General features: G+C 44.1%; 1 protein-coding gene across 2 annotated transcripts; it reads left to right on the top strand.

Annotated features, from left to right (window-relative positions):
• The first annotated feature begins 28,070 nt into the window (after positions 1–28,070).
• On the top strand, positions 28,071–121,872 carry NDFIP2 (Nedd4 family interacting protein 2). Of its 2 annotated transcripts, XM_040425323.1 has the most exons (9): positions 28,071–28,310; positions 53,602–53,758; positions 56,851–56,978; positions 67,044–67,103; positions 84,200–84,287; positions 91,423–91,547; positions 95,762–95,828; positions 107,254–107,359; positions 118,431–121,872. In XM_040425323.1, exons 1-8 carry the CDS (start codon positions 28,269–28,271, stop codon positions 107,355–107,357), a joined length of 771 nt encoding a protein of 256 aa, XP_040281257.1. In that variant the 5' UTR covers positions 28,071–28,268; the 3' UTR covers positions 107,358–107,359; positions 118,431–121,872. The 2 variants fall into 2 exon arrangements, with proteins under 2 accessions (XP_040281257.1, XP_040281258.1); XM_040425324.1 differs by lacking the exon at positions 67,044–67,103.
• Positions 121,873–144,179: the final 22,307 nt, after the last annotated feature.

The raw sequence follows: 144,179 nt of genomic DNA, 5'->3' as shown, positions 1-144,179 counted from the left end.
TAAATAAATCATTATAATGGTACGACCACACAGCTCGTATATGTCATGGGTCTGCGTTCGAGTACCGAGTGGCTGAAAGGGTCACAGTCGGCTCTAATTAAACTTCTGAAGACCATACTGTTCAGTTGGTTAATGGGCACGCAGTATTGATGGTGCCGCATGGCCATTAACAATACAGATCCACTGTTATGGTTCTCCTGGCCGCTGCTGCCTCCGAGCAGAAGCAGGATCGCACGGAGGCCCTCGCTGACATCGGTGTGCCGGGGCTCCTGAACGTCAGGGTTCAAAGGTGGCAGCTCCATCTGGGGTGCAGGCAGGCCGGCGTGAGCTGCCTTTCTATCATTATAAAGGCCAGCAGTGTGCAGGTGCAGGTGAATTTTCGGCTCCCCCTACTGTTCCTTGCTTGAATTGCAGACTCCCCGCCTTTGCATTTCTGGTTTTGGCTTCTGGCGTTTTGGTATTGTATTTCATCTGGTTCTGACTCTTTGGTCCGTTTTGGTTTTCTCGCTTGCTTGTATTGACCATGTGTCGCCCTTCACATATTGCAGTATAGGGACTGTCATCCACTTGTGGGTGATCGTGCAAGTAGGTAGGGATAGTGGGTCCGGGCAGTTTAGGGCTGCACTATCCCTGTTTGTCGTTATCCTGACATCCACTGTGCAGTCTTTGTTAATTATAGCCTGCTGCGGCCCTTACTGGAATACAGCACAGCCAGGGGCGTAGCTATAGGGGGTGCAAAGGTAGCAGTCACTACCGGTCCCAGGGGCCTGAGGGGGCCCAAAGATCCTTGTGCTGTATAAGAAGACTCTGGTATAATAGAAGGTGGGAGGGCTTTGTTATAGATTTTGCACTGGGGCCCAGAATCTTCAAGTTACACCTCTGGCTGGAGGGAAGGGGTTTGGTCAAGAATTCGGCATAGGAGGGGGGGGGCGTTTAAATTTTTTTTCCGTTTGTATATGTATTTCGCCATAGTGATGTGCACCTACATACAGGTTGTGCTGACTCAATCCCCCACATTTTTTCACATGTACAAAAACACATAGGCTGTGGTCCCAGCGCCATGCCCGATCCTGCCTGCTGGTTTGTGGTTACATGGCTGCAGTGGCATGCTCGTATACCTCACATGACTGCTGCAACCACTCAGGGAGGACAGAACCGCAGCACTAGAAAAGGACGGGAATTAAAGAGATTCTCTGCTCCCATATTGACTATTTTTTAGTACCATGTTGCTTCATTTTGACCCATATACTTGACTTTCATGTTAGCACATTTATTTCACTTCTTTCTGGCAGAATGTTTACATGCAGAACTTCCTGTTTTTATTAGCTTCCTGCTGGCTTTGCTAACCAAACCCAGCATGCTTTGCTCTGCAAGTGTCACGACTGTGACTGATCCAGACAGGTCTGGGAGGAGAAGGTCGCAGCGACTTGCTACTCGCGATAGCTTGTGAGTTTGCTCTGTGGTTCAGGGTATGTCATCTGGGTTTTGCCTTGTGAACCTTTTTGTCCTGACTGGGAGTTTGTAGGCATCCTTCTCAGGTGAGTCCTGTCTGCCACTCCCAGCTACTATATTAGTTTCACTTTCACTTGCAGTCATTGCCAGATATAGTCCTTACTTCCAGTTCTATTCTGACCTTTGAAGGAGATCGTTTGATGGTGTTGCTGTGGAGCTCTTGTCCGGCGTGGACTGTCGTGATTGGGATCGCCTTCTCTGCTCGTGACTGGATAAGTCTATCTCTGATATAGTTTGTTTTTTGCTGTCTTCCCCTGCTGTTCTCCTAGACAGGAGTGATGGTGACTAGTGCTCCCATCGGCCTTTCCCCACTCTAGGCTTTTTAGGGTGACTGAGGGTTTAGGCATCCTGCTCGCCGCACGGGTTCACACCCCGTCTAGGGTATCAGGGCAGACAGGTGCCAGCTTAGAGTTATTCAGGGGTGGCCATACTATTCCCATCCGTAGATTAGGGTCCCGCTTCCCCTCCGTCTGGTGCGACACGACTGCTGCTGGGGTAGCGGTCGTGACAGTATATCTGGCCTTTTAAAAAAAAAAAAAAAAAGTGACATTTCCTTTTTTTTTTTGCTTGCTGTTTTGCTTTGTATTTTTCTGTTCCACTATGGATCCGGTTGCGGTTTTGGCGAAACAATTACAGTGATTATCCCTTGAAGTGGCAGGATTAAAAGCAACAGTGCTGCAGCAGCCACCCTTGGGTTCCACCGTTGCTATGGGAAACCAAGGTACTCCTGAGCCAAAAGTGGCTTTACCTGATAGGTTCTCAGGAGGGAGAGACCAATTTGTAACCTTCAGAGAAGCTTGCAAATTGTTCTTCAGGTTACGCCCTAGATCCTCCGGCGGTGAGGAACAACGGGTGGGTATTGTAATTTCTCTCCTGCAAGGAGATCCGCAGGCTTGGGCTTTCTCCCTACCATCAGACTCTCTGGCCTTACGATCAGTGGAGGAGTTTTTTGAAGCCCTGGGTCTCGTATATGATGACCCGGACAGGGTCTCACTGGCTGAGTCTAAGCTACGTAGACTTCGGCAAGAGAACCGGTCTGCTGAACTATATTGTTCCGAATTCCGTAGGTGGGCTACTGATACGTTATGGAACGACTCGGCCCTTAGGAGTCAGTTCTGCCAGGGGTTGTCTGATAAATTAAAAGACGCGCTGGCGGTATACGAGGTCCCTGGCTCTCTGGAGGCTGCTATGTCTCTGTCCATAAGAATCGACAGACGACTCAGGGAGAGACTATTAAATTTTACGGAGGCCTCTATAGGGCAGGGATCGGTTTGTTATGATCCAGTCGAACCAATGCAAATAGGGGGCGCCACTAGACGGGTGAATCCTCCTAAGTTCTGCTGTAGGTCAGAGGTTTGTTTTCGTTGTGGGGGGAGGGGTCATTTTGTAAAGGTTTGTCCCTCAGAACCCAAGAGACCACAAACAAAGGAGCCGCCGGAAAACTAGAGTCCCCAGATTGTGCGGAGGATAACAGTCTGGGCGTATTCGTTTCCTCCATACGCATGTCTCAGTTTTTGTTGTCCGCTACCGTTGAGGCGGGCAATAAGACTGAGATCTGTTCCGTCTTTTTGGACAGTCGGGCGGGGGTCAACTTGGTGGATTCACGGTTTGCTCAGGCTCTGGGTTTTACTCCAGAACCGATACGCAGAACTATTCCTGTTTTTGCCATCGACTCCTCCCCTCTTACTCAGAAAGAGTTAACTCAGATCATTCATAATATCCATCTGCAGGTAGGGGACCTCCATAAAGAGCATATCTCGTGTTATGTCCTGGACGGTCTTCCAGCTCCTATGGTATTGGGGCTTCCCTGGCTGGTGACTCACAATCCAGTGGTGGATTGGCAGGCCGGGGAGATTGTGGAGTGGAGTGAACATTGTAAGGACAACTGCTTGAGTAGTAGGTGCTCTACACTCTCTGTAACATCTTTACCTGCCTTTCTGTCAGATTTTATGGATGTGTTCTCTGAGAAGGGTTGTCAGGGGTTACCACCTCATCGTCCATATGATTGCCCGATTAATCTACTACCTGGGGCCAAACTACCTAAAACCCGGTTATACAATCTTTCCGGCCCGGAGAGGAAGGCTATGAAAGATTATATTTCGGAGAGTTTGGCTAAGGGACACATCAGACCCTCTTCTTCACCTGTGGCTGCAGGGTTCTTTTTCGTTAAAAAGAAAGATGGGGGCCTACGTCCTTGCCTGGATTTCCGGGAATTAAACCGGATAACTATCCGAGATCCCTATCCTCTTCCTCTCATTCCAGACCTCTTTAATCAGGTTGCTGGTGCTAAATGGTTCTCCAAAATGGATCTCAGAGGAGCCTATAACCTGGTTCGCATCAAAGAGGGGGATGAGTGGAAGACGGCTTTTAATACTCCGGAAGGGCATTATGAATGCCATTTGGTCTTACTAATGCGCCTGCGGTATTCCAACATTTTGTCAACGATATCTTTAGTCACCTTATCGGGAGATTTGTTGTGATATATCTTGATGACATCCTGGTCTATTCCCCGGATCTGGATACACATAAGATCCATGTGAGACAAGTGCTGCAGATATTAAGGGCCAACAAATTGTTTGCTAAGTTAGAAAAATGTGTGTTCGCCGTAAAAGAACTGCCATTTCTGGGGTATGTGTTGTCAGATTCAGGTTTCCGCATGGATCCAGAGAAAGTCCGGGCGATTATAGACTGGGATCTACCTGAGAACCTGAAGGCATTGCAACGCTTCCTGGGGTTTGCCAATTTTTATAGAAAGTTTATAAAAAACTATTCCTTGGTGGTCAAACCACTGACGGACATGACCCGAAAGGGATCCGATTTTTCCAAATGGTCACATGCAGCCAAAACTGCCTTTGCATCTCTGAAGGAGAGATTCACCTCGGCCCCTATGTCTCGTACAGCCAGATGTCTCGCTTCCTTTTATTGTAGAGGTTGACGCATCAGAGGTGGGGGTGGGAGCGGTACTATCTCAGGGCCCGTGTCCTGGTGAATGGCGTCCGTGTGCTTTCTTTTCGAAGAAATTGTCTACTGCAGAAAGGAACTATGATATTGGCAACAGGGAACTTTTGGCTATTAAGTTGGCTTTTGAGGAGTGGCATCATTTTTTGGAGGGGGCGGTTCATCCTGTCACGGTGATTACTGATCACAAAAACTTATTATATCTGGAGTCTGCTAAACGTCTCACCCCTAGACAGGCTCGGTGGTCGTTATTTTTTACTAGGTTTAATTTTGTAATAACCTATCGACCGGGGGCAAAAAATACTAAGGCGGATGCATTGTCTCGAAGTTTTCCTGGAGGGGGTGATGTTGAGGTACCAGAGCCCATTTTGCAAAAGGGGGTGGTGGTCTCTGCATTACACTCAGGTTTAGAGGGGAGGGTGTTGGAAGCTCAGGGGGACGCCCCGGCCTCCTGCCCCTCGGGTAAACTGTTTGTGCCAGAAAATTTACGACTGGAGATACTAAAAGAACACCATAACTCCACACTGGCAGGACACCCAGGTAGTAGGGCAACCTCTGAGTTAGTGTCTCGTCGGTTCTGGTGGCCTAAATGGCGCCAGGAGGTGTTGAATTTTGTGTCTGCATGTGCTACCTGTGCTCGTTCTAAGGTAGATCATACTCGTCCGGCAGGGCGTCTTTTACCTCTGGCCATCCCCAACAGGCCTTGGACGCACCTGTCAATGGATTTCATTACGGATCTACCAGTATCAGCGGGGAAGACTGTTATTCTTGTAGTTGTTGACAGATTCAGTAAAATGGTGCACTTTATTGCTCTTGCCGCATTGCCTAATGCTAACACACTGGCTCAGGTTTTTATTGACCACATCGTGAAGCTTCACGGGGTCCCTTCCGATATTGTTTCGGATCGTGGTACCCAATTCGTTTCTAAATTTTGGAAAGCTTTTTGTTCTCGTTTAGGGGTTTATCTGTCGTTTTCTTCATCTTTCCATCCACAGTCCAACGGTCAGATTGAACGTACCAATCAAAACCTAGAGACATATTTGAGATGCTTTGTTTCCGAAAATCAGGAGGAATGGTCATCTTATTTACCGTTAGCCGAGTTTGCCATTAATAATCGTCGTCAAGAATCCAGCGATAAGTCACCATTTTTTGGTGCGTATGGTTTCCATCCTCAGTTTTGTAAGTTTAGTGAGGGGGGGGCGTCTGGGATTCCCGAGGAGGAACGATTTGCGTCTTCACTTTCTTCAGTGTGGCAGAATGTGCAAGAAAGTTTGAAGAGAATTGGTGGTAGATACAAACGTGCGGCTGATAGGAAGCGCTCTGAAGGTCCGGACCTTGAGGTGAATGACTTGGTGTGGTTGTCTACCAGAAATATCAAGTTGAAGGTTCCCTCGTGGAAATTAGGTCCGAGATTTATTGGTCCTTATAGGGTAATTAAGATCATTAACCCGGTGGCTTTTCGTCTGGAGCTACCTCAGACTCTAAGGATCCATAATGTCTTCCACAGATCTCTGCTTAAGAGATATGTAGAACCTCCTTAACCATTGCCACTACCGCCTCCACCGGTGGTTGTTGATGGCAGTCTTGAGTTTCAGGTAGAAAAGATTGTTGATTCACGATATGTTCGCCGCTCTCTTCAGTACCTGGTGCACTGGAAAGGTTATGGTTCTGAAGAGAGAATGTGGGTTCCAGCATCAGAGATAAAAGCGGACAGACTCATTCGGGCTTTTCATAGCTCCCATCCGGAGAGGCCTGGTCTTGAGGGTCCAGGGGCCCCTCGTAGAAAGTGGGGTACTGTCACGACTGTGACTGATCCAGACAGGTCTGGGAGGAGAAGGTCGCAGCGACTTGCTACTCGCGATAGCTTGTGAGTTTGCTCCGTGGTTCAGGGTATGTCATCTGGGTTTTGCCTTGTGAACCTTTTTGTCCTGACTGGGAGTTTGTAGGCATCCTTTTCAGGTGACTCCTGTCTGCCACTCCCAGCTACTATATTAGTTTCACTTTCACTTGCAGTCATTGCCAGATATAGTCCTTACTTCCAGTTCTATTCTGACCTTTGAAGGAGATCGTTTGATGGTGTTGCTGTGGAGCTCTTGTCCGGCGTGGACTGTCATGATTGGGATCGCCTTCTCTGCTCGTGACTGGATAAGTCTATCTCTGATATAGTTTGTTTTTTGCTGTCTTCCCCTGCTGTTCTCCTAGACAGGAGTGATGGTGACTAGTGCTCCCATCGGCCTTTCCCCACTCTAGGCTTTTTAGGGTGACTGAGGGTTTAGGCATACTGCTCGCCGCACGGGTTCACACCCCGTCTAGGGTATCAGGGCAGACAGGTGCCAGCTTAGGGTTAGTCAGGGGTGGCCATACTATTCCCATCCGTAGATTAGGGTCCCCCTTCCCCTCCGTCTGGTGCGACACGACTGCTGCTGGGGTAGCGGTCGTGACAGTAAGCCCGATGTGGCAGACGACTGTCGGGAGGGAAGCGTTGCTCGCGGAGGAGACCGCTGCTGTTACATGCAGCAGTCTCTTCTGCCGAATGGGGAGGAGCGATCACTATGCCATCGCTCGTCCCTATACTGTCTAGTGATTTACTGGCAGCAGATTGCTATTAGGCTTCTTGCACACGACTGTATGTATTTTGCGGTCCACAAAAAAACTGATCCACAAAAAATACGGATGACGTCTGTGTGCATTTTGTATTTTGCGGAACGGAACAGCTGGCCCCTAATAGAACAGTCCTATCCTTGTCCATATTGCGGACAATAATAGGACGTGTTCTATCTTTTAGCGGAACGGAAATGGAATGCACACGGAGTACATTTCGTTTTTTTGGCGCAACCATTAAAATGAATGGTTCCACATACTGACCGCAAATGGAACCCGCAAGGAACGGAAACAGGAAAAAAAAAAACGTTCGTCTGCAAGAGACCTTAGACACCACAATCTGCCACCTGAAAACGATAATTTTTTAACATGTCAAAAGATTTGGATTGCCTAATGCTCGTTCATCAGGCAATCGGCAGCAGTATTAGGCCTCATGCACATGACCGTTGTGTGTATCCGCGTCCGTTCCGTCATTTTTCACAGTTTAGCGGAGGTCCCATTCATTTCTATGGAGCTGTGAAAAAAAACTGATAGTCCTCCGTTTTTTCTCCGCGTCCGTGATCCGTGATTCCAGTCCGTCAAAAAAATATAACCTGTCCTATTCTTGTCAGTGGAAAACGGAGGACGGAACCATTCAAGTCAATGGGTCCGTCAAAAAAAACGGATGCACAACTGGTATGTCATCCGTGTCCGTTTTTTTTTTTCTACAAGACCTTGGTGCAATAAAATTACACTTTTCATTAACCTTCCTTTTTTTATCCCTGTCAGACAAAAAAAAAGGAAGACACAAGGAAACACAACTGAAGAAAAATCGGACACGGACCACTGAAGCCAGATCACTGACAGTAAAAAAACACTGTCGTGTGCATGAGGCCTTACACTGGCAGACGATTGCTAACAAGCATTCATGCAAATGCTGGTTAGTGACTATCTGTCGAAAAATCGTGCAGTGTAATACAGGCTGACATGGAGAGAGGGGGTGGTGTACAGGGAATGACTGCAGCAGGCGGAGCACGCCCTGCGAAACATTACAGAGCAAAGCATGCTGGGTTTGGTTAGCAAAGTCAGCAGGAAGCTGATGGAAATAGGAAGTTCTGCTTCTAAACATCCTGCTCAGGAAGGAAAGTTCAGACATGAAAAAAAGGCATATAGGGCAAAAATATTCACCATGGGACCAGAGAGTACAACTTCATTTGTTATTTTATCACAATTAATTTCATGGAAACATTTTAAAATAACTCAGATAATCCCATAAAATGCTTATGTAAGCAGTAAAATTTTGGTCCACGCTGGAAAACTGTGAGTGGAATTTATCATAGATGAGTGCCTTACGCCGATCTATGACCTCCCCTGCGGATGCGCCTAATTTATGGCTAGATGCAGGCCTCGTCATAAATTAGGAGCATCCTCCGGCAGTCCGTGTCCCTACACTGAAATCTACAGCAGGTTGGAGCTGCTGTAGATGCCAGTCTTCTTTTACACTAGAGAACTGCCACCTTATCAGAAAGTAATGAGGTCGGTGTAGAAACACTAATTGCAGCTAGATTTAGAAAAGTTGCAAACATGAGGTTTGTGACTATTTGAGCCCAGAAAACTGGCACAGGGAGATGATAAATTCCCCTCCGTGCCCCTGGAAGTGTTGGATTAGCATCTGCAGCCGACAGTAAAACATACAGGATTTTCCTTGTGGGTTCGGTGATGAATAGGATTCAAATTTACTGAATTTTTTTTAACTTGGAAATCAATTAATAAATTGAAAAAAGGTCACTGCAGGGGAAAGGTAGTATTAAGATATGTTCACACTGCAGCTCCTACAAAAATGACTAAACAGTACACCATAAATCAAATAAAAGTAATCTCTATTGTTAGACACTATAATATATATATATATATATATATATATATATATATAGTTTTATTAAAACATGGACTAATCTATACACAGAAACAAATGCAGACTGCCCTTCTCCCAACATACACAGTCAAAGGTATATCATTCCACATGGGATAATGGTAAGGGAGCAAAAAGGAGGAAAATACCCTCTATTCTATATAGTAATCCTAGGCTGAAAAAAAAGCCTATACAACAAACATCATAATGATACTCCCAGAAGCTAAGGCACAACGTGAGTTGGGGTAGGACTCCCCTCCTTTGGTCGGTATCACTATAACTTTTATGTATGTATTGGAGACTTTATTTTTGAGGTGGCAAAAAAGTGAAAGTCCAAAAAAGTGACCTAGTCTGACAAACAAATTCAAGAGAGTGTTTGCTGTGTTAAAAGTACTCAGAAGCAAGTTCTCAGGGTGCTCTGTGCTCTACAGGTTCTGAAAACTGCAGGCAAAAACAAAATGGCTGCATGTTACTGGGCTGTACAGGAGAAGTCAGAAGAACGCCCCTTCTGACATCACTTCCTGCCCTGCAGCGATTGGCTGAAGCAGCCCCTCACAGACTTCTTGCCACCTGCCTGTACTCTGCATATAATAGAGGTCATACTGACAACTCTCTGCTTCCTGTATTTGGATCAGAAATCAAAGGTCTTTTTTAGAGAGCTCTCACTATTAGCATTTTGTGCAACTGTTTGTAGAGTCATCCAGTGTAAAGGGACCTGCATTTCTGGTATTTAGATGATCCCTAGGACTGAGCCTCAACAGGAGCATTCAGTTCAACTAAAAATAGAAGTTGCCCAAGCAGATGTTGATGAAATGGGCTATAAATTTAGAAGCACACTGAGGGCCTGTGTTCTCCTGCAAGAGTGATATATAATCTGAATGTGATGGATCCAACATCAAGTGACAGAAATCAGTTGAAAATGTCACCAGGAAGTTCAGATGTTACCTGAAACCAGCTGATATTTCATCATTGCTTCAATGAGTGGAAAGCAAATGTCAGAGGTGAAGAACATTTGTTATACTGATCAAGGACAAATTGTGGTCATGTATAGTTATACTAAGGAATGGTGATCATTATCATATAGCCAAAATAATAAAACAACGTTGGGCAATCTAACAAGTAAAACATAGTCAAATCCTACATTTTTGTTAGTTTTTAAATAAAAAATATGTATAATAATATATGTTTTCTGACAAATATCTTTATTGCATCAGCATGTCTCCATTTAGATCAGCTTTATGGCATGTGCAGTACCCCAGAGCAATGGTTTGTTACATACTGTTATGTCATGTATTGTAATGTTATATTATTTATTGCCACCAGTATAGCTATGTATGGATGGCACAGCCGGGGTAAATAATCCTGGCTTAGTCCTTGTGGTCGCTGGCTCAACCCCTAGCTTGAGTTAGTCTAGACTGGATGTGACAGATAGAGGAAGTTGTTGCCTCAAAGAGAAGAAAGAGGGGAAGCTAAAGGAGAACTTGGAATTTGCATGGCTAAATATAGGAATCATCAAGGTAACCTGCTACTACAGCCATTCTGACTTTGCTACTGTGAGGGACACTGTTAAGACACCCTTCACACCTGCATGTCCTTGTCAGATGTGCCTTAAAAACTGTGGGCACTACAACCACCATTGCAGGAGTATTGTTGCCAGCCATAGAGACTACTGAGAGAGACTTTAGCAAGATAGAGAGGGGAGATTGCCATAACTCCCTTCCTTTTCTAAATCCATATAAGGCTGTCTGGAAGAGAATTGCATTGTGTACAGTTAGAACTGTGTCTGCTATAGTTGGATGTACTACAACTCCAATTTTACACTGAGAGACATTTATTCTTCTACCTTTGGCATGTTTTTCTGACTCCTGCACCATATGCTGGCCATTGCACTCCAAACGCCCTGCCTTGCACCCATACAAACACTTAACATCGCGGGCACCCTAACTACCATTAGGCAGGAGCCCTAGAACCAGGGTGTGCCCTGAGGGAAGAAAGGATGCATCCTCCTTTCACTGCAATGCCTTAGGGACTACCACTCCCATCTTCAGCTCCGACTCCCTCTGGGTGGCTGCACATGCTCATATGGATGACTAAAATTTAATGTTGATAAATGCAAGATAATGCACCTGGGGTGTAAAAACCCAAGAGCAGAATATAAAATCAGTGATACAGTCCTAACCTCAGTATCTGAGGAAAGGGATTTAGGGGTCATCATTTCAGAAGACTTAAAGGTAGGCAGACAATGTCATAAAGCAGCAGGAAATGCTAGCAGAATGCTTGGGTGTATAGGGAGAGGCATTACCAGTAGAAAGAGGGAGGTGCTCATGCCGCTCTACAGAGCACTAGTGAGACCTCATTTGGAGTATTGTGCACAGTACTGGAGACCATATCTCCAGAAGGATATTGATACTTTGGAGAGAGTTCAGAGAAGAGCTACTAAACTGGTACATGGATTGCAGGATAAAACTTACCAGGAAAGATTAAAGGACCTTAACATGTATAGCTTGGAAGAAAGACGAGACAGAGGGGATATGATAGAAACTTTTAAATACATAAAGGGAATCAACAAGGTAAAAGAGGAGAGAATATTTAAAAGAAGAAAAACTGCTACAAGAGGACATAGTTTTAAATTAGAGGGGCAAAGGTTTAAAAGTAATATCAGGAAGTATTACTTTACTGAGAGAGTAGTGGATGCATGGAATAGCCTTCCTGCAGAAGTGGTAGCTGCAAATACAGTGAAGGGGTTTAAGCATGCATGGGATAGGCATAAGGCCATCCTTCATATCAGATAGGGCCAGGGGCTATCCATAGTATTCAGTATATTGGGCAGACTAGATGGGCCAAATGGTTCTTATCTGCCGACACATTCTATGTTTCTATGTTACCCTATAGTTACTGCTATATGCTTTCAAGTCTCCTGAAGGCCGGATAAAATGGTATTTTGTGGATGCAGCTATGTTTTATATATGCCCCGAGCTTGTCTGGTACATGCACAGGACACTCAATATAGATGTGATACTGACTGTACTCCTGTACCTGGGCCAGTTGGGTGGATGTCTCATGTTTTATTATATGCTATAGTAGGCACTACCATGGGCAATGTCATAAATTGCCACTGACCACCAATGTGCATCATTTTTGCTTCCCTAGAAGGCTATTTGTGGATCTCTAAAACCACAACGAATAAGATGAGTACATTTAAAGAAGGTCTGTCAGCTCATATGGTGTCTGTTTAGTGAGTAGTTTAATTCCCCAATAAACACCAATTCTGGATTATCTTTACGTAGATTTACTAATAGTGCTGCACTTTGTACTGTCCAAGAATACGAATCACAGTTTTAATATTAGACAAATTTACCCTGGCACATGAACCAAAATTTGGAGTATCATAAATCCTGCACCAGATTTCCGTCAGAATTCTGTACATGTGCCAAAAATGTGTCAGTCTGCCAGAGTGTCTCAGTTTACTCCACTCATAAGTTGGCATATTATGACTCCAAAAATCCACCTTTTTGCTGCACCGGGATACATTTGGGCCACACTCTTTTCCTGTGAAGCTATGCCTCAAAAGCTTAGAAAAGTGTGTAAAACAGTTGGTAAACCTGACGCAAAACATGCACTCTAGTTTTTGGTGAAAAATGCCCCAAAAGAATGGTGCATTTTTAACAGTAAATCTGCTGCAATGTGCCTTGTTTTGGCTCTGTTATTCCTTCTAGAAATGTATGAATAAATTGACGGTTGGATCTTCTCATTTGTCAGAATCTGACACAGTCAACACTGATTGGACTATGTCAGACTGTGTAAGAAAACACACACAACACCCAGTTGTCAATATGTTCATATATTTACCGGAGAAAGGATGCCTCAGAATTGATATTTCATAGGGAATATGGGTATTTACTAAAACAGTTCAGGAGACAAGTCCTTATTAACAACCTTTTAAGGGTACTTTCACCCTAGCGTTATTCTTTTCCAGTATCGAGTTCCATCACAGGGGCTCAATACCAGGAAAAGAACTGATCAGTTTTATCCTAATGCAATCTGAATGCATCAGGATGTCATCAGTTCAGTCACTCTTACGGTATTTTCTCCGTCCAAAATCCTGGAACACTCCCATTGAAACTCATTAATGCCGTATCCAGTGTTCTGGAAAAACGGATCCGGTTTCCCAGTCTGCGCATGCGCAGACCTTTAAAAATGTGAAAAAAAGAAATACCGGATCCGTTTTTCCGGATGACACCAGAGAGACGGATCCGGTATTGCAATGCATTTGTGAGACAGATCCGGATCCGTCTACAAATGCTATTCGTTTGCATACACATTTTCGGATCCGGCAGGCAGTTCCGGCAACGGAACTGCTGTCCGGAATCCAGCAACGCAAGTGTGAAAGTACCCTAAAAAAGAAAAAAAAAAGAATACTTTACATATCATGTACGTCATTTCTTTGCGGGTCTTAAAGACCCGTGACGTACATGTACTTCATGAGGATCGAGCTGCACCCGCCGCAGGGGTCCAGCAGTCACTGATAGCCGGACCCCTGCTGCCAGCATCAGTGAAATCACCGATGACGGCGAATTAACCCTTTATGTGCCGCGGTCAGCGCTGACCGCGGCACGTACGATGTCGGGCGGGGATCGGCACTGCCATCGGGTCCCCATGCTGCTGTGACGGGGACTTGATGGTATGGAAGGCAGCCCGATGCCTTCCTTAGGCATCGGGGCTGCTTTCCGGGGAAGAGCCTGTGAGATCCAGCCCCCTGGATCTCACAGGCAGGAAACTGTATGAGTAATACACACTGTATTAGGCCTCTTTCACACGAGCGTGTCCGGATGCGTTGCGGCAAACCCGAGTAGGTACCCAATTGCAGTCAGTTTTGATTGCGTTCCGTTGTTCAGTTTTTATCGCGCGGGTGCAATGTGTTTTGCACGCGCGTGATAAAAAACTGAATGTGGTACCCAGACCCGAACGTCTTCACAGAAGTTTAGGTTTGGGTTCAAGGTTGTGTAGATTGTATTATTTCCCCTTATAACATGGTTATAAGGGAAAATAATAGCATTCTGAATACAGAATGCATAGTACATGCATACATCTTCTTTGAGAAATAGGACCTTTGATGACGTCACTACGCTCATCACATGGTCCGTCACATGATCCATCACCATGGTAAAAGATCATGTGATGGACCATGAGATGAGCGCAGTGACGTCATCAAAGGTCCTATTCCTCAAAGAAGAAGACAGAAGAGATGCCGGCATTAACCCCTCCAGCCCTATTGTACTATGCATTCTGTATTCAGAATGCTATTATTTTCCCTTATAACCATGTTATAAGGGAAAATAATAAAGATCGGGTCCCCATCCCAATCGTCTCCTAGCGTGAAAATTGCACCACATCCGTACTTGCTTGCGGATGCTTGCGATTTTCACGCAGCCCCATTCACTTCTATGGGGTCTGCGTTGCGTGAAAAACGCACAATATAGAACATGCTGAGATTTTCACGTAACGCAAAAGTGATGCGTGAAAATCACCGCTCATGTGCACAGCCCCATAGAAATGAATGGGTCCAGATTTAGTGCGGGTGCAATGCGTTCACGTCACGCATTGCACACGCACGGAAAACTCGCTCTTGTGAAAGAGGCCTTACTCATACAGCCAATGCATTCCAATACAGAAGTATTGAAATGCATTGTAAAGGGGATCAGACCCCCAAAAGTTGAAGTCCCAAAGTGGGACAAAAAATAAAGTGAAGAAAAAAATGTTTTCCCCCCAAAAAAATTAAGTTGCAAGTAAAAAAATAAAAAAGTAATTTTCCCCAAATAAAGTTACATTTTTTTTGTAAAAAATAGGGAAAAAAAGAAAAGTAGACATATTAGGTATCGACGCGTCCATATCGACCGGCTATATAAACATATCACATGACCTAACCCCTCAGATGAACACCGTAAAAAAAAAAAAAAAAAAGTGTGCTAAATAAACCATTTTTTTGTAACCTTACATCACTAAAAGTACAACACCAAGTGATCAAAAAGGCGTAAGCCCGCCAAAATAGTACCAATCGAACAGTCATCTCATCCCGCAAAAAATGAGCCCAAAAAATAAAAAAAACTAGGCTCAGAATATGGAGACACTAAAACATAATATTTTTTTTGATTTAAAAAAATTGTGTAAAACTTAAGTAAATAAAAAAAATATACATATTAGGTATTGCCGCGTCCGTAATGACCGGCTCTATAAAAATACCACATGACCTAACCCCTCAGGTGAACACCGTAATTTTTTTAAAATAAAAACTGTAAAAAAAGGCATTTTTTTGTCACCTTACATCACAAAAAGTGTAATGGCAAGCGATTAAAAAGTCATAAGCACCCCAAAATTGTGCCAATCAAACTTTCATCTCATCCCGAAAAAAATCATACCCTACCTAAGATAATCGCCCAAAAACTGAAAAAACTATGGCTCTCAGACTATGGAGACACTAAAACATGTTTTTTTTTTGTTTCAAAAATTATATTATTGTGTAAAACATATTAGGTATTACCGCGTCTGTAATAACCTATAAAAATTTTACATGACCTAACCCCTCAGGTGAATACCGTAAAAAAATAAAAACGGTGTAAAAAAAGCTATTTTTTGTCACCTTACATCACAAAAAGTGTAATAGCAAGCGATCAAAAAGTCATATGCACCCTATAATAGTACCAATCAAACCATCATCTCATCCCGAAGAAAATGAGCCCCTACACAAGACAGTCACCCAAAAAATAAATCAAACTACGGCTTTCAGAATGTGGAGACACTAAAAAAAACATTTTTTTTTCAAAAATGCTTTGTTATGAAAAAAAGAAACAAACAACCAAAAAAAGGAGACATATTTGGTATTGTCGCGTTCGTGACAACCTGCTCTATAAAAATACCACATGATCTAACCTGTCAGATGAATGTTGTAAATAACAAAAAATAAAAACAGTGCCAAAACAGCTATTTCTTGTTACCTTGCCTCACAAAAAGTGTAATATAGAGCAACCAAATATCCTATGTACTCTAAAATAGTACCAACAAAACTGCCACCTTATCCCGTAGTTTCCAAAATGGGGTCACTTTTTTGGAGTTTCTACTCTAGGGGTGCATCAGGGGGGCTTCAAAATGGGACATGGTGTCTAAAATCCAGTCCAGCAAAATCTGCCGTTCCAAAAACTGTATGGCGTTCCTTTCCTTCTGCGCAATGCCGTGTGCCCGTACAGCAGTTTACGACCACATATGGGGTGTATACCTTGAGGGGTGTAGTTTCTAAAATGGGGTCAATTGTTTGAAGTTTCTACTCTAGGGGTGCATCAGGGGGTCTTTAAATGTGACATGGCAGCTTAAAATTATCCCAGTGAAATCTGCTTTCCAAAAAAACATATGGCGTTCCTTTCTTTCTGCGTAATGCTGTGTGCCCGTATAGCAGTTTACGACCACATATGGGGTGTTTCTGTAAACTACAGAATCAGGGCCATAAATATTAAGTTTTGTTTGGCTGTTAACCCTTGCCTTGTAACTGGAAATAATGGAAAATCTGCCAAAAAAGTGAAATTCTAAAACTTCATCTCTATTTTCCAATAATTCTTGTGGAACACCTAAAGGGTTAACAAAGTTTGTAAAATCAGTTTTGAATAACGTGAGGGGTGTAGTTTGTAAAATGGGGTCATTTTTGGGTGGTTTCTATTATGTAAGCCTCACAAAGTGACCTCAGACCTGAACTGGTCCTGAAAAAGTGGGTTTTAGAAATTTTCAGAAAAATTCCAAGATTTGCTTCTAAACTTCTAAGCCTTCTTACGTCCCCAAAAAATAAAATTGCATTCAGAAAATGATCCAAACATGAAGTAGACATATGGGGAATGTAAAGTAATAACTATTTTTGGAGGTATTACTATCTATTATAAAAGTAGAGAAATTGAAATTTTCAAATTTTCAAATTTCTCAAAATTTTGGGTAAATTTGGAATTTTTTTATAAATAAAAAAAACTATTCGACTCAATTTTGCCACTGTCATGAAGTACAATACGTGACGAGAAAACATTCTCAGAATGGCCTGGATAAGTAAAAGCGTTTTAAAGTTATCACCACATAAAGTGACACATGTCAGATTTGCAAAAAATGGCCTGGTCCAGGGCTTCTGTCACCCCCAAAACTCATTTTTCATTTTTGGGCATATTAAAATCCTTATTGGACGACTATTCCCTATATAGGGCTCTTACCTTGTTCTGTGGCTTCGTTTCATTAAAAATCGATCTTTTAAAATATGCAAATGACTTCACTACCAGCAAGTAGGGCGTCTACTTGCTGGTAGCCGCCGCATCCTCCTTTTAAAAAAACGCCCCCTCCTCCTGTTGATTGACAGGGCCAGCGAGCGCTCTCCTACTCTGGCTGGCCCTGTCTGCGTTCTAAATCTCACGCCTGCGAGAGTTTTGGGGGTGATAGAAGCCCTTTAACTCCTTAAGGACACAGCCTTATTTCACCTTAAGGACCAGGCCATTTTTCGCAAATCTGACCAGTGTCACTTTAAGTGGTGATAACTTTAAAACGCTTTGACTTATCTAAGCCATTCTGAGATAGTTTTTTCGTCATATATTGTACTTCAAGACACTGGTAAAATGGAGTTAAAAAAAATCTTTTTTATTTATGAAAAAATACCAAATTTGCCAAAAATTTTGAAAAATTTGCAAATTTACAAATTTCAATTTCTCTACTTCTATAATACATAGTAATACCTATAAAATAGTTATTATTTACATTCCCCATATGTCTACTTCATTTTAGGATCATTTTGGGAATGACATTTTATTTTTGGGGGACGTTACAAGGCTTAGAAATTTAGAGGTAAATCTTGAAATTTCTCAGAAATTTTCAAAAACCAACTTTTTCAGGACCAGTTCAGGTCTGAAGTCACTTTGTGAGGCTTACATAATAGAAACCACCCAAAAATGACCCTATTCTAGAAACTACACCCCTCAAGGTTTTTAAAACTGATTTTAAAAACGTTGTTAACCCTTTAGGTGTTCCACAAGAATTAATGGAAAATTGAGATGAAGTTTCAAAATGTCACTTTTTGGGCAGATTTTTCATTTTAATATTTTTTTTCTAGTTACAAAGCAAGGGTTAACAGCCAAACAAAACTCAATATTTATGGCCCTGATTCTGTAGTTTACAGAAACACCCCATATGTGGTCGTAAACTGCTGTACAGGCACACGGCAGGGCGCAGAAGGAAAAGAATGCCATACGGTTTTTGGACGGCAGATTTTGCTGGACTGTTTTTTTTACACCAAGTCCCATTTGAAGCCTCCCTGATGCACCCCTAGAGTAGAAACTCCATAAAAGTGACCCCATCTAAGAAACTACACCCCTCAAGGTATTCAAAACAGATTTTACAAACTTTGTTAACCCTTTAGGTGTTCCACAAGAATTAATGGAAAATAGAGATACAATTTCAAAATTTCACTTTTTTGGCAGATTTTCCATTTTAATATTTTTTTACAGTTACAAAGCAAGGGTTAACAGCCAAACAAAACTCAATATTTATGGCCCTGATTCTGTAGTTTACAGAAACACCCCATATGTGGTCATAAACTGCTGTACGGGCACACGGCAGGGCGCAGAAGGAAAGGAATGCCATTCGATTTTTAGAAGGCAGATTTTGCTGGACTGGTTTTTTGACACCATGTCCCATTTAAAGCCCCCCTGATGCACCCCTAGAGTAGAAACTCCAAAAAAGTGACCCCATTTTAGAAACTACGGGATAGGGTGGAAGTTTTGTTGGTACTAGTTTAGGGTACATATGATTTTTGGTTGCTCTATATTACACTTTTTGTAAGGCAAGGTAACAAGAAATAGCTTTTTTGGCACCGTTTTTTTTGTTATTTACAACATTCATCTGACAGGTTAGATCATGTGGTATTTTTATAGAGCAGGTTGTCACGGACGTGGCGATAGCTAATATGTATACTTTTTATTTTATTTATGTTAACATTTTCAAATGTTACATGGCGCCTAAAAACCATTCCAGCTAAATCTGCCCTCCAAAAACTATATGGTGCTCTTTCCAATCTGACCACTGACATGTGCCCATACAGCTGTTTACTACCACATATGGGATGAGTTTGTAAACTGCAGAACCACGGTAATAAATTTAGAGGTTTGTTTTGCTATTAACCCTTGCTGTGTCACAGGAAAAAATGGATTAAAATGGAAAATCTGCAACATAGTTTTTAAAATCAGTTTTGAATAATTTACGGGATGTAGCTTCTAAAATTGGGTGATTTATGGGTGGTTTCTATTATGTAAACGTCACAAAGTGATTTCATAAAGTTATGTCCTTCAAAAAGTGGGCTTTGGAAATTTACTTAAAAATTATAAAAATTGCTTCAAAAGTTCTAAGCTTTCTAACATCCTAAAAATGATGCCAACATAAAGTAGACATAAAGTAGTATCTATGTTACAGAGTTTTACCATGCAATTGGCTCACTAATATAATGTTATTACCAATTTTGCAGTCTTTAACTATAATAAAAGTAGCTTTTTTGGGCAGCCAGCCTTTTGTTTATTCAAAGTTTTCCATGGATATGACCTGTAGTTTTCTGTGTAGCGTGGTCGAGCATGCACAGTTATTCTCTGCCAAGCTTACTTCCTCATAAGCAGGATGCGCCTTTGCCTTCAAGTAAAGCACAGAGACATCGGGAACATGTAAGCTCCGCTCACTTATGGGTGGGGTTTGTATTAGCCCCACCCATTTTGACCCAGGACAGTGCGAGAGAATCATGGGCAATGTAGTCAGAATGTTTGTTTCCAGCTCATGTGATGTAAGGTAAGGCGTCATAACGGTAAGAGCGGATTACAGATCAAAACAGTAGTAGGTTAGAGGAGTAACACCGGACCCCTGAAAACTGTTTCTGTGTGGGTTAAGACATTGCAGAGCAACAGTGCAGTTTAAAAAAATAGCTTACCCAAACGGAATACCCCTTTAAGTAATAACTATTTTATGAGGTATCACCATCTGTTTTATTCCGGCCGCCTTTCGGCATGTCTGCCGTGCTGCCGCCTGAACTCCAGGGGCACGTGTACACTAGCAGCAGCACGGATCCGACAGGCTGCTCACACGCCGGAGCAGCCTGTCGGAGTTCCTTGCCGCTAGTGTAAAACTAGCCTTAGCCTGGGTTTATACATATTTCAGACAGTAAAAAAAAAACAACTGAAAACTGCACTGTAAATACTGCATGTGCTTTTACTGCAGTTTTGCATTATGCTAACAGCCTATATGATTTGTACAGATGTAACACATTTATCTTACGTGTTTTCACATGTAAAAACCACATAGACAATAACCACGGCAACTGCGGTAAAACCCCATGTATTTTTGCTATACTGTTTAATTTTTTTATGTGAATACATTAACACGTTCATGCAGTTTTTAAAGCCAAAGCCAGAATTTGAGCTAAAAAGAGAAGGCTTGCTCTTTCTTTTATATGTGCACTCAGTTCATGATCCACTCCTGGCTTTGGCTTCAAAAACTGTGGAAAAAAACTACGTTGAAACCCAGCCCGACCCAGTCAGATCTGAACCTCACTGCCTGGTAACTGAGGTAGAAGCATTTCCTGGCTCTGCTTTGTTGGCTGTGTGGACCGCATAGTTGTTGATGACTTCAGCTTGTTTTTGACTTCTCCGTCTGTCTAGTACTCTTATTACTTGCGTGGGCAGAACAACCAGGGTAGCAGGGCAAGCAGCTGATATGGGGCCCCACAGGGCCCCTTTCCCCTCATACATAAGCTGCAGTTATCATTACTTTTGGCATATATTTGTGGTACAAGATCACTGCATTATCCTTTTACTGTGACATCATGTGTGCCTTTACTCCCCTCTGACATCATTATAGTTTTCCCATGATGTGACATCACAGTGTTTTCTGATTAGGACTGCAGCTATCGATTATTTTAGTAATCAACTATTCTATTGATTAATCCAACGATTAATCAAGTACTGTAATAAGAAAAAACCCCATTAAAGAACATTTTCCTTTATAAAAACTCATCAACCCCCCATGCCATCATCAGACCCCCGTGTCATCAGTCCTCAGCACCATCAGCCCCATCCATGCCATCAGCTCCCCCAGTGCCATTAGCTAACCCAATGCCATCATTCCTCTCTGCCATCAGCTCCCCCCAGTGCCATCAGTCATCTGTGCCATAAGCTCCCCCCATGCCATTAGTCACCTATACCATCAGCCTGCCCCATGCCATCAGCTCTTCTCTGATGCTTCTGTCCTCATGCAGCCCCTATATAACTGTATACCCCGCAATGCTACTACACCTTTCCAGATGACAATGGAGGCTGGAGAAGCCTTTCAGTCATTGAAGGCCGCCATTGCATCTGCCCCTGCTCTTGGCATCCCCAACTACAACCTTCCCTTACGACTATATGTCATGGAACGCCAAGGCCACGCCACTGGAGTCCTTACTCAAACCCATGGTGCTGGGATAGACCCCTGGGTTCCTGTTCTAAGTGCCTTGACCCCGTAGCCAGAGCCGCCCCTTCCTGTGTCAGAGCCGTCCATGCTGCCAGCTCTCTTCTGGACGTCACATCTGACGTTGTACTTGGTCACCCACTCACTATTCTGGCTCCCCAAGACATTTCTGCCATCCTTCAGCAGACTCAACCTAAACACCTCACTGCACAACGCCACCAGTGTAGTCTGCTCCTGCCAGATAATGTCACCATTCAGAGATGCCACATCCTCAACCCTGCTGCACTCCTTCCTCTTCCAAGGGGAGAGTATACTGGAGATTCTGAAGATTTTATTGATCTACATGCTGAAGAGGACCTTCAGGAAGAAGAATTATGGAGCACAACCGATTCTCTTTACAACGAACAAGAACATGATTGCATCACAATGATGGAAGCTGAAGTAGGGACTCCCACCATCAGTCCAAGACACTCCTCTGACAAACCCACATTGGACTCTCTTTGTGGACGGCTCAAGGTACACCGATGACAAGGGGAAGTTCCATACAGGCATGTCAGTCACTAGTAAGCATGAGGTGCTATGTGCAAGACAATTGCGCCCAGACCAGTCAGCACAGGAGGCTGAACTCATTGCCCTCACTGAAGCCTGCCTCATGGCAAAAGACTCTACCGCTAATATATACACAGATTCTAGATATGCCTTTGGAGTAGTTCATGACTTTGGAGTAATATGAAAGGCCCGGGATTGCATCACAGCTGCAGGAACCCCAATCAAGAATGCTTTAGCAGTAGCGGCTCTAATGGCAACAGTACTCCTGCTCACCCAAGTGGCAGTGATCAAGGTAAAGGCCCATACTCGAGCTGACACCTCTGAGGCCAGAGGAAACGCCTTAGCTAACCAAGCAGCCAGAAAAGCAGCAGTGGAAGAGGAAAGAGTCCAGTCAAACCAGATAATGGTAGCACACAAGGAAATAGAGTGTGCCTACCTAGAGCCCTCTATCCCCTAATAGCCTTAGTAGCTCATGGGCCCACCCACCAATCCAAAACCATCATGAAAGAACTAATTGACAAAATATGGGTGGCCCCAGGAATCACTCTGGTCCTGGTAAGACATACCCAGTCTTGCCTCATCTGTGCCAAATGTAACCCAGGCAGAACCGACCCCACGCACTGGAAATGTCTCCCAAAGGCCTTATATCCTTTTTAGAGGATACAAATTGACCACATCCAGATGCCAATGTGTCAAGGGTTTCAATATGTGCTAGTAGTGATAGACTTGTTCTCTGGGTGGCCAGAAGCCTACCCCATCCGCAACCACCACTGCTAAGAAACAAATGCAGGAAACCAGCATTCTATAATTATCTACTGAGGAAGGAACTGTACAAAGACCTGGCTATCGGTGCTGTTTTTACAAATATGCAAGAAGAGGATTTTTGCTAATCCAACTTTTTAATTTTCTTCAATCATTGGAAGACGTTTTATACCGCTTTAAAAGATTGAATTTACCAACCATTTTACCAACCATTGACAAGGTGGACCAAATCTGTGTTGATACATTCAACGTTGCCAAAAATACAAGGCAAACTCTGCTGTGTCCACTTCCGCTGGTCCGACAGGTTCAGGCAACTACCAACTCAGCTGCATCAGCTTCCGTCAGCCCGACTGCTCCAAGCGCCTACGTCACAAACCAGCGATTGACTGTCCAGCTGGACACGTGGGACGCTGAGGGAACGGGTCTGAAGTTTTGCTCCGCAGGAACAAGTAAGTGGAGCACTGACAATCGGAGAAGGTGCGGTCATTATTTGCCAGACGACACCTGAATACTGAGTTTCCCTTGTGGGAGATTATAGCAAGGATGCTTTTGAACCTCTCCGGTTCCAACTATCCGGTAAACCGGCATTTAATGTTATGAACATTTGAGCGGTCTAATTGAATAACTCTTGCAGCCTCACTCTAGCCATCAGGTCTTATTTTTAGGAGTACTCCAGTGTTTAGGTTTGTGCGTGAGCTCCGCACTCCATATACCTATCTTACACATTTCATGTATGTATGCTGATATGCTGACATCAAGTACGTTTTTGTTTGATTTAGTGCATTAATAAAATTTTATGCAAAAATACTGTGAGCCAGCCTATATTACTATTGATTTAAATGCAGGAAACTGTTTGCAGGTTCGGGGTACCTGAGGTCATTGAGCGTGATCAGGGCCCAGCATTCACTGCCAGTCTAATCCAAGAGGTCTGGAAGATGGTAGGGTCACACCTAGCGTTTCACTCCCCTTACAGACTCCATACGAGATCCTCTTTTTGACAGGGCCAAGAATGGGACTATTTTCCACAGCAGCTACAAATGCATTATGAATCTGTTGTAAAATATGTGATAGCATTGAGCAAACAATTGTCTAACATATATGCACAAGTTCTCTTCCATTCCAGATCCTGACTCCCTAGAGGGAAGCCACACTCTGAAACCTGGAGAGCGGGTGGTAGTCAAGAAACACGTCAGAAGCACCCTCGAACCACGATACGAGGGACCATACCAAGTGCTGTTGACTACCCCAACTTCCGTGAAACTCGAAGGGAGACCCACCTGGATCCATGCCTCACATTGTAAAAGAGTAAAGGCCGTCCTGATGACCCCAGAACAATAAGCCATGAGGATCCACCTACTTTTCATGACTTTGACCCATATACCAAGTTAAATCCAGTAAAGACGAGGACAGGGAAGTGTCCTTGCCTGCCGCAGTGTGGGCAGATGCCCCATGGCTCATGATAAACAGATCAGGACCCTCGATAAATTATAGCTCTACCCCTTGGCAAGAGGGATATTGGGCTAATGTCGCATGTTTTCCTAGCTGGACACACTGTTATTGTCTCCAAGTACAAACCAAAGGCATAACATTTAGTCCGCACATACACTTAGGCCCCTTTCACACGGGCGAGTATTCCGCGCGGGTGCAATGCGTGAGTTGAACGCATTGCACCCGCACTGAAGCAGGACCCATTCATTTCTATGGGGCGGTTCACATGAGCGGTGATTTTCACGCATCACTTGTGCGTTGCGTGAAAATCGCAGCAAGCTCTATTTTGTGCGTTTTTCACGCAACGCAGGCCCCATAGAAGTGAATGGGGCTGCGTGAAAATCGCAAGCATTTTCCGATTTTCACGCACGGTTGCTAGGGACGATCGGGATGGGGACCCGATCTTTATTATTTTCCCTTATAACATGGTTAAAGTAAAATAGCGCTGGAGGGGTCAAAAAAAGAATAATTTAAATCACCTTAATCCACTTGATCGCGCAGCCGGCATCTCTTCTGTCTTCATCTTAGCTGTGTGCAGGAAAAGGACCTCTGGTGACGTCACTCCGGTCATCACATGATCAATCACCATGGTAAAAGATCATGTGACGGACCATGTGATGACCGGAGAGACGTCACCACAGGTCCTTTTCCTGCACACAGCTAAGGCTACTTTCACACTAGCGTTCGGAGCGGGTCCGTCTGATGTTTCATCAGACGGATCCGCTCCTATAATGCAGACGTTTGCATCCGTTCAGAACGGATCCGTCTGCATTATAACTTAGAAAAATTTCTAAGTGTGAAAGTTGTCTGAGCGGATCAGTTCAGACTTTACATTGAAAGTCAATGGGGGCGGATCCGTTTGAAGATTGAGCCATATAGTGTCATCTTCAAACGGATCCGTCCCCGTTGACTTACATTGTAAGTCTGGACGGATCCGCTCGCCTCCGCACGGCCAGGCGGACACCCGAACGCTGCAAGCAGCGTTCAGGTGTCCGCTTGCTGAGCAGAGGCTGAACGCTGGCAGACTGATGCATTCTCAGCGGATCCACCTCCACTGAGAATGCATTAGGGCTGGACGGATGCGTTCGGGGCCGCTTGTGAGCCCCTTCAAACGGAGCTCACGAGCGGACACCCGAACGCAGGTGTGAAAGTAGCCTAAGATGAAGACAGAAGAGATGCCGGGCTGCGCGATCAAGTGGATTAAGGTGAGTTAAATTATTTTTTTTATCCCCTCCAGCGCTATTGTATTATGCATTCTGTATTCAGAATGCTATTATTTTCCCTTATAACCATGAAAATAATACAATCTACAGAACACCGATCCCAAGACCGAACTTCTGTGAAGAAGTTCGGGTTTGGGTACCAAACATGCAGATTTTTCTCATGTGTGTGCAGAACGCATTACAATGTTTTGCACTCACGCTGAAAAATTGTGCATGTTCCCGCAACGCACCCGCACCTTTTCCCGCAATGCCCGTGTCAAAGAGGCCTTAGGTTGCAATGATTTAAAAACAGACAGCCATGTGCAGTGTATTGGTGTAGATGCACCTTGTACATCAGGGCCAAAGATAACACACCCAGACCAGACTGCAAGCCACATGTTGTAGAAATTAGCATTCCCAATAAAGTTCTCAGTATCCTTTTCATATATCCCATGATAGTGTAGATGTGGGATCATTTGGTGGTGGCAACTGATTATCTAGATGATCAAATATGGGAAGTGATGAGACTTATGAATACCTCGAACATCGTGCAAAACCAGTTGATCGTTGTCACCAACCAACACACATTAGTTCTAGACTATGTTACAGCTAAAGATGGAGGTATGTGCCAGGTTGTGGGACCCGCTTGTTGCCATTATATAGACCCGCAGGGTAATTTGCGAGTTAAGGTGGCTCTAGAGAAAATGGAGGATATAAGGGATAAATGGCTGGACGCACATAAAGCTGATATGGTGGTCTGATACCTTCTCCTTCCTTAACCCCGACAACTGGTTTAAAGGTATTGGGGGTTGGCTCATGGGAATTGTCCAAGGAATATTACAGGTAGCCCTAATACTATTGGTAATATATATTAACTAAGCTTGTTACTTGTGTGACCCGCCTTTCAAAAAGAATGAAGAAAACTGATAAACACCCTATCATGCTTCTCTACGATGAGGAAGAACAAAAGGAAACGCCATTCAGAATGGTTCCCCCTCCTCGCTATGATGCCGTGCAGAGATAGGGTAAGATGAATCCCAGGGTATTATCACAAGTCCGAGCAACCGGGAGCCTACCTAGAAGGGGTAGATTGTCGCCACTGCGGGTGAAGAGGATATGAAGGGTATGCGCAGGGGATTCGCTAGGCAAGGGAAAGTCCACAATCAAGTCTCCATAGGGGGGACAAAATGGATACTTGCTTGTGGAGAACTATACTTTAGCTAAAATGGCAGCCAGCCAACGCCTAGAAAAAGAATCTTACTTTCATGCTTCATTATGTACCTCAAGACAGCTTCTGTTCATCTCAAGCAAGCAGCTTCCCCCATCTAGAAGGGGGGACTTCCTCTTGCACATAGATTTGACAGAAAATACAGAGTTTATAGCCAATAGAAAAGATATACGCCACCTTACACCCACCACTCCTTCCTATCCTATATACTGTCTGTTGTTCCGCAATAAACCAGAGATCTTGCTTTGACCCCCAGCTGTGTGTCTCAGTTTGATCTTTCCGTGCACGTATTCATTTAACATTGATTTGGAGCAGTACATCAACTGAACTGGCAGCTTGACCAGATCCAAAACACTTTCACACAGCCAAGACGGATCCGTCATGAACTCCATTGAAAGTCAATAGGGGACTGATCCGTTTTCTATTGTGGCAGAGAAAACGGATCCGTCCCCAATAACTTGGGGCTCATGATGGATCCATCTTGCTCCGCATCCCAGGACGGAAAGGAAACTACAACATGTTGTGGTTTGCTCTCTGGTATGGGAACGCAATGTATTTTGGAGCATTCCGTTCTGTTCAGTTTTGTCCCCATTGACAATAAATGGGGAGAAAACTGAAGCGTTTTTTTTTCTTTTCGGTATTGAACCCCTATGACGGATCTCAATACCGAAAAACTAAAACGCTAGTGTGAAAGTAGCCTTAGGGCTCATAGACATAAACGTATTTTGTTCCGTTCCGCAAAATATGGAATGCACACGGACGTCATCCGTATTTTTTCCAGATCCGTGTTTTGTGGACTTCAAAATACATACAGTTGTGTACATGAGCCCTAATAGGACACTAAAGAGCAGGGATCAGCAACCTTCGGCACTCCAGCCGCTGTGAAACTACAACTCCCAGCATGCACAAACTTGGCTGTTCTTGTAACTGGCACAGAAGTGAAAGGAGGATTCTGGGAGTTTTGCTGGAGGGCCTTTGATTCCCTGCTATATGCTCAGCAATAACAGGAATACAATAGCCATGACACTGCACTAGCGCGATTATCATACAGTAGGGGCACTCGGACTGTGGCTGCTACAGATGAAGTGGAGACGAAGACAGCTAGAAAAAAATGGGAGCAATTTATTAAAACCGGTGCAAATAAAAGTGGAGAAGTTGCCCATGGCAACCAATTAGCTTGGCTGCCGTGCATAGGTACTCCACTACATGATTATCTATTCTATATGGAAGAGGTAGGAATAAGATAAAGCTTCTTCCCGGACAGCGCACCTCCCCCTCAGCTCACGTATGCGTGGTGACGTAGATCCGGAATTTCCAGCGTTATCGCGATTCCATAGTAACCGGAAGCCACGCCCACGATTTTAACCACGCCCAGGAGGCGGCGCAGAGGTAACCGCGGTAGGCGGAGCGAACCTTAGCTGACTGAGGTTCCCTGTGTATATTGTAACGCTGTATACAGTGGCTGCAGGTGACATATAGAAAGCGCCATAGGCCGTCACACAGGAAACCGTACGGCAAGCCAAGAGGAAGCGGGGGCTACACAGCTGCACTCCGGGATCTGCTGGGCACCACCCCGTACATCATGGATCATCAGTACCTTCAGGCTGCCAACCGATACCAAGTGGTAAGTCACCTGGAGGACTAGTGACATCACGGGGATCTGCGTGTGGTCTGTGATGCAGTGCGGTGGGCTTGCTGCAGTGCGCTCACCTGGCCTGGCACTGTGTGGGTAGAGCAGGGGTGCCCAGGCCTTGCCAGGTCTCCCCACACCAGTGTAATGATGGATTATGGGACAGTGGGGAGGTGCCTGGTCCCTTAGTCCTGGTATAAAGATCGGTAGAGCGGGGCCCATACAATAACAAAGCAGATCACCCAGATGCCCAGTGTACCCCAGGTGAGGTACCATCACTGTCTGTGTGACCACATGTGAGAGAGCAGTTGGTAGGAGGCCCCAGTACCTGGCATAGGCCTGGACCGGCCTGTGGATGTAGAGAGGTTAGGACTAGATGCCTGAGGGTCACTATTAGGGCTCATACACACAACCGTCTCCGTTTTGCGGTCTGCAAACTGCGGATCCACAAAATATAGATCCCGTCCGAGTCCATGCCTCCATTTCTCTTTAAAATCCTGCAGAAATGTCCTATACTTGCCAGCGAACATACGTGCGGATGCGGACGGCACACAGTGAAATGAACGGGTCCGCATCCTATCCCCAAAAAATGAGACTGAACATACGGTCGTGTGCAGGAGCCCCCAGGTTTACAGACCGTCTGCACAGATTTCCGCACCACATCTGCGCACACGTTTTAGTTGTGGATCTCACACTCTCATTGCAAAGGGGTTAAATCCGCACACACAAAATAAAATATCACACAAGCAATGGACGTGCTGGGGATTTCAGGATCTGTACGGCAAGTCATATTTCCGTGAACATGAGATTTGCCTAATCGGATACACTGTGTTGGTACTGGATTACGCCGCCTGAAAACACGTGTGATCTACGGGATGTGCAGGCGGCCTTAGGGTGGGGTCACCTAGTTTCTGCCAAAGCCAGAAGACATATTAATCCTTCCTTTATATTTCCGATTCCACAGAATCCACTTCTGGCTTTAGCTGAAAAACCTCCAGGAAAATCTGCCTCCAAAAAACTATTGGGGTCATTTCTCAAACTGGTGTAAAGTAGAACTGGCTTAGTTGCCCATAGCAACCAATCAGATTCCACCTTTCATTTTCCAAAGGAGCTGGCAAAAATGATAGGTGGAATCTGATTGGTTGCTATGGGCAACTAAGCCACTGGGTTTAATTTTCCACCAGAATTTAGGGTACTTTCACACTTGCGGCAGGACGGATCCGACAGGCTGCTCACCCTGTCGGATTCGTCCTTCCGCTATTTTGCTGTGCCGCCGGACCGCCGCTCGGTCCCTATTGACTATAATGGGGACGGGGCGGAGCTCCGGCGCATTACGGCAGTTCGCGGTGAGAGGCCGCCGGACTAAAAAGTCAGACATGCAGGACTTTTAGTCCGGCGGCCTTTCGCCATGCACTGCCGTGCTGCGCCGGAGCTCCGCCCCTGTCCCCATTATAGTCAATGGGGACCGAGCGGCGGTCCGGCAGCACGGCGAAATAGCGGAAGGACGGATCCGACAGGGTGAACAGCCTGTCGGATCCGTCCTGCCGCAAGTGTGAAAGTAGCCTTAGGGGCAGACATTGTGCCAAAAATCCTGTAGCGGCAATGTGGTGTCTCTCCTGTTTTCAATGGGAAGTCAGTGTTGCAGTTTGTGGGCCAGCGGTTTAAAGCCGCAACTGCGCTAAGACACGTCCCTTCGTGGCGTGGTGTGTAGACAGACGCCACTTGAAGCCACCTTGGTTGTCCGCTAATGGTTTAGATGCATTCAGTGAAGGTAAGCCACGAGCGGGTCCCTGGCATCCAAACTGAACAACCATGGCAGAAAAAGCGGTGGTTTCTGCTGCGGTGTACATAGCGGAATTTGACAGCATGTAAATCCGCCATATGAATGTACTGTAAGAGAAACAAGGCCAGCATAATAGCACATCAGTGCGGTAACCGAGTCCCTGGTACAGATCTTCCATCGGACCGTGACTCTCCAGGGCTGCGTAGTTTTCCAAGCTATAGAAATGCCTTGGAGATCCAGCCCTATTTCAGCTTCAGGGTCTTAAAGGGGTTGTCCAGGATTTTAAGAAACTTGCCTAAGGCTACGTCTACACGACAACATTTGTCGCGCGACAATTTTTATAATGGCAGCCTATGGTGTCGCACTGCAACATACTGCGACGCAACAGTCGCAGAAAATCCATTCGAGATGAATTTTTCAGCGACTGTTGCGTCGCAGCATGTTGCATGTTGCAGTGCGACACCATAGACTGCCATTATAAAAATTGTTGCGCAACAAAATGTCACGCAACAAATGTTGCAGTGTAGTTGTGCCCTATCTGTCGCGCGACAAATATCGTCGTGTAGACGTAGCCTTAGAGCGGAAATGGTGGAACATAAAAAATAACCATTACCGATCCTTTAAATCCCCTAATGTTACAGCGCTCCAGTGGTCCCCCTTCTAGATCCGTGCCACAGCATGTGGATCACAGACCCATTAAAGTCAGCAGGTCCGCACTGCGGTGTGGGGTGCACACGGCCGGTTGGATCTGCAGTTTGTGAATGGACCCTATTAAAAGCCGTATGCAGGTGTATTTCCAGAGCGCGGTACATTTCTAAAGCCTATAGGTCTGGAATATTTCTACGTCGCAGTTCTCTTAGGCTACTTTCATACTAGTGTTTTTGCGGATCAGTCATGGATCTCTAAAAACGGATCCGTTACAATAATACAACCGCATGATCCTTTTGTATTATCTGTAACATAGCCAAGACGGATCCGTCTTGAACTCTATTAAGAGTCAATGGAGGACGGATCCGTTTTCTGTTGTGCCAGAGAAAACAGATCCGTCCCCATTGACTTACATTCTGTGCCAGGACGGATCCGTTTGCCTCCGCACAGCCAGGCAGACAGCAAACCACTGCAAGCAGCGTTTTGGTGTCCACCTCCAGAGCGGAATGGAGACGGAACGGAGGCAAACTGATGTATTCTGAGTGGACCCTTATCCATTCAGAATATATTAGGGCAAAACGCTTGTGGGAGCCCTGAACGGATCTCAGAAACGGAAAGCCAAAACGCCAGTGTGATAGTAGCCTTGGGGATAAGTGTTCTTAGGTAATTACACTTCAGGGAATTGCAGAATAGGCCATTTCTGTTACACTTTGAACCGACGTGTCACTTCTGATGGGGTGTAGCCCAGGGTTCCTCAGCGTATTATTACACCTCCTGAGTTTCACGTCTGTCCTTTTAGGTTTGTTGCCATGGGTAAAGAAAGCAGTTCCTAGAATATAGAATGGAGTTAACAGTTAAGCAGTTTGGGGATGGCAGAAATCCATGGAGGGGAACTTATTATTGCTCTGTCAGTTTTCTGGTCTAGAAAAGTCCTGTTTTGTGGGGGGAAAAAATATTGCAAATTTCCCCTTTTTGTGCTAAACTTGGCACTTTTGTAAAAAAAAAAAAAAGTGGGCATCTCTAATACTTGTGCCAGAAAACTGAAATAAATGACACTAGAAATCCATGTCACTTAGGCTACTTTCACACTAGCGTTCGGGGCTCCGCTTGTGAGCTCCGTTTGAAGGGTCTCATAAGCGGCCCGAACGCATCCGTCCAGCCCTAATGCATTCTGAATGGATGCGGATCCGCTCAGAATGCATCAGTCTGGCAGCGTTCAGCCTCCGCTCCGCTCAGCAGGCGGACACCCGAACGCAGCTTGCAGCGTTCGGGTGTCCGCCTGGCCGTGCGGAGGCAAACGGATCCGTCCAGACTTACAATGTAAGTCAATGGGGACGGATCCGTTTGAAGATGACACAGTATGGCTCAATTTTCAAACGGATCCGTCCCCCATTGACTTTCAATGTAAAGTCAAAACGGATCCGTTTGCATTTTTTGTTCATGGTTATGCAAACGGATCCGTTCTGAACGGATGCAAGCGTTTGCATTATAGGAGCGGATCCGTCTGTGCAGATACCAGATGGATCCGCACCTAACGCAGGTGTGAAAGTAGCCTTAGAGGCGTGCGTGTCAGCATAGTTTATATTAAGACTGACAAAGACAACATCAAACTGCACGCAACGATGGTGCGAACAGTCCTTTATCTGAACCTAAATTCAATGCTTGCATTTCAAAATGGAGGCAAACAAGCACCGTTCAACTTCCTAAATCATCGATCTGCCTGTGTAAAAGGACCTTTCCTTTTACATAGACAGAAGTTTCAGTCAATCATCAGGAATGAATAAAACGCTCCTGATAATTGCCTGCTCGTCAGTAAGATGAAGGCTGTATTTACCGGTACATACTTCAATCATCTCCTCTGGATGGGGACAAGCCTAACCATTACTGATCCTTTAAATCCCCTAATGCTACAGCAGCACCGCTCCAGTGGTCCCCCTTCCACGTGCCTCTGGGTCCGCGTGGCCGCACCGCAGAAGAGCGTGTCCTATCTTTGTCTGCAACATGTGGGTTACAGACCCATTGACGTCAATGGGTCTGCACCGTGATGTGGGGCGCACACGGCCATCATCGCCTCCATCTATGGGGATGAGCTATTGCAACAGCAGCCCCATGTCTCCATACACATTCATTGTTTCTGGGCAACAGACCCCCATTTGTAGAGAACATTTTGCTGTCCAGAAACAACAATTTTCGGTGCGGCCAAAAGACCCGACGATCACCAAATGAACGAGCATTGAATTATGTACTGGATTATTGCTGGCACCTTTTACAGGTTAATTATCGGGAACAAGCATTACTACAAGTGCTCATCCCCGATACTCGGCCTGCTTCGCAGTCTGTGTACAATTCGCTTTACGGCTCATGCAAACAAATGTATTTTTGGCCTGCATCCGATCCGCATTTTTTGCCGGTAGGATGCGGACCCATTCACTTCAATGGGGCCGCAAAAGATGTGGTGTCTGCATCCGTATGTCAGTTCCGTGGCCCCTCAAAAAAATAGAACAGGTCCTATTCTTGTCCGCATAATGGATAGTTATAACTGTTTAATTATGGCCCACAGCTTGTATCAGTGTTTTGCGAACCGCAAAACGGCTACGGCTGTGTGCATGAGCCCTTAGGCAATTTCTTACAAGTGTATTCAGTGAGGGAAATATGCTGTGTGTCAGAGGTGTTTCCCAGATTGAACACTGCTCTTGTTATACAAAATCACAGCGTTCTAATGATTTTATAATGCTGTGTGTTACATAGCTAATATAGTTGAAAAAAAGACATAAGTCCATCAGGTTCAACAAAGGGATAGGTGGGGACGTGAATCCCAGAAGGAAGTGAGACTCAGATTTCTACACTGTAACGGATCACCTGGCACCCCTAGACTGAGTACCTCCGTTGACGGATGCTCCTAGCGTTTTCCTGAGGTTTCCAAGCACTCTGGCAGACACCACAATCAACGAACCGAAGAAGCATATAAATCCTCTTCAAGCATATGAATGCTGTAGACAGTTGAATAGGAAACCATACGAATAGGTTTACACTCCTAGCAGTCAAACTGGGACAGCATGCAATAAATCCTCCCCCAAGATTGAGACGACACTTCACCTTGAGGGTTAAAACAGGAACTCCCTTTATTTAGACACAGCACACCTACTTTAAACCCCCCAACAGCCTAATTTACATACAATCCACAAACATAGTACTGCCCACAGGGTTTTGAAATACAAGCAATCAATCCGTACAATACACACAGACACTCCCACACAAAATCCTCCCCTCTGCCGGTGATGATTACTGAACACAATGGCGAATATAATTATCAAAGGCAGAGAAATACAGTTTTATAAAACATATCACAGGAACCCCAAAACATGCAATAACCCCATAACCAGTATATCCTCGGAACCGGGGGATCTGGGTGAACCACATATCCAAAATTCACCCACATCCGTTCAGTAGTTTGGAAGATACAGTTTTATGCCAGTTACACCGAAAATATACAAGTTATACAGAAAATAGTCACTAATAAATGTGTCCCCTGTTTGGTAGTTTCAAACTACTGAATGATGTCTCTGTGCACCAAATACAGGCAAGATAGCACCGTGTTGAAAAGTCAGAACAGTGTCTGTGAGTTTAAAATGGCCGCCATCCATTGTTCTCACCATGTGAATAGTAAAATCCAAGTAAGGCAAATGATGCAATCCAGGGACAGAGGGCTCAGTCCCAAGTGCCTTAAGACCCAATAACTTAAGGGACCATAATCCCAGGGCAAGAGGCGGGCACGCAGCCCACTCCAAAAGCTAATGGCAAACTCTGGCAAAAAGGTGAGTTTGCTACATACACGTTTTAAAAAGCATTAAAGTCATTTACTTTTAAGAATTCATCTAAACCCTTTTTTAAACTGTCCACTGTTCCTGCTGTGACCACGTCCTGAGGAAGTCTATTCCACAGCTTCTCAGTTCTTACAGTAAAGAAGCTTTGACGCTTCTGGAGACTGAACTTTTTCCTCTCCAATCGGAGGCAGTGCCCCCTTTTCTTTTGAGGGCATTTGACATGGGACAGTTTTTCACCGTATGTTTTGTATGGCCTATTTATATATTTGTATAGGTTAAAGGGGTTCTGCACTTTCATTTAACTGATGATCTATCCTCTGGATAGATCATCAGCTTCTGATCGGCGGGGGTCCGACACCCGGGACCCCCGCCGATCAGCTGTTTGAGAAGGCAGCGGCCTTCTCACTGTTTACCGCCGACCCACTGACGTCACAACTAGTATCAACTAGCGTGGGCGGGGCTAAGCTCTGTTCACTTGAATGGAGCTTAGCCGTGCCCAGGCCAGTGATACTAGTTGTGACGTCAGTGGGCCAGCGGTAAACAGTGAGAAGGCTGTGGCGCTGCTGGAGCGCCGCTGCCTTCTCAAACAGCTGATCGGCGGGGGTCCCGGGTGTCGGACCCCCGCCGATCAGAAGCTGATGATCTATCCAGAGGATAGATCATCAGTTAAATGAAAATGCAGAACCCCTTTAATCATGTCCCCCCTAGATGTCTCTTCTCAAGACTAAATAAATTTAAGACCTCCACCACAAGACTGTATCAGTTTTACAGTCCGCAAAGTGCAGATGCGGTCCGTCTGCATCCCGCAATGTAAGCAGGACGCACTAAAAACAAAACAAAAAAAACGCCAATTCTTGTTAGCAAAACGGACAAGAATAGGACAGGTTCTATAATTTGCAGTCGGCCACATGGATGTGGGCAACATATGGAAGATGTCCATGTGCTATCATTTAAAAAAAAATTAATTTATATATTTTTCCGGACCCATAGAAATGAATGAGTCCGCGTGCAATCCCCAAAACATGCGGATCGGACATGGACAAAATATGTGTTGTGTGCATGAGGCTTAATTCTTTGAGGCTCAATTCACACCTGAGCGTTTTACAGCGCGTTCCTACGCGCTGTAAAACGCTCAACAAGGAGAAACCAATGCTTCCCTATGGGAATGGTTCTCACCTGGGCGTTTTACAGCGCGTACGATCGCGCTGTAAAACGCCCGACGCTCACACAAGTACAGGAGCGTTTTTTTGGGCGCTTGTCGCGCGTTCCCGTACATAGACTTTCGGGAACGCGCGACACTGTGTGCACACTTGTCTCTGTATGCGCGCTTGTAAACGTCCGTACAATCGCGCATACAGAGCGCTCCTTTCAGAACGCTCAGGTGTGAATTGAGCCTTAATCTTTCCTCATAAGGGCTCATGCACACGACCGTGCTGGCTCAGTGGACATGTGCACTCGGTGGTGTGGACCCATTGACCTATGGCGACAGATCGTGCTCTTTAAGGGTCCATTCACACGTCCGCAAAAAAATGGGTCCGCGTTCGTTCCGCAATTCTGTGGAACAGGTGCGGACCCATTCATTTTCAACAGGGCCGGAATGTGCTGTCTGCATCCGCGGATCCGCACTTCCGTTCCGCAAAAAAATAGAACATGTCCTATTCTTGTCCGCAATTGCGGACAAGAAAAGGCATTTTCTATGAGAGTGCCGGCGATGTGCGGTTTGCAAAATGCGGAATGCACATTGCCGGTGTCCGTGTTTTGCCGATCTGCAAAACACATACGGATGCGTGAATGGACCCTAATAGTGATGTGCGTCCGCCAAACCGCTAGACAGTATGGGGACAAGCGATGGCTGTGCGCTGCCTGTCCTTCAGAACAACTTTTGACTCCCTTCTGACCTCTTTCATCAGCATGTTGTTCCCTTTTGCTGGAGGTCTTTCCTCGATCGCACCATTCTTGGTATACTTGACACCCATGCCTGAAAAAAAAATATATAGGTGTTGAAACAGCTTCCCTTCCCTCTGTCAAAACCCAGGTAATTGGAAAATGGAAAAATAAATCTACAATGACACCCTGAGCAAGGTGGGCCCCTGGTCCTCTACCCTCTGCACAACTGGCACATAGTACAGTAGACTGACTGCACTACGTAGCCTATGGTCCTATAAAATGGGTGGATTATCTAGAAAGCTACCCAGTTTAGGGAAGATTCACATCTATGTTGGAGGCTCCATTTGGGGCTTCCATCACAGATTTTGCAGGAAAAAAAAAAAGCAGACAAAAAGTCCTGCATGCAGGGCTTTTTCTTTCCACCAAAAAAGCAGGAACCCGAACAGACCCCATTATAGACATTGGGGTCTGATCTGCGCGGTTGGTCAGTTATGTGCCGTGTCCAGCACTTCTATTATTTTGTTGTTCTGCTCCTCTAATGAAGCAGAACAGTGAAAATGACTAGCACTGGTGTCGACATGCCCTGGTCTGTGTAGATGCAGAAGCTGGCTGAGATGCCTTCTAGGTATAGAAGAAGGCCAGTGTCCTCTTTCCCCAGGGACCTGCCTTCTCCTAGTCTGTGGCATCTTGCTGCTGTCTACCGCTGTGTGAGCAGGTAATATTTTCATGTCGCTTTACAATGGCCCCCAGACCGAACTTTACTGGTGGGCCCTAGGCTCCCATGTCCGACACTGTGACGGAGAGGTGGCAGATCGTCTTTAGTATTTGTATAAAGTCTATAAATTTCCTGAGTCAGATCCTCCTCGCGGATGACCTACCATCTCATTTTTTGACAAACAGGGGCCTTATCTAGATATAAGATATTTATATGATTGAAATTTCTGAACTTTTACTGGATTTCTATGAAAGTAAATCTGCAGTAAGTTTTCCATTTATTAAATCTGTTGTTTTTATTATTATATATATTTTATAGTACGGTATATTCTACTGCCGGACTCTGACTCCATGGTCCGGGCTACTGTACTTTTGTCCATTTCACAACCCCTTTTAATGCTTTCGGGTTGTTTGGGGTCCTCTTGCCCCACTTTTATAGGTATCAAGGACCCTTAGGGAAGTTCACAGTGCAGCTTTTTAAGTGGAATTTTGGCGCAAAATTTTGCAGAAAACCTGCCGTGTGAAGGTGCCCTCACACAGCTCCTCATGCATTGTCACTCTGTAATAAAGTAACATTCTCGGAAGTTAATCTTGGTCAACCTGTTTAGAATCCGGTTGGGTCATAGCTAGAGGTTGGGAGAGCTGGTTTTTGCATTAAAGGGCTTTTCCAGTTTAAGGAAACATCCTTGGGATCAGCATGCAGTAGAGAACTAGTAAGTACCGGTAGTTACCTGGCAGATCCTGCTCCACCACTCTGCTTCTCCCAGCAGGGCTCTACAACATCTGACCGCTGCAGCCAGTCACTGTCTTCAGCGGTGCAATGAAGAGTGATTGGCTGAAGCAGTCACATATTGTTAACATGACGTCACTGCTGCAGTCGGGTAAATAGAGCCTGGCTGGTAGAACCGGAACAGCAGTGCAGAACCTGCTAGGTAAATACTTAAAGGGGTTGTCTCACATCTGCAAATGGCATTTATCATGTAGAGAAAGTTAACGCTAACGTATTGCGATTCTTCATATTGTCTCCTTTGCTGGCTTGATTTCTTTTTCCATCATATTATACACTGCTGGTTTCCAGGGTTTACGACCACCCTGCAATCCATCATTGGTGGTCGTACTGGCATACTATAGGAAAAGGTACCAACTCTCACTGGTGGCCTAGGACGGTGCTTCTCCCTTTATTGTTTAAGCACGGCCACCACTGCTGGATTGCAGGGTGGTTGTAACCATGGAAACACGCAGTCTATAACGTGATGGGAACATGAATCAAACCCGCAAAGGAGGCAATATGGCGAATCACAATACATAAGTGCCTTGTGTTAAAGGAATTATCCAGGAATATATTATGATGACCTATCCTCAGGATAGTAGGCCATCATTACCACTTCAGTGGGGCTGAGCTGCAACTAGGCCATGGCCTAGGAAGAGTGCCAGCCTCTTCAACCAGCTGATCGGCGGGGTGCCGGGTGTTGGACCCCCACTGATCTGATATCGATGACCTATCCTGGAGATAGGTCATCCATTATTATTACCAGATAACCCCTTTAACATTGTCTACATGAAAAATCTCATTTGCTGAAGTGAGACAACCCCTTTAACAGTTGCAGGCTGATTCTGAGCATGGTTAGATTTTCTCCTGAAACTGGGAACCCCCTTTAAACTTACTAGTTGGGAACCTGTGCCTCATGGTATCCTTACAGATCATGAGTTACAGATGCCTAGATTGCTCCCTCAGTTTGGATGATACAAGTGTAATGACTCTGTAATTCACAAAGTGTCACCACCGAGGTGACGCCCCGGCTGTATTCATCATCTGCTATATAGTCACATGTTTACAAGATGTTTGTTATTGTCTTTTGGTATCCAGAGACCATGACACGCTTCTGTACATGGATAGCATATTGCACACTGTCCCCATTGGGGCTCACACGTCTTTGGAGTGTGGGAGGAAAGCGGAGGACAACATCCAAACTCCATGCTGGACCCCAGCGCTGCGAGGCACCTGCTGTGTATGGAGATGTATATGAGAAGGGAATCTCCTAGCTGCCCTGTTTCTTTCTGATAATGGCTGGACTGCTCGTGACAGTTTAGAGGTAGCGATATGAAATATCCTTCTCTTGTACTCGTGCACGGTGTTCAGAGATAGCAGAGTTATTGCACCTAGGCGAAAACTCCTTGGACCAAATGTCCTTTACGTCAGTTTAGAGGAAATGTCGCCAAAAAATGTTATCTGCCAGTTAAAACCAGATAGCGACATATATCCATTTTTTTTCTAATCTGATTACAGATTTTTTTCTTCTGTACCCTGAACATGATTATGGGGCAGCCATCTTACCGGAGTTGTTTTTAACAGCATTTAAGAAGCATTACTAAAACTGCTTTACAGCAGCCCCATGGTCCATAGACACAATGGTCAGGAGGGACATCAGTGACTTCTATGGGAGAGTTTTCTAGTTTTGTGACCTGGGCAGAGGTCATTGTACATGGAAGGAAGAGAGAAGATTTGACAATCACCGACTGTGCATGGTAGATTCTGTCTTATCTGTATGCAGAGGTGGTATCATTACAGGCAGGATTAGAATGACAGATAAGCAGATAGCTGCAGTAAAGTGATCTGTACAGACCAAAAAATGACGCCTATTAGGCCTAAGGTCCATTTACATGGAACAGTATTACAACAGATTGTCGGGAAGGAAGCGTTTCTTCCTAACAGTCTGCTGTTTGCTAGCGAAGGAGACCAGTGCATTTACATGTATGGGGCGGAGCGATCAATAATCCCATTACTCTTCCCCATAAGGCAGGGCTCCAGATGGCGACCAAAATGGTCGCCAATGCGACTTGGAATTGCAAAATGGCGACAAGACTTTGTAGTCTTGTCGCCATTTGCGCCTAAACCCTCCGCTGCTCTGCCTCTAAGAAAAAAAGGCTTTCATCCAGCAGAGACACGCTGCAGCCGTCTGCTGGATGAAGATCCGCTCGCTCACACTACTCGGCATAGAGGGTGGGCGTGGCTTGGGTTCCCGCATCTTGTGCTTCCGCTTCCAGCAGTCTGCTTCTGAATTCACAAGTCTGTGAGATCCCGGCCCGGAGTCCTGCTGAGTGCAGGAGCGCACGGCGTCATTGGTTGCTATGACGCCGTGCGCTTCCTGCTGCCGCCGCAGTACAGTGATACACTGGTATAGATCATACCAGTGTATTACTGTACTGCGGCGGCAGCAGGAAGCGCACGGCGTCATAGCAACCAATGACGGCATGCGCTCCTGCACTCAGCAGGACTCCGGGCCGGGATCTCACAGACGTCATGTGAATTCAGCACTCCTACATCGCAAATCCCGTCAAGCTCCCAGCAGACCTTGGGTTCCCACTGGTAACTGGTCTCTACTTAATGGTCCAGTCTCCACAAGCAGGAAATGCCAGGAGAAGCCTGCTCAGCCAATCACTAGCTATGGCGCTATACTTTTCTCGGCCAGTGATGGACTGAGCTGCCGAGACCAGTGGAGATCCATTAAGCATTGAAATAGGAGTGGCAGGGGATCAGTGGTGGTGAGTATTGATTCTTTTTAAACCACCCTGAGCACTGTACTAAAAATTTGCCTCCCCTGTCAACTCCTTTTAATATTTTTCCAAATCAAATCTGCTTAAAGGGGTTAGTGTGTCCTCTCAGACTTAGGCCTCTTGCACACGACCGTATGCATTTTGCGGTCTGCAAAAAATGGTTCTGCATAAAATACGGATGACGTCCGTGTGCATTCTGTATTTTGCGGAACGGAACAGCTGGCCCCTAATAGAACAGTCCCATCCTTGTCCGTAATGCGGACAATAATAGGACATGTTCTATTTTTTTTTTGCGGAACAGAAGTACGGACATACGGAAACAGAATGCACACGGAGTAACTTACGTTTATTTTGCGGACCCATTGAAGTGAATGGTTCCATATACGACCCGCAAAAAAAACAAACAAGCGGAATGGACATGGAAAGAATATACACGTTCGTGTGCATGAGGCCTTAGATGGCTTATATGCTCCTAAACATCCCAGCTATATTATATATATTTTAAATTTGGCGACTAAAAATTTCATTTGGCTCCTAAATTTTTCAGGTTAGGAGCCAATGGCTCCTTCATATTTTTTTTTGTCTGGAGCACTGCAAGGACTTATTTGCCGGAAGGAGATAGTGTTTACATGGCATCTGTTGCCGGTAAACGATCATATCGTATTTCCCGATGAATGAGTGCATTGCTTGTTCATCAGGTAATCGGCAGGGCATTTACACCGCTAACGAGCATTACTATGAACGCTCGTTAGCGATAATTCTCAGCCCGTGAAAAAGGGCCGTTTAGTGGCCAGTGTGAAAACTGCAGGATATAGATATTTACATGGAAAACTAAAAATAATATCATCAAAAATTCTTAAATATCTTAAACATAAAAATGATTTAAACAATAGGTCATTTTCTGATGACATTCCCTTTTAACCCTTTCACGCATTTGGACGTTACTGTACGTCCAAATTGCAAGTGACTTACTGCATTTGGACGTACAGTGACGTCCAAACTGCTTACTGGGGCTGTGACATTATAAAATGTCTCCAAGAGCAGAGGCACCAGGGAAGCCGGCACCAATCAGAGTGGTCCCTTGCCGGCAAGCGCTCTGATTGGTTAGTCTGCAGAGACTAGCCAATCGGAGCGCTTCAGTGACAAAATGCCGGTAAAGGTAGGCAGACAATGTCATAGAGCAGCAGGAAATGCTAGCAGAATGCTTGGGTGTATAGGGAGAGGCATTACTAGTAGAAAGAGGGAGGTGCTCATGCCGCTCTACAGAGCACTAGTGAGACCTCATTTGGAGTATTGTGCGCAGTACTGGAGACCATATCTCCAGAAGGATATTGATACTTTGGAGAGAGTTCAGAGAAGAGCTACTAAACTGGTACATGGATTGCAGGATAAAACTTACCAGGAAAGATTAAAGGACCTTAACATGTATAGCTTGGAAGAAAGACGAGACAGAGGGGATATGATAGAAACTTTTAAATACGTAAAGGGAATCAACAAGGTAAAAGAGGAGAGAATATTTAAAAGAAGAAAAACTGCTACAAGAGGACATAGTTTTAAATTAGAGGGGCAAAGGTTTAAAAGTAATATCAGGAAGTATTACTTTACTGAGAGAGTAGTGGATGCATGGAATAGCCTTCCTGCAGAAGTGGCAGCTGCAAATACAGTGAAGGGGTTTAAGCATGCATGGGATAGGCATAAGGCCATCCTTCATATAAGATAGGGCCAGGGGCTATTCATAGTATTCAGTATATTGGGCAGACTAGATGGGCCAAATGGTTCTTATCTGCAGACACATTCTATGTTTCTATATGTGTATTTTTTTGGGTAAATAAATTCCATTAATCCATTCACAATGTCATGCTCTTCCAGAGGTTTTTGTAAGATTATTGGGCAGTTTCTCTGCCTACAAGATATTATCACAGATGCTTGGGTTACTTTTGCAGTTCTCAAAACTGAATTTGACTCAGCAGAGATCACATGCCTCTTCTTCACAGCAAAAATGTTATAACATGAACAGAGTTGAGAAAAAGACCTTAATCCTAACTTCTACAAACCTATGAATGCAGAATCAACCTAATCAAACTAATATGGAAAGTTGTATCTACTTGCATATTATAAGTTATACCAGCAAGAATGTAGAAAACTATGATTTAAATCAAGCCTTACTGACTAGTAATTTAAATTGTGATTTAAATAATTTTGATTGAAATCAAATCCACCCTGGGTAGAGGTGCCCTGAGTTTTATGCATGTGACACAGATCAGAGCTGTGGTCAGACGGCATCAGGTTCCTTGTCTAGCAAAACCTGCCCGATGAGGTTTTGTCATTGACATTGTCGTTGTGACGCTGTGCCATAGACGCCATCAAGGAGATTGTAGTAAAGAGATATTGGACTGTGTTCGTCCTTCTCCTGTTTTTATACCTGAGCTGTTACTACAGGCAGTGCCGTAGTGGACATCTGAGAACTTGCTCTTCGTTCAGAACTGACGTCTCCGCTTGTATGTGTGCTTCTTCTGGGGCAAGGCACTTTTACTTTATTATTTAAAGAGGACCTTTCACCGTCCTGACATTACAATATAGGTACCTGGCACTGTAGGGCATTAGTAGGTATCATGGCTGTAATATTTTTTTTTTAGATCACAGGGGTGTGGAAATTAAAAAAAAATCTACTTGTCGAAGGACTGAAGCGGGGGCTCGATCTACTTGTCCGTCATGACAATCTACTTGTCCTGATACAAAAAATAATTTTAAATCAAAACCCTATTTCAATGCACCGCCACGCTTCCTCATGCCGGGAGGTGGCTGGCTTACGTTCCAGTCTTTGTGGTGTGAAATGACTCTAAGTTTAGTCCTCGTTCACACCAGATGATTCTGTCCAGAATGCACTACATTGCGGCCGGCTCACTATGTTGTGGCGGGACTATCCATTGAAGTGAATGGCACCGTAGCCACAGCCGCAGGCGATCGGCTGCACAGGATCGCAAGGCACAATTATGCCTGAGGTCCGGTCACAATGCTGCAAGCAGCATTTTGTTTGGACCGGACCGCAGGCATAATGTGACTTGCGATCCTGTGCAGCCGATCGCATTGCAGCTGTTGGGCATGGTTATGGTGCCAATCACTTCAACAGACCACTACGCCCCCTCCTGCCCCACAATATAGTTAGCCGGCCGCAATGCGGTGCAGTGCATTCTGGACAGAATCAGGCCGGAACGCACTGCCGGTGTGAACGAGGCCTTAATGTGATCACAGCAATTAGTTTAGGGCACACTCTTGCTCTTAGCACATTACTACCCGTGCCTCTAGGTGGTTTAGGCAAATTAGCTGCTGATGTGGCATGGAAAGGACCCCCCACACCTTCCCAGTTGGACAACACCTGCAGAAAGGGGGTCCTCTGAGGGGTGCTGGCAGAGGAGAGTTCTATCAGTGCCCCTGGCTCTGTAACGGCTGTCACTGCTCCTCCCCCCGAGCCGGAGACGTGACAGAAACTTTCATTGCTCCACCCCTCCAGCTCTGTCATTTCTTCTTCAACGCGCCCCCCCCCCCCCGCTCTGTCTCCGCGGCTGCCCCACTGCTCGGTCACCGCCGCTCCACGCCCCCAGCTCATCGCCGATCCACTGCTCCGGTAAACAAAGCCATCTCAGCCCTGCTACTTGCCCGCAGCCGGGCTAAGCTACTGAGCAAACTTCCTGCCCGGCGCCCGGAACTGCATGTCCCGGGCGTCGGGCAATACGATTTCCACACCCCTGGATCAGCTGCTCTGTTGCCCCATTGTGCCCCCTGTTCTAGTTTCGTGCCCTGTATGTTAGGTAGCATCGGTACGGGGAGGAAGAGAGCCAGCTTTTCTCATGGGGCGTCTCCTCCTCCCTGGCTGTGGTGCGGTCCAATCACAGGGGAAAAAGCGGGGTCTCCTCCTCCCTGTAACGATGCTGTCTATTGGCATACAGGGCGCAAAGCCAGAACGGGGGGCACAACTAGGCAACAGCCATGACATCTACTAATAACGCCCTACAGTGACAGGTACTTATATTGTAATGTCAAGACTCTTAATATAGGGACGTGGTGAATAATACTTGAGTGATACTACACTGGTTCCGCATTATGCTTAGACGATGCAGCGTAGTCCTGTCTGGACCTCACAGGCCACATCCAGGCACCTTGCATAGTTGACAGCAGTCCTGAATTTGCAGTTTTTTATTTATTTATTTTTCGAGAGAGTCCCTGAAATCTGTGCTGTCTGGACGGTCCTGGGTGGGATTGTGGACATTCCCCCGTATTTACCAATGAGAACGCTCTGGGTGCTCTGCATACAGTATGTGAACTAGAAGAGTCTCTAGCCCCCTGCCGGAGGACCACAACTGCACTGAAGCATCCCGCTCAACTTCTTAGGCCTCTTTCACACGAGCATGACGGATTAGGTTCGGATACGTTCAGGAAAACTCGCACCATTTTGCAAGCAAGTTCAGTCAGTTTTGTCTGCGATTGTGTTCAGTTTTGTTTTGATGCGTTTTTCACGCGCGTGATAAAAAAACGGAAGGTTTACAAACCTCTCCTCCTAGCAACCATCAGTGAAAAACGCATTTCATCCGCACTTGCTTCCAGATGCAATGCGTTTTTCACTGGAGCCCCATTCACTTCTATGGGGCCAGGGCTGCGTGATATACGCAGAATATAGAACATGCTGCGTTTTTCACGCAATGCAGTACTGAATTGAATGGGTCAGGATTCAGTGCTGGTGCTATGCGTTCACGTCACGCATTGCACCCGCGTGGAAAACTCGCCTTATGCCCTACATCCAATCAATAGAGGTCTTGTTGTCAGAAGAAGTCTCCAGCTCTGATCATCCTGTAGCAGGGTTCCCTGTAGATAAAAGGAATACCTAGACCTGGCCAGGATTTATGTAGGCCTATGGGTATGTGTGCGTATCACCCCATGATGGAAGCAGGCCCTTCTCTATCCTCCTAATAGGCCATCACTCTCTGATCGGAGGGGGCCTCTACACCTCTCAGCCTTGTACCGGAGGGAGCTCACTACGGTAGAGCTGCTCCCATTGACTACATCAAATGAATCTGATTCACCACTCCAAATAATAAGGGGGTCTCCCTACAAAATTTCCAGTAGACAGAGAATCAATGTACCCTACGAGAAATGTGGTAGGCGAGGGTGAATAAATAGGAATGAGACCGCGGAATCGCTGTGGCTACTATTAGACTCTTCCCCACAAACCATCACGTTTCTTGTTTTGCTTGTGTGGTGAATAGCGAGTGATGTAACGCCATTCAGTAAATGTCCCGGCACCCCTCCCCCAGCCACATGAACACAGGATGTCGGATTGCAACACACCGTGCTGCAGATTTTAGTTCTGTCGAAATTGGGTTCGGCCCTCATCACTTTTATGATCTATGCTAAAAGTACATTGGGGTCAATTATCAAACTGGTAGGAAGTAGAACTGGCCTTGTTGCCCATAGCAACCAATCGGATTCCACCTTTCATTTTTCAAAGGAGCTGTCCAAAATGAAAGGTGGAATTGGATTGGTTGCTATGGGCAACTAAACCAGCTCTACAATGACCCCCATTGTGTTTTTTTGTTTTCTTTTTCCCTTCACTCGGCAAAAAGAAATGTACAGATCCAGCCATCGATGGCCATGATTCTTTCCGTTATCACAAGCAACAAAAATCATTGATTAAGGGGTTGTCTCATTTCAGCACATGGCTTTTATCATGTAGATAAAGTTAATACAAGGCATTTGCTAATGTATTGTGATTGTCCATATTGCTTCCTTCCGGCTTTTTCCCATCACATTCTACACTGCTCATTTCCATGGTTACGACCACTCTGCAATCCAGAGGAGGTGGTCGTGCTTGCACACTATAGAAAAAAGCGCACTCCTGCGGTCCTGGGTAGCAGAGAGGCCAGCACTCTTCCCTACAGTGTGCAAGCACGACCACTGCTGCTGGATTGCAGGGTGGTCGTAACCATGGAAACAAGCAGTATATTATCCGATGGAAAAATGAATCAAGTCAGAAGACTAACGGCTGGGAATTTTTACTTAACCACCTCCGGACCGCTGTACGGACAGACGCGTCCTGGAGGTGGTTGATTCATTCCGAGTGGACGCGCCGGCGCGTCCTCTCGCGAGACGCGAGATTTCCTGTGAACGCGCGCACACAGGCGTGCGCGTTCACAGGATCGGAAGGTAAGCGAGTGGATCTCCAGCCTGCCAGCGGCGATCGTTCGCTGGCAGGCTGGAGATGTGATTTTTTTTTAACCCCTAACAGATATATTAGACGCTGTTTTGATAACCGCGTCTGATATACCTACTACCTGGTCCTCTGGTGGTCCCCTTTGTTTGGATCGACCACCAGAGGACACAGGTAGCTCAGTAATATGTTGCACCAAGCACCACTACACTACACCCCCCCCCTGTCACTTATTAACCCCTTATTCACCCTTGATCACCCCATATAGACTCCCTGATCACCCCCCTGTCATTGATTACCCCCCTGTAAAGCTCCATTCAGATGTCCGCATGATTTTTACGGATCCACTGATAGATGGATCGGATCCGCAAAACGCATACGGACGTCTGAATGGAGCCTTACAGGGGCGTGATCAATGACTGTGGTGATCACCCCATATAGACTCCCTGATCACCCCCCTGTCATTGATTACCCCCCTGTAAAGCTCCATTCAGATGTCCGCATGATTTTTACGGATCCACTGATAGATGGATCGGATCCGCAAAACGCATACGGACGTCTGAATGGAGCCTTACAGGGGCGTGATCAATGACTGTGGTGATCACCCCATATAGACTCCCTGATCACCCCCCCTGTCATTGATTACCCCCCTGTCATTGATCACCCCCCTGTAAAGCTCCATTCAGACGTCCGCATGATTTTTACGGATCCACTGATAAATGGATCGGATCCGCAAAACACATACAGGCGTCTCCCTGGAGCCTTCCAGGGGGGGTGATCACCCCATATAGACTCCCTGATCACCCCCCTGTCATTGATCACCCCCCCTGTCATTGATCACCCCCCCTGTCAGGTTGCATTCAGATGTCCGTATGATTTTTACGGATCCACGGATACATGGATCGGATCCGCAAAACACATACGGACATCTGAATGGAGCCTTATAGGGGGGTGTCATTTTACATATACCCATGCTGGGTGAGATAAATATCTTGGTCAAATGCCAACTTTGTATAAAAAAAAAAAATGGGAAAAGTTGTCTTTTGCCAAGATATTTCTCTCACCCAGCATGGGTATATGTAAAATGACACCCCAAAACACATTCCCCAACTTCTCCTGAGTACGGAGATACCACATGTGTGCCACTTTTTTGCAGCCTAGGTGGGCAAAGGGGCCCATATTCCAAAGAGCACCTTTCGGATTTCACAGGTCATTTACCTACTTACCACACATTAGGGCCCCTGGAAAATGCCAGGGCAGTATAACTACCCCACAAGTGACCCCATTTTGGAAAGAAGACACCCCAAGGTATTCCGTGAGGGGCATGGCGAGTTCCTAGAATTTTATATTTTTTGTCACAAGTTAGCGGAAAATGATTTTTTATTTTTTTTTTCCCTTACAAAGTCTCATATTCCACTAACTTGTGACAAAAAATAAAAACTTCCATGAACTCACTATGCCCATCACGAAATACCTGGGGGTGTCTTCTTTCCAAAATGGGGTCACTTGTGGGGTAGTTATACTGCCCTGGCATTCTAGGGGCCCAAATGTGTGGTAAGAAGTTTGAAATCAAAATCTGTAAAAAATGACCAGTGAAATCCGAAAGGTGCTCTTTGGAATATGGGCCCCTTTGCCCACCTAGGCTGCAAAAAAGTGGCACACATGTGGTATCTCCGTACTCAGGAGAAGTTGGGGAATGTGTTTTGGGGTGTCATTTTACATATACCCATGCTGGGTGAGAGAAATATCTTGGCAAAAGACAACTTTTCCCATTTTTTTTTTTTATACAAAGTTGGCATTTGACCAAGATATTTATCTCACCCAGCATGGGTATATGTAAAATGACACCCCAAAACACATTGCCCAACTTCTCCTGAATACGGCGATACCACATGTGTGACACTTTTTTGCAGCCTAGGTGGGCAAAGGGGCCCACATTCCAAAGAGTACCTTTCGGATTTCACTGGTCATTTTTTACAGAATTTGATTTCAAACTCCTTACCACACATTTGGGCCCCTAGAATGCCAGGGCAGTATAACTACCCCACAAGTGACCCCATTTTGGAAAGAAGACACCCCAAGGTATTCGCTGATGGGCATAGTGAGTTCATGGAAGTTTTTATTTTTTGTCACAAGTTAGTGGAATATGAGACTTTGTAAGAAAAAATAAATAAAAGAAAAAATCATCATTTTCCGCTAACTTGTGACAAAAAATAAAAAGTTCTATGAACTCACTATGCCCATCAGCGAATACCTTAGGGTGTCTACTTTCCGAAATGGGGTCATTTGTGGGGTGTTTGTACTGTCTGGGCATTGTAGAACCTCAGGAAACATGACAGGTGCTCAGAAAGTCAGAGCTGCTTCAAAAAGCGGAAATTCACATTTTTGTACCATAGTTTGTAAACGCTATAACTTTTACCCAAACCATTTTTTTTTTTACCCAAACATTTTTTTTTTTTATCAAAGACATGTAGAACAATAAATTTAGAGCAAAATTTATATATGGATGTCGTTTTTTTTTGCAAAATTTTACAACTGAAAGTGAAAAATGTCATTTTTTTGCAAAAAAATCGTTAAATTTCGATTAATAACAAAAAAAAGTAAAAATGTCAGCAGCAATGAAATACCACCAAATGAAAGCTCTATTAGTGAGAAGAAAAGGAGGTAAAATTCATTTGGGTGGTAAGTTGCATGACCGAGCAATAAACGGTGAAAGTAGTGTAGGTCAGAAGTGTAAAAAGTGGCCTGGTCTTTCAGGGTGTTTAAGCCATAGGGGCTGAGGTGGTTAAAACCAATTAAAAACATGATTTTTTTTTTTATTACATAATATATGTAATTTAAATAAAAAAAAAAGATGCTAAGGTTTCAGAGCGGTGGTAGTGAAGCTGAGTGGTTTCAATTTTTATTACTATTATTTTAACCGTATCCCTGCCATTTAGCAAATTATTTTTTTTTGAGCTTCCCTGAGCTACTTTTGGAAAACCTGAATGTGATCACTGCAAAGTGTGTTTCAGGACAAGTTATGTTTGTGCCACCAAGCCGATAAGTGGCATCTGGTATGGTAGGTTGGTGGTTGCGCAGGCGGCTCACGTGCTAGGTTTAGTATTTATAGTAATCCTTTAATTCTTGTATATAACATTATTTTTTCATCTGTTCTTCTCGAAAGCTTAGCATTGGCAATTTTAAATCCAATTCTTAAAGGTAAATTACTCTGAAAATATGTAGATAGAGCAAAACTGAGTTAAAGGGGTCCTCCAAACTTTATATAAAAGTGTCTTCTATTATAGAATACTTACCTGCCCGCCGATGTGCCGTCCCCGCTGTACTCACACGGGCTCCAGAGGATAGGGCATTTTAAAGGGTTTTTTGAGATTTTTATTCTGATGACCTATCCTCTGATCAGTGGCGGTCCGCCAATTAGCGGTTTGAGAAGGCAACGGCACTCCAGAGGATAGGTAATCAGTATTTAAATCTCGGAAAACCCCTTTAATATCTACAGTGATGGATATCCATGTTAAGGGCGTACCTACAAACTTTACAGAGGAACTTCACTATTTCTGACATGTCTGTTTTAGAGAATTACTGTATTTTACAATAAATACTTGTAGAGCTTGTTTTCTGTTTGATGCTGTGTTATGCTGGTACTCATTTATTCCTTCTAGAATTTTATTACTGGGTTTTACCATATGGGGTGTCCCTAAACACTCTGACAATGCCCAATCAGTGCAGTCAGTGGCAGACTGTGTAGGGACACACCCATTTGACAAGTGGATTGTTAACACCCAGTTGAAAATTTACTCATACATTTATAATGGGAATAATAGAGGGACGGCAACACATACAGTTATAAGAAAAGATGCTCCATGATTATTTAATGATTAATGTAAGTAATTACTATAGCACACATGTCAGAGGAGAGGGGACAGGTCCTCTTTAGTGTAAGATATACGGCTTTAGGCTCTGTTCACTTTAATGTCATTAGTTCCATTATTACAGGAACCTGACAGATCCCATTGACTTAAATTAGTCGCAGCATGTGGCAGTCCGTGCGCCTGAACCGAAATCTAATCTAAAGCCCCAGGCTGGAGTTGATTTCAGTGTTCTTCTACTTCAGAAAACTGACGTATAACATGTGTGGGGTTTCGCTCTGGTAGATCGGGTTAGCGGGCACAGTACAGAGGCAAAATACAAGTTCTTAACTCAAAACGTCAGTGTTTATTCACACTTGAGGCAATTGCACAAAACAGCACGTAACTTTGCAGTCTTGGTGTTAATTCACACACAATGGAAAGTTCATATAACACAAGTCACCTTGCTGGCAGTTCCGCCTCCACAGCAGGCTTTAGGGGGCTTGTTTCCCCAGCATGCGGCTCTCAGCCCTCCAGCATGGCACAAAGCCTCAGATCCCCAAAACAGAGAGATCTCTGAGCCCAGCTGCCTATTTAAGGACAGCCAGGTGCTGCCAAAACCCGGACCGGCACTTAAGCTCCAGTCCGGTATTTGACCTCACCTGGCTGGAAACCAGCCCAGCCGCACATGCTGGGAGGAAAATACCTGCCTTGCCAGAGACACAGACACAACCCCTCACTGTGTCACACATGATAAAAGTGGGGAGGCCGGCGGAGTAACGGCACTTGCGCAAAAATGTTTACAACTTTTTTTCACGCCATAAAAGTGGAATATTTTAATGATAAATGTGATCCTAAGAGTTTTAGTTTGTTGTCCGGTTTGAGCGCCTGAAGAATTTGTAATCTGTGTGGCTTACAGCACAGAGGTTTCGGTAAGATACGCCATGCTGTGGTTCGTGGCACTTGTAGTTCCATACTAGTCAGCCATGCCACTTTAAAACTTGAAACCGAACTCGTCTACAGTTCCGACTGGTACCTCGGAACCGGAGCAGAGTTTGGTTTCAAGATTTAAAGTGGTTTTCCACTTTAAAAATCAATTACCGTCTACACTTCAGGTGAAGAATCGGAATCTCGCTTCGCTCAACACTAACAGTAACCAATCACAGCACAGCTTTCATTTTTCAAGAGCAGAGGTTTTTTTTACTTTAAAGGGGTTTTATGGGATTTTCATGTTGATGGCCTGAAATTGACGGCACTGTGCTTTGTAAGGCTAGTTGGACATCTTGGCGGCAGGCTCTTCAGGCAGATGTCTGGATCCGGTACCTGATACCTGCTGGCCCTATTAACTACAATGGGGACCGGCGGAGATCCAGCCGCAACCCAGCAAATATTTTCCAGGTATATTTTCATTTCCACAGGTCCCCATTATAGTTAATGGGGACGGATGGCATCGCGGTAGCTTCCAGCAATGTCGGAATTAAGAGAGATCTGCCGGATCTAATAGCGCTACTGTGAAACTAGCCTAAGCTGTGAGGTGGCCGCAGCGATCACTGAAGCTTCAGTGAGCGCCGTGGCTTCTTCAGACAGCTGACTGGCGGGGGTGTCCTGCGGATAGGCCATCAATATAAAAATCTCGGAACGCCCCTTTAACTACAGGCCTTTACTTTTGCACCATCCTTTTTGAGTCGCCCTGCATACTATGGACTGTAAACTTACATACTCACCTGAGAGGTCCGGGGGCACGTTACTGAGAGATCTACAGTAGTAAGAGTAGTATGTATACAGGATAAGGGTGTCTTTTCGTGTATTCTCCAGGTGACACTTTATGATATTTGTGGTTGATCGCACGGAAATACCCTGAGATCTAGTTAATTTTGGTTTTTCCAAGTAAAAATGTCATTTAAACATCAAAAAGTATAGCATTTGTGTTTGTCCACAAACACTGCTTCGGTGCGCTTGTTGTAGTGTGCGGAGGTGGCCTTTGTAGGCCGCAGACTCCTGTATATTCACGAATATTATTATACATTTTGTATTTTCACAAAACAAGGAAAATGTTCTGTGTGTACAGTATGCAGAAGATATGAGCCAGAATGGACACCGGTGGATCCGGCCGATCCACAAATTCACTTGAATGGCTGCCATGTAATACTAAGTTTCTCCTGTGGGGCCAGAAGCGTCTTTCCCAAGGGATTAGAGAAACCGGACCTGCAGTGATCGCCTGATTGCTGCATCGGCGTTTATAAAAAAAAAAAAATAAATATAGTAATAATAAAAAAGCCTTCCAAAAGTAGGTTTTATCCAGTTCTGTCCGTGTAAGAATCACTGTTTGATCCTCCAGGATGTGTCGCAGTAGAGAAACAAAAGGCGTAAAGAACCAGATGACCACGATGAGTTGTCCTGTCACCTTCTTCAGGGAATGGATGTCTTTTGGCAGACTAGTCTGACTGCGCGGTTCTATGCGGCATCTCATTCAGTGATTATCATGAACCTCCGCTGCCAGGCCGGACATCCAGCTTTTTTCCCTGTCGCCCTCATAAACATACACTCAGCTGATCTCCCATGAGGGCAAAGGATCAGGCATATTCAAATTCAGCATGCCTGATCCTCAATGAAGTCCCATACACATTAGCTCATCATCTCATCCTGTCAGAATTGGCTTCATATATGAAGTGCACAACAAACCAGATGTTTGAAGGGTATATTGTAGATTGTGACCATTGAGTAAGTGTGACCCTGGTCCGTATAATCTTATAAGCCTTTCAGATTTCATATTCTTTCTTTGGGTGGATGAGAAATGATACCCAATTATTTTTTCTTTCCTCAGCTAGAGAATGAGGACGACTCCTCCGAAACTGTGGCTGTAGAGCAGCCATCCACCTCAACCCAAGCTTCTCAAGCATCTCAGACTACAGCCGCATCCGCAGTAGATACATCTCCTCCACCGTACAGCAGTATTGTCGTAGACGGTGGTGTGGACAACGGTATGTATAGTCATACTTTGTGATGATTGCTTCAGTTCAGTTGCAGTTTTTCATGTTTGTCTATAAGCCAGATGGCGACGAAGCTCACTTAAAAACTGATTTGGCTGGGTGGCGCTGCAGACGAAATAGGCGGGTCACTGAAGGTAGCAGTGCTAAAACGTAAGAAAGATACATGATGTATACTGTAGGGAATATAATCTTCTTACCAGTGACTGTATTGGTGAGTTATCCCCTCCCTTCTGATCCTCAGCTGTGTCATGTGACCAACTCTCTGCCTCTCCAACTGACACAGGACAGGAAGTCAGTTACTTCTCTATTCATTCCTATGAGACTGACATTGAGGCCCCCTTAGGAATACATAGAGAACCTGACTTCCTGTCCACACATAAGATGCTTTGTTATTTGCAGAGTCAGAGTGCTGGTCACATGATACAGCTGAGGATCAGAAGGGAGGTTATAGCTCACAAATACAATCACTGTTAAGAAACTTGCCTTCACTACTGTTTACATCATGTACCTTTCTAACAGGTCAGAGAATAAAAAATTTGTGGGAGTTCTTCTTTAACCCTTTTCCAACCAGCGCCGTAATAGTACGGTGCTGGCTGGGTCTTTAAAGATGGCGCGCGCTCCTGAGCGGAGCAGGTGCCATAGCCGCAGGTGGCCTGCTGTTTCTTATAGCAGACACCCGTAGCTAATGTCCGCAACCGGCAATAATGCAGACCGCAGACATTTAACCCCTCAGATGTTGTGGTCAATCCTGACCCACGGCATCTGAGCGCATGAAACACCGGAAGTGCGCCCTTCCGGTGATGCTCCGGCTCCCCTGTGCGGAGATCGGAGGAGCCTCAGCGTGTGTGCAGCAGCCCCTGTCTGTGTGAATGATAGGAGGCTGCTGCGTAGTATTTCCTATGGAGCCAAATTTTCCCATACACTCCAATGTTAGTGCATTGGGGACTATGAGAATAGCAATCTAATGATTACTTGTTATAGTTCCCTATGGGAACTATGAAAAAGTGTAAAAAATAAATAAATAGAAAATAAAGTTTTTAAAAATAAATAACTATAAAAATTCAAATCACCCCCCTTTTCCCAAAATAAAAAGAAAAGAAATATGGCGACGAAAAAATAACCGATTTTTTTTTATTTATTTTTTTTAATTATTTTTATCACTATCCAAACGCAAGAAAAACTATACATATAAAGTATCGCCAAATTCGTACTCACCTGTAGAATGAAAGTAACTGGTTAGTTTTATCGAACGTCGTAAATAAAAAAAAAATAAAAAAGTTAAACTGCGTCGGAATTGCATATTTTTTATTTAAATTTTTTGCAATTTCACCCCATTTGGAATATTTTTCCCGCTTCCCACTACATCATTTGCAATATTAAATAGTGGCTTTGGAAAGTACAACTTGTCCTGCAAAAAACAAGCCCTCATATGGCTATGTGAACTGACCTATTCTAGGGACACCCAAATCAAAACAACCAGTCACCCCAAATGATCGAGAACAAGTTCTCCTAACAGTGGGAGGTATTTGGACTGCCGATAGAATGACTATTGAGCTAAGTGAAGCTCATTTGTCCTCTCCAAACCCAAAAAGACTCGGCATGGGTGCTTTAGGTAGAAATATATGCAGGCTGCTCGATCAGATGCCTAAATTGTACATTTGCAGATAAAGTAGACTCGATAGGTGCATATACTGATCACCTGAGAGAGATAAATGTTGTGCCCACTGCTATGTGACCCTATGGCTGGTACGCTACATGTGTAGATCATATAGTGTTAATGCTCTATAGGCTGCACTAGTGAAGCCATACATAAAATGAACAGGCAGCGGCCCCAGCGTGCAATACATACAGCTGGTCTAGAGAAGCTAAATGGACTAGGCGCTGATAACTGACACGAAGTGCGTTCTCTCTCAAAGCGGTTCTGCGCCTATGGTTTATACGGGCGCTTCCTCAGGAGAGTGATCGTGGCAGAAATGAATACAGTAGCATCAGCGTACCACCGCTTATGGTGTGGTCACCTACCGGCGCTAGATGTAGAGGAGAACTTTATTACTATAATGCAGGCATGCTCAACTTGCGGCCCTCCAGCTGTTGCAAAACTACAACTCCCAGCATGCACGAACAGCCTACAGCAGGAGTTTACAACAGCTGGAGGGCCGCAGGTTGAGCATGCCTGCTATAATGCAAAGGCCGAGTTTCCATGTTGAGATTTTTTGCCCGTTCTTGGCTATCCTCAGCAGTGTCGTATAGATGAATGCAACAACTGCTCCATTCGTTTGGGGGGGGGGGGGGGAGACTCGGGGCCGCCATTCTCGTGATTGTGGGGGTCCCACCAGCCTAATAGTTGGCTCCTATTTAATGCATAAGGGATAACTTGTTTTTAATGGAATACCCCTTTTCCAGATTGCTAATAAATAAATATGTCAACCTCAAGCACTCCATCTGTGGGGAACCACAACTCCCATCATGCTCCATTCACTTCTGTGGGAGATGTGAGTAATTGTGGATGCTGCGAGTTGTAGTTTCACGGCAGCTGGAGGTTGCGGAACCCTGCAGTAGCATATAGGATCCATATAGGATCACATACCTATTTCTTCATTCAGATAGCAGTATCCTGCCTATTGATACAGAAATAATACCGCCAGTTGGCTCATCTTGATGTCCTCCTCATTACTTCATGAACAGAGGGCTCTTCAGTTCTGGCCGCTCTTCTCCAACAAGACCAGATAATGGGCTGATTCATTAGCTGTAGATGGCACCGTTTGTTTAGCGGGCACCACAATTATAGAAGACTGCCCACATTGTTTCTTCACTTGGCAACATTGGATATTTTGTTCTAACCATGATCAGGGGGTGAGAATAGCAGTACTGAGATGTCATCAGGTGGCGTTACTGATCTGCAGCAGTATCTCTTTAGCCCTGTATTTTCACAGATGGTCTTGAGGCCATGGAAAGCTACCAATGCTTTTCACCCATGGACTCTAATACTTCTGGGTATAAAACACAGGGCTTGTTTCTTTTACTAATGTTTTCCTTAGTCTTGTAGTAAAATAACCCTTTATTCTTGTGTTTTTGGTCGATAGAAGCACACAATGAATTCTACCCTGTGCCACCTCCCTATAGTGTTGCAACCACTCTTCCAACATATGACGAAGCTGAGAAGGCTAAGGCCGCAGCAATGGCTGCCGCCGCAGCTGAGGCCGCCCAGAGGGTAAGCTGTTGTACTGCTGATTGCTGTTTTTGTTTTTTTCATATTTATGTCTGGTAAAATGATTATGTTAAAGAGTCATCTTTATTTATCATCTAACCTGTCAGAAGATAGCATTAGTGAGGTCCATGAGCTCAAACCTGCCGCCCCTATGGCACACCCGTGGTGACATGGTTCCTCGTTGGTCTCTCTTTCCCGGGCCTTCAGCAATGATGTGTCAATGCCTGAGATTGCAGTCTGTCCACATGACACTTCATACCTGGAGGGTGAGAAACAGAGGCCGGTGGGGGACCACGGAAATATTACCACGGGATCACTTTGGGCTTAGGAGGTGCATATGCTGCTTTTGTGTGTGGATTTTGCAGTAGATCCACAGGTCTCCTGCAGCAGAATCTGCAGTAATGAAGTTTAATTGTAGACTTCTTCTTTCCCATTGAATGCCGTAGTAAAAATCCACCACAAATCTGGGCTCTTTTTACATCAGAAGTTGACATTGCATCCGCACGGGTCAGTTTCCATGTGTAAAAATTCTATAGCATCTAGACTTGTTCAGATCTCACCCACATGGCTGGTATTGTAATCTTCTGCTGATTCCTCACACAGCAGATCTGCAGAATTTCCATTAGGGGGATAAAAGCGCAAGGAAAGTATCCGCTTATAAATAATAATCCGCCTCTTGCACACGAACGTTGTGCACCCGTGGCCATATTGCGGCCCACATACGGCGGGTTCACTTGAATGGGTCCGCATTCACGGAAGTGCGAAACAGAAGCACGGATCGGAACCCCACGGAAGCACTAGTGAGTGCTTCCGTGGTGTTTCTGTCCGTTCCTCCGCACCGCAAAAAAATAGAACTTGTTCTGCAGTCCCCAGTGCACTGAACAGATGCACAACGTTCGTGTGCAAGAGGCCTTATAGCTGCCACACCCTTCAAGAGTGTTTTCCGAGAGAATGAAAATCTCATTAGAATGATATTATGCAAGAAACAACTGATGAAATGCTAGCTACCATGTTGTATAATAACATAAGCAGATATCGGAAGGGCAGGGAGGGGTGACCTTTCATCTCCTTCGTAATTTAGTTGGCAGACGGCCATATTGACGTGATGAGAGATACATACTTTCAGGGATCTCAAGTCTCCCGGAGGTTCAGGGAGTCTCCCGCTATTAGATAGCGGCTCCCTGACACCCGCATGTGAGACAATATATCCTGGAAAGGTTTACTGATAGCAGAGCAGAGAGATAAGAGAAGTGACAGGACACAGAGTTTACATTACAGGTTAAATTAACCCTTTAGGGTTATATTGGCTTCTCAAGGAGATATATATGTTAAAGGCATCCCTTCTTCTGTCTCATTCAGTAGCTATAGAACTATTGAGAGAGATGTATTTTTTTAAAATACATTTACACATTTAACCCTCCATTTTAATTATATTATTTACCCCAGTGTTAAATTCACCCCCCCTGGATGCTTGTTTTTTTCCTACAGTGGGGTAGATAATTACACACAGGGTTTTAAAGAATAAACTTCCTGACTCAGACCAAGAGCCGACTCAGCAAGTCAGCAAGTGAATCGAAGCATCCGCGCATGCGCATTGCGCAACCTAAGCTTCAGTTCACTTGCTTCTTGTCAGCTCAGCGAATGAACCGAAGATTCGATTCATGAACCGATTCATGTGAAAGATCCGAACTTCCCATCTCTAGTTTACTCGCAGTAAACCTTTCCGGCAACCTGTAGCAGTGCACCCTTCTCGGCGCCTGCGCACAGTGCAAGAAGAAGCCGATGCCAGCAGTCCGCAACGGCGCATCAGGCTGAGCTTGTGCGGGATCTTAAAGCGGGAGGAGGGGGAGGGAGAGGCGCCGCTGGGCACGAACGGCGATGCATGCGGCCGGGCACCATGCATCCACAGACCTCCCCTGCTTGGGCACCTTAATTCAGTGATTGACAGGTTAGTAAAACCTGTTTTTCCGCAGAATAAAGCCACAAATAGCTTTTTTAAGGCCACCTTAGAAATCAGAATGCCACCCTGGACATGAGCAGCTGTTTAGCTCACAGGGCTTATAGGTGGTGACAGAACCCCTTTAATCATATACAGAAATATGATAATTTGGGGCAGGGTAATGAGCCCAGTCCTCCGCACCATAGAGCAAAGTGTGCAGATACTGCATATGTTTGGAAAATGTAATAAAAAGTTTGTGAAAGAAAAAAAAAGAAAACCTCCCTGAAATGAGTTTTTGCAGGTTGGGATGTCTGTACTTTTGACCTGTAATGAGGTCAACCTTATATGCACCCTGGTGTAGACATAGATCAGATACAAAAATTAAACCTTGATGGAACATATAAAAATCCAGGAGAACAACTGATAGTCTTATCTAGGGCTGGAACCTCTGGACCTTATCTGTGACATCGACAATTTTTTTTTGTCAGTTGTAGCTGCTGATTCTGGCAATTAACTGGGATCTTAATAAGGTCTTCCCTTTGACAAGGAAACCCCAGTGATGCCAGCAGATGACCCATAGACATTTATTGCATATCAATAGGATCCTCCATAAATGTTAGATAAGTGTAAGTCCCACATCTGGGACCTGTTCTCCTATATCAAGAACGGGAACCAGCTATGAAGGATGTGAGAAGACGCTAGATATGCATGACATGCTTTCCATTCATGGTGGGCCCCTGTCATTGAGATAGGAGATGGGACCTACATGTATCTTGACATTTATGGCATATCCTATCAATACCTCTTTAATTGGATAGCCACAAATGTTGGTAATCAGAAAATATGTACACAGATATATAATTATAACAAAACACCAACCCCCTCCAAAAAAGCTTTATATTATTATTGGCTGATAAGAATAAATTAGATTGTAATCTCTCTGCCTTTAAAGGGATATACAAGATATAAAAGATAAAATCCTTTTAGTATCTCAATTAAAGGAATTGTTTGAAAAATTGGGAAAGTGCTCAGAGTGGGTTAAAAAAAAAATCACGCAATGCTTACCTCCACAATTACCAGCTGCTCCCGTTCCAATATTTTCCAGGACCCCACCGGACTCTACTTCTTGGTCCTGTCTCGACACTGTAAATGCCGGATGATACCTGCCCAGCCAATCGGTGACAGAGGCGGGTCACTGCTACAGCCAGTGATTGGCCGAGCTGCATTTCCAGTGTGTCAAGATGGAACCAGGACCCAGTAAATGTTGGAACTGGAGCAACAGCCGATGAGGAGGGGACCATGACCTCTTTTATTTTTTATTTTTTCACCCAGTCCTTTTCTCAGTAATTTTTCAAAAAACTCCTTTTAACTGCAATAGTATTTGAAATTGAAGATTTTCGGTTACAAAACATACATTTTTACCATATCTTCCTTGTTTCCGGCTGTGGTGAAAATAACAAGATCTTTAAGTACTCCTATAGATACGAGAGCTTCGATCGTGTTCCTTCTTCTTTTCTGTGCGCGTTCTCTTCCAGCAGCTCTTGACTCAATTGTGGTTGTAGAGGCAATTACTTCAGTTTGTTATCTGGTAATGGCATAAAACAACATGTGAGAGAGCAGTACTTAGAGCTATCTCCTTCTCCGAGCCCATTTCAGCACGCCGAGAGTTGTTCTAGACAGTTCCACTCTGTCAGCCCACCATAATTACACCCTATGAAATAGTTTTCTCTTGTGTGAGATAAAGAGAACGGCGTCTGATGAGTCGCTGTACTTAAGAGCTTTTACAATGCAACGTGAAAGCCGCAGAGTAGATTTGGCTTAGTCTTGCTTGCAGTTTAACACTTTTTCTCTTGTTATATACGCTCTGTACAGAATTGTAACAAGTGCACAAAAAAAGAAGAGTTTAAACACATACATTATGTTATACTGACGCCCAGCTAAATCCTCTCAATCTGGCACCGAATAGTCCGGAGTCTGGCTCAAGACTGCAACGCGATGTGTATTTTTACATGAATCGGTAGAATGGACAGCAACCTGTTTGCCTCATTGGGAAGATTTTACTAATCCTGTCATAAATGTAGACGGGGAGTCTAAAGATGCCCCATGTTTATCACTGTGGCCCCAGCTGGATGATAAATTTGGTGCAAGGATAGACTGGTTTCTCTAAATTTATACCATCTACTGGTTGACTGTCCAACAGATTTTTGTGTCAGATTTTTGGAGCAGTTTTGTTCCAAAACGTTTTTTTCTCGGGCCACAACAGTTTTCACCAAGCCATGCCCCCTTTCCCACTGAGCCACTGCTTCATACATATGTCTAAAACCTGATGCAACGCTTTGCGCGTCGCTCCAGATGCAATCACGTTGGTAAATCTGGGCTATTGATTATTTGTTGTGAGTAAAGTATGGTATTGGCCACAAAAAGGACTGGTAGGAACCTTCATTCAACATGGTGCCAAAGTACACGTTCTTCTAATGATAGCCATGTACATTCAAAAAGTGTTGCCAGCCCTAACTGATTTTGACAGGATGAGGTCTTAAAGGGGTTTTCTGAGAACGTGACATCACTTGGCCTAGGAAAAACTGAGAGAAGGCCACTGTGCTACTGCGAGTGCTGGTGGCTTCTCAACCAGTTGATTGGCGGAGGTCCTAGATGTTGAACCCCCACCGATCAGATACCGATGACCTATCCAGAGGAAAGGTTGTCAGTATATAAATCTCAGAAAACCCCTTTAAGATGCCCATAGACCTCAAATAGCTGTCGGGCAACAGCTTTCTCTCCTGACTATCTTGTACACATATGCTTGGTTGGGCCAAGTGTATATGTTTTTTTTTTATGTGAAGAGATAAGAAAGCCGTTGCCAAACATCTCTATTGGTTGCTTATCTCCCAGAAGAACAAAAAGATTAGTCATCGTATTGGCGCGCAAAATCCTTCTCTCCCCACCAACATCATCTGTTGGAGGAAAGTTGGTAGCTTCCCATAAACACTAAATTGTTGTGTGGTCCTGCCAGCAATACTCTGATGTGTAAGGGGGACTTGGCTCTTCACATCTGCGGGCTTCATCACTCAACGCTAAGCAGTTTGGTGGAAGGGGGAGCTAGAAGTTGATTACTACTATAGCTGGTCACTGTTTCTCTTAAGGTTAAAGGCGTTTTTTCTATGATTTTTATATGGATGGCCTATCCTCAGCCTACCCACAGCAATACTTCTCTGTCACTGGTACTTGGGTTCCAGCACTAAGCTCTTTTCTTCTCTACTTCTGGTCCCTACTGTACAGGAAGTAAGACATGCCATCTACACGCATGTCGCCGCTTTTGCCCATTCAGTGGCCTCAGCAGTGACTGTGTAGGCAGGGCACTTGACCGCCACCACTACTGAGGCCATTATTTGTCCGGCATTGGTGACATGCGTTTAGATGGTATATAACGCTTCCTTTCCAGCAGCAGGGACTGGAAACGGAGGGTAAGAGAGCTCTTCTGGAACCTAAGCACCAGTGACACGTGAGTCACTTCAATGGGGCTGAGCTGCACCTTATTCATGTGACCAATGAACATGATGTCACATGGCCTAGGGAAAGCTTTGAGAAGGCTGCAGAGCTAATGAGAGCACCGATGCATTCTCAAACAGCTGATCGGTGAGGTCCCTCCACAGATCAGATACTGATTACCCTTCCCAGAAAACCCCTTTAAGGTCCTTTAACATAGGCAGATGAATTGCCTGTAACGAGTGCATATTGGCAATCAAGGAAGTAAACTGGCACTCGCTTATATTTGATTTCACTTGCCAATTATTGGGAGGGGTTTGAGTGAACTATCGTCCTTGTGATCATTTATTGCGCTACCACCTTCCTTTCATTTCTATGGGACTGCTGAAAGTAGCCGAGCGCTGGTTCAGCTATCTAAGGCAGTTCCATAGAAATGAATGGAGTGATGGCCATCTTTGTGTGGTTCACTCTCTATTCATTTAATTGCTCAGCTAATTCCAGGACCATAGAAATGAATAGAGCACACGCCGCATATGCGCAGTGTGCTCTCTTTCACTTTCAGGGGCCCGTTCTGGAGATTCTGTTGGTGTTCTTAGGTGGGACACACACCTATCTGACTTTGATGGCATATCCTAGTGATATTTGTGTGTTTTTTTTATTTATTATTTTATTTTATTGTATTTCTTCTTTATTGTAAACTGTCTATTTTTTATTATTTTTTTAAGTCTGAGATGACATAACCCCTTTTTAACATTTACTTGTATGTTGCCTAATAACTGGGCGTTTGTTCACTGTGCAATGACTAGGAGGAATTTAGCAGATCATGGTGTATGTTCCCTAATTTAATAGGATTACCATCCATGCATGCAGCATTTTGTGGTTAGATCTGTGAATTTAACAAAATTCTACGCTTTTATTGGCTTACAATTATAACCATAATTTTAGCTGGCATTTTTGCTTCTGAAATGTTGAGGAACATCTTGGAAGCAAAATCCTTACTTTCTCTCGTTAAGTAATTGAAACTTCAGTATATGTGAGTTAGGCCTCATGCACACGACCGTTGTTGTTTTCCGTGTCCGTTGTTCCGTTTTCCGTGATTTTCTGCGGACCCATTGACTTTCAATGGGTCAGTTGAAAACTCGGATAATGCACCGTTTGTTGTCCGTGATCAGTGTTTCCAGTCCGTCCAAAAAATATGACCTGTCCTATTTTTTCACGGACAACGGTTCGCAGACCCATTCAAGTCGATGGGTCCGTGAAAAAACACGGAGGCACACAAGATTGTCGTCCGCGTCCATTTTTTTTTTTCACTTTTCATGTCTTGTGATCCTCCAAAAATCATGGAAGACACACGGAAACAAAAACGGATCACGGAACAACGGAACAGCTTTTTGCGGACCGCCAAAAAATACTGTCGTGTGCATGAGGCCTTAGACTGCAGCTACACCTAGGCTTTTTGCAGTGGTTTTAGTCTCCTTGTACTTGATATTTCATAGCAACATATTCAAGGGTTTGATTGGTGGGGGTCCAAGTTCTGAAAAGCCCACCTGTGGATAGAATGAGAAGTGCTCTCATAGAACTCTCCCCTGCTGCATGAAACCGACTCCTTAGAAAGTATATGATGCATCTCAAGTACCCTGCACCAAGGAGAAACGGTGCTCTGCATGAGAGCCTCTCTGTCCTCGCTCTAGTGATTAAGGGGAGGGGGTCTCAGCACTCAGACCCCTACTGATCAAAACCTTTAATATATTGCTATGACAAGATTTTTGGCATGCAGGTGCACTCTAACTGATTTTAAGCATCGACAGATGCAGGCACGCGATTGCATATAAGTCAATTTATTGCTTTAGTCTGAGTCCACACGAACGTGTGTGACCTGTGCCTGTGCTGCGGCCCGCAAATAGCGGGCCGCAATGCAGGATCGCCGGCCCTAGGTCAGCCGCATCGGATCGCGCACCCATTCACTTTAATGGGTCCGCGATCCGCCGGTTCCGCTAAAAGATAGGACATGTTCTATCTTTTTGCGGAACGGAAGTACGGGACGTAACCCCACGGAAGCACTCCGTAGTGCTTCCGAGGGGTCCCGTCCCGTGCGGCCGTTCCGCGATTCCGGATTTGCGGACCCATTGAAATGAATGGGTCCGCATCCGTGATGCGGAATGCACACGGAACTGTGGCCGTATATTGCGGCCCGCGATTTGCGGGCCGCAATACGGCCACGGAACACACACGTTCGTGTGAACTTAGCCTTAGACTACAGTTGTAGCTCAGTAGTTAAAGTCAATAAGGAATGCTACTAAAAGTCTAGGTGTAGCTGCAACCTAATGTGTGCAGACTTAAAAGACACGTTTGTGGGTATTTTCTTTTAATTGTATAGTAGTTATTTTTAGTCTAAATAGCATTTTTCGAAATTGCTGTTAAGTGTTAACATTTTGTCCTCTGAAGCCATCTTCTGTGACTCTACAGACTGCATTGCACTGAAATCCAAAAGAAAGCTACTCTGATGGCTGAATCTGTAGCCCTTAAGTCTTCACTCCTGCCAGCTCATATGTACTTATTTAAAGGGGTGCTCCGGGAATTAAGAAAATAAAAATACTTAAATATTACTTTATTATAAATATTTTCTCAAATACCTTTCATTATTTATAATGGCTCGTTTTGTCTAAGGAGCAATCGTCAGGGGAAACAAAATGGCCGCTGTTCCATTAGTTCACACAAAACCTGTCCTGATTACACATGAGGACAAGTTACTTTACAACACTGAGGTAAAAAGCTGCCTCATCCTCCTCTCTACTTGCCAGGGATTATGATCCTGAATACAGATAAGAACTTTTGCTGAATCTCCGGGGAATTTAGCTCATGAGGAGACATGAAGTACAGAGAGGACGGACAGGACAGGCTGTGGTAATGGAGACTGTAAACAAGTGCTGCAGCTCATTAGCCACACCTCACCCTCCTCTCATGTCTCCTCATCATCTCCATTCCCACAGACATTCACCTGTATTCAGGATCATGATTCCTGACAAGCAGAGCAGAGAGGAGGATGAGGCAGCACTAGGGCTCATTGTGGTGAAGTAATTTGTCCTCCTGTGTGATTAGGACATGTTTTGTGTCTACTGATAGGACGGCGGCCATTTTATTTCTCCTAATGATTGCTCCCTGGACAAAATGAGCCTTTATAACTAATGAAAGGTATTTGTGAATATATTTATTATAAAATAATATTTTAAGTATTTTCATTTTTTTAATTCCTGGAGAACCCCTTTAAGCTGAATTGTGATAAGTTTAATGAATGTGAATCTTAACCAGTTCAAATATTAATAATGGGTGTAGCTTCCATAATTATTGCTGACTCCCTCAGTACTCCAGTGTTTGTTTCATTCTTAGGCAACTCCCTCCCCACCCCCTGTTCCTAAGATATGGTCCTTGTTACTTCCCTATATGTAAAATGTCTGCAGTTTACCAAGGGGGCTGCTACCACATCTATTCCTCTGAGATGAGGTCATCTTCATTGCTCTGATGTTGTCCATTGAACAGGGACAGCATCAGAAGAGAGGGTCCAACGTGATCGTAAGATATATCTTTTTTCACAGGACCATGCTGGTATTGTATATCTTGCAAGATCACTCTAGACAGGCTGTTCTGATGGTGTCCACAATCATTGGATAGCCTCAGAAGGATGAAGGAGAAGAGAAGTTTTAGCCATCTGGCAAACCACAGACAATCAACATAGGATGCTAGAAGTAATGGGTCCATATCTTTAAAATTCTGGGGGGGAAGGTTCACAGAAATAAAAAATAAGAAAATACTCAGGGGACCTGTGGGATTTATGGAGAAGACTCTGTTTTTACGATTTAAACTGGTGGCAAGCCCTCTTTAAATGAGTGTTTTTGAGGTCTCAGGAGTGAAACATTAAAGGAGTTGTCTCATCACGGACAATGGGGGCATATCGCTACGATATGCCCCCATTGTCTTATTGGTGCGGGTCCCACCGCTGGAACCCACACCTATATTGAGAACAGAGCCCCGCAAGTGAGCGCTGGCTCGGCTTTTTCAGTCAGCCCCATAGAAATTAATGGGAGCTGAGGCCGTGCATGCGCGGTATGCTCCCATTCACTTCTATGGGGAGCCGGCTTAGTGGTGGTCGGACCGGAGTCCTCCAGCCACCACCTTGCGGGGCTCCGTTCTCTATATAGTTGCGGATCCCAGTGGCACCTATAAGACAATGGGGGCATACCCTGGCTATATGCCCCCATTGTCTATGGTTAGACAACCCCTTTAAGGGCTAACAACCAGGTCTTCAGTGTGGCTTTCAGCTGGATTTCAATGAGAAGGTACCGAATTATCTGCATGGTCAATGACACCTGAAGGCTGCAAAAAAACTAATTGGAAAATACTTTTTAGTCCCAAAATAAATTAAATGCAATGATTAAAAACATGGTTCAATGGTGTTCATAGCCTTTTAATTTCTAAATTGGTTGGTATAACTTTTCTATGGGGCTGGTTAACAACCACAATAATCCTAATAATGTGACTGATGAAACATTTGAAAGCCAAGAAACTGGCAAACTGTTTACTCTCTTCTAGGTCAATGACCTGACTGCTTAGTTCTTTTGTCTTGTGTCTTTGTTTTACATGCTAAGCACGGCCAAATTAGAGAGTCTAGAAGTCTGTTTGATGAAATATTCCTCAGCCCTTCAGAGGTATGACACAATTTTAGACTTTGATATCAATGTCTTTTATGCTGAGATGTGAACTTTCTTCCGGTGTCCATCTGTTTTTGCAAGCTTGGATAATGAATCTTCCTCCAGATTATTGCATGATAATTATTTCCTTTGTCTTACTGTGCTTCTCTTATTCCGTGTCCAGCCTTCAGTCTAATGGGTAATGTGAGTTCTCAAACGTCAGATTAAAAGGTTAAGATAGTATAAAGCATGCATCCTTATCTATTAAGAGCAAATGTTCTGGTTTTGCCTTGAACTATTATTCGTTCTAAATGCGCCTAGTGTCTGTCGGGCTGAGGATCAGGATGTGTATGAGCTCTTTTGACAATGACAAGCCCCCAGTATCAGACAAGAAGATTTTGGGACATGTTGGAAAATCTTGCAATGACTTGATTCTTGTCTTTTGTCATTTGAAAAGCAAGGAAAAACCCAATGTCATAAAAGATAAACTAAAAATAGACAGGGGAGTTTATTGTACTTTAAAAGGGTTGTCTTTTGGAGAAAACCCACTGGTGTAACGCAGGACCCACTGTGTCACTGAACTGTTTGGCTTAGGGCCACTCCTATGGTTGTTATCAAAGTCTTCACCCTTTCACTCCTGTGCAGAGATCTGGTCTCCACTGAAGGAGAACCTCCAGGCCACTACATCTTGGAGTAGTCTTTTAGTGACAGGGCAGGCAGCACAGGGTCTGTATAAGAGTCAAGCAGAGGTCCAGTCGGGCAGCAGAAGGTCAAAACAAGAAACAAGCCAAGGTAGCACACAAGAAATCAGAATAGAAAATGGCACACTTTCTCAAGAACTAGCAAGCTACACTACCTATTGCTCAGGAACCCTCCTACAGGGGAAGGTGCTTAAAGTAGTCATAGCCTGGCAAACTAGGACCATGGGCCTGAAGCGCCAGGATGTCAGAGCAGGGGGGTCAGGTGAGCATTACAGAAGCCCTTATCTGCCATGAGGAGGGAGATGCCGGCGGGCACAGACCATGTACCTTATTGGTGCTTGTCCGAGATGTCATGGAGGGGACCCCCCGCTTGGTCTACTCTCCCCAAATCTGCTGTCTCTGCTAATGCTTTCCTGACCCCTTCCAATCCGGTTCCTATGCGCTGCACTCTACAAAAACTGCTCTTACTGAAGATCTCCTGACCACTAAATCTACCAATAACTGGTCCCTATTGATTCTTTTGAATCTCTTTACAGCATTTACAGATTAATTTTTATTTATTTTTTGCTAATGTGTAGGGACAGTGACAGGGAACATTTTTTGTAATTAATTTTATCTAGGGAAAAGGTTTTTTTGTGCGTTGCTAAGGGCCATCCATCTTCTATCAGCATAGGAGGGAGGGGCTGCGCGGGAGCTGCGGACCTCTGCCCTCCCTGCTCCCTCACAGCCTTGTGGAGAAAAGAGCCTTATGTATTTATTAAGTAAATCTACATCACCCCCATTTATAAAATACGAACTTGTACACTATGTATATGCTCACTGACCACCGTGACTGGCGCGGTCAGTGAGCTCTCCCGGAGTGCTGACTAATGAACCAGCCGGGAGCGATGCCTGTGTCAGCGGTAAGCGCTCCCTACAGGCGGTGCAGGGAGGCAGAGGGAAGCTGCTATACAGTATATAAGGACAGTTATGTACCTATATATTGTGTCATGATTTATAAGGCTGTGTGTTCTTGGGAGACCTGGAATCTTTTGTATTACACGGACAGCATTATGTCAGTGTAATTCAATAGATTCCAGGTCTCTGAGGGACACGGCATTATAAATCCTAACGCTGTGCCATCCTGTCAGAGGAGGAGAGGACAGGAACGCTCGCTACCACACGCAGCGAGTTTCTCGCCTTGAACTCGCTTGTTAAGGCCTCAACTCTTGTAGCATTTCTATTTCCTCGTAGATTTTAAGCTCATGTGTGCAGGGCCCTCGTTCCTCTTGTTTGACTTTCTCTGTACATGCACCCTCCAAATTGTAAAGGGCTGTGGAATATGTTTGGGCCATATAAATAATGTGCGTGGGCCATTTCATAGCAGTAATCTAAGAATACACTTGGTGACAACTGTAAATCTTAGGACAATGGGACAGATTTACTAATATTGTTTAATTGCTAGAGAGTAAACTTAGACTAGAATGTCTGAAACTGCACTCGTTTATCAATGTGAATGGTGTTAGATGATAGATCGGACTCTCCTTTAGACTGTCCAGTCTAATGGCGCATTTAGATGCTGAGGAGCAGCTGATTGTCAGGAAGGAAGCGTTCGTTCCCAGCAATCGGCTGCTTGCTAAGTGGAGGTGAATGCTGGATTTATACAGTGATCTCCTCCACAGTATGAGGATGAGCGATGGCTGCTGCTGTGGATTGTTCCCATACAAAATCATTGGACAGGAAAGGCTGTTTAGACAGCAGGATCTGTTGCCAGGAAACGATGATTGAGGTGTCCACCTCCGATCATTTCACCCAATGAATGAGCCTTTCATCATTCATAGAGGGATCTGCGGCCCCTTTAGATGGGCAGATTATCATTGGGCTTTGTAAATCCAGCCTCAGTTTACATCACTTATTAGCTGGCTTACTTTACATCAGAACCAAGTTTTTTTGGTGCACATTCTTGCTGGTCTCCTTTCCCGTAGACCATGGCCCTTTCCGCCAAGCTGTTGAAGGGACTGGTGGGAGGGGAGAGGTGAGCAGAGTTGAGGATGAATTAGAGGGGTGAAAGAGTGTTAGATGGGAGCAGGATGTTAGAGTCGTTTAGGCAGGAGGTGATAAGGGTACTGGCATTTTAGTTTACTCCGGATTGAGGAAGGAGAGGATACAAGAAATGCTTTTGAGTTGGGGTCGGTAGGAGGTGATAAGGGCTTTGGATGTGTGGTTTGAAGGACAGGGCAGAATCAAATGTTATCCCAATGAAACAGGGGAACGTTTGGAGCCAGAAGTCTGTCTTCTCGATCTTGAGTTTTAGGAACAAGGAGAAGAAGGATTATATAGCGGATTAACTGGGCTTCTGGATAGCAGAGAAGTGATATTTAGGACTAGGGCTGAAACGAGTACTCGAGTAAATCGACATAAAAAAATCCTCTGCACAAAGCGGTCTGATGATGGCATGGGGGATCTGATGATTGACAATAATGTGGTCCAGGTATCATTTGGACAAACTTTTTTTTTTTTTGTCTGGCTGAAACCCTGCTTGTATTCTGTAACACGACTAGACCCCATTATATAGTCAATTGGTGGAGCGTGCAGCAGCGGGCACTATCCGGCTATACCTGATGGTACACAATCTGCAGGTCATATCAGGGTTGAGCGAAGTGCGCATCAGGCCGGCGCATGCGCACTTCGCTCAACGAAGCCGCTGCCAGGAGTCCGCACAGGCGCAGCAGGCTGAGCCTAGTGCACAGGCGCAGGATCTGGCAGAGGGACGGGGAGGATTGCTGAGGCGGCGCTGAGCTGTAGAAGGCGGCGCTGAAGACAGGGTAGGTGGCGTTGGGCACCGGACGGCGAGGGGTGCGGGCGGGCACCGTGTATTAACGGACCTCCCCTTGGGCACCTTAAGTAAGTGATTGACAGGTTATAAAAACCAGTTTTTTGGGCAAATAGAGCCACGGTGAGGTTTAATAAGGCCAGCTTAGGGTTCTTCTTATTAGTCTGGACATGAGCACATGTTTAGGTTATAGGGGTAAAATCTAATGACAGAATCCCTTTAAATCTGCAAGTTGTAAGTACACTCTTGCCCACAAAGTTCTCCACAGTGCTGCAAGTCCCTAAATCTCTCCATTCTCTGTTTACCACCCTACCTGGTTTCTCCATTCTGCCAATGATTTATGACCAGTATCCTCCATAATCCAAACCTCGAGCTGCACCAGTTTTCTGGAAAGGCCTACCCCAGACACTTGGGTTAATTCCCAACTCCCAAGTTTTGAGCGTTCCTTAAAGACCCATCTCTTTAAGATGGCCTATCGCATTCACGGACTCTTCTCCATTCATCTCCCCACCCCGTATTTCACACATCCTTTCATTCAACACTAACCTCCACAGCCCTTGCCCTCAGAGACACCACGTTTTACTTGTCGGTGGCTGTCTCATCCAGCTTTATATGTTCTCCCCTATTCTGTTAAGATAGTTGGACGATTGATCTTTTTACCTTTTCTGCCTCTCCTATTTCCTCGTGGACGGTAAGCTCTGACGAGCAGGGCCCACACTTGTCTTGTTTTAATTCATAGTACAAAGGCCACAGACAGAACGTCAGTACCATATAACACCCATAACAAGGCCAAAATGTATTATCTTTATTAGAGAGCAATAAAAAAAATGTCTATAAAAGAGTATAACGGTCCATTATGTTCTTTTATATGTGATTTTTTTAAAAATATATATTATTGCACGGTAATAAAAATATCCTTTTTAGTACATTTTGGCCTTGTTATTGGTGATACATGGTTTATTGCTATGTTATATCTGATTCTGACTATACATATATTCTGCTGCAGAATATGTTGGCGCTATCTAAATAGTTTTGTACACATTCGATTGTAGCACTATCTCCATACTGTAGAACTGAATCGGAGGACAAACATTAACAGGTTCCGACGATACAGCCGATAACTATAATTTTTGTGTATGGATCAGTTTTGTGGTTATTGCTTGGAATATACAAATTGTAAGATTTTAATTCATGCATAACTTCTAGCAGGAATAATAAAGGAATGACACCGCGTAGAGTCATAAGAATAGATGCTCTAAAATTATAACCTGGCGAATGCAAGTAGCTACTAAAGCAGACCTGTCAGGAGAGGTGACAGGGCATGAAAGTGTTAAATACCTCCTGGCAAACTTCTATCTACATAGGGAAGGGAACACTACCTGCACTGACATCTCTCGCTTGCGGCAGCGTTTGGAAACTTCAATATGTACAGTGCCAGCATATGCCGAAGCCATGTCCAAAATACACAGCGGGTGCTCGAGTTTAGAATAAGACGAATACATTAAGCCCTTTTGAAATCCGCATAACCCCCTGTGATCACGAAGGAAACCATTCAGTCTAATCGCACGTTGTGTAAGCCGCGAGCTCTCCCCAAATCCCTCATTTCCCACACAGACGCACCTTTCATTTCTTTAAAGTAATGAATTTGATCGCATGACCTTTTCTCTACTCGTTCTGCCAGGATCATTTCGTATTGGCCCATTAGTCATTCATCATCTGCTCATACAGACGTAGTAGAGTGCACTGACGCTTCTGGTGGCAGAGGCGTCTTGTCATATTTAGACAGGTAGCTGTTCGGCGTGCCTGTTGCTGAACCATTCAAGTCACCTGTAGCTGCTAATTTACTGCAAGCATTTGCTAAAGTGAAAATATCCGTCATCGGGAACCTTTCACGTCGCTATGATTGTTATTATTCGCCATTTTAAAGTTCACCTTCTACGTCTTTTCTAATGTCGCGGGCCCGCGCGGCGCTGCTTACCCACTCGCTATAGAGTAACATTAGTGCAGATCTATTTTTACCAGTGACCTGCAGCAGCGCTGAGTAATGGCTGGAAGCAGGAGCAGAAAGTACTTTCATGGCTACAAGGCTCTCAAAACCGTCTTCTGCCAGAGCCTACCGTTCTCCTTTACTGCGTACATTTATGATTAAATGATTGCATCAGCCTGCTAGAAATTGAAATTTATGTGCACATTTAATTCAGTGGCGGCGATGATTAAATAACATAGGATTTTGGGGAAAACATTTGCATTCTGTTTTATGGACTGTAGAAAGCCCACTTAAAGGAGCAGTACACAGACGGGAGAAAATCGTGTATCGGCAGCTGCGAACATTCACACATTTGTATGAAAAGGGGTTGACCGATTAAAGGAGGACACTGGATAACACATGCCTACAGTAAAGAATAGATTGTTACTTGCCTGACAGATCCCACACCGCTGCTTAGGTTCTTGGGGCCGGGCTGTTTACCCAGCGCTGATGTCATATAGACCACTGGCCTCAGCAGTGCTCTGAGAACTGGAGCAGCGTGGGCTCTGTCGGGTAAGTAATGATCACTTTAGGGATGAGAGAATCAACATGTACACATTGATTATTTCATAAAATAATGTTCTTCAACTGTAAGGGGGTGGACATTTCACACACAAGCTCTACTGCCAACACTGACTGTGCATGCGCCACTACACTTTCGGATAGCAGCACATGAACAGCCCCTCACAGCTGAAGGACTCTATTTGATGAACCTTGGTTCCCTCATCCCTAGATCAGTTCTTTATTGCAGGCAGATCACATGTGTTCTCCGGTTTCCTTCTAGAAGCAGACAACCCCTTTAAAAGTGTTCTCCAGGAATTCTTTAAAATGGAGGCCAGCAACGTGCCCGAGAATATGAGCAGGACTGGTTGTCTCCACTTACAAAGCTGCCTTGGGGGAAGTGAGAGGTCAGGGCCTCACTACAGTGCTCTACAATAGATAGTAATGATGTGATCCTGCCTATGATATGCTATCATGGCTGAGCAGCCTGACTGGAAATCTCACCAATGTCTAGTATATACAAGTTCCAGAGCATAGTGTATAGTGAGGCCCTCACCCCCCTTAGAGAGTTTTATAAGTGGCGACAACCGGTACTGCTCACATTCTGGCAGCCATTTTAAATCATTCTTGGAAAATCTCTTAAAGGAGCACTCTTCCTCTTTGTAGCCTGAACTGGCAGATTACTGGAACTACAGATTTAATCATTACAGCTATACAATTAATAGAGATGACATAGACTTGAAGGGATGGTCAGGCCAATGTTTTATGCCATTTTGACCCATTCAAATAAAAATAAATATACCACTGATCACACAGGAAGTGACTGCTCGGCCAATCACTGGCTGCTCCAGTGACTCATCTCTATCAGGGATTGTAGATCAGCCTGGACCCAGGAAGTATTGGAATGGGATCGGTGGAGGATCAGAGAGGTATCTTTTTTTTATTTAGTTATTTTTTAACACCATTACATGAATGTCAACCAAACCTGCCGACCATCTTCTGTGTACAGAGTGTCCTCACTCTCCCCTGACTACAGATGTCGGGGAAAGAAGGATCAGTCAATTTGCATTTTATTGTGTCTAATCCTTTTGTTCACGTGGGAGATAAGCCTCTGCTGGATGTGTATGGCATTCGCCTACTCCCCTCTTTCTATTGAGAACACGTGCAGTTTACTACAGATTTACTATGTCCTATTTAGCCACTTTATACAGTACTAGCAGAAGGACCCGGCTTGGCACGGGTATATTTCATCTATTTCATTTAATGTTTCTGTGTTAAGATATCAACAGTATCCCCCATAACAGTGACCTCTACAGCACCCCGCCCCTTTAACAGTGACCTCCACAGGGCCCTGCCCCTTTAACAGTGACCTCCACAGGGCCCTGCCCCTTTAACAGTGACCTCCACAGGGCCCTGCCCCTTTAACAGTGACCTCCACAGGGCCCTGCCCCTTTAACAGTGACCTCCACAGGGCCCTGCCCCTTTAACAGTGACCTCCACAGGGCCCTGCCCCTTTAACAGTGACCTCCACAGTTACAATTGACCAGGCTAATCCAACAGATCAAAAATTTCACATGGTGACTTGTGCATTTTATGACGGGCCCATAATTAGAAAGTCTTTTAGGGCCGCCTATACTACTACCACTTTTGAGGTTTTATGGCTGTGTGCTTTGTTTTATACAGCTTTAGGCCTCATGCACATGACCGTTGTTTTGGTCCGCATCCGAGCCGCAGTTTTTGCGGCTTGGATGCGGACCCTTTCACTCCAATGGGGCCGCCAAAGATGCGGACAGCACTCCGTGTGCTTTCCACATCCGTTGCTCCCTTCCGTGGTCCGCAAAAAAATATATCCTGTCCTATTCTTGTCGGACAAGAATAGGCAGTTTATATTAATGGCTGTCCGTTCAGCAAATTACGGAACACACTCAGACCGCAAAACACACAGCGGTCATGTGCATGAGGCCTTAGGGTCTATTCACACGTCCGTAGAATGGGTCTGGATCCGTTCCACAACGTTGCGGAACAAATCCGAACCCATTCATTCTCTATGGGGCCGGAAGAGATGCGGACAGCACACAGTGTGCTGTCTGCATCCGCATTTCCAGAGCGCGACCCTGATCTTCCGGTCCGCGGCTCCCTAAAAAAATAGAACATGTTCTATTCTTGTCTGCAATTGCGGACAAGAATAGGCAGTTCTATGGGGGTGCCGGCCGGGTGTATTGGAGGTCCACAATACACTACGGACGTGTGAATGGACCCTTATACAATTTATACAATTACGTTACATTTTGCGAATGCGTTTGCATAGCTCCCATACAATGGGAGTTATGGAACCAGAGGAGCGCTGGCCTGCACATCTGTTTCCATGAGCCTAGCCACCTGCGGCCAGTGCTTAGTCCCATCAAGCTCCTTTTAATGGATTCCTTGAAAATTTTACTGCTTTGTTATTACTAATATGTGACTAAATGTGAGGTAGAGATTCCGCTTAAGCTACTTTCACTTTCGCGTTTGGTGCGGATCAGTCATGGATCTGCACAGACGGATCCGTTCAGATAATACAACCGTCTGCATCCGTTCAGAACGAATCCGTTTGTATTATCTGTAACATAGCCAAGTCGGAACCTTCTTGAACACCATTGAAAGTCAATGGAGAACGGATCCGTCCCCATTGACTTACATTGTGTGTCAGGACGGATCCGTTTGGCTAAGTTTTGTCAAGCGCACAGCAAAACGCTGCAAGCAGCGTTTTGGTGTCCGCCTCCAGAGCGGAATGGAGACTGAACGGAGGCAAACGGATGCATTCTGAGCGGATCCTTTTCTATTCAGAATGTATTAGGGCAAAACTGATCCATTCTGGACCGCCTGTGAGAGCCAATGACGGATCTCACAAACAGCCAAAACGCCAGTGTGAAAGTAGCCTAACACAGTCTTTGGCATAGTGATCTTCTCATTGCTATAAACCCTGTATAAGTAGAATGTGGTCTGTTTTATGTTACCATAATTGTGTGGAAAAGCGTCACGATTTCCATTATAGAATATTTAATTAACTCTTACTTACTGCCAGTATACCATAGTTGCCATATTACAATGACCTTGATGCTAATAGCACTGTTATCAGCATTGATAGGGTGATTACCGGCTCATTAGTGAACGTGTGACATGACGAGAACAGCCTTCTCTTTATCCACAGATCATATAGTCATGAATCATAATTTCCATCCAGAAATATTTAAGGGAATGCATAGCCACTTTATCGCTGTAGATCCTAGCATACAATCCTTTCACCATGTGTCCACAGCTGCAGAAACCTACAGTGGGGAAGCTAAGTATTTGATACACTGGCAATTTTGCAAGTTTTCCCACCTACAAAGAATGGAGAGATCTGTACTTTTTATCGTACGTGCACTTCAACTGTGAGAGGCAGAATCAAAAAAAATAATAATCAAAAAATCACATTGTATGATTTTTAAATATTATATTTGCATTTTATAAGTATTTGATCACCTAGCAACCAGCGAGCATTCTGGCTCTTACAGACCTGTTAGTTTTTCCTTAAAGGGAACCTGTAACCAGGATTTTGTGCATAGAGCTGGGGACATGGGCTGCTAGATGGCCGCTAGCACATCCGCAATACCCAGTCCCCACAGCTCTCTGCACTTTTATTGTGTTAAACAGTTTTGATCCATATGCAAATGACCTGATATGAGTCCTGTATCCGGAGAGGAGTCCAGCGGAAAGGAGCCCAGCACCACCCCGCGTCCTCCGAATCTCCTCCTTGCTGGCTGACGTCACAGAGCTGGAGCGCCGAAATCTCGCGATGCGCGAGCTAGCGCATGCGCAGTGTCGGCATCATGTTCATTCCCTGTACTGGCATCAGCACAGGGAACGAACTACGCATGCGCTAGCTCGCCCAATCGCGAGATTTCGGCGCTCCAGCTCTGTGACGTCAGCCAGCAAGGAGGATATTTGGAGGGGGCGGTGCTGGGCTCCTTTCCGCTTGACTCATCTCCGGATACAGGACTCATATCAGGTCATTTGCATATGGATCAAAACTGTTTTTTAACACAATAAAAGCGCAGAGAGCTGTGGGGACTGGGTATTGCAGATGTGCTAGAGGCCATCTAGCAGCCCATGTCCCCAGCTCTATGCACAAAATTCAGATGACAGGTTCCCTTTAAGAAGCCCTCCTACTCTGCACTCATTACCTGTATTAATTGCACCTGTTGTAACTCATTACCTGTATAAAAGACCTGTCCACACACTCAATCAATCACACTCCAACCTCTCCACCATGGTAAAGACCAAAGAGCTGTCTAAGGACACCAGGGACCTGAATTAAGCTGGGTTGGACTACAGGAGAATAGGCAAGCAGCTTAGTGAGAAGGCAACAACTGTTGGCGCAATTATTAGAAAATGGAAGAAACTCAAGATGACTGCAAATCTTCCTCGGTCTGGGGCTCCATGCAAGATCTCGCCTCATGGGGTAAGGATGATTCTGAAAGAGGTCAGGAATCAGCCCAGAACTACACAGGAGGACCTGGTCAATGACCTGAAGAGTGCTGGGACCACAGCTGATACCGTTGGTAACGCACTACGCCGTCATGGATTAAAATCCTGCAGGGCATGCAAGGTTCCCCTGCTCACGCTAGCACATGTCCAGGCCTGTTTGAAGTTTGGCAATGACCATCTGGATGATCCAGAGGAGGCATGGGAGAAGGTCATGTGGGGTCAGATGAGACCACAGTAGAACTTCACTCGCCATATTTGGAGGAAGAAGGATAAGTACAACCCCAAGAACACCGTCCCAACCGTGAAGCATGGGGGTAGAAACATCAGACTTTGGGGGTGCTTTTCTGCAAAGGGGACAGGACAACTGCACCGTATTGAAGGGAGGATGGATAGGGCCATGTAGTGCAAGATTTTGACCAACAACCTCTTTCCTTCAGTAAGAGCATTGAAGATGGGTCGTGGCTGGGTCTGACCCGACACAAACAGCCAGGGCAACTAAGGTGTGGCTCCGTAAGAAGTATTTCAGGGTCCTGGAGTTGCCTAGCCATTCTCCAGACCTGAACCCAATCAAAAATCTTCAGAGGGAGCTGAAACAGTGATAGCCCCAAAACCTGAAAGATCTGGAGAAGATCTGTATGGAGGAGTAGGCCAAAATCCCTGCTGCAGTGTGTGCAAACTTGGTCAAGAACTACAGGGAACTTCTGACCTCTGTAATTGCAAACAAAGGTTTCTGTACCAAATATTAAGTTCTGTTTTTCTATTGTATCAAATACTTATTTCATGCTATAAAATACAAATTAATTATTTAAAAATCATACAATGTGATTTTCTGGATATTTTTTTTTACATTTTTTTTTATTTTTATTCTGTCTCACAGTGGAAGTGTACCTATGATAAAAATTACAGACCTCTCCATTCTTTGTAGGTGGGAAAACTTGCAAAATCGCCAGTGTATCAAATACTTAGTTTCCCCACTTTGTGTGTATAAAAGCAGCCTTCTGTTGTAGTAACATAAGTCCATCAGGTCATCTGTGTGTGTATACAAGTCAACTTACTGTCTGCTGAAGCATGGCATCCCACTCTTCTTGAAGGGAGGCCTTCATGTCATTGAGGTTCTGGGGTACTGAGTTACGAGCCTCTACACAGCGACTCAGCTGATCCCGTAGGTTTTCAATGGGATTCCGGTCTGGAGAAAGTGCAGGCCACTCAATTTGAGGTAGTCTCCCACAACCGTTCCCTAATGATGCGACCTCGACGAGCTGGCACATTGTCGTCCATGAAGATGAAATTAGGCCTGTGTTCATTTAGAGGCACAATGACTGGATTAATGATGTTATTCTAGTATGGGCTTGTCACTGTACCATTCACAAAATGTAGTGCAGTTCTGTATCGACTAGACACACCTGCCCACACTGAAACACAATCACCACCAAAGGCAAACAGTGGCTGATGCATAGCGCTCTCCTTGAAGTCTCCAACATCGTTGGCGGCCATTGTTTCTGCTCATCGTGATTCAACTTTTATCAGTGAAGAGCACTGAGGCCCACTGGTCCCTCGTCAAGCGTAGATGCTCCCTGGCCCATGCAGGACAATGACGCCTGTGGTCAAGTACCCTTCCAGGTCGTCTAACATGCAGACCACGCTAATGTAAAAGGTTTCGAATGATCTGACGTGACACTTGGGAGCCTCTCGCCTCCCTTAAATGTTCCAGGAGTTGTGTGACATTCACCATCCGGTTCCGCAGGGCATTGTTCACAATGAAGCGGTCATAAGTGTGGGATGTGACCACAGGACGTCCACTTCTATGCCTTTCTCTGACTCTTCCAGTCTCTCTTTATCTCTGTTGCAACCTGCTGATGGCACTCTTCAGTTCAAGAACCTCCTGCTTGAAGATTCGCACTGGGGAAGTACTGTTGATCAATTCATAGGTGTTGTCTTGTTCTCATGATGTCAAAATGTGAACAGCATGATGAGGAGGACTGTTTAAATACCAATTCTGATTGAATCAGGAAAGTTATAGGGCGATGATGGATCAAACACCTGTTAGAGAACAGCATGTTGTAGAAAAAGTACTGAAACATTGAACAGTTGGACATGTGCATTCAAAAGTTTTGAGAAGGTCACATTAATTTCATCTGTAAAGGTTAGAGTGCATTTTAGGTTAATCCTGAAATTTCACCCAGAAGCCAAATATCCTTAACTTTTTGTGAGGAGTGTGTGTGTGTGTGTGTGTGTGTGTGTGTGTGTGTGTGTGTGTGTGTGTATATATATAGGGTGTCCTACGAAAAAGTAGCCTGCCTCCAATATCTATAAGTCAAACTGCCTAGTAGAAAATTGGCCTAGTTTTCCATAGCAACCAATCAGAGCTCAGCTTTCATTTTTTTTCAAAGCCCTGTAGGAACTGAAAGCTGAGCTCTGATTATTTATTTATTTATATATATATATATATATATATATATATATATATATATATATATAAAAATAAATATGAAAATAATGGCGGCACCGGAAGAATCACACAAGGAGGGTGCTATGTCCAGGGATGTAGCAGCTTACCCCGTCAATGGAAGATGAAAAAACGGACAGCACTCCAAGTAAAAGCTGGTGGTGTTTATTCACCCATGTGGAAGGCAACGTTTCAGCTCATACAAGAGCTTGACAAAGGCTCTTGTATGAGCTGAAACGTTGCCTTCCACATGGGTGAATAAACACCACCAGCTTTTACTTGGAGTGCTGTCTGTTTTTTCATTATTTTTATATATATATATATATATATATATATATATATATATATATATATATATATATAATTAGTACAGACCAAAAGCTTGGACACACCTTCTCATTCAAAAGAGTTTTCTTTATTTTCATGACTATGCAAATTGTAGATTCACACTGAAGGCTTCAAAACTATGAATTAACACATGTGGAATTATATACATAGCAAACAAGTGTGAAACAACTGAAAATATGTAATTTTCTAGGTTCTTCAAAGTAGCCACCTTTTGCTTTGATTACTGCTTTGCACACTCTTGGCATTCTCTTGATGAGCTTCAAGAGGTAGTCCCCTGAAATGGTTTTCACTTCACAGGTGTGCCCTGTCAGGTTTAATAAGTGAGATTTCTTGCCTTATAAATGGGGTTGGGACCATCAGTTGCGTTGAGGAGAAGTCAGGTGGATACACAGCTGATAGTCCTACTGAATAGACTGTTAGAATTTGTATTATGGCAAGAAAAAAGCAGCTAAGTAAAGAAAAACGAGTGGCCATCATTACTTTAAGAAATGAAGGTCAGTCAGCCAAAAAATTGGGAAAACTTTGAAAGTAAGGGCTATTTGACCATGAAGGAGAGTGATGGGGTGCTGCGCCAGATGACTTGGCCTCCACAGTCACTGGACCTAAACCCAATCGAGATGGTTTGGGGTGAGCTGGACCGCAGAGTGAAGGCAAAAGGGCCAACAAGTGCTAAGCATCTCTGGGAACTCCTTCAAGACTGTTGGAAGACCATTTCAGGGGACTACCTCTTGAAGCTCATCAAGAGAATGCCAAGAGTGTGCAAAGCAGTAATCAAAGCAAAAGGTGGCTACTTTGAAGACCCTAGAATATGACATATTTTCAGTCAAAACTTTTGGTCTGTACTGTGTGTGTGTGTGTATATATATATATATATATATATAAGTATTCAGACCCTTTATTCAGTACTTGTCTTCTTGGCTATGATGCCACAAGGGTTACACTCCTGGATCTGGCTGACTTTTCCAAGGTTGCATAACCATTATAAGATCTGGCCAGCAGCTATTATACAAGCAAGCTGTGTGAACTCAACCCAAGATGTATCAGGACACATCCTCACCTCTTGACAAGACGGCTGTTCCAATAATCTCATCAGAAAATTAGTTGCCAGTTTATTTTATTTTTTTTATTATAAAGAAAGAAAACATCTAGTTTTGGACTTTTATAACATTTAACGCAATCTAATTCATGAAGCTGAAATTGGATACACATTTTATCCCCTTTTAAGGGAGCTAGAAGTGCTCCATAGCAATGGATCTCAGCATTGCTTTTATTTTTCAAAATTACAGCAAGAAATGAAAGCTGTGCTATAATGGGTTCCTGAAGGCAACAGAAGCAGTTTTTTTCCTGTGCATGTGTTAAAGGGGTTTTCCGGGACTATTTAACTGTTGACCTGTCCTCAGGAAAGGTCATTAGTATCTGATCAGTGGTGGTCCGACACCCAGGACCTCTGCCGATCAGCTGTTTGAGAAGGCAGTGGCACTCTTCTGCAAAATACAGCAAATCTCCAGCCTATCCGTCCTCTGCGGACATACCCATACAGCAGATCCCTGGAAAGCTGTCAGTTTGGGCCAGGTAAACCTGCCGTCAGCTAGTCACACATAGGAGTAATACAGATAGATAATACATCCGGAATGTGAGTAACCTCTTAAAGGGGTCATCCCAAAAATGAAAATTGGACATTATATAGTACATAACAAAGCCAGACCCACCCGTGTACCAGATATATCCCCATTCATTGCCCCAGTTGCTCTGCTAGATTAATTTCCAGCTGGCACCTCAGGGGTATGTCCTTTCTCGGGGCGGTAATTGTCATAACTTGTAACAGGAGATAAGACTGATGGAAGTTGAAGGATGGAACTGAGAATGTGCAATCTCCTCAACAATGTTACTAAGGTGGAAGGAGAAATGAGGAAAAGAACAGACAGCAGGTGGCGCTACACTGACAGATTTTTTTGAGTTACTCAGTGGCTATATTACATTTAATTAAAAAAGTATTCAGATGCAGGTGCTGGTCTAAAAAATTTCGAATAGCAACCCCTTTATGCATATTATGTGGTGATTTCCCAACATCTAGACAATGCTTGCCTTTCTGAACATTAAAAAAATGCACGCTTCTGGAAAAAGAAGCTATTTATTGGCGCAGTTGTTATGTACATGCACTTTAAGAGGACCTTTCATGGGTCCAGACATTATAAACTAAGTATCAGGATACGTAGGGCATAGTGCAGGGATCTAACTGCACTTACTATTTTTTCTGGCCGCCGCTCCGTTCGCCCGCTGTGGCCCCCGTTGTATTCTCTCGCTTGGTATGCTAATTAATAGCATCGGAGCAATGAGGAGGAGACTGCGTCTTTCTCCGTGGGCGTCTCCTTCTCCCCGGCTGTAGCGCTGTCCAATCGCAGCGGAGACCGTCACAGCCGGGGAGAAAAAAAAACTCACCTTCTCCCTGGTTGTGACGCTCTCCGCTGCGATTAGGGTCATCCGTTTGTGGACCGCAAAACACATGCGGTCGTGTGCATGTAGCCCAAGTGGAAGCTTAGACTGTCTGTCTAGCCCTGCACCACGTGTACCCAGGGGCTCAGGCTGGATGAGAAATCTGGGGAAGGGACAGACCCTTCTCTCTGGCTCTATACTAGCTATTGATTGACTTACTTTGAGACTGATTTTTACGCCAGAATTGTGGCACAAAATGGTGAATCTTAAGCCTCACCCTGAGCATGTCAGAAAACATTGTAGAAACCCTTGATGTGCCAATTTGCACCACTTTTTAAACAGACCCATTAGTAAATCTGGGCCAACGTGTGATTAGGACAATTTAAAAAAAAAAAAAAAAAAAAAATTTGATAGAATTATTATTTTTTTAAATGTGAAATATCTGTAATGAATGTTGTAAATCTGTTAGCGTTTGTGAGACACATGTTAATGACTCTATAGGCTCTCTAACAGTATGCTGATTTGACCATCTGCCCCCCCCCTCCCCCACCCAATTTAGTTGCATTTTCCTGCTGTGAATTTTGTAGTCATGGCTGAAAATTGACAAAGCTGTGATACAAAAGGTCCTATTAATGTACCAGAAGGTATGCACAGCTTAATAAATTCTGAGCCACAGTCACAGAGGCCCTGTGCCACCGGACGAGGTACAGGCTGCATCGTAAATGAAATGCCTCCTCCGGCAGTCCGTGCACCAGACTGAAATGAACCCCAGCTTGTAACTGGTGTAGATTTCTGTCATCATTTATTCCATTTTTTGGCATAAATGAAGATAAATGTGCCTTTTCCAATGGTTCCCGCTTTTCGGAAACTGGCAAGGGCGGTGTAAAAATGCCAATTTCTACTAGATTTTGTTGCAGTGGCGTTTAAAAAGTTGCAAGACACACCAAAACCCAGGCATTGTGGGATGATCAATGGCCACCCTGATTGTCACCTTTGGGAAATGCTGATCTGAAAGCTGTGCACCGAGACTACAAATATATAGGCACTGGAGCTCTGCCCTAGGCACAGTGGGGGAGATTTCTCAAAACTGGTGTAAAGTAGAATTGGCTTAGTTGTCCATAGCAACCAATCAGATTCCACCTTTCATTTTGCAAAGGAGCTCTAAAAAATGAAAGGGAGAATCTGATTGTTTGCTATGGACAACTAAGCCAATTCTACTTTACACCAGTTTTGAGAAATCCCCCCCGTTGTGTTTGATTACATTAATTGCACTCTTGTTTCCAAAATTTGATAATTATGAAGCCATTCAATGTCATTTTCTGCAATTTATTGGCTTAGGAGGAAGAATATCCACCCAGAGATGACTTCAGTGATGCAGACCAGTTGAGAGTCGGGAATGATGGGATCTTCATGCTGGCTTTCTTTAGTAAGTCTATTCCTTATTTATTTTCCAAATCCACTTGAAATGCAGGACGTTGCCTCACAACCTACAGCGCTAGCTCCCTTATTGATGACCAGTACCTAGGAGGCAGAATAGGAAGCACAGAGCGTGCTCCATACACAGTGGATGCTGACTGTGTTAGACGGCCGGGATCAGAGATTATTCTGATCCCAGCCTTTTAATCTGTCAGATGTCGCGGTCAGTAGCAACCGCGGTATCTTAGCAGTTCAGCAAAGGAAGTGCGCTTCCTCTGATTGGCACCCCTCTCCAACCTAATTGTTGATATGTTATGGCTCCTATTACAGGGTGCCAGTTCACACGGGGACACAGAAGTATTGTTGTGACTAGTACAAGCGATTGCACGATCACTGGTTCGAGTCCACTAAAGTGACTAATAAAAATATTTTAAAAAATAAAAACAAAAAACTTTTTCCAGTTCGAATATATAAAATTGTTTTATTAAATGAACATATTTGGTAATGCCACATCTAGAAATAGTCTAATATTTCTATCATATTATTTATCATGAGCGATGAACAGAAAATCCCCAATGCCAGAATTGTGTTTTCTTTTTTTTTTTGTCACCTCTCCTTCCTTAAAATATTGAATGAGAAATTATCAAAAAGTCACAATTACACAAAAATGGTATAAATAAAAACTACAGCTCACCCTGCAGAAAACAAGCTCTCACACAATATGGTGACACAAAGCAAATTTTTTTTAAAATTATATATATATATAATATATATATATATATATATATATATATATATATATATAATTAATTTTTCTTTTTTTTTTTTTTTTCCGTTTTTTAAAGTAAAACTATATAAATTTGGTACGGCCATAATCGTACCGACCCACAGAAAAATGTTAAAGGGGTATTCCATTCTAAAAATGATCTAATGTGCTGAGCTTGCTGTTCATGGATCCCTATACCAGTGCTGCCCTGTCCCCTGTCACTCTCTGCTTCCTGGTCCAGCAATGAGGTTCTGACCGAGGGGTTTGTCACCACTGCAGGCAATTAGTGGTACGTCACTAGGCAGCTGCTGATTGGCTGCAGCTTGCCCTGTGTTGGAACATCATCACTGGACCAAGAAGTAGAAAGGGATGTGATACGGGAGCAGCAGGAATCCGGGGAACGAGTACTTATTTTTTTTATGTTTAGACAGCACACTCGGCTCATTCGAAGATATTTTATTCCAACTGAATACCCATTTAACATGGCCTAAATATGAAACCCAAAAAAACAAAGGCAGAATTGTTTTTTTTTTTTTTTTCTATTCCTACCCACAGTTTTTGACAGCTTCTCAATGCATTATATAAACCATTAAATTGATCAAATAAAAAATAGAAGCCTACATATCAAAAATAGAAGATCTACATATCAAAATTTTTCGATGTACTGTGGTGTGACCTCCCTCTAGTGGCATGTTTGTGCACTGCAACTCCCATATTCATGTATCTATATCTGCTTTTGAAGCAATATGAAATGATACTTTTGGGTGAGACTGATTACATTAGTCAGTGGGGGTAATTTACAAAGGCTTTATGCCAGGTTTTTGGCAGGAAAAGTTACTAATTTTGGCGTAAAGCAAAATGTAGCAAAATTGTATTTTTCTCGGTCCTCTAGCCACTTGTTTAAAATTTGTCCTGACACATTTATGATAATTTACGCCAGAAAACTAGCATAATTGATTTCTGAAATTTACTCCATGTCCTAGGTGGTGTAGATTTCATGCCACAGATGCAACAAATACATTGGCCACCTCTTACTCCAGCAGTAAGACTGGCGTGTGAAAAGCCAGTGTTTAGTAAATGACCCCCCAGTGTCAATGGGTCAAATATGCCCTATTTTAAGTGACCAGATCCCAATTTTTAAAATTCTATTTCCTGAACATGATTATGTGGGGGCTGTCGTCTTCCTTGAGCTGTTCTTAACGGCTTTTAGAGATGCGCCACCATGGGCCATAGACACAATGGACAGTAGGGGCTCATTGACTTCTACAGGAAAGTTTTCTAGGCGTGCTCTGTCACCTGTGCAGAGGTCAGGAGGGAGTAGATGAGCTTTGACAATCAACTAGTGTGACTGGTGAATCCTGTGATATCTGTCATTGTAATCCTGCCTGTAATGATAATGAGATGACTGCAGTAAAGTGATCTGTACAGACCAAGCGGTGGCGCCTATTATTAGGCTTAGTGGCCAGTACGAAAAGGTTTTTTTTCATACTGTATATAGATATTGACATAGAAAATTAAAATCTAACGTCACCAAAAATTCTTTAAAATATGTTGAACTTAAAATCATGCTTTAAACAATAGGTCAGTTTCTGATGACCTGTTCTTTGTAAGCAGCTCAAAAACTATAGTCCGCTTCAACTTAACCCCTTAAGGACCCTGGGATTTTCCATTTTTGCGTTTTTGTTTTTCACTCCCCGCCTTCCCATAGTCCTCACATTTTTTTTTTTTTTTTCATTCACAATGCTTATTCTTTGCAGGACAAGTTTTACTTTCTAATGGCACCATTTACGGTTGCATACCATGTAGTAGGAAGCGGGAAAAAAATTCCAAATGGGGTAGAATTGGGAAAAAAATGCAATTCTGATAAAGGTTTTTATAGATTTTTTTTTTTTTACACTGTACACTATGCGGTAAAATTGACATGTTATCTTCACTATCCAGGTCAGTACGGTTACAACTACACCACACTTGTATAATTTTTCTTGCATTTTACTACTTAAAAAAAATATATTTTAACCTTTTTAAGTGAATTTTTTTTTTTTTTTTTTATAATCATATTCTGACCCCTTTAACTTTTTTGTAGTTATGTGTAAGGGGCTGTGTGAGGCCTAATTTTTTGCGGGACGATCTGTTCTTTTCAGTGATACCAATTTGAAGTGTGTGTGACTTTTTGATCACTTTTTATTAAAAGATTATTGGGTAGTTGAAGTGACAAAAAATGGCTAATTAATATTGTTATATTTTAATAGTATGGGCATTTTCACACGCGGAGATGCCCATGATGTTTGTTTTTTTTATTGTTTAAGTATTTTTATTTTAAGGAAAGGGGGGTGATTTGAACTTTTTAGCGTACATTTTTTTTTTAAACTTTTTTTTTTAAGTCACCTTGGGTGACCTTTTGTGTTTATTGATGTCTATATAGACACCATTGAGCATTTCATTTGCACTATACCAATACAATGCTGCCACCTAGTGGCCTGCATTGGTATAGTCCTCTAATAGGCACCGAAGCCTGCTTGAGGCTTCAGTCTTTTAGATCAATGTAACAGGTTCCCTGATCTCAGTCGGGGAGCGCTGTTACTGGAGTGGAAGTGCGCAAATTCTACTTCCGGACTGCGCAGATGCCGTGGTTACATTTGACCACGCCATCTGAAAGGGAAAATGTATGTGATCAGCCTTAAGGCTGATCACATACATGTGCTGCGGGTGTCTGCTATTTAAAATAGCAGAAACCCGGCGCTATGGCGCCCGCAGCACATGTGAGGTCCTTAAAGGGTTAAACCATGAAGATGGCTTTTTAAGGTCTCGTTTTTCCTCCGGCAGTTATTGGCCGGAGCGGTTGCTTTGATTCTGACATGCTGATTTCACCTGGTCAGTGGATGTACCTGTGCTTGTTAGTTTGGTGGTCACGGTGTACATGTTATGATTAAGATCGCTTAGGTGATGGAAACACATCAGTTGTCCTCACTACTGTCACCTATAACATTTTAGTGTTCTACATAAAGAAGGAGATTTAAATGTTTTTTGCGGTGGAGTCGGATTGCCTTCTGTTTTTCTTTTACTCTGGGTCTTAGCTGGTGGTCATAATAAAATGACTGGACTGCGTATCATCTGTCCACTGGATAGGTGATACATTTTTGATAGCTTCAGCCCCACTGATAAGTAGAACGGGCTCTTGAGCCCCATGTTCCTGCTCACAGCACAAACAGATTGAGAAGGTGTTTGAATGGAGTGGTGGTGCTGTATGCGCCATGCTGCACCAGATCTCTATTCTAATGATCACCGGGACTCCTATGATCAGAGATGTGACTGCTACCTGGCAAATATGCCGGGAATCGGCCGGTCAAAAAACGTTTTGTTTGTCCAGCGATTCCCGCCATACTCTGCCGGACAGGACAGATGGAGATGTGAAAAGTAAACATCTAATTCACAGTACCAGTGGGGGGGATTTTTAAAATATTCTGGATAAGTGTTTTCAGTTACACAAAAAAAAAAAAAAAAAATGACACAGCACTGAAGCTTACTGCATTATATAAGTAATTGTATGTCATTACAAGGCCAAATGAAGTTCTGAATGTATTTTGACGTCTCCAAGGTAACTGCTATATGTGACCCGCTCCCCGTGATTACAGCCTAGCGCTAGATATACAGGGAGTGTCTCTCTGCCTCTCCTTCCCCTCCCGCTAGATATACAGGGAGTGTCTCTCTGCCTCTCCTTCCCCTCCCGCTAGATATACAGGGAGGGTCTCTCTGCCTCTCCTTCCCCTCCCGCTAGATATACAGGGAGGGTCTCTCTGCCTCTCCTTCCCCTCCCGCTAGATATACAGGGAGGGTCTCTCTGCCTCTCCTTCCCCTCCCGCTAGATATACAGGGAGGGTCTCTCTGCCTCTCTTTCCCCTCCCAGCTCGCACGTCACAGACCCAAACACTCTTGAAGCCCTCCTGCAAAAAACCCATCTGAAGGCCTCATGCACACAATCGTTCTTTTGGACCCCTTTACTTCAATGGGGCAACAAAAGATGCAGACAGCACACCCTGTGCGCGGCACCCACAAAAAAAAATCAGTTGCTCCGTTCCGTGGCCCCGCAAAAAAATTTTTTTTTATTATGTCCTATTCCTGTCCGTTTTGCAGACAAGAATAGGGCGCCCGTTCCGCAAATTGTGGAATGCACACAGGCCACATCTGTGTGCATGAGGCCTAAGACACAGCAACATCTACAAGGCAGGGTCCAGGAGAATGAGCAGAACACCGCCATCAGAGGCAAAGTAATTGATGTTGTGTAGACAGGGCAGACCCTAACAAGCCTTGCCGCGCCATTTATGTCAATGTGATGTCATTGGGATAAGGGAACCAAGACAGTGGAAAATGTCATGTGATCGCGACAGAGTGCAGGAGAATGGCCATCACATATACAGTCACTATGTGTAATGGATAATGTGGTGTTTCCTGTCATTTGAGGCTTCAAAATCAAAATACGGTACCCTTAAAGGAAATGGCCATATAGAAGAGGTTCTATAAAGAGACATAAGCTGTTTCATGACATCACTGTTATACTTGTGTTTTGTGCCTTTAAAATCCCCCTGAACACACACGCACACAAGTAGCGATGTCGGAAGACCGTCTTTGTTTCCAGCATCCTTTCAATGGAGACCACAGCTCATTTCATGTAAGAAAAGGCATTTTTGGAGAGCCTGCGTATGAAATACACCGCGGCACGCTATGTAGCGGAAATGTGAGCGGTCTGGTTGTTTTTTAGAAGCCCTGAAGTGGTCCTCGGATGAAAGGAACTGTCACGTGGGAGCAAGTTAGACCCCCATGCACACGACTGTATCGAATTTGCGGTCCAGAAATCGCTGAGCCACAAATTAAGGATGCAGTCTGTGTGCTGCCTGCATTGGTTGTAATGAGTCCATGGTCCGCATTTTGCAGACGTAGCCCATCTTTTTGCATAACGGATGTGGAAAGCACATGGTTGGTCGGTGTGCTTTCTGCATCCATATGTCTGTTCTGCAAACCGATAAAACACGTCCTATACTTGTCCGCAGAATGCAGACCATGGACCTAATGAAGTCAGTGGGTGCACAAAAAAAGCAGATGCCACACGGACCGCATCCATATTTTGCGGATTTATGATTTGCGAACCGCAAACCTGATATGGTCATGTGCATGGGGCCTAAAGCCTCATTCACATGTCAGTGTCCGTGATGTAATCCGTGAAAAGATGGTCAGTGATGCATCCATGAAGCTGCCTGTGAAGGATCCGTGTTGGGTCCATGTGTCCGTTTTTTGCTGCCCGTGTTACATCCGTGTTTCACTGACACTGCACAGCTGAAAAATAATTTTCAAGTCATCTCTTCCTAATGATCTGTGAAACACTGATGACATCCGTGGTCTTCACGGACCCATAGTCTATAATGGGCGTGATGGATCTGTGAACACGGACAAAATAGAGCATGCTTCCGTGCTAAAAACACGGACTGTGGTAAAACACTGATGTGTGAATACAGACATTAAAATGAATGGTTATGTGTGTTGTCCGTGGAGAAAACGTACAGCGCACTGACGTGTGAATGAGGCTTTATGCTGCATCTTTTCCTATAAATCTATGGATCTGTCTGCTCAGCTCCTCCTGCAGATTGCGCTGCTTTTTCAAATTGACAGATAGCCTTTAAATGAAACTGATTGCCGCACCTATGATGACTCTCGCTTCCCCCCTGGTTAATAATGGCGGGAATAGACACCTACGGAATTCCATATTCTGATGTCCCTGTAGCATTAGTACTTGGGAACCACCCTATAGAAGCTGTTGGAAGGTGGGAGACTCCCTTAATAGGCAGTAGGTATATTCTCAATAGATTAGATGACTGATGACTTTTATCTTATCTAGGCCTCATGCACACGACCTGGTCTGCAGTGCACGGGCATCGGCCATGTGCACCCCGCATCACGGATACGGACCCATTCACTTGAAAGAGTCCGCAATCCTGAAGGTCGGTGCAGAACGGAGGCAGGGAACCTCATGGAAGCCCCCCGGAGTGCTCCCAGGGGGTTTCTGTCCATGCCTACGTACTGCAAAAAAGTAGTGCATGCACTACTTCTTTGTGGTGTGGACCGTCGGATGCGGATCGCAGACCTCATTCGAGTGAATGCGACCGCGGCGGCCCTATGGTCGGTGCCCGTGCATTGTGGACCTCAATTTGCGTTCCGCAGCACGGGGCCCTCCCACACGTTCGTGTGCATGAGGCCTTAAAGTGTTCCGGCCTGAGCTGCCACTGAGCCTGGAGTGAACCTGCAATCCGCCATCGTATGGTGGTCCATAATATGCTTCGAAATGATTAGTCTTTGTACCATCTGCTTACTACTATTCATCTTTTTCTAGTGGCGTTCATTTTCAACTGGATTGGGTTCTGTCTCTCATTTTGTATAACCAACACAATAGCCGGGCGCTATGGTGCAATCTGTGGGTTTGGATTATCACTCATCAAATGGATTCTCATTGTGAGGGTAAGTGATTTTCTCTGTGTGTCAAATGAGGCGGCGTACAATTAAATAATTCTAATTTCATCTATTCACATTAAATAGTTCTTGCAATGAAATGAATCTTTTATTATATTATTGAATGAGGCTTATCTACAACCCCAAATGACCCTGCTAATTTTTGATTGTACTGCAAAGATTCTCAGTAATAAAAAAAAAATATATAAACCTGTAATAAAATGCATTTTACAAAGCTGCTGCATTACACCGCTGTGGCCACTGTGTGGCACTGTTGTTCCAGTTATAAGCCGAGACCTTTTTTTTTCTTCTTTTTTATGTTCTGGAAACATCTGTACTTAGGCACAAAAGCGCCAGGGGGTTTATCCAAGGATGCAGCTCATATGAACTCTCCAAACAGAATTTAACACTATAATATGGTTTACATTTTTCATTTAGAAATCTATTGATCTGGTGTATTTTCGTTTGACTTACAATGCAGAAATGTAATTGCCATAGAATTTGTGATTACATGAACGTGGGGCAATTCACTATATACCGTATATATAATTTTTTATATTTTTTTTACTATTCTGACTCTGTGTACAGTGTGTTAGTCCTCCATCGTTTTTAGGAGTGTATATGAGGCTTGGGGTCTGTTCACATGGTGCAGACAAATTGTGGAGTATTGCTTTGATTACTGCAAAATTGAGTTTTTGTTAAATTGCAGCATTTTTCCCTGCTTATCACAGTTTGCTGGCACCAGGTGGATAGAACCTTACAAGCAACCAAATTCTGCAAAGAAATGCTGCAATGTTTAATATGTCCGATTTCTGAACCTGCCACCTCGCTCTTTCACGTGTGCCCTGTAATGAGGGTTGTCTCAAGGTACCTTTCCAGATTTCAGGGGCTTGATGGATACAAAGCTAATATATTACTGGCTGACGGAGAACTAACTGAGCTGGCGTTGTAATCCCAGAGTATTTCCGTCTCCGTTCAGTGATCCATTGCAGACTGTAGCGTGACTGGCAGCACTTGTCTTCCGACAAGTCTAAAAATGATCCCGTCTGCTTAGGGAGAGTAATTGTCAGATGCGTGCCCTGTGGTATCAATCTGATATGGACAGCAGCTAGACAGGCTCTGAGAAGCAGACACCATTCACAATCTGTCATGGAGTTTTACTGCAGCGAAGCAGACAGTTTGTCCAGAATATTTCCCACTGCCGGATGTTCTTTGAATCGAAAAGTTGGGAAATGGAGGTGAAATCATAGCACTGCAGGTTTAAAGGGGACCTCTCAGCATGAAAATGCAGTGTAATCTACAGGCAGCATGTTACAGAGCAGGAGGAGCTGAGCAGATTGATATATTGTCTTATCGTAAAAAGATTTGGTAAAACCTGTATTTTGTACATTTAAATAACTGCTCATTCTGGGCTTTGAGGTCAAGGAGGCGGTCCTATCAGTGATTGACAGCCCAGTCAAGGAGGCAGTCCTATCAGTGATTGACAGCCCAGTCAAGGAGGCGGTTCTATCAGTGATTGACAGCCCAGTCAAGGAGGCAGTCCTATCAGTGATTGACAGCCCAGTCAAGGAGGCGGTTCTATCAGTGATTGACAGCCCAGTCAAGGAGGCAGTCCTATCAGTGATTGACAGCCCAGTCAAGGAGGCAGTCCTATCAGTGATTGACAGCCCAGTCAAGGAGGCGGTCCTATCAGTGATTGACAGCCCAGTCAAGGAGGCGGTCCTATCAGTGATTGACAGCCCAGTCAAGGAGGTGGTCCTATCAGTGATTGACAGCCCAGTCAAGGAGGTGGTCCTATCAGTGATTGACAGCCCAGTCAAGGAGGCTATCCTATCAGTAATTGACAGCTATCTCTGTATACACGGTCATAGAGGGAAGGCTGTCAATCACTGATAGGATATAATGAACAGGAATTTAAATGTGTAAATGACAGGTGTTACTGAATCTTTTCCCATAAAACTATATACCAGTCTGCTCAGCTTCTTCTGCTCTATAATATGCCGCTTTAATCTCAAACACCATGTTCAACGTGACAGGTTCCCTTTAATTGACAACTGCTTCTCTTAAGGCCAGTTTTTGGCACTGATTTTGACCCGTTTCTGCCTCGAAATCAGCCTCCCATTTAATTCAGTGGTTAGCAGCGCTTTTTAAAAAAAATTTTTTTTGGACCATATAGACAAAAAAAAGCAGCATGTCCTATCTTGGGGCAGAATCTGTGTTGACTCTCCCGTTGAAATGAATGGAAAGTGTCAAAAATCCGCTCCGTGCATGTCTGTGTGTTTTTTGCGTAAACCGCATAAAGTGCATCTGCACCAGAGACCAGCGGATCATGTGACCAGCTGCCGGAACCTATACTGTAGTATTGAATGCTGGACATGCAAATTAATGGCTGACCATATAATATGTGGATGAGCTGCCGCCTTCACAGCAGGCATTGCCCTCATATGGCAGCTTATTGCTTTAAAAGGGGATGTCCCCCCATATGACATCATCAATATATCATTATGAGGCAACCCTTTAACCACTTATGGGCAGCCGGGTGACTTGAAACATCTGGCAGGTCCTCGTGTAACTCTGCTGCCCTGCTGAAACCTCATAACTGAAAAGGATTTTCCAGGTTATAGATGACCTTCGTGTCTGATCGGTGGGGTCCAACCCCTGTGACTCCCACCTGTTACTAGAAGGGGGTCTCATGTCCCCCATTTGCCTCATGTGATACCGTATGTAAATTAATAGTTGATGCAATTTGAATATGCCTTTTTTAAATAAGACCTTAAAGGGATTGTGGCAAGTTTATAAGTTATCCCCTATCACTGAAGAGCGGGAGTCCCGTTCCCCGTTGACCATGCGCCTTGCTGCTCTATTCGTTCTCTATGGGAGCGCCAGAGATAGCGGAGTACAGTCACTCCATCAGATCGGGGGAACAGCACTCCTGCTCTCAGGATCGGTGAGCGTCCCCGGCTTCAGACCCCCCAGCGGTCATTCTGCGGATAGATGATAACATAAACTTGGCACAACCCCTTTAAGGATGTTTTTTACTAACCCAAGCATGGAGAATAATTCTATGTCGGATAAGAGCGTTGCCTCTATGTGGCCGTAGCATTTTCCATTAGGTAACCTGAAACTAACCGTATTGTACCAAGGACACTAACACCGTCAAAACACTATTATTTAAGCCGCTGCCACATTAATAAAACTCCTATCAAAGCTTATCGACAAGAGCAGATTATACAATCTGTTGTGTTCTGTACCGTGTACATTTCATTTAAGACAAATTTGTGCAGAGCGAGAATGAGCAGCATCCAAATATTGTATCTGATAGCGTCTTCTGAGAAGCTATTTAAGCAGGTTGTGGTGAGCGGTGTGACATAGATGTATACCGAGGACATGTGACGGTTGGTTTTATCAGTGAAGCGTACAGCCCCGCCGCTGAATCAATCAGAGTGCGCCTATTCATATTCCTTATCATCCAGAGGACAAAACTATCTAGTGTGGCCGGTAACGCTACTTCAAGGTTCATTTAGTCATCTTCTCCTCTCTGCCGGGAACCATCTACAGGAGCGTCTGGTTTGAACATGAAAAGACTGTAATGAGATGGAGGCTTCTTAGGTTGCCGGGGGGGGGGGGGGGGGGGGTTTATGAAGATCAGAAGTTGCTTCTTTAAGGGGCGCATTGAACATCCCATTTTGATAGAATTTTGATAGAATTAAGTGCCATCACTTTGAAAGTAGTTTCTGACGTGGACGTCAATGTGAACTGTCCAGGTGGTTGCACAAGTGGATACAGTTATGGATGGGGTCTATGCTGGATCGGGAGAATGGTTTCTTGGCTGTTGCTTGCCGCTTCCTCCCTGGAGCTCGATCTGCTGGTGCTTACGACTAGGACGCATTGATTAAAGGGCCTAGTATAACCCGCAGAAAGATGTCAGATGTCATAGCCGTTTAGGAGTGATGCATACAGACTGTCCATATAGCCATGAAATCTAAGGAGTCCCTGCAAGCTCCATCAAATTAATCCGTGAAGTGACTTCAGATTTGGCTTTTTAACCCACAAAGGCCTGAGATGCACAGAATTTGTTATAGGCAGATTACGTCAAACACCAGTCTCGGTAAATTCCACCCTTCCCTTGTGTCCATTACACATAAACAGCCTCTTATGTGGATGTTATTATGAAATCAATAATCTTGTACTTAATAACTTTTTCTCTCCTGTTCTCTCTTCAGTTCTCGGACTACTTTACTGGCTATTTCAATGGACAATATTGGCTGTGGTGGATATTTCTTGTACTTGGTAAGTTCTCCTGCATACATTTAGAGAAAGATGACATTAAAAGGGAAAGCATTGCCTGTATTCTTTGCTAATTAAAACCCAATACTGAAACATAATTGTAGGTTATTTTGATGAGATATATATATATATATATATATATATATATATATATATACTGAGTGTATATGATTATGGTGGCAGCCTTCATGCCTGAGCTGCTCGTAGCAGCACTTGGTGATATGCTTTATAGTAGTCATATGGACAATAGAGACCTCTAGACCTAAGATTACTCCTTCACTTCTAAGGGACAGTGTTGTAGACATGCTCTGAGACAGTTGCAGCGGTCATTGAGCAGCAAGGGGGAGTAGATAAGCTGTGACCATCACCTATTGTAAGTGGTGGATCCTGTGTTATCGGTAGGTGATACCTGTCATTCTAATTTTGCTTGTAATAATAATAAGATGACTACTGAAACGGGATCTCTTCAGAACAGGAAGTGCTGGCCTATTATTATACTTAGGCGCCAGAATAAAAACTGGAAGATTTGTTTTTCATTTTCAAACTTCAAAATGAAAAATTGGTTTAGACACTAGATACATATTTGTGAAATTGTGAGATTATTTTTTTTTTGGGTCCATTACTATGTGAAAATAGAGCAGCGCAGTATGATCATGGAAGTGGTTCCTATACAGCCATTTCAGTCCATGCCTTACTACCAGGAAGGACTTACTGGTGTCTCCAGTCTGTGTTTGGATGCCAAAAAGGATTTTAGTTCCCCCCTCCTGTCTCTACTCTGTTCTTAGATCCCAGGAAGAACAAATGAATTCCTCCCCTGCTGTCTCCAGTCCACGTTTAGAGGCCCAGAAAGTCTTTAGTTCCTCCCCCACTATCTCCAGCCCATGTTTACGGGACAGGAAGGACTTATTAGGTCCTCACTGCTGTGTCCAGTCCATGTTTACAGAACAAGAATGACATATTAGTTCCTCCCCTGCTGTCTACAGTTTGTGTTTATTGGTCAAGATGGACTTTAGTTCCTCCCCCACTATCTCCAGTCCATGTTTAGAGGACAGGAATGCCATATTAGTTCCTCCCCTGCTGTCTCCAGTCCATATTTACAGGACAGGAATGCCATATTAGTTCCTCCCCTGCTGTCTCCAGTCCATATTTACAGGACAGGAATGCCATATTAGTTCCTCCCATGCTGTCTCCAGTCCATATTTACAGGATAGGAATGACTTTAGGTCCTCCCCTGCTGTCTACAGTCTATGTTTACAGAACAGGAATGACATATTAGTTCCTCCACTGCTGTATCGAGTCCGTGTTTATAGGCAAATAAGGACTTTAGTTCCTCCCCTGCTGTCTCCAGTCCATGCTATAGGACAAGAAGGACTTATTAGTTCCTCCTCAACATTTAATTTATTGAACCAATATTGAGTTACTCCACCCACTGGACTCCTTACATGCTGCCTGCAGACAGCATGTTCAATATCATAGGTTCACACAAAGACATACATAAGGGTGATGGTTGATTTTGGTCGTTTTAGGTTAAAGCGGTTTTCTGACATTTTGGTACTGATGACCTATCCTCAGGATAAGTCATCAGTATCTGATTGGTGGGGGACCGATACCTGGGACCCCCCACCAATCTGCCATTCGAGAAGGCACCTGCACTCCTGTAAGTGCCGCAGCCTTCCCCCTGCTTACCAAGCACTAGGGTTACATCGGGTATCGAATTATTGATAACCAATCGACTTTTGTTCCCGGATCTATTCGATGCTGGGATTTGCCATTGCTCTCCATGTTCTCCTCAGCAGCACCGTGAGGGAGGAGGCAGTCTCTTCCTCCCCACTGTGCAATGCTGCCGCTGCCGCTGTCACCAATAAAAAGGGAAGGAGGGGGGGGGGCTGTGGGCCACTGCGCCACCAATGAAGATAACTAACCCATTAATTCAAATATAGGCGGCCGATGTCGGTGGCAGAATCGCATACCCGGCACCGACCTCTATGACAAGGCTCTGCGATTCATGGCAATTAACCCCTCAGGTGCTGGGTATGTGATCCTGCCGCCTATATTTGTATTAATGGGTTAGTTATCTTCATTGGTGGTGCAGTGCCCCCCCCCCCCGTATTATAAACATTGGTGGCGCAGTGTGCCCCCCAACCCCAGTATTATAGTTACATAGTAAATACGGTTGAAAAAAGACATAAGTCCATCAAGTTCAACCAAGGGATAGGTGGGGATGCGAATCCCAGAAGGAAGTGAGACTCAGATTTCTACACGTTTTCAGAAGCATTTATGTTTTTTACTTTTAAGAATTCATCTAAACCCTTTTTAAAACTGTCCACTGTTCCTGCTGTGACCACGTCCTGAGGAAGTCTATTCCACAGCTTCACAGTTCTTACAGTAAAGAAGCTTTGACGCTTCTGGAGACTGAACTTTTTCTCCAGTCGGAGGCAGTGCGCCCTTGTCTTTGAGGGCATCTGACATGGGACAGTTTTTCACCATATTTTTTGTATGGCCCATTTATATACTTGTACAGGTTAATCATGTCCCCCCTTAGACATCTCTTCTCAAGACTAAATAAATTAAATTCTTTAATCTTTCTTCGTAACCAAGACCCTCCATGCCCCTTATCATTTTAGTCGCTCTCCTCTGTACTTTTCCCAGCTGTAGGGCGTCCTGTCTATGGACTGGTGCCCAGAACGGGACTGCATATTCCAGATGAGGCCGCACCAGCGCTTTGTAAAGTGGTAATATTACATCCCTGCCCCGTGAGTCCATGCCTCGTTTAATGAATGACAATATCCTGGTGGCCTTTAGAAGCAGCTGGCAAATATACAGTGGCTCAACCAATCTGAGGGTCAATGGTTCGGTGCACTCCCCATGACACACCCAATGCCGACAGAAAGAAGAACAATAAATGGATTATGGGGGCACTCGGCTATTTAGTACTGCGTTGAATGGAACATAATCAATATATATCAAATATGTAAAAAATAAAACATGTTGGGCTGGTTGTCCTATGATAAATCTACAGGGAGTGCAGAATTATTAGGCAAATGAGTATTTTGACCACATCATCCTCTTTATGCATGTTGTCTTACTCCAAGCTGTATAGGCTCGAAAGCCTACTACCAATTAAGCATATTAGGTGATGTGCATCTCTGTAATGAGAAGGGGTGTGGTCTAATGACATCAACACCCTATATCAGGTGTGCATAATTATTAGGCAACTTCCTTTCCTTTGGCAAAATGGGTCAAAAGAAGGACTTGACAGGCTCAGAAAAGTCAAAAATAGTGAGATATCTTGCAGAGGGATGCAGCACTCTTAAAATTGCAAAGCTTCTGAAGCGTGATAATCGAACAATCAAGCGTTTCATTCAAAATAGTCAACAGGGTCGCAAGAAGCGTGTGGAAAAACCAAGGCGCAAAATAACTGCCCATGAACTGAGAAAAGTCAAGCGTGCAGCTGCCAAGATGCCACTTGCCACCAGTTTGGCCATATTTCAGAGCTGCAACATCACTGGAGTGCCCAAAAGCACAAGGTGTTCAATACTCAGAGACATGGCCAAGGTAAGAAAGGCTGAAAGACGACCACCACTGAACAAGACACACAAGCTGAAACGTCAAGACTGGGCCAAGAAATATCTCAAGACTGATTTTTCTAAGGTTTTATGGACTGATGAAATGAGAGCGAGTCTTGATGGGCCAGATGGATGGGCCCGTGGCTGGATTGGTAAAGGGCAGAGAGCTCCAGTCCGACTCAGACGCCAGCAAGGTGGAGGTGGAGTACTGGTTTGGGCTGGTATCATCAAAGATGAGCTTGTGGGGCCTTTTCGGGTTGAGGATGGAGTCAAGCTCAACTCCCAGTCCTACTGCCAGTTTCTGGAAGACACCTTCTTCAAGCAGTGGTACAGGAAGAAGTCTGCATCCTTCAAGAAAAACATGATTTTCATGCAGGACAATGCTCCATCACACGCGTCCAAGTACTCCACAGCGTGGCTGGCAAGAAAGGGTATAAAAGAAGAAAATCTAATGACATGGCCTCCTTGTTCACCTGATCTGAACCCCATTGAGAACCTGTGGTCCATCATCAAATGTGAGATTTACAAGGAGGGAAAACAGTACACCTCTCTGAACAGTGTCTGGGAGGCTGTGGTTGCTGCTGCACGCAATGTTGATGGTGAACAGATCAAAACACTGACAGAATCCATGGATGGCAGGCTTTTGAGTGTCCTTGCAAAGAAAGGTGGCTATATTGGTCACTGATTTGTTTTTGTTTTGTTTTTGAATGTCAGAAATGTATATTTGTGAATGTTGAGATGTTATATTGGTTTCACTGGTAAAAATAAATAATTGAAATGGGTATATATTTGTTTTTTGTTAAGTTGCCTAATAATTATGCACAGTAATAGTCACCTGCACACACAGATATCCCCCTAAAATAGCTAAAACTAAAAACAAACTAAAAACTACTTCCAAAAATATTCAGCTTTGATATTAATGAGTTTTTTGGGTTCATTGAGAACATGGTTGTTGTTCAATAATAAAATTAATCCTCAAAAATACAACTTGCCTAATAATTCTGCACTCCCTGTAATCCAACCCAACATCCACCACACATATATGACAGATATGATCTGTAGATGTTCCGCTGAGTATCTGATAGTTCAGCCGGATATCTACCACATACATGAAAGCATAATTAGTAATACAGAATATACATAAATCTCAAACACCTAATATAGTTGGCCAACTAAAATAGAGAATTTTTTTATTTATAAAAATGGCACTCTTGAAGATATAATATGGCTCCGTTTGTCCCATTTGCTTAATATATAATTTCCATGTATAGGATTCAGTAGGATGTCATTAGCATATCAGATTGTAGTGCACTCCTAGTTAGTACAGCGTCTATATGCAGCTCCAAATGATCTTATTATTTTATAGCACCGTAATAACACTTTGTAGTGATGGCTGAATGCTGATGACCCTTTGTATTTGTTGGTATCAATTGAATAAAAATAAGAGCAACAAAATCTGTATCAATAATAAATCCTAATTGCAGCTCCTCTTTGTATTCCACATTAGTTGATACTTTATACATTAGTCTGTCCTTTAATATAATGCCTTCATAAAAAGATTAGTATCGCTAATGATGTTAGAGGTAATTGATAGTACGTTACCAATCCTGTAGAAGGCTGATTGTATCTCCAATTCGCAACTATGTTGCCGAACTCACTGTTGCTCTGTATGCCGGCTTGTCACGTGGCGTCCCACGTGGTCCAGAGCTAAAGCACTATTCAGACACAGGAGATGAAAGTGGAGCTTCCTGTGCATCGGAGTAGTTGGAGGAAAAGACAAACTGTCTTGCCAGTTATAGAATCTGTAAATTGTTGTCGTTACTGCTATATCATTGCTGACCGTTGTTCACCAAACGCGTATCGGAGCGCAATACTCCTTCAGTGGCTTGCAGTAACTGGTTTAATGCCTCCTTTTTAAAGGGTATTCCATCATTAGAGGGAGGGATAGTTGAAATTCCAAGTAAAAAGTGGACCGGATCAATTATTATACATTGACTTATATGCATGGTGTGTGTATATATACAATCATATTTATTCAACAATCTCTATGGATATCAACTAATGTGGTGTACAATATATTATATTATGTGTTTGAGATTTATGTATATTATGTATTACTAGTTATGCTTTCATGTATGTGGTAGATATCCGGCTGAACTATCAGATACTCAGCGGAACATCTACAGATCATGTCTGTCCTATATGTGTGGTGGATGTTGGGTTGGATTAGATTTATCATAGGACAACCAGCCCGACATCTACAGATCACATTTTTGTACATTTGATTATTACTATTCTAATAATAAATTATATATCTTTTTAATCTATTTGATATATATTGATTATGTTCTATTCCACGTAGTATTAAATAGCAGAGTGCCCCCCATAATCCTTTTATTGTTCTTAGAAGCAGCTGATTGACACTGTATGCTGTTATTAAATCTACCATCTACAAGGACACCCAAATCCTTCTCTATAAGTGACTCTCCCAGTGCTACATCACCTAGGACATATGAAGCACAGAGATTACTACCAAGATGCATAACTTTACATTATAAACACTGATGGCGCAGTGCGCCCCCCCCCCCCCCCCCCCCCCAACCCCTCCAGTATTAAATTCATTGGTGGCAGTGGCCACAGGGTCCCCTCCCCTCCTTTTCATTGGTGGTGGCAATGGCAGTTCCGATCGGGGCTCCGATCGGTTACCATGGCAGCCAGGACGCTACTGAAGCTCTTGCTGCCAATGCACCGGGCAGCAGGGAGAGTGTGAGCTCTACTTTACTCATATTAGTGTAAATTGGACAAGGGATCAAAAGATCCCAGGTTCTAGCCCCTAAGGGGGCTAATGGTTTTTTAATAAAAAGTTTAAAAAACAAACACCAAAATATTAAGTTTAAATCACCCTCTTTCCCAATTTTACATATAAACATATTACATATCGCCACGTCCGAATAGTCCAAACTATTAAAATATTAAACAATATCTCCTATGCGGTCAACACCATAACAGAAAAAACAAAACAAAAAAAACATGATTTGCCATTTTTAGTTACCTTGTCCCCCCCAAAAAGATAAGATAGGACTGTTCTATTATGGATGTTCCATAAAATGTGGAGTGCACGCGGCTTTTTTTGTATTATAGCTTTTTACTATTCACTTCTATGGGTCTGAGCGCGATACCAAGCACAGCCGTGATACACTGTACGGCGCTGTGCTTGGTAAGCTGCGAGAAGGCCGCGGTGCTCACAGGAGCGCTGGTGCTTTCTCGAACAGCCAATCTACCGATCAGATACTGATGACCTATTCTGAGGATAGGTCATAAGTATCACGATCTTGGAAAACGGCTTTTAACTACTTACTGACTTGTTATATAAGAGAGGCTAGTTACTGCGTTATGAGTGCAGGGTGACACCAGTGACCTAAACAACTAGTACTATGGTCTGTACGTGGAAAAGTGATGCAATTAGCTCCTTTGCTGCTCTCCCCCACATGTCCAGTAAAGCAGATAACTAATGATGTCACTGGTTTCCATGACAACTCATTCATGTGGAAGCTTATTGCACTGAATATTTCAGTTTTCTATTAAATCACCAGAACCTGGCCATCACTTATGACAGCCAGCTGCCAGCGGTGCATGATGAGCAAGGGCAATCAATGCACCGTCTCTGGAAGAAGATTACGTCCCGGGGGGTAGGAATCATTGACTTTCAGCAGGGAAGTGGGAGAATATAACAAAAAATGGCCATCTGGTTAGTATCGTATGGAAGATTTATCCTTAGAACCAAAAAGTAATTCAACTTTCTTATGTACGTTCTAATATTTCTCAGTTTGCTACAATTGTGTAGGCAATCTTCTTCAACCCGTCTGGACTGCTGGGCAGTGTGGCACATTTTAGCTGCACTGATACATTGTAACAATCTCAGGATAGTACTGTGTTTTATTCACAGATCAGCTGATGGCGGCCGGTCTGTCTTCATAAACCTCTCGGTATAGTGACCCCCCTCCCTTTCCTGCAGCATTTTGATATCTGATTCTTTATCTACCTTTTCGCTCTCACCTCTGTTTGATGGTGATGCTTAGCATTGTCATTTTTATGCTATTGTTCCTTTTTAGTCTATTACTCAGACTACCCATGTTATCGGTGGTATTATGTTGAGACTATGGATTTATATTAATTGTTACCTTGGAGACACATTATAAGCAGCCAGTCCCGGACGTTGCGACGCCATGCACTCTAGGAGGTCCTTTGATGCATCAGCTGACATATTACACGTCACTTCCGCCCTAGCATATATAGTGGAGGCCATCTTTATCTCGCAGATGGGAGACCAACATGTCTGCTTTCCTGCCTTCTGTGACGCGCTACGTAGTGCGTCCGTAGGTTTTCGGTCTGTGCCTCCGCACCGCAAAAAATTAGCGCGCGTAGACCATTGGTTATGGATTGCAGACTCCATTGAAGTGAGTGCAGGTGGTAGGCACACGGTCGGTTCCCCTGCAATTACACAGCCAGCACCCAGACGTGTACATGAGGCCTTAGTGAAATGCATCTAGCTATGCAGCCGAAACAGGGAATTATATGGCTAAAAGACATTCAGTAAACCCAAAAAAGACATGTTCCTTTACAGCGATGATTGTACAAAGAAGGAACAAGTAGATCGTGCAAGCTTCCACTGTCCCAGCCAGCAGAGAGGCTGGCACTTTTTTCTATAGTGTACAAGCACGGCCACCACTGCTGGATTGCAGGGTGGTCGTAACCATGGAAACGAGCAGTGTATAATGTGATGGGAAAATGAATCCAGCCAGCAAAGGAGGCAATATGGGTAATAACAATACATTAGTAAGTGCCTTGTATTACCTTTACCTACATGATGAATGCCACTTGCTGAAGTGAGACAACCCCTCTAATCATATAATGAGCAGGTCACCCTGGTAGCTCCATCCTTGGAGGTGCCATTTTGGGAAGGAAGCAATGTATACTTTCTGCTGTTTGTGCCCATTCCATTTGAGCTTTCTATAACAGGCAAGGATTTTTTTTCCGGTATACAGTGTGTGGGCACCTAAAATAATACGGCAAGTGGTAGCTGAAGGATATATGTTTGTATCCGGCAGGAGCAATATGTAACACGCGTGAAATGCCTCCCATGCTGTGCTTTGCCTCGTCAGTGTGAGGACTGTAATGTTCTCTCCTCAATCAAAGAGATGGATGTACACAGCATAGCTGATATTTATAGCAGAAAAAGGCCAGCATCTCCACCGCAGTCATAGCTCATATTTATGAGAACTTTTATATGTTTTAAGCAGGTTATAAAAGCTGCTTTTGCCAGGAAATCGTACAGCATGCCGTGAATTCTGAAATGCCATTAAAATGAAAAATGAAATGTTTTTATGTGTATTATGCCACTTTTCCTTCTTTGTCCATGTGTAAACTGTCGTAGAAAGGATGGCATGCCTCTCGCCTATTTGCCCATAAAGACTGCGGGTGAAACCCAAAGACAATCCGAAAGGAGAAAACAACACATTATTTTATGCTGGAAATAATCCAGACATTTCTATTGTGTTCTGTACGGACCCCAGGCGGATCCAGAGCATAGCGCTGTGTGATACTATCAATGAGGCCGCTGCTGGTTATAGTACTACTCCACTCAGTCCTAATAATCCAGATCACAAGGAAAAGCAGAGCTATATATATATATATATATTCTGCAGGGTGGATTTGATTTAAATCACTAGTCAGTAAGGCTTGATTTAAATCATAGTTTTCTACATAAAGCCTAATTCTTGCTGGTATAACTTATAATATGCAAGTAGATGAAGACTTTTAGAATAACAACTTTTCATATTAGTTTGATTAGGTGGATTCTGTATTCATAGGTTTGTAGAAGTTAGGATTAAGGTCTTTTTCTCAACTCTGTTCATGTTATAACATTTTTGCTGTGAAGAAGAGGCATGTGATCTCTGCTGAGTCAAATTCAGGTTTGAGAAGTGCAAAAGTAACCCAAGCATCTGTGATAATATCTTGTAGGCAGAGAAACTGCCGAATAATCTTACAAAAACCTCTGGAAGAGCATGACATTGTGAATGGATTAATGGAATTTATTTACCAAAAAAAATGTAACATATACAGCCTTATTCTACATAATCAAAAAAATGAATCTTTATTTCATGATGGAATAACCTTTGGATGGTAATATATTTTCCTCAAAAAGCATTTTTTATATATATATATATATATATATATATATCTATATATATATATATATATATATATATATATATATATATATAATCTCAGATTTTAAATTAAAAAATTTTATTATTTTTTTTTTAAATCATTGATTTTTATCCACCCTGATATTCTGCATACCATAGAGCTTCTTGCGCTGTCTGTCCTACTTATCTTTTTCTAACAATATAGCTGGTCCGCAGAGTCACGGAGGCAGAAGTAGGAGGCACCTGTAGGTGGAAGGAGCCCACAACTTCTCCCATCTGGTAGCTTAGTGAGGTTAAGTGTAGTCACACCTGTATGTTAGTATTTTCAGCGGAGACTGACTTTAGGGTATGTTCACACAGTGGATTTTGCCTCTGCAAAATCCGCTACAATGTCTGCCACAGTTTTTCCACTTCGAATACCGCAGACCTGCTCACGGTTTAGCCCCTTTGAATAGAGCTAAAACTTGAGCGGATACCTACCTCGACTTCCAGCACATTTTGTCCGGACACCACAACAAGAAGGGGAGTCTGTTCTTGGCGCGGTCACGGCAGTGCAGCCTCCCCTTGAAACCAACAGATCTTATTGACTTACAAAGAGTCGGTCAGGTTCCACCATGCCAGCTTTTGTTTTGACAGGAAAAATATTTCTGCATCCTTTCCACGAGGTCCTTTTGATACCCTCTGGTACAGATGTATTATGGCCTTAAAAGGGTTTTGCAAGATATGGTCATACTGATGAACTATCCTCTGGATGTGATCGGTGGGTGTCTGACATTCGGGACCCCCGGCGATCAGAAGTTTGAGAAGGCAGTGACACTCACAGTAGCACTGTGGCCTTCTCTCAGCTTTCCCTAGGCACGTTAATCGGTCTCATGGCCTAGGCGCAGCTCAGCCCCATAGAAGTCAATGGGGCTGAGCTGCGATACCAAGCACAGCCACTATTCAATGTATGGCACTGTGCTTGGTAAGCTGCAATAAGGCTGTGTCAGACCTCCACTATTCAGATACTGATGACCATTGCCGTAGGATAGACTGTCAATATCTGGTTGCTAGGAGTCCAGCCTTCGGGACCCTCTCCAATAAACACATTTAGGAGGACGCAGCACTTTTTCGGAGCATCGGGTCCCCTTCTTCTTTAGACACACTCGCTCGTCTGTATTGCTGCTTGTGCCTATACAATTCCATTCTATAGGAAAAAAATGTAATCTGCTTAATAGACACCACATAGTGGTCTATATGACTGCAGTGTGTGAACACAGCTTTGAAGTCTGACAGCATGTAGTCTGACAAACCAATGGTAACCCTTTGCAATAAGCAATTCGTATGGGGAGGAAGGGTCAATGGGTCCGCAGAAAATCACGAAAAACGGAACAACGGACACGGAATAAAACAACGGTCGTGTGCATGAGGCCTTAATGGAGTTTCCAGTGACCACATTAACATTTATTAATGCACGTACCTACTGTGTGACATAATATTACGATTACCTGCCTCAACATGGTGTATACTGAAAGTAGTTCACAGGACAACACCTTTTCTGGTCCATGTGTCAAGTGTTTTATGTAGACCTTTGTTCCTTTGTATAGATTTATTATACATGGAAATGTAACACTTAAGGATCCTTCAATTAAGTATATTCTTGTTTTATTTTAGGTCTACTGCTATTCTTTAGAGGATTCGTCAATTACCTCAAAGTGCGAAACATGTCTGAAAGTATGGCGGCTTCTCATAGAACAAGGTTTTTTTTCTTGTACTAGAGGTATGTTCTTAATCTCGAGCTAAAGAAATATTCTGTGCCTTAAGTGTGCAAAGATCCTCCTCTTAAATGGGTTATCCTGTGAAAAGTATTACTGTGCAATGAATAGGGCATTTCAAAAATATCATTATTGCAATAAAAATTTTAACATTTTTTTAAAATGTACATTTCATGTTTCGCTCTGGTAGCACCCCCTGCTGTATATCTTTCTGGTCCAGCTTCTCCTGCATTCAGAGGTGACTTAACATGCTCAGTATTGTCCCTGCTACCTTCCCTTCCATTCAGCTCTGACGTAGTGATAAAGTAGCAGGTGAAGCTGTCCAGAAATCTTTCATTCATCCATCCCTACTACTAATTCATATAAATATGTAACTATATCTCCTTCTAGACAGTGGAGAAGGAAGTTATGGGAGGGGGTGTTGCTAACAAAAGTGCAATTTCCTAATGGAATTGTGTCTGTGTGAAGGACTATTTTCTATGCAGGGGAGGAAGGGGTTGCCAGGGCTGACTGGAATGTACTCCTGGGATATGCAGGTGCTTGATGGTCACATGGGGCAAACTGCTGCCCACCTGCAGAAAGTGAAGAAACCAGAGCTACAGAGGGGTGAATAAAAAAAGCTAAAAAGGATGAAAATTACACTAGAGAGTTTTTTGGCATTAAAATAGTGGTCCCTCAAGTTAAAAATATTGGTTCCGTGACGATCATTGTAACTTGAGTCCATAACTCTATGGAAAATTAGTAATTAGTTACAAAGCCCCAAATGTTATCTGTAGATAAGAGAAAATGAATATGTAAGAAAAATATGAGGATAACAAAGACAGATGAAGCAAGTCTTTACATATAATAGTAAGGAATAGATGCTGGAAGCTGTAAATCACTTTCTATGATGAGGACAGGAGCTTCTTCAGTGTACCAAAAAAATAACAGATTTATCCTCACCTGACATCCAAAGGAACAGTAGAAAGAATGGAGGGCCACAGCAGCGTCTCACCAGAAAACTTCTTTATTCAGGAACACTCCTTTCCACAAGGCATATAAAAAGCTTTTTATATGCCTTGTGGAAAGGAGTGTTCCTGAATAAAGAAGTTTTCTGGTGAGACGCTGCTGTGGCCCTCCATTCTTTCTAGATGCCATTGGACCGCTTTGGATCTGCGTTCCCCTGCCCAGCTGTTGCGTATTCACCACTTTTGCTCTTCATAAGCCGTCTGTGTTGCTGCTCCTGAAACAATTTACCTTCTATCCAAAGGAACAGGTCATCCTGGTACAGGAGATGTAGTACCACACTGTACTATAGAGAGGAGGTACTACACAACCAGTACAGGTGTACCAGAGAAATAGTCTGACCCATTGTATCTCAGGTCTAATGTCAACTTAAAATGTTTTTTCCTGGGCTGAAAATATTATATCCTGAGGTCTTTGTATCTCAAGCGACCAATTTATTTTAATAATAGTTTGGATTACGTCCAATATATACTGTATATTTCACCCTATAAATGACGGAAATGTCAGTGTATTTTATGTGGTAAATACTAATCGGTGCTTCCAATATGAAACTGCTCACTAGTACAGGAGGACCGGAAAGCGGTGAATGCAGCTCTCCCCGGGCTCTGTACTCACCACTTCCTGGTCTTCTCCTGCTGGCTCCTAAATCTGTGCTGTGACCTGTGCAGAACATGAGAACGTTGGTGCTCTGTGACCTCATGTCGTGCAACGTCGGGTCACAGCACACCGTGCGGCAGGAAGAACAGGAGCAACGTCCGGAGCATGAGAGGTAAGTTGGTTTAATTTTTTTGATCTGAGGTCTAATTAACATGAAGGTCTTATAAACATGGAGGTCTGATTTAATATGAGGGTCATTAACATGGAGGTCTGATCTGTGGTCTAATTAATATGGTGGTCTTATTAACATGGAGGTCTGATTTGAGGTCTGATTACTATGGGGGCTTATTAACATGGAGGTCTGAATAGGGGCCCTTTTAACATTAGGGGTCTGATTGAAGGTCTTATTAACATTGGGAATCTGTGCTGAGGTCTGATTGTGTGTCTTATTAGCACTGAGGTCTGATTAACATTGGGGGGTCTGTGCTGAGCTCTGATTAATTTTTTTTTTTTCTTTTCTTATTTTCCTCTTCTAAAACCTAGGTGCGTCTTATAGGGCGAAAAATACAGCATATATTTTTTCTATTTGTGGGATAACCTCTTCAGAGGGAATCTGTTAAGATAGTTTCACACCTGTAGCCACTGTTCTGGCATAGAACAGCCTGCTGGAGTTCTCTGGATCCTGTATTGCCAGATACTGCCTGCTGCCCGCCAGACTCCATTGACTTAAATTGGGTCCACCAGAAGTCCAGTGACTCTCTGAAATCAGCCGGGCAGATAACCGCTTTTGTCCGTATGATCCCTGGCATTCTCTGCCGGATCAGCCCTGTGGGAACGGTGAGACGCAGGTCTGAAACTAGGCTCGGCTTTTGAGGACTCTTATCTGCAGTACTACATAAGTACTACATATTAGTACTGCTAATAAGGAATTCGGATCAGTACTTTTTATTTTCATACTGCTCCCCCCTCCATTGAAATACATAGTCCAGGACTTCTGAGCTTCCCATTATATGCGCACGGCTTAGCAGTTCGGACACTGTAATTGCCAGCCTTCAGCGGGGCAACAGGGGACAGTATGAAAATAAGTAGTGCTGATCCTTAATCGAGGTGACAGGCTCCCTTTAATGACTGGTTCCATTCATGTAAAATTATAGAACGCTAGCTCCTGGTAGATGTATGTGAGATATAGGCATTATTCTCTTTCCCGTCATTCATCCATTGATTTTTCTTTTAAGTGATCCTTGAAGTCTAAATTAATGGACATGTGTTAAGTGACCTAGAATGGTTAATGTACTAACCCACCGGAATTGCTTTTTGATCTATACTTCAGGAACGTGTCACCTTATAGCTTGGGACTTTCTTGCCCTGCAGTGACAGCTGCTTTGTATGCTAATGGTTCCACATTTCCAATGTAGTAGACTGCATGTTCTACCTTAGGAAGCCGTCCCTGATGAATATGTGCGGGATGATGAACATAGACAGCTAAATGCATTGTGCAATTTTATATTATTTATACCCCTGAATATTTGTAGTCATTAATGATCTATATTAAACTCCCAGAGACAGAAGCACATACTGATCCAGTCCAAAGGACATCTTTTAACCTTCACAAAAATGTTCTGCATAAATTTTATCCGCAGACACAGGTTATTACCTAGAACAGGTTTTCTGTGCTGCGTTATCAGCTTTTTTCATTTTTGAGCTATGTACGTGAACCAATGTAACTAGGCATGCCACATGAAACCTCTTCGACCTTTCCAAATTTGTCCTTGGGGCTTATAAGATCATATGCCAAGTTATTGCACCCATTAGTTGATTGTAATTAAAGCTTGTATATATGCCCCAATATGAAAGGCTTCATTTTCCGCATGATCTGTAATGGGAAAGTGCTGTGTTTTCTAGACATTAGACCAGATAATACTGAGAAATACTGTCATATTGATCTGGCATAACACAAAATATCACAGGTAATGTGAATAACAATGGCATCTATTATGTACACGTGTGTTTTCCACAGTAGACGATCCACAGCTGGTTAGGACAAACTACCACCGCAAAAGCTACCCCAAATTGACTGGTTTTCACAGCTGCATTGGTGCCAGGGTCACAGCGGATATTCCTTGCTTTCAACCTTTGCATTGCTAAGCCCTGGGTAAAACCTGCAGCATAAATTGATATGCTGCAAATTGAAAACCCGCATCGCAAGTCCGTTTTAGGCGTCATGCACATGACCGTGCCGTTTTTTTGCGGTCCGCAAACTGCGGATCTGCAAAAAACGGAAGCCGTCCGTGTTGCCTTCCGCAATTTGCGTAACGCAATGGGCGCTGGCAATATAAATGCCTATTCTTGTCCGCAAAGCGCGGACAAGAATAGGACATGTTATATTTTTTTAGCTGGGCCGCGGAACGGAGCACACCTTTTGCAATAGGATATCTTTTGCAGCCCCATTGAAGTGAATGGGTCCGCATACGAGCCGCCAAAACGGCGCTCGGATGCGGACCCAAATAGTCATGTGCATGAGGCCTTCTGCTGTGGGTTTTCTCTGCAGTGTGTGCATGAGATTTCTAAAAATCTCATCCAGTTTGCTGATACTGTGCAACACTGCAAATTTGCAGACGTACCTTTTAAAGGGATTGTCCAAGAATATATAAATTCTAACAGCAGTCTGCCTGCCGTACTAAAAGGATCATACTCGCCTGGTTCTCGGTTCTCTGGTCCTCAGCACTGGCTCCTGCATCGCCATTCTATTGTTTGGGGTTTGTTTTCTTCCTCCCTGGCATGACCATGGTCACCTAATCTACTTCAGCAAACTGCTAGCTTCAGTGGTAACGTGTCTCTTGTGGACACATCACCTCTGAAGCCAGGAGTTGGCAACTGTTAGAATTGATATATTCCTGGACAACCCCTTTAGGGAGTTGAATATTTAACCACTTGCCATCTGGGCCATTTGCCCCCCTTCCTGACCAGGCCTAATTTTGCAAAACTGACATATCTCACTTTATGTGGTAATAACTTTGGAACGCCTTTATTTATCCAAGTCATTCAGAGACTGTTTTCTCGTGACACATTGTACTTCATGATAGTCATAAATTTGAGTCAAAATATTTCACCTTTTATTTATAAAAAAAAATCCCAAATTTACCAAAAAATTTTAAAAATTCGCAATTTTCTAAATTTCAATTTCTCTGCCTTTAAAGCAGAAAGTGATACCTCATAAAATATTTATTACTTAACATTCCCCAATATTTATTACTTAACATTGGGGAATTATTTTTTTTTTTTACATGTGAAACATTTATTTTATTTTTTCAACCCTTTATTTATTTATTTATTTATTTATTTATTTTTTATTTTACACTTTTCGTCCCCCATAAGGTCATACAAGACCTCTGGGGGACACTTACTTCACTTTTTCTTTTTTTTTTCACTGTTGATTTCTCCTGTAACTGGGGCTGACATAGTAGCCCCAGTTACAGGAGAAATACACCCCCCAGAGAGGCCGTACAGCATAATTCTGCGCTGTACAGCCTCAGTGCAGGGCTGATCGAGGTCTGTGAAAGACCTCACACAGCTCCTGCACTCTCCGATCCCGGCGGTCACATGACCGCCGGGCCGGAACAGGAAGCGCATAGCGCTTCCTGCTCTGCATACACAGCGCTCGGTGAGCGCTGTGTATGCAGCGATCTAGAAGGCAGGGACACCTGGGCACTGTCCCTGCCTTCTCTCTGGGTTGCCCTGCTGTGACTGACAGCGGGCAACCCGATCAGCAGCTGCACGATTAGCGTGCAGCTGCAGTTTCTGAACGGACGTTCAGAAATAGAGAACCACCTCCCGGACGTTTATATCCTATGGGCGGACGGGAGGTGGTTAAGGCAACAAGTGAACAGTCAGTTCTTGAAGTTGATGTGTTGGAAGCAGGGAAAATGGACACGTACAAGGTCCTGAGTGGTCCTGATAAGGATTAAATTGAGATCGCTAGACAACTGAGTCAAAGCATCTTCATAATGGCAGGTCTTGTGGGGTTTTCCTAGTATGTAGTGGTTAGAACCTACCAAAAGTGGTTCAAGGAAGGACAATCTATGAACCTTTAACAGGATCATAGGCTCATGGAAGTTGCTGAAAAAGTTACTGCTGGCTATAATAAAAAGGCATTCAAACATGCAGTGCATCGGAGCTTGCTATGTATTGGCTGTGTAGCAGGAGACCAGTTAGACTGCTTATGCTGCCCGACTTCATTACTGAATGCCTACAGTAGGCACATGAACCACCGTACTGGACCATGGAGCAGTGGATGAAGGTGGCCTAGCCTGATGAATCTCATCTTCTTTTATGGACAATGATTTGGACAACCGGGTGCAGGGCAACGGGAAAGAGATGGCACAAGGATGTACTATGGGAAGAAGGCAAGCCGGCAGAAACATTATGTTCTGGGCAATGTTGTGCTGAGAAACCTTGAGTTAAAGAATCTGATACAATCAGGACACCTTCAGAGATATTGGGTGAAACAAATAACATGCTGAACAGATTTTTGTAAAAAATAAACTTTTGTTCTGTTCTTAAATCTATTTAAAATAAATAAATAAAGGGGTTGTCTACCTTATCAAAAAAGGCGCGAAGGCAGTAAATGTGTTTAAAATACACTGCTCAAAAAAATAAAGGGAACACAAAAATAACACATCCTAGATCTGAGTTAATTAAATATTCTTCTGAAATACTTTTGTTCTTTACATAGTTGAATGTGCTGACAACAAAATCACACAAAAATAAATAAATGGAAATCAAATTTTTCAACCCATGGAGGTCTGGATTTGGAGTCGCACTCAAAATTAAAGTGGAAAAACACACTACAGGCTGATCCAACTTTGATGTAATGTCCTTAAAACAAGTCAAAATGAGGCTCGGTAGTGTGTGTGGCCTCCACGTTCCTGTATGACCTCCCTACAACGCCTGTGCATGCTCCTGATGAGGTGGTGGACGGTCTCCTGAGGGATCTCCTCCCAGACCTGGTCTAATGCATCTGCCAGCTCCTGGACAGTCTGTGGTGCAACGTGACGTTGGTGGATAGAGCGAGACGTGATGTCCCAGATGTGCTCAATTGGATTCAGGTCTGGGGAGTGGGCGGGTCAGTCCATAGCATCAATGCCTTCGTCTTGCAAGAACTACTGACACACTCCAGCCACATGAGGTCTAGCATTGTCTTGCATTAGGAGGAACCCAGGGTCAACAGCACCAGCATATGGTCTCACAAGGGGTCTGAGGATCTCATCTCGGTACCTAATGGCAGTCAGGCTACCTCTGGCGAGCACATGGACGGCTGTGCGGCCCTCCAAAGAAATGCCACCCCACACCATTACTGACCCAATGCCAAACCGGTCATGCTGGAGGATGTTGCAGGCAGCAGAACGTTCTCCACGGCGTCTCCAGACTCTGTCACATCTGTCACGTGCTCAGTGTGAACCTGCTTTCATCTGTGAAGAGCACAGGGCGCCAGTGGCGAATTTGCCAATCTTGGTGTTCTCTGGCAAATGCCAAATGTCCTGCACGGTGTTGGGCTGTAAGCACAACCCCCACCTGTGGACGTCGGTCCCTCATATCACCCTCATGGAGTCTGTTTCTGACCGTTTGAGCAGACACATGCACATTTGTGGCCTGCTGGAGGTCATTTTGCAGGGCTCTGGCAGTCCTCCTCCTGTTCCTCCTTGCACAAAAGCGGAGGTAGCGGTCCTGCTGCTGGGTTGTTGCCCTCCTACGGCCTCCTCCACGTCTCCCGATGTACTGGCCTGTCTCCTGGTAGCGCCTCCATGCTCTGGACACTACGCTGACAGACACAGCAAACCTTCTTTCCACAGCTCGCATTGATGTGCCATCCTGGATAAGCTGCACTACCTGAGCCACTTGTGTGGGTTGTAGACTCAGTCTCATGCTACCACTAGAGTGAAAGCACCGCCAGCATTCAAAAGTGACCAAAACATCAGCCAGGAAGCATAGGAACTGAGAAGTGGTCTGTGGTGACCACCTGCAGAACCACTCCTTTATTGGGGGTGTCTTGCTAATTGCCTATAATTTCCACCTGTTGTCTATCCCATTTGCACAACAGCATGTGAAATTGATTTGTCACTCAGTGTTGCTTCCTAAGTGGACAGTTTGATTTCACAGAAGTGTGATTGACTTGGAGTTACATTGTGTTGTTTAAGTGTTCCCTTTATTTTTTTGAGCAGTGTATAAAAAAATATATACTCACCTGTTTTTTCCCCAACGCTGCTGGACCGATCCTCCATGCCGGGCTATGTTTGTTTGGCTGTAATGGTGATGTGCCTGTATACTCCACGTGACCATTGCAGCCAATCACTGGCTTTTGCAGTCATGTGACATATATTGCTGACGCCAGTGATTGGCTGCATGAATGTCCAGGATATATACGGGCACGTCATTGATACAGCCAAGAAGATAATATCAAGACTAAAGTGGTGGGAAATACACAGCCTAGTAACCATAGTAGTTAATTCAGGTAGCACATCTCCACCAGCCTCTGATTACACAAGTCTTCAGCTCAAGGCAGAATTTCCACTGAATTGACTTTGATGTGCAAGTAGGTGTGGCAGGATGTCCAGGAAGTAACGTTGATTGTCTGTCTATCCTTAGGGTAGGACATCGATATAATCATTTTGGGTCTAAGCCTTGGGCACCATTTGATCTGCTTCCCCTTCTGAGAGCTGCTGAGGATCACTAGGTTATGCATGTATCACTTGGTCTCCTATTCATTTTTCTTACATTGGCAATAAATGTACAGCAGAACAATGTTTATCTTGGCGATAATAGCTGATTGCCAGTGGTTCTAGAAGCAGCACCCACAATCACCATGGCACCAATTTTTGGACAGCCCCTTTTAATATAAACCATTTCATTATTTCTAGATTGTAAGCTCTTGCGGGCAGGGACCTCTCTCCTTCTGTACCAGTTTGTAACTAGTAACACATGCTTAGTGCAATTGTCTGTATTAGATATGTGTACCCCTTTTCATATGTACAGCACCATGGAATCAATGGTGCTTTTTGAATAATAATAATAATAATTTCAAGGTGTGACTGGTGGTTCTCAGTAATTAGTACACTTCACTAATAAATCTCATTTGATGTACAAAGTTAAGATATGTACCCTAAAATAGTACCAACAAAACTGCCTCCTTATCCTGTAGTTTCCAAAATGGGGTCTCATTTTTGGAGTTTCTACTCTAGGGGTGCATCAGGGGGGCTTTAAATGTGACATGGTGTTAAAAAACCAGTCCAGCAAAATCTGCCTTCCAAAAACCATATGGCGTTCCTTTGCATCTGCGCCCTGTCGTGTGCCCATACAGCAGTTTATGATCACAAATGGGGTGTTTCTGTAAACTACAGAATCAGGGCAATAAATATTAAGTTTTGTTTGGCTGTTAACCCTTGCTTTGTTACTGGGAAAAAAATGGATTAAAATGGAAAATCTGCCAAAAAAAGTTAAATTCTGAAATTTCATCTCCATTTTCCATAAATTCTTGTGGAACACTTAAAGGGTTAACAAGGTTTGTAAAATCAGTTTTGAATACCTTGAGGGTGTAGTTTCTAGAATGGGGTCATTTTTGGGTGGTTTCTATCATGTAAGCCTCACAAAGTGACTTCAGACCTGAACTGGTCCTTAAAAAGAAGGTTTTGGAAATTTTCAGAAAAATTTTAAGATTTCCTTCTAAACTTTTAAGCCTTCTAATGTCCACAAAAAATAAAATGGCATTCACAAAATTATCCAGACATGAAGTAGACATATGGGGAAAGTAAAGTAATAACTATTTTTGAAGATATTACTATCTATTATAAAAGTAGAGAAATGAAAATTTGGAAATTTGATAATTTTTCAAAGTTTTTGGTAAATTTGGTAATTTTACATAAATAAAAATGAATTTTTTTTTTACTCTATTTTACTACTGACATGAAGTACAGTATGTGACGAGAAAACAATCTCAGAATGGCCAGGATAAGTAAAAGCGTTTTAAAGTTATCACCACATAAAGTGACACATGTCAGATTTGGAAAAAATGGCCTGGTCCTTTAAAGGGGTTGTCCCATCTCAGACAATGGGGGCATATAGCTAGGATATGCCCCCATTGTCTGATTGGTGCGGGTCCCACCGCTGAGACCTGCACCTATATCGAGAAAGGGGCCCCGCAAGTGAATATCGAGAAAGGGGCCCCGCAAGTGAAGGAGGGCGCACTGCGCATGCGCAGCCGCCCTCCATTCATTTCTATGTGGCTGCCGAAATCTGGCTCAGCTATTTCCGTCGGCCCCATAGAAATGAATGGTAGCCTGGGCCGCATATGCGCGGTACGCTCCCATTCACTTCTACAGGAGCAGCGCTTGGTGGTGGACGGACCCCAGCCACAGCTCTCTCCGCTCCGTTCTCGTTATAGGTGCGGGTCCCACTCCTATCGATATGCCTGAGATTGGAATACCCCTTTAAGGTTAAATATGGCAGGGTCCTTATGGGGTTAAAGATGATTTGAAATCTGCTTCTCTTCAGCCATTTACTGATTACTCTGGTTTAGGAAGGGTTTTTGGATGTGCCAGGGTCTCTGCGGGCAATTGACCATTGATTTCTTGGCAGAAATATCTTGTTAGTTTATTTTTTTTAATTTATTTTTTATTATATTATATTAGAAATATTTCTGGTGTCTGCACTGCGCCTCTTTTTGGGGTGTGCATGGAGTTGATGTGCCTATTGTGCGATTCATAGGTGGTGCTCAGCCGTATAGACCAAATTCACATGTAGTATAAAGAAGAAATAAACTTGCGGCACTCGCCAAATTCCTTTGCAGCTTGTTTATTCACATTTAAAACCTGGTCGCTGGTGCGGGCACTCACTCAGCTGCAGCCTGTAGTCAACTGAGTGAGTGCCGGCACGAGCGACCATGCTTTAAATGTGAATAAACAAGCTGCAAAGGAATTGAATGAGTGCCGCAAGTTTATTTCTTCTTTATACTACATGTTTTTTTAATAGTGGCTTGTAAAAAAAATAATGTTTTGTTCCGCTTTCAAGACCTGCATAGTTGGAACAGTTTTTTGTTATTTTTCCATGAAGTTTTCACTTTCAGGAGAGCAGTATATCTTTGATTGAGACAACCAGGATTTAAGTTCAGTATCTCTTTGAAGAGTTGCTAGTAAAGTCCAAACTTTTTTGTTACTAGAGATATGAAGTGCTATCCTTTGTGGTATGGGGGGAGGTACAATTGATTGTGCTGTTCTGAGAAGGATCCAGCTAGTAAAATCTGACTTTGTCCTTACATGCATCACGGCATGAGGGATGCTAGAAAACAGCTTTTTCTTATCATCAGAGATGTAGCTTACGTTCTCTTATGTGTTACACCGGGAGTGACAGAACATTTCTATAAATTATTGATCTCCAGTTGGCTTTGGTTTCAAGCATCTGTATTTTTTTTTTGTTTTCTTTTAGGCACATGCAAGCGGACATTCCATTCTTTATCCAATGTGAATCAAGAAGGTGTAGAACACTCCAGATTGATAGACTAGAAGACTACTTAGCAAGAAAACGAGTCACCTGGTTTCTAGCAGCTCTGGATGTTTGATAGAATTCTCCAATATCTTTGTAAATATCTCCTTTAAGATTGCACATTTGCCAAATGGAAGATTTTTCCAAAACCTGTACATGACAAACCATTTTTCTTGATGCAAAAATCGGCTTGTAGCATGTTTAACCTGACCTGTTCCATCACAACTGGATGTTCTTCTACTGCCCATGTTTTCTTTATCACAATAATTGTAAAATATTTGAAGTACAGTATTTACTGATTTTGCTGAATTAAGCAGCAACATTTTCTCTCTTTGTGCATACGACTTCAGCATGAATAGGTTTTCCTAAAACAGGCACAATTATTTTGCAAAAAAAAGAGACTCATTTGTAATTATGCATCTCCTTGTGACCATTTGGCAAGTTCATGTTAATTAAGTTAATTTAAATCTGAATATATGTCTATTTTTACTAACATTAGCCCTTTTTTTTTTCTTTTCTTGTATGAATGAATAGAACAAAGGATCTTGATACGCGCTGTTTAAAACGTGCCATACAAACACTTGTGGTTTCATCAGTTTTTTGCCATTTGTCACTGTCTAATCTGAGCAATGGTTGAACAAACATGCAAAACTGTTGACCTTCAGAAGGTATCAGAAGTCCTTCAGTTTCAACATGGTGGGTGAGATCAACACAGAGACAGTGTTCGCTTTGTACAAGGGTCTTTCCAATACCTCACTGCTATATCATAGACACAATGGGAGAGGTTTACTAAGCTAAATGCACCCAAATTTTGCCTTAAAGGGGTTCTCCAGGAAAGCTTTAAAATGGCCGCAAGCAACCTGTCCTAGAATGTAAGCGGGACCGGTGACCTCCACTTGTAGAGCTGCTGGGGGGGTAAGGGGCAGGACCTCACTACACGTTACACTCCTGCACTTGCATATACTATACATTGGGGAGCCTTCCTATCAGGCTGCTCAGCCATGATGGCGTATCATAGGCAGGATTGCATCATTACCATCTGTTGTGCAGCAGTGAAGTGAAGCCTCCCCCCCAAATCACATTCTAAAACAGTTTTCTTCCGACTATTTTAAATATTTCCTGAAGAACCCCTTTAACTTGTGCCAACAAAGTGGCATACATACCAAATTTATCATGTGTTTTTTGCTCGACATGGGCCATGGCGTAGTTGTAATACTGATGTGGCTTAAAATGGCCCAACATGTGCCAAAAGACTGGTAAGGCAGACGTAAAAAATAAGAGCCTCCACAATCAACTTAATTTTAGCCATTTTGTAAGTGACTAGTTAGAAAACTAAAAACCTAATGGGCAGACAGATCAAATGGTAAAGCGTCTATTTAGTAGCCCGGCGAGGGATAATAGCATCTGCACTTAGCAATACTCTGTAATCTAATATGCAGTGTTTTATTGTGTCCCCGGTAAGGACAAATGTGTCTCCCTTATTTGTTTCTCATTTGTTTTTATTTTCCTGGGCAGCCTCACGTCTGGATATGATAGCATTTTTAGTAATGGTAATGAAGCTGTGTTATTGCTGGAAAACCTAATCCCCTCTCCTAATCCCCTCAACTCTGAGAGCTAATTTTGCACATGATTGGAAACGGTTGCTCCATATAATGCGGCTTATATGATATGAGAATAGCAATCTTAAAGCGGTATTGTCTACTTGGACATTTGTGACATATCTACAAGATATGCCTTTAATAACGGACAGCTGCTATGTGGAGAACGCCCCGTCCCGCCCGGTGTGGTGGGTGCCGTATTCAGGTAGAGAATCGATGGAGAGAGTGACACGTGCATTCATTCTCTGCCTAGATGGCATGGCTGTTCTTCACATAGGTGAAGACATTTATGTCTATCCTGTGAATGTCCAAGTTGATGATGACCCTTTAAGACATTGTAAAAGAATCTCAACTATTAACTAATCACAGGCCTAGGACAGCATTAAATAGTGTAACTGCAACTGGAATATGATTTGGAAATGGTGTGGGCTTGGTATATGTTATAGGAAATATGATATATCTGAATCTTGCTTACTTCATTGTAGATCTATGTGTATACCGTATATCTATCGCTCATAGACATTCTGTTATTTCTAGACATTGATCAAATTCTAACCTGTGGCTGGGGATACTTTGTAGGAAAATATGGGGTGAATATTCTCTGTTAGCGCTATAGAACTTGTTAAGTGATGTGAATGTGTGCATAGGATCTGGATTTCCTCTATCTGGATTCCATTGGAAATAACTCAAAGCCAAACCAACCTCCTGTGTCACGAAATGTGGGCAAAGTCTTAAACAGAACTATTAACTCTCATAGTGCCTTTCGCATTATGTGTGACAAAAAAAGATTTTCTTTAACCACTCGAGAACATACAAAAAAAAGCATCATCACAAGAAAATGCTAAAGTGACCTGTCCTCTTCTAGCCTCCAACAGTATGGTATGTGTAGAGGAACTCTTCCTGGGGGGATCTCTTAATCCTGAAAATTACTTACTTCCCAATTTTAACAGCAGGTGAATATCTCTGCCTTCATTTATTTACACGTGAATTATATGCCCATGATGCTTTGTAAAGAGAGGCCCAGTTAAAACTTCTTGTAGCCTTAAGGCCGCTTTACGTGGGACAACTTTTTAAACCACCGATGAATGCTTGTTTAAAGGGAACCTGTCTGTGTGTTTATGTCAAGCAAACTGCTCACATTCCCTTACAGCAGCCTCATGGCGCTACAAAAGCTACTTTTGTTCCCTTTTTCTTCTGTATGCAAATTAGTTGGTTCCAGTCAAGGAGGCCAGCACTTTTCTCCTTTTAAGTCAAGCTTTCCCTGCCCGACCCCTTCCTGCATCTGGATTGATGTTCCCTAGCTCAGGGAACATTATCCCCTCACCTCCTTGGATCCTGCTCTTGCACAGCTCGGTCACATTTCTGGTGCATGCCAAGTTGCGTTGGGTGTACAGCACCTGACTTCAAGGCTTCACTGCATGTATGCCATGTGTTACAGAGAAGAGCTCTCCCACTGTGCTGTGCAGGTACAGTGAAGCCTTGAAGCCAGAAACTGTACACCCAAATGCAACCGATTGGAGCATGCGCAGGATCCGAAGAGTTCAGTGGTAACGTTCCCTGAGCTATGGAGCTTCAGTCAAGATGCAACGGGCAGGGAAAGCTTGACTTCAAGGAGAAAAGCGCTTTCCTCCATGACTTGAAGCAGCTAATTTGCTTTTGATGGGTACAAGGACTAAAGTTGACTTTCCGCAGTCAGAAAAAGTCATGTCACTTCTGGAGTACCATGAGCATATTACAAAAGGTTCTGTGGGTGGTTTGTATGACCTAAACAAGCTCAGAGGTTCCCTTTAAAACATTTCTGAGCATCTGATGGATGTTTCCATCATAATAATCCCCACTACCTTCAGGGAAGACATTTCTTCCCACCAAACATGGGACATCATTGTTGCAAAGAAGTGGCATTTGCAAGACTTGTGTGCTGGGCAGCAGTACCTTTGTCTTTACAAGCAACATTTACTGATTGTGGCAGTGATACCAGCTACAGTGGTATGATCTATAAAAATGTATGACACATTGGCCAGTTATCATTAAGATCACATGTAAATTACAGATTTCTTGCGATAATTGCCCAACGGGGATGGATGTTTAGTGGGTATCCTTCAGACTCCTCTGAGTTGACAGTGGACAGTGATTTTTTTTAGGAAGTTTTCAGATTATTTACTTAAATTGTCCTTTTAAGCTTTCAACAAACTTTGCATAAACCAATAGTGCAGGTGAATAAAAGAAACATTTACAGTAATGTTATTAGAGAGACTTACCTTTTTCTCCCTCTATCAGCTCACTTCTCACACCTTTCCTTTCCATAGACCTCTGTTGGGACATCTAATCTGATACTTCAGTGGGATAAGTCTGTTTTGTTTCTCAGGACAGATTCAGTAGAATATTTTAGTTTAGAAAATGCAAGGGGAGAAAAAGACATTTTTCTCTGAGAACATATATTACAAAGTTTCTTATATTCACTTGTACTATTACCGTAATATAAAGTTTGTTAAAACGACAGTGACCATTGGTTATAGGGTCTGTCAGCTATTTTTTGCTAAACAGCTTGAATCCCTTTGTACTTCATGTACCATTGTTTCCTTTGTCTGCAGCTGTGATGCTGAAAAAATGTAATTTGAAGTGATGCTAATGAGTTTGCAAGTGCTCAGGGGAGTTTTCCATTTTGCTGCAACTGCCCAGGCCCCTTGGCGTTACTCATCTAAGGTTACTTTTCACACTAGCGTTTTTTGCGGATCCGTCATGGATCTGCAAAAAACGCTTCCGTTACATAAATACAACCACATACATCTGTCAGGAACGGATCCGGTTGTATTATGTCTTCTATAGCCATGACGGATCCGTCTTGAACACCATTGAAAGTCAATGGGGGATGGATCTGTTTTCTATTGTGTCAGAGAAAACGGATCCGTCCCCATTGACTTATATTGTGTGTCAGGACGGATCCGTTTGGCTCCTCTTTGTCAGGCGGACAGCAAAACGATGCAGGTAGCGTTTTGGTGTCCGCCTCCAGAGCGGAATGTAGACTGAATGCAGGCAAACTGATACAGTCTGAGCGGATCCTTTTTCATTCAGAATGCATTAGGGCAAAACTGATCCGTTTTGGACCGCTTATGAGAGCCCTGAACGGATCTCGCAAACGGAAAGCCAAAACGCTAGTGTGAAAGTAGCCTAAGCCAGCCCAGTGTCCTGCTTGCGTCACTGTCTCTGCTCCTGAAATCCCGCGGCTGTGCACATTACCATCGGGCCCGGGCATGCGCCGTATAATACCCATTCTGGGCAGCTGCATCAATGATCAGACTGTGTATGCGTCATTTGTTGGCATGAAATGGGATAACTGGAAGAGGGTATTGTATGACGCATGCTAGGGCCCGGTGGTGATGTACGCAGGCCCAGAAATTCAGGAGTAAAACTGTATAATATAGTATATAAAGTACAATCTGATTCCAGCCGTTTGAGTTGAGAAAATTTGCTGACAGTCATTTAAAACATCTGGTAGTGCCACTAGCTGCCATTTAGTGCAGGCAGAGCCTTGATCATTGAAGTGCTAGATTTTTCAGTTTTGCATAGGGGAGGCAATCGCTTGTTTTATTGAAGTTCCTTAGAGGATAGGATTTACACCACTATTTTTCTATAAAGTAGTGCACCACCATATAATGGCGATTCTATGCATTTCTACATTCTATGTACATGGCCTATAAACCATTCTCTGAAATGCACTAAAACCCAGTGCTTATGCTTGGGTCATTATCTTCTGGGGAATCCTTGGTGCTTTATCACCTTCTCTGATATCCATGCTTTGTTTTTTTTTGTTTTTTTTTATCCCGAATACTGTATGTCAGACTGATGTCATGTATGTACCACTTGTCCTCAAAATCCACTGTGTTCAAAAGCTATACAGTGCCTGTCTTCCAGTCTCGATTTTCTAGCTAAAATAGCCATAGTTTTCTCCAAGAGTAACACTGTGGAGCCTAAAAGCTTACTAGACTAGACGAGACTAGACTCCTTTAAAAAGCTTATATTGATATACCTGGGATCTACATAGTAGGGCGAAAATTTTGCCCTTTTTGGCAAAATGATATTTCAGTTGTAGGGAAGAGCAAACCAAAAACACCTCCCAGATATGAACCAAAAAGTCAGTTGGTTACAACATTAAGGAACCCCTTATTCTGTTAGTGATCCTATAGGATAAAATGAAATGGTCAAGCATGTGAACCATTCAGGCCCCTGTTGGCACCTGAAAAAACTGGAAAAATACTTCGTAATACATTGCACTGAAGGAGCAAGCAGCACACTAACAAAATGATATGTGGGGAAAGGGGCCATCTGAGCTGAGAGGAGGCAGTGGCAGGAATGCCGGTCCAATCTTATATGGTCTTCAAATGTTATTTGTAGATGGACAATCTGTTCACACATCGGGAGATTACGGCAATCTAACTGTGTCGAAAGTAGGAGATTCGGAGGACATAGGCGGTGCTGGGCTCCTTCACAGGGGGGGCGTGACTGGGCACCAGGAAGGTTCGTACAGCCCCTTGGGCACCTTACAAGAATAATTTACATATCTCTAAAATCAATTTTTAAACAAAATAAAAGCACACAGCCCTATAGGACCGGTATATTGCGGACATGCTAGCGGCGATCTAGCCGTGCATGTCCGCATCTCTATAACCGAAAACGAGGTGACAGAATCCCTTTAACACAGCATTTAAATGGCCATCATCGCTTCCCTCCAGACTGAAGGCTCCTTTACACAGGCCGATTATCGGAAAGAAACATTTGTATGAATGCTTGTTTCCAATAACCTTGTAAAGTTGTCACCAGTCGATAAACAAGCTCGTTCATCGGGTAAAAACATTGTTCATGTGGCACTTAAAATCTGCATTTCTAGACAGCAGGTTGTCCTTTGTAAACAGGAATCTGCTACCCAGAACCAATGAATTTATATGGACATGAGTGATTGCAGTATCGATTACTTGTCCTATACAGTGGAGGTGATTGCTGCATGTAAATAAACGGTTAATTTGTGATAATTGTCCGTTCAGTTGGCCTGTCTAAAGGTGTTGTGCAGAGGTTTTATATTGATGACCTATCATCAGGATAGGTCATCAGTTTCTGATCGGCCAGGATCCGACACCTGGCACCCCACCGATCAGCTGTTTGAAGAGGAGTTGGTGCACCACGCGAGCACTGCTGCTTACTCTTGATTACACTACCCGTCATCTCAAAAGCGCAGTGCAAAGAGAAGTACTCGCTCCATTTACTTGATTGGAGCAAGTACTTGTAATTACGCTATGCCGCCGCTGCAAGGGAGACAATACTGGGAGTGCAGAATTATTAGGCAAGTTGTATTTTTGAGGATTAATTTTATTATTGAACAACAACCATGTTCTCAATGAACCCAAAAAACTCAAATTAATTAATATCAAAGCTGAATATTTTTGGAAGTAGTTTTTAGTTTGTTTTTAGTTTTAGCTATTTTAGGGGGATATCTGTGTGTGCAGGTGACTATTACTGTGCATAATTATTAGGCAACTTAACAAAAAACAAATATATACCCATTTCAATTTATATATTTTTACCAGTGAAAACAATATAACATCTCAACATTCACAAATATACATTTCTGACATTCAAAAACAAAAACAAATCAGTGACCAATATAGCCACCTTTCTTTGCAAGGACACTCAAAAGCCTGCCATCCATGGATTCTGTCAGTGTTTTGATCTGTTCACCATCAACATTGCGTGCAGCAGCAACCACAGCCTCCCAGACACTGTTCAGAGAGGTGTACTGTTTTCGCTCCTTGTAAATCTCACATTTGATGATGGACCACAGGTTCTCAATGGGGTTCAGATCAGGTGAACAAGGAGGCCATGTCATTAGATTTTCTTCTTTTATACCCTTTCTTGCCAGCCACGCTGTGGAGTACTTGGACGCGTGTGATGGAGCATTGTTCTGCATGAAAATCATGTTTTTCTTGAAGGATGCAGACTTCTTCCTGTACCACTGCTTGAAGAAGGTGTCTGGGAGTTGAGCTTGACTCCATCCTCAACCCGAAAAGGCCCCACAAGCTCATCTTTGATGATACCAGCCCAAACCAGTACTCCACCTCCACCTTGCTGGCGTCTGAGTCGGACTGGAGCTCTCTGCCCTTTACCAATCCAGCCACGGGCCCATCCATCTGGCCCATCAAGACTCACTCTCATTTCATCAGTCCATAAAACCTTCGAAAAATCAGTCTTGAGATATTTCTTGGCCCAGTCTTGACGTTTCAGCTTGTGTGTCTTGTTCAGTGGTGGTCGTCTTTCAGCCTTTCTTACCTTGGCCATGTCTCTGAGTATTGCACACCTTGTGCTTTTGGGCACTCCAGTGATGTTGCAGCTCTGAAATATGGCCAAACTGGTGGCATCTTGGCAGCTGCACGCTTGACTTTTCTCAGTTCATGGGCAGTTATTTTGCGCCTTGGTTTTTCCACACTCTTCTTGTGACCCTGTTGACTATTTTGAATGAAACGCTTGATTGTTCGATGATCACGCTTCAGAAGCTTTGCAATTTTAAGAGTGCTGCATCCCTCTGCAAGATATCTCACTATTTTTTACTTTTCTGAGCCTGTCAAGTCCTTCTTTTGACACATTTTGCCAAAGGAAAGGAAGTTGCCTAATAATTATGCACACCTAATATAGGGTGTTGATGTCATTAGACCACACCCCTTCTCATTACAGAGATGCATATCACCTAATATGCTTAATTGGTAGTAGGCTTTCGAGCCTATACAGCTTGGATTAAGACAACATGCATAAAGAGGATGATGTGGTCAAAATACTCTTTCGCCTAATAATTCTGCACGCAGTGTATATAATGTAATGCAGAGGAAGCGGCACTCTCATGGAGCGCTCGACTCCTCTCCAAACAGCTGATCTGTGAGGGTGTCGGACCCTCGCCAATCAAATATTAATGATCTGTCCCGAGCATAAGTCATCAGTATAAAACCCCTTTCACAACCCCTTTAAAACTGGCATTACACTTGCCAGCAGTTCTGACTCCACCATCAAAATATATACTTTTCTAAGTGTGCATGTTTATTTCAATGGAAAGAGGGGAGTAAACCACTGCTTGATACTCTAACGTGGGACCAGAGGATTGGCATGTTGAAATCTAACTTACCCGATCCTTCTTTCTCTCAACATTTGCCATCGGCAGAGAACTTGGAGGATGCCATGCACATAAGATTGTAGGCCGAAGCTGCCAAAATTTACCTAAGCTTATCTTGTGTGTATGGAAAGTTTTAATCAGAGTAGAGTGTGAGATGCATGTTGTCACTAAGAAAGCCACTCTTTTTCCAGCTCATACTTACTGATGTGCAATTCATTTTTAATATTCTGATTTACCCGTGTATAGAATGGACTGCAAGTAAGAATAAACATTGGTATAACAATTTGTAAAATGAAGGGGTTATTACTAGACTTCCATTTTTTTAAATTAAACAGTTGTAATCTTGAAGCCATTTTTCTCCATGATGAGCTGACCACGTTGGGTCTGCATGGGATCCTGCTGCTGTTATCATTATGATATTTTTGTCTAGCCTTACCTTTAGGGGAACATACAGTAGATTTCAGCTGATAGATGTAGCTTAATTCTTAACAGGATTGTCTGGTATATAAAAAAAAAAAGTGGGCTAAGAGCAGGAATAGTTATAAAATAATAAAACCAATACTTACCAATTAAAGTGGTTGTCCACCTTTTTAATAGGCGATGTCCTATCCTCAGGGATCAACTGAAGTCAACAGTTGATCGGCAAGGGTGTGAGGTGTCGTATCCCTGCCGATCACCTAGTAATTGCCTATGTTGAGAACATCACATAATTTAATAAAATCTGGACAACCTCTTCAAATGTCCTACTGCTCCAGTCCCCAATGGTCCCACAGAAATGACATTATATGCTTTGTTCTCTTGACAGCTACAGCTAAATCCCTGACCTCCGGCCACTTGACCATAGCAGCATTACCACTCAGGTCAGTGTTTGGCTGCAGGGGTCAAATGAAAGATATATTGACCTCATCGCTGCAGGGCCATAGGGGACCAAATATGTCATAGAGACATATCAAAAGTTTTGATTCATGAGGGTCTGAGAGCTGAGACCCTACTGATTGCTAGAACGAGGAGAGAAGTGAACGTATATAGCCCTCTTTCCTCACTGCAGAGGACGGAATCAAGATGGGCCCTTAGATTTATAGTGAGCCAGTCTCCTGCAGTGAGGAGAGAGCATGATATCTGAGCGTTTCATCTCAGGATCTGTGGGTGTCTCAACGCTCAGGCCTCCACCGATCCAAACTTTTGATATGTCTCTATAACATATCAAAAGTTTTACCAAAACTCAGTGACCCTTTGAAGCAGAAAATCTTAACCTTAATGCACAATTAGCCACAGTATTACTACTACGAAGCTTGATTTCCTGACTAAACATGTAGATCCCTACTATATCAATGTATATACCCAACAGTTGGAGAGGGATGTTAGTCATTTGACTGTAACTTGGCAATATCAGATATTGTGAGTTTATAGTTAGCAGATATCAATGGGAATCAGGAATTCCATATTAATATGTCACATTCAGATTTAATTGCAGTTGAATATTCATAAATTCATTATGTTAATATTATATTATAAAAAAAATATTGGTTTTGATTCTTTTATTGTGCCGTACTTAGACTGGAAATGATTAAACCATTCTGGACTGATGCAAGATTTTCAAAAGTATGATTTTGCTATTGTAATGCTACAAAAAAAAAAAACTACAGACTCCTTTGGACTGCGGAAAAAATTGCTTTTGATTTGCACACTTTTTTCTTAAAATTCATCTGCCTTTTTATTTTTCTATTTTCAATGTATGTGTATTGTAAGTAACAATTCAATAAAACATCATTTTGTTGAAAGATGATTTCCGTGCATTCTTTAGTGTTTATTTGCTTATTTTACTTATTTGTGCATGTAGCTTTTATATAGACCTGGTTGTATCTAAAAATGTGAGCTTTTTTTCGTTTCCTTATCTTGAATATGCCTGTTATGAAAATAGTGTCATCAGAAAATGACCCACTGTTCAAATTATCGTAAGCTTTCATGTTATACGTGTATTTTTAGAAATTTTAGATTTTTATTTTATTTATGTGACCATATTTAAAAAGAAATCCTGAAATTTTGCATTTTCACAAACCACCTACAACACTTATAACTACATGAACATCTACCTACCTACAGGTTTCTATGGTCATTGTAGCTGCTGCAAGAATTTAAAAAAAATCTACTATCTCAAAATAAAAACAGGCTAGAAAAAAGTATATGCACTGCTTCCTCTTCATTACACTGTCCGTCTGGGAAGTGCAGTGTAATCACAAGTACTCGTTTCATTCACTTAAATAGAGCGAGTACTTGTAATAATGAAGAGGAAGCAGCGTTCGCATGGAGCACCGCCTCCTCTTCTAACAGTTGATCAGCAGAGGTACTAGGTGTTGGACCTCCACCAATCAGATACTGATGATCTATCCTTCCCAACCCCTTTAGGCCAAAATACAGTTAGGTCCATAAATATTGGCACAGCGACACAATTCAATTTTTTTTGGCTCTATACACCACCACAATGGATTTGAAATGAAACAAACAAGATGTGCTTTAACTGCAGACTGTCAGCTTTAATTTGAGGGTATTTACATCCAAATCAGGTGAACAGTGTAGGAATTACAACAGTTTGCATATGTGCCTCCCACTTGTTAAGGAACCAAAAGTAATGGGACAATTGGCTTCTCAGCTGTTCCATGGCCAGGTGTGTGTTATTCCCTCATTATGCCAATTACAATGAGCAGATAAAAGGTCCAGAGTTCATTTCAAGTGTGCTATTTACATTTGTAATCTGTTGCTGTCAACTCTCAAGATGAGATCCAAAGAACTGTTACTATCAGTGAAGCAAGCCATCGTTAGGCTGAAAAAACAATAACAAACCCATCAGAGAGAGAGCAAAAACATTAGGCGTGGCCAAAACAACTGTTTGGAACATTCTTAAAAAGAAGGAACACACCAGTGAGCTCAGGAACACCAAAAGACCCAGAAGAACACGGAAAACAACTGTGTTGGATGACAGAAGAATTCTTTCACTGGTGAAAGAATTCTTTCCCTGGGCCTGGGTGTGTTGAAACTGTGCCTGCTGCCAGAGCACAAGAAAAACAATCATCCACGATACCTAGCTTTATGTCCCAGTTTGCAGGACGACGCTCTTGAAGTTAGACCAGTGCGACCAGGTGGTCGTTTGGATTGCAGCAGATAATGCTTTCAGTCGGTTAAGCACCACCCTGTCTTCCACCAAGTCCAGTCTCAGTAGCCAAGAGTCTGGTCAACACAATCCTCATCCTGATCCTCCTTCCTCCCACCATGGAGAGTCTTGCCAAACAAGTGATCCCACACTCGGATATTCCGAGGAGCTCTTTTCAGCGCCATTCCTTCATTTGGGCCTCTCAACAAGCCTGCATGAAGAGGGACATGAGAATTTGTGCACTAATTCCCAAACTCTTGAGCATCCACAGTCACAAGAAGATGACGGTGGGGAACGGCAATTAGTGTTTCACGAGGTGGATGATGATGATGAGACACAGTTGCCAATAAGTCAACGGCAATTAGAGTCTCAAGAGGTTGATGATGAGGATGAGAAACAGTTGTCAATAACTGAGGTTGTTGTTAGGTCAAGTCAGGTGGATGAGCAGAGTGAGGAAGTGGAAGAGAAGGTGGTGGACGATGAAATCACTGACCCAACCTGGGAAGTTGATAAGCCGAGCGAGAACAGCAGTACAGAGGGGGAGGGATCCGCAGCACCGCAACAGGCTGGAAGAGGCAGTGGGGTAGCAAAAGGGAGAAGGCGGGGCACACCAAACAGGCCCGCAACTGTTCCCCGGAGCACACCCTTGGGGAAATCTCCCTTGCCAAGGGGTAGGTGTTCAGCAGTCTGGCGCTTTTTTGAGGAAACTGCGGACGACAAAAGAATTGTAATTTGCAACCTGTGCCATATAAAAATGAGCAGGGGCATGAACACTAGCAACCTCACCACCACAAGCATGATCCGACACATGGCATCAAAGCACCCTAATAGGTGGGCCAAATCAGTGTCCACAATCAGTGTCTGCGGTGCACACCATTGCCTCATCTTCCCCTGTGTTACGTGCTGGCCAATTCCCTATCCAAGACGCAGGCCCGGATGCCTCCCGCCCGGCACCTGGACCTTTGCAAGCACCATCAGCTAGCACATCCACTTCTGTGTCCCTGCTCAGCGTACAGATGCCCATACCCCAGGCCTTTGAACAAAAGCGCAAATACCCAGCAACCAACCCACAGTCCATAGTACTAAATGCGCACCTTTCCAAATTGCTGGCCCTGGAAATTTTGCCATTTAGGCTTGTGGACACTGAGGCTTTCCGCAGCCTGATGGCGGCGGCTGTCCCACTTTACTCAGTCCCCAGCCGCCACTATTTTTCCCGGTGTGCTGTACCCGCCTTACACCAGCATGTGTCTCGTAACATCACCCGTGCCCTGACCAACGCAGTTATTGGCAAGGTCCACTTAACAACTGACACATGAACAAGTGCTTTTGGCCAGGGACGCTACATTTCCCTGACGGCACACTGGGTGAACGTTGTGGAGGCCGGGAGCGAGTCGTACCCTGGGATGGCACAGGTGCTACTGACGCCAAGGATTGCGAACCCTACTTCCATCAGGATTTATGCCACCACCTATATTAGTGGCTGCAACACCCCCCTTCTCCTCCTCAACCTCCTCCTCCACTTCCACCTCTGAATTCTCATCTTGCAGCACCAGTCAGCCATCAGTCAGTAGCTGGAAGCAGTGTGGAAAGCAGTGGGGCAGCGGCAACAGGCCGTGCTGAAACAAATTTGCTTAGGTGACAAACAGCACACCCCCACAGAGCTGTGACAGGGTATAAGGGCCCAGACTAGGGCTGCACGATATATCGCAAAAGTAATCGAATCGCGATAAACGGAAAATGCGGTTTGGCGATTCGGCCGAGCCGAAAATGCCGCGATTATTATATATGAAGGGGCCCCTATTGATAAAAAAGTCCTCTGTCCTATTGATAACAGGTCCAGCCTCTGTACTTACTTTCACAATGAATGCACTGCAGCGACGACTCCGAGCGGGAGCGAGCGAGGCAGCCGGCCGGCGCGTGACTGACGTCACTTAGTCACGCTCCTGCTTCCTGAATTAAGTGGGAGGAGCGTGACAGTGACGTCAGTCACGCGCCGGCCGGCTCGCTCTCTGCCGCTCTCTGCACTGCAGTGCATTCATAGTGAAAGTACAGAGGCTGGCCATTTTATGATAGAGCGGCGCCCAGGGATCTAAGTGCACTTACTATTATTCCTGGGCGCCGCTCCGTTCGTCCGCTGTGGCCCCTGGTATTTTCAACATTCAGAGCAAGGAGGAGACGCCAGTGTCTCTCCTTCTCCCTGACAGCAGCGCTGTCCAATCAGAGCGGCGTCTCCTCCTCCTTGCTCTGAATGTTGAAAATACCGGGGGCCACAGCGGACGAACGGAGCGGCGCCCAGGAATAATAGTAAGTGCACTTAGATCCCTGGGCGCCGCTCTATGCAGCCTGCTGATAAGTTCATATTCTTTGGACCTATGAAAGGTCCTCTTTAATTACATTCATTGGTGGCGCAGTGCTCCCCCCAAAGCCTCCCCCCCCCATTATCACTTGCCACAAGTCCCCTCCCCCCCCTTCCCCATTGTTATATGGTGGCCACAGCGTCCCATCCCCTCCAGTGGTGGCAGTGGCAGATTACACTGCTGGGGCTCAGATCGTTACCATGGCAGCCAGGACACTACTGAAGCCCTGGCTGCCATGTTCAGCTCCCTGCTGCTGTGTGCACAGAGCCCAGGGCAGCAGGGAGAGTGTGAGCTCCTATTCACCCTGATAGAGCTCTATCAGGGTGAATAGCACAAGGGTGTAAAAAGATCCAGGTTCTAGTCCCTAAGGGAAGAAATGGTTATTAAATAAAAAGTTTAAAAAAAACACCAAAATACTAAAAGTTTAAATGGCCCCCTTCCCAGTTTTACATACATTTTTTTTACAAACAATAAAGAATACATATTACATATAGCCACGTCCGAAAAAGTGTGAGCTATTAATATTACAAAATATTTCCGCTTGGTGAAGGCAGTAACAGAAAAAAAAAACTCTAAACCACGCAATTCCCCATTTTTAGTCACCTTGTCCCCCAGAAGATGTCCCTGGATGTGAGAGGTATGTGGTGCTGTATTCTCCTATATGTAGACCTGGCTCACTACTGTCACCTGCGTCTCATCTTCTCAAAGTCCTTTTTTTTTAAATTATCACTATATTACTATTTTCAATTTGGCTCCTAATTTTTTTTGTTTAGTTTAGTTTATGTGCGCAGTTTAGGACACATGAAGGGACACATAGGGCCATGAGGGGGACCAGCATAAGATGCTATATGTGTGTCTTATGCTGGCCCCCCTCGTGGCCCCATGTGTTATAGCACACATCCCCTATAACAGCGTCCTCCACAGGTCCCCCATAACAGTGCCCTCCGCAGGTCCCCCACATAACAGTGCCCTCCGCAGGTCCCCCACATAACAGTGCCCTCCGCAGGTCCCCCACATAACAGAGCCCTCCGCAGGTCCCCCACATAACAGTGCCCTCCGCAGGTCCCCCACATAACAGTGCCCTCCGCAGGTCCCCCACATAACAGTGCCCTCCGCAGGTCCCCCACATAACAGTGCCCTCCGCCACATAACAGTGCCCTCCGCCACATAACAGTGCCCTCCGCAGGTCCCCCACATAACAGTGCCCTCCGCAGGTCCCCCACATAACAGTGCCCTCCGCAGGTCCCCCACATAACAGTGCCCTCCACAGATCCCCCACATAACAGCGTCATCCACAGATCCCCCACATAACAGCGTCATCCACAGATCCCCCACATAACAGCGTCATCCACAGATCCCCCACATAACAGCGTCATCCACAGATCCCCCACATAACAGCATCATCCACAGATCCCCCACATAACAGCGTCATCCACAGATCCCCCACATAACAGCGTCATCCACAGATCCCCCACATAACAGCACCATTCACAGATCCCCCATAACTATGTCATACCCAGCCGCGTCAGCGGCTCATATGGGAAAATCCAAGCAAATGGACCTCTAGCACAATTCCCTTAAAATATCGCATCGCACATCGTTATCGCAATCTTTAGGGCCCTAATCGCAATCGCACAAAATTCCCATATCGTGCAGCCCTAGCCCAGACTGAGCTGTGGCTCTCGCCACTCAACCTACAACCAGGCATGGTTGTGTCTGATAATGGCCGTAACTTGGTGGCAGCCTTGGAGCTTGGCAAGCTCACACACATCCCATGCCTTGCCCACATCTTTACCTTAGTGGTTCAGTGGTTTCTCAAAACCTACCCCAATTTGCCTGAGCTACTGGTGAAGGTGAGCCGTGTGTGTGCCCATTTCCGCAAGTCATAGGCAGCTTCCACCACTCCGTCAACGCTGCAGCAGCGCTTACAATTGCCAGCTCACCGACTGTTGTGCGAAGTGAGCACGCGCTGGAACTCCACGTTCCTCATGTTGGCCAGGCTTTGTGAGCAGCAGAGAGCAGTAGTGGAATGCCAGCTGCGTCGCCTTTCCAGTCAGCTTCGGCTATTCACAAGCGAGGAGTGGGCATGGATGTCTGACCTCTGTGAGGTTTTAAGAAACTTTGAGGAATCAACACAGATGGTGAGCAGCGATAACGCTATTATCAGCTTCACCATCCCACTTCTGTGTCTACTCAAACGCTCGCTGCTCACAATTAAGACTGACGCTTTGCATGTGGAAGAGGTGGAAATGGGGGAAGACATTACACAGGGTGATAGCCAGACCACCCTCAGTTCATCTTCTCAGCGCAAATTGAATGATGAGGAGGAGCAGGAGGCGGTTGCCTCCGCTACAGAGGGTAGTACCCATGGAACTTTAATTCCATCTGTTCAGCGTGGATGGGCAGAAGAGGAGGAAGAGGATGAAGAGATTGAGAGTCATCCTCCTGATGAAAACAGCGAAGTCTTGCCTGTTGGGACTCTGGCACACATGTCTGACTTTATATTAGGCTGCCTTTCCCGTGTTTTACGCATTTTGGACAACACTGATTACTGGTTGTTCATACTTCTCGACCCCCGCTACGAATAGAACTTCTCATCTCTCATTCCTGTGATGGAGAGGACAAGCAAAATTGTGCAATACCAGAAGGTCCTTGTGGAAAAATTGGTTGAAAAATTTCCAGCTGACAACGCTGGCGGCAGAGTATGTAGTTCCTTGGGCAACCGAGGAGGGGAGACGAGGGGAACACTCAGCAGTTCCAACAGAGGCAGGGCAACACTCTCAAAAGCCTGGGACAGTTTCATGACACCCCGCCAGCACCCCCACCTTGATGCGCGGCCTAGTGTCACAAAGAGGGAAATATTTTGGAAGATGGTGAAGGAGTATGTAGCAGACTGTGTCAGCATCCTCAATGATCCCTCTGTGACTTACAACTATTGGTTATCCAAGCTGGACACGTGGCACGAACTGGCGCTCTACGCCTTGAAGGTGCTGGCCTGCCCTGCTGCCAGCGTTTTGTCAGAGCGGGTATTTAGTGCTATTGGGGGCATAATAACTGATAAGTGCATCCGCCTGTCAACTGAAAATGCTGACAGGTTGACACTTATAAAAATGAACAAGGCCTAGATTGCCCCTGACTTCTCTACTCCACCAAAGGAAAGCTGATGAACATAAAGGAACTTTAAATGTGTTTTTTATAATGTACTGAATACACTGTATTATGATGCACCCCTTCCACCACAAAAAAGGGTATATGGTTTAATCTCCCTTTTCTCGTCCTCCTCCTCTTCCATCATATCAACATGCTTATTAGTCTGCCCTCGCTCCTAATGTTTTACAGGGTCAGCTCACCAGCAGGCCCTCACCTACAATCTTTTAGAGCATCAGCTCACCTGCAGGCCCTCGCATATAATGTTTTTGAAGGTCAGCTCACCATCAGGCCCTCAACCATAATGTTTTACAGGGTCAGCTCACCAGCAGGCCCTCACCTACAATCTTTTATAGGGTCAGCTCACCAGCAGGCCCTCGAATATAATGTTTTTGAGGGTCAGCTCACCAGCAGGCCCTCAACCATAATGTTTTACAGGGTCGGCTCGCCAGCAGGCCCTCACCTACAATCTTTTAGAGGGTCAGCTCACCGGCCCTCGCATATAATGTTTTACAGGGTCAGCTCACCAGCAGGCCCTCAACCATAATGTTTTACAGGGTCAGCTCACCAGCAGGCCCTCAACTATAATGTTTTACAGGGTCAGCTCACCAGCAGGCCCTCGCCCATCATTTTTTCAATGGTTAGCTAAGCAGCAGGCACTCGCCCATATTTTTCTCAGAGGTCAGCTCAGCAGCCGGCACTCGCCCATAATTTTTTAAATGCTCAGATCAGCAGCAGGCACTCGCCCCTAATGTTTTAGAGAGTCAGCTCTGCAGCAGACCCTCACCCCTAATGTTTTCGATGGTCAGCTCAGCAGAAGGCCATTGCCCGTAATGTTTTAGAGGGTCACCAGCAGGCCCTTGCTGCTAATGTTTTTGAGGGTCACCAGCAGGCCATCAATCATAATTTTTCAAGGGTGTATGATGCCCTCCTTTATGTGTAATAAAGCGTGTATTGGAGTGCCGATTCCTTGTAATTTTTTGAAGCCCTTTCACATAGGCTTTATGAGTGTAGGAATCCCACTACCTGAACAATTGTACCACAATGTGAATGAGGCCTTCCAATATGTGATATACAGGTTGTATCGAAGTGCCTCTTCCTTTTTTTGGCAGCACTTGCACTTTATATACAAGTAATTATACAGGAAAGAATGTTTCCTAACAATTTTTCCTCTAAAATCGATTTTATCTTCGGTTTTGTGCGTATTATTGTCAGTCTGTAAAAGTGGCGTTTTACTCGGACAACATGGCTCCCAGCAGCGACCTGGGAGTCCAAGATGCATCCAGACATCCTCCCCATGCTGTTCCCGAACCATTTTGGTGGTGTTTCCATCAATTTCTGACATTTTCCTATGAATCAGACACCCTCCCCTCTTCAGAGCAGGGGGGTGCCTGGTTTAATGCTCGGGTTCTCCCGTTAACTTCCATTGTGCTCGGGTGCTCAGTAGAGCATCTGAGCATCCTGAGGTGTTCAACCCGAACACCCGAGCACTTTGATGCTCGATCAATACTCCCAACCGCATCTTATCAGAAAGGAACTGTTCCTTCCTGATAATTGTCTGCTTGTCAGAGGACGTGAGGCCTCTTAACAAATCAGGTGCATCTCTGCCCTGCCGTGCTGACGTAGACTTCACCTCTTTCTGGCAAAAGTTATAGTAAATGCGGTTGCGCTAAGCTATGCTCCTTTTTCCTCTGCACTTCTAAAAAGTGCAGAGATGCTCCAAAAGTCGGCATTTATGGTGCACAAATGCTGTGTGCCATAATGTGTGATTTTTTTTTTTAACACCAAAATTGTGGTGTAAAATCATTGATAAATGTCCCCCAATGTTTCTGGGAAGCAGATCACTGTTTAAACAGCATAATCAGCTGCCTATAAACGGAGTTAGGTGTCAACATAAGCAATGGTTTCACCTGATGAACAAGTGTTTGCTCGACAGCACTTTTACACAGGCACAGGTTTATTGGCAACGAGCATTTGTTTAAAGGTTAGTTTCATTAACAGTCGAGGGTAAATGTGCCATAAGTGTTAGTAGCTGGCTACCGGTGATACATGCTTCCAAGCACACCCAAAACTTATTACAGTGGATGTAAAAAACCAACCATGGCCTTTTACCAAAGCCTGCCTGAATGCACCAGTATCATACGGTTAGTCTTTTAAATGACGTTATCATGTGACATTGACTTCCAATGCTGCACGATATTTTTTTATTATTATTATTTGCCCAAAGTTGTATTAAAATCATGAGACTTCCGATTCCGGCGCCAGCATGAGCGGTCGCGCCTACTAGAGCTCTGCATCGTGCAGCTCTGTCCACCACTTGCTCCTCATCATACCAGGCTTGTTATTGAACAGGATCTGGGCTCATCGACGACTTACATTGGTACCGAGTCATATGGACCGGTTCATTGTTAACATGGGGAGCAAAACTCGTCAAAAGGGACAACAAAAGGATGTGAGAGCAACCCCTTCAGCAAACAATATGGCGGACCCTGCCCCTCTGCCAGCTCCTGAGGACGCTCCTCCACTACTGCCTGAAGAAGATTCCCTAGACGGAGATGACCAAAGAGAGGAATTAAAAGTAGACTACAAAAGGTTGGCGCTTGAAGTAGCGGCCCGAATACTCCCTGACTTACAGGAATCTTTCTCAACAATGGTCTCAGCGTCATTAGCGCACTTACACCAAGAAATAGCAGAACATGGCCGGCGCTTGGATGCTGTGGAGGAAAGGATAAGCTCCCTCGAAGACGAGCATACACAATTAAAGATGGAATACACAAAATTACTCCAAGATAACTAAAATATGGGTGATAAAATAGATGATCTGGAAAACCGCTCTCGCCGGAACAACCTGAGGCTAGCTGGAGTGCCTGAGTCCGTCCCTTTACAAGATCTCTTAAACATATGCGAGCTACCTAAAGCACTCGGCATACCAGCTATCTGCAAGGTCGAGAGAGCACACAGAGTAGGTCTAGTGTCTCCTTCCCTCCGCTGTTACCATTCTGAACCTCCATTGCATCCAGCCCTTGGGTTGCACAAAGACCTAGAGAGGTCATAGTGCGTTATCTAGAATTTTTAGACAAGGTCTCTATACTCCGGGCCTTCAAGAAACGCAACATGCCACTGGAGCCATGTATTACTTTTTGAGGACTTTTCTGCAGAGGTTACCTGACGAAGGCGGGAATTCTCGACCATTTTCTCCGAACTACACTGTGCACAGGTCAAGTTCGCACTACTATACCCTGCAATCCTGCGGATCTACAATTCAGATGGCCCTACAGTCACCCAGGGCTGGTGCAAGGATTTTTGCCACCCTAGGCAAAAGCTAATTTTACCGCCCCCGTTGATTCCGCCTATTGACCATGCCATTTGAGCCACCCCTTTTTCACGGGACAGGAATGTGCCCCCTCCCCCCCCCCCCCCCCCCCAGTGTACAGGGACTGAGCTGGCAATGTATTGCTGGTGAAGCCAGGCGTAGGGCACCATACTAAGCTGCACATGGAAGAACTGACAATTGTCTCCATGGCACATGTGGAGGCACACTACACCCACAAACAATAGTAGGGGTCCTCTCATATTCCCCCTGTCACAGGAGCCTACTGCCTTACTTACCGTGTCTGAGCCACAGCTCACATGCTGAAAGGCGAGGGCGCCAAACACGAACCCTGACATGAGCGCTCTGTCTCCTAGATGCAGTATGGGCTTTGTCCAGTAGAGGTAACTGTTACTTCTCGTGTTGCACTATACATGCCCATCTGCCCGCAGCCCACTCTCTCTGCTGTGTGTGAGGAGTCGGAGATACTTCCGCAGCGCAGGCAACAGTCCGTACCCCATAGAGACGGGGATGCCACAGGTTGCAGGGAGTAAGTGGCGGGCAGGGCAGCACCACCCATAAGCAAAGTAGACCACCGCGGGCGCCCCCAGCAAGAGTGCGCTGTACGCGGTGGCCTACTTTGCTTATGGGTCGCACTGGCCCTGCAGACACCTACCACAATATTCAAGATGTGAAAAACGCGCTGCAGACTGTCATCTCTAGACGACTGGGTCAATCGCCGCAAGATAACCGACAGCACAAATATTCTCTGTTGAGGGACTCGGCGACTGACCCGCCAGAAACTGGACCGGAACAAGATCCTAAGGAGCAGAGGAAAAGATCCCAAGCCCAACCAGGCTAATGAGCAGACCATCACCGGTGGAGTATACAGGGACACAGATTATCATGGGGTGGTGGGGAATACATGGTAGCCGCCATGGATGGGTGTCCCTATTTGATGTTATAGACCTGAAGGGGGTAACAGAGATACTGCTAGGGTTGTTACTAATAGACATAAGTGGCTTTTCTCACCCTTCTTGCCATGCTACTTTCCAGTATCATTTTAAAAAGAGCACCATGAGCGGTTAGCTTCCTTTATTCTGTTAAACGTGCCCCCAATGGGTGATCTGAGATCATGCTGGGAAGAAGTGAGGTCCGAGATATTTGTCACTTAAGTGACTTCATGTTGTTATTTTTATGCTTTGTTATATGGTTTAGTTGGGATTGGTATGTGGGGAACTTATTTACATCTCAGAAGCAATATTGTACACTACTATCTAATAAGCTTGTGAGCGACAAACTACCCTATTTCCAGCCCCTAACCATGAAAAAAATTATTAAATGGAATGTTAAGGGTCTATGGTCTCCCCACAAACGCCTAATGGTGCTAAGACAAAAAACGCTTAAAAGCAGATATAGCACTACTTCAGGAAACACACTTGACCAGGGCAGCCTTTTCCTGTATGCAGCGACTATGGGTTGGTCGTGTGCTGGGATCGCTCTCTAGGGGCTCCAAAGGGGGAGTGCTACTCCTGCTCCATAAAAATCGAATCCACAAAGTGACATCTTCCTCGGAGGATCAGGAGGGAAGACTATTACATGCACATCTCTGCTCCCCATCCGAAACCCTGAGTATTTATAAAATATACGGCCCAAATGACACCAATTCAAAATTTTTTGAGGATCTGAGAAACAGGCTACTTAAAGACCCAGTACCTCTCCAAATAGTTGCGGGAGATAGGAATGCAGTGATATTCCATGAGGATCTTTATAGTTCCCTAGGTCAATAAATTATACCCAGACATAGATATAGAGCTTTGATAAAATTGACCTCTGAAGCTGGTTTACACTACGCATGGTGACAGTTCTACCCAGAGGGGAGGGAATTCACCCATTTCTCAGCAGCACATGATTCCCGGTCATGCCTAGACTACTTATTGGTGACAGAGGGCATTCTTCAAAAAATGCTCTCTATAGACTGTGACACAGTGAGGGGTTGTGTCTGGCAAGGCAGGTATTTTCCTCCCAGCATGTGTGGCTCGGCTGGTTTCCAGCCAGGTGAGGCACTTAAACGCCGGTCCGGGTTTTGGCAGCACCTGGCTGTCCTTAAATAGGCAGCTGGGCTCAGCAGAGATGTTTCTGTTTTTGGGATCTGAGGCTTTGTGCCGTGCTGGAGGGCTGAGAGACGCATGCTGGGAAAACAGGCCCCCTAAAGCCTGCTGTGGACTACTGGAGGCAGAACTGCCAGAAAGGTGACGTGTTATATGATCTTTCCATTGTGTCTGAATTAACACCAAGACTGCAAAGTTACGTGCTGTTTTGTGCAATTGCCTCAAGTGTGAATAAACACTGACGTTTTGAGTTAAGAACTTGTATTTTGCCTCTGTACTGCGCCCGCCTACCCGATCTACCAGAGCGAAACCTCACAAGACATAGGTGATCTAGTCATCTCTGATCATTCCCCAATAACTATGGAAATTGCAGATAGTATCCCAAGACGGACAGACTTCGTTTGGAGATTTCCATCTAATTTGGCCTCAAATGAGAATTTCTCAGAAATGCTAAACCATTGGTGGGGGGAATACTGGAATACCAATTCACCCTCTTGCAAGCCACAATTGGCCTGAAGAGTGGGCAAGGCAGTGATACGGGGAAAGATCCTGGCCTACGCAAGGGGTCTAAAAAAATAACGCTTAAGAAACTAAAAGAACTAACTAACACTCTCAGGGATTCCTATACAATTTCAATTGCACCCATCTGCACAATATAAACAAAAATGGTGCGAAACTAAAGCGGAACATGATGGATGGCACAGACAAAAAGAGCAATTAGATGTAACTAGAGATGGCTCGTTCATGGTTCACCGAACGGGCGAACATATGGTGATGTCTGCCGGCGCCATATTATTTTGCATTGTTAAGAACTTTGACCCATGACACATCCATCAGGTGGTACAGGACAGCCAATTGGGACATTTCAGCACATGGACATACCCCCTACCTTATAAATTAACCCGATCTGGCCGCCATTTTACATTCAGTCTTTTGCCAGTGTAGGGAAAGGTTGCTGTGTGGAGCAGGGACAGACTGTGAGGGACATCAAATGCTAGCTAATAGGGCCACAAAAGTCCTTTTAAGGACTTGTATAGGTGTGCTATGGATAGGTGTGACTTACTGAGGGGTGTGATATACTAATAATATACTTTCTAACATAGAAAGTATATTATAGTGCATTTGTATTGTGCAGCAGTTGTGTGCGGTTCTGCTGCGATACCGCAGCTACACAGAGTGCCAAACACTATTGGAACAAATAGTTTCTACTGGTGTGATATACCAGTTGCCCCCCAAAAAAAACTAATTGAAGCAGGGGTGTGAAATACCAATAATATACTATCTATATAGTGCATTTAGGTAGTGCAGCATTTGTTTGTGGTTTTGCTGCCTTATCGCAGCTACACAGAGTGCCAAACGCTATTGGAAAAAAATAATTTCTACGGGTGTGATTTACCAGTTGCCCCCCTAAAAAAGTGATTGAGGCAGGGGTGTTATATACCAATAATATACTTTCCATATAGTGCATTTAGGTAGTGCAGCATTTTTTTGCGGTTTTGCTGCGTTACCGCAGCTACACAGAGTGATAAACGCTTTTGGAACAAATAATTTCTACTGGTGTGATATACCAGTTGCTCCCCAAAAAAAATGATTGAAGCAGGGGTGTTATATACCAATAATATACTTTCTATATAGTGCATTTAGGTAGTGCAGAGTTTGTTTGCGGTTTTGCTGCGTTACCACAGCTACACAGAGTGACAAATGCTATTGGAACAAATAATTTCAACTGCTGTGATATACCAGTTGCCCCCCCCAAAAATCTGATTAAAGCAGGGGTGTTATATACCAATAATATACTTTCTATATAGTGCATTTAGGTAGTGCAGCATTTGTTTGCGGTTTTACTGCGTTACCGCAGCTCCACACAGTGACTAACGCTTTTGGAACAAATAATTTCTACTGGTGTGATATACTAGTTGCCCCCCAAAAAAACTGATTGAAGCAGGGGTATTATATACCAATAATATACTTTCTATATAGTGCATTTAGGTAGTGCAGCATTTGTTTGCGGTTTTGCTGCGTTACCGCAGCTACACAGAGTGACAAAAGCTATTAGAACAAATAATTTCTACTGGTGTGATATACCAGTTGCCCCCCCAAAAAACTGATTGAAGCAGGGGTGTTATATACCAATTATATACTTTCTATATAGTGCATTTAGGTAGTGCAGCATTTGTTTGCGGTTTTGCTGCATTACCTCAGCTCAGAGAGTGACAAACGCTATTGGAACAAAGAATTTCTACTGGTGTGATATACCAGTTGCCCCCCAAAAAAGGGAGGCAGGGGTGTGATATACCAAGTATATACTTTCTAACTATGTGCATTTGGGTAGTGCAGCATTTGTTTGCGGTTTTGCTGTATTACCTCAGCTCACAGAGTGACAAACGGTATTGGAACAAATACTTTTTACTGGTGTGATATACTAGTTGCCCCCAAAAAAACTGATTGAAGCAGGGGTGTGATATACCAATTATATATTTTCTATATACAGTAGTTCATTTGGGTAGTGCAGCATTTGTTTGCGGTTTTGCTGCGTTACCTCTGCTCACAGAGTGACAAACGCTATTGGAACAAATACTTTTTACTGGTGTGATATACCAGTTGCCCCCCAACAAAAGTGATTGAGGCAGGGGTGTGATATACCTTCTTCCACAAATACTGCTCTTCTATAGGTACTTTTGTCACAGGGTCATTTTGAAAATGACAGGCAGAGGAAGAGGCAGTTCATTCCGCAGGAGTGGTAGGGGTCGGGCAGGTGCACCAGGCCGGAGCATAAGTTGGAAGTTGCAGAAGGTGCGTGCGATTACGTCAAAGGACGCACCAGACTTGGCTGAGTGGCTCACTCAGCCTTCCGCTTCTGCACCCTCCTCA

The sequence above is a fragment of the Bufo bufo genome, chromosome 3, assembly GCF_905171765.1.
Source record: "Bufo bufo chromosome 3, aBufBuf1.1, whole genome shotgun sequence".
Classification (NCBI taxonomy): domain Eukaryota; kingdom Metazoa; phylum Chordata; class Amphibia; order Anura; family Bufonidae; genus Bufo; species Bufo bufo.
The sequence above is the reverse complement of the archived record's forward strand: the minus strand, read 5'-3'. Positions and strand labels throughout refer to the sequence as shown.

What these genes read in the sequence shown, in the direction of transcription:
- NDFIP2 (XM_040425323.1), top strand. Translation starts at nt 28,269, where the DNA reads ATGGATCATCAGTACCTTCAGGCTGCCAACCGATACCAAGTG. An exon ending in TATTCCTCAGCCCTTCAGAG is followed by an intron (nt 67,104 to 84,199) that starts GTATGACACAAT and finishes TTATTGGCTTAG; the next exon opens with GAGGAAGAATATCCACCCAG. An exon ending in AATGGATTCTCATTGTGAGG is followed by an intron (nt 91,548 to 95,761) that starts GTAAGTGATTTT and finishes TTCTCTCTTCAG; the next exon opens with TTCTCGGACTACTTTACTGG.